General features: G+C 28.1%; 20 protein-coding genes and 3 non-coding genes across 24 annotated transcripts in view; 8 read left to right on the top strand and 15 right to left on the bottom strand.

Annotated features, from left to right (window-relative positions):
- The window catches only part of LOC114195442 (U-box domain-containing protein 4-like), a 3,489-nt gene extending 2,872 nt beyond the window's left edge, over positions 1-617 (bottom strand). The window contains exon 1 of the mRNA XM_028085920.1: positions 143-617. Coding sequence (XP_027941721.1) covers positions 143-390 — 248 coding nt within the window. The 5' untranslated portion in view covers positions 391-617. The remainder of the gene's footprint in view (positions 1-142) is intronic.
- An 8,491-nt stretch (positions 618-9,108) lies between these two features.
- On the bottom strand, positions 9,109-10,681 carry LOC114195550 (putative transcription factor bHLH086). Its single transcript, XM_028086058.1, has 5 exons — positions 10,148-10,681; positions 9,958-10,065; positions 9,765-9,830; positions 9,606-9,671; positions 9,109-9,497 (listed from the first exon to the last, which is right to left on the bottom strand). Exons 1-5 carry the CDS (start codon positions 10,613-10,615, stop codon positions 9,396-9,398), a joined length of 810 nt encoding a protein of 269 aa, XP_027941859.1. The 5' UTR covers positions 10,616-10,681; the 3' UTR covers positions 9,109-9,395.
- An 11,268-nt stretch (positions 10,682-21,949) lies between these two features.
- On the bottom strand, positions 21,950-25,360 carry LOC114193181 (double-stranded RNA-binding protein 4-like). Its single transcript, XM_028082894.1, has 5 exons — positions 25,125-25,360; positions 23,935-24,188; positions 23,085-23,301; positions 22,622-22,997; positions 21,950-22,334 (listed from the first exon to the last, which is right to left on the bottom strand). Exons 1-5 carry the CDS (start codon positions 25,198-25,200, stop codon positions 22,313-22,315), a joined length of 945 nt encoding a protein of 314 aa, XP_027938695.1. The 5' UTR covers positions 25,201-25,360; the 3' UTR covers positions 21,950-22,312.
- A 4,612-nt stretch (positions 25,361-29,972) lies between these two features.
- Positions 29,973-30,046, top strand: TRNAN-GUU. Its single transcript has one exon. It is a non-coding gene; the product is annotated as a tRNA-Asn (tRNA).
- Positions 30,047-30,124: 78 nt separating this feature from the next.
- TRNAS-AGA lies at positions 30,125-30,206 on the bottom strand. The gene has a single exon. It is a non-coding gene; the product is annotated as a tRNA-Ser (tRNA).
- Positions 30,207-34,875: 4,669 nt separating this feature from the next.
- On the top strand, positions 34,876-37,473 carry LOC114193352 (proline-rich receptor-like protein kinase PERK13). The gene is made up of 6 exons (XM_028083104.1): positions 34,876-35,735; positions 35,814-36,071; positions 36,165-36,337; positions 36,435-36,514; positions 36,614-36,761; positions 36,959-37,473. The coding sequence occupies exons 1-6, from the start codon at positions 35,219-35,221 to the stop codon at positions 37,310-37,312; spliced, it is 1,530 nt and encodes a 509-aa protein (XP_027938905.1). The 5' UTR covers positions 34,876-35,218; the 3' UTR covers positions 37,313-37,473.
- Positions 37,474-38,220: 747 nt separating this feature from the next.
- On the bottom strand, positions 38,221-39,048 carry LOC114195637 (polcalcin Ole e 3). Its single transcript, XM_028086174.1, has one exon. It carries the CDS (start codon positions 38,700-38,702, stop codon positions 38,448-38,450), a length of 255 nt encoding a protein of 84 aa, XP_027941975.1. The 5' UTR covers positions 38,703-39,048; the 3' UTR covers positions 38,221-38,447.
- A 1,481-nt stretch (positions 39,049-40,529) lies between these two features.
- LOC114193444 (probable fructokinase-6, chloroplastic) lies at positions 40,530-43,980 on the bottom strand. Its single transcript, XM_028083247.1, has 7 exons — positions 43,605-43,980; positions 43,031-43,239; positions 42,393-42,605; positions 41,953-42,150; positions 41,731-41,868; positions 41,437-41,553; positions 40,530-40,850 (listed from the first exon to the last, which is right to left on the bottom strand). The coding sequence occupies exons 1-7, from the start codon at positions 43,744-43,746 to the stop codon at positions 40,716-40,718; spliced, it is 1,152 nt and encodes a 383-aa protein (XP_027939048.1). The 5' UTR covers positions 43,747-43,980; the 3' UTR covers positions 40,530-40,715.
- A 7,136-nt stretch (positions 43,981-51,116) lies between these two features.
- Positions 51,117-52,019, top strand: LOC114194685 (probable calcium-binding protein CML23). The gene has a single exon (XM_028085049.1). It carries the CDS (start codon positions 51,237-51,239, stop codon positions 51,657-51,659), a length of 423 nt encoding a protein of 140 aa, XP_027940850.1. The 5' UTR covers positions 51,117-51,236; the 3' UTR covers positions 51,660-52,019.
- Positions 52,020-57,128: 5,109 nt separating this feature from the next.
- LOC114195223 lies at positions 57,129-59,680 on the bottom strand. Of its 2 annotated transcripts, XM_028085618.1 has the most exons (4): positions 58,214-59,680; positions 58,037-58,109; positions 57,824-57,917; positions 57,129-57,627 (listed from the first exon to the last, which is right to left on the bottom strand). In XM_028085618.1, the coding sequence occupies exon 1, from the start codon at positions 59,365-59,367 to the stop codon at positions 58,264-58,266; it is 1,104 nt and encodes a 367-aa protein (XP_027941419.1). In that variant the 5' UTR covers positions 59,368-59,680; the 3' UTR covers positions 57,129-57,627; positions 57,824-57,917; positions 58,037-58,109; positions 58,214-58,263. The 2 variants fall into 2 exon arrangements, with proteins under 2 accessions (XP_027941419.1, XP_027941418.1); XM_028085617.1 differs by having other exon boundaries at positions 58,037-59,680.
- A 2,235-nt stretch (positions 59,681-61,915) lies between these two features.
- On the top strand, positions 61,916-62,853 carry LOC114195630. Its single transcript, XM_028086157.1, has 2 exons — positions 61,916-62,465; positions 62,547-62,853. The coding sequence occupies exons 1-2, from the start codon at positions 62,268-62,270 to the stop codon at positions 62,808-62,810; spliced, it is 462 nt and encodes a 153-aa protein (XP_027941958.1). The 5' UTR covers positions 61,916-62,267; the 3' UTR covers positions 62,811-62,853.
- Positions 62,854-68,761: 5,908 nt separating this feature from the next.
- TRNAN-GUU lies at positions 68,762-68,835 on the top strand. Its single transcript has one exon. It is a non-coding gene; the product is annotated as a tRNA-Asn (tRNA).
- Positions 68,836-73,984: 5,149 nt separating this feature from the next.
- LOC114195330 (protein RSI-1-like) lies at positions 73,985-74,709 on the top strand. Its single transcript, XM_028085752.1, has 3 exons — positions 73,985-74,203; positions 74,291-74,324; positions 74,404-74,709. The coding sequence occupies exons 1-3, from the start codon at positions 74,126-74,128 to the stop codon at positions 74,583-74,585; spliced, it is 294 nt and encodes a 97-aa protein (XP_027941553.1). The 5' UTR covers positions 73,985-74,125; the 3' UTR covers positions 74,586-74,709.
- A 2,159-nt stretch (positions 74,710-76,868) lies between these two features.
- Positions 76,869-79,916, bottom strand: LOC114195121. Its single transcript, XM_028085512.1, has 8 exons — positions 79,909-79,916; positions 79,729-79,825; positions 79,538-79,624; positions 79,229-79,420; positions 78,978-79,145; positions 77,928-77,981; positions 77,630-77,776; positions 76,869-77,240 (listed from the first exon to the last, which is right to left on the bottom strand). Exons 1-8 carry the CDS (start codon positions 79,914-79,916, stop codon positions 76,869-76,871), a joined length of 1,125 nt encoding a protein of 374 aa, XP_027941313.1.
- Positions 79,917-87,119: 7,203 nt separating this feature from the next.
- On the bottom strand, positions 87,120-90,913 carry LOC114195587. Its single transcript, XM_028086107.1, has 7 exons — positions 90,760-90,913; positions 90,569-90,655; positions 90,241-90,429; positions 89,968-90,135; positions 87,904-87,957; positions 87,658-87,807; positions 87,120-87,557 (listed from the first exon to the last, which is right to left on the bottom strand). The coding sequence occupies exons 1-7, from the start codon at positions 90,904-90,906 to the stop codon at positions 87,186-87,188; spliced, it is 1,167 nt and encodes a 388-aa protein (XP_027941908.1). The 5' UTR covers positions 90,907-90,913; the 3' UTR covers positions 87,120-87,185.
- A 4,257-nt stretch (positions 90,914-95,170) lies between these two features.
- LOC114195120 lies at positions 95,171-97,847 on the bottom strand. The gene is made up of 7 exons (XM_028085511.1): positions 97,719-97,847; positions 97,521-97,607; positions 97,203-97,391; positions 96,945-97,112; positions 96,021-96,077; positions 95,715-95,861; positions 95,171-95,542 (listed from the first exon to the last, which is right to left on the bottom strand). Exons 1-7 carry the CDS (start codon positions 97,845-97,847, stop codon positions 95,171-95,173), a joined length of 1,149 nt encoding a protein of 382 aa, XP_027941312.1.
- Positions 97,848-101,560: 3,713 nt separating this feature from the next.
- On the bottom strand, positions 101,561-105,017 carry LOC114195609. The gene is made up of 7 exons (XM_028086136.1): positions 104,887-105,017; positions 104,692-104,778; positions 104,368-104,556; positions 104,109-104,276; positions 103,809-103,865; positions 103,573-103,719; positions 101,561-102,021 (listed from the first exon to the last, which is right to left on the bottom strand). Exons 1-7 carry the CDS (start codon positions 105,010-105,012, stop codon positions 101,650-101,652), a joined length of 1,146 nt encoding a protein of 381 aa, XP_027941937.1. The 5' UTR covers positions 105,013-105,017; the 3' UTR covers positions 101,561-101,649.
- A 3,027-nt stretch (positions 105,018-108,044) lies between these two features.
- Positions 108,045-108,809, top strand: LOC114195119. The gene is made up of 3 exons (XM_028085510.1): positions 108,045-108,050; positions 108,190-108,336; positions 108,438-108,809. The coding sequence occupies exons 1-3, from the start codon at positions 108,045-108,047 to the stop codon at positions 108,807-108,809; spliced, it is 525 nt and encodes a 174-aa protein (XP_027941311.1).
- A 2,323-nt stretch (positions 108,810-111,132) lies between these two features.
- LOC114195117 lies at positions 111,133-113,418 on the bottom strand. The gene is made up of 4 exons (XM_028085509.1): positions 113,388-113,418; positions 112,869-112,971; positions 112,691-112,765; positions 111,133-111,352 (listed from the first exon to the last, which is right to left on the bottom strand). Exons 1-4 carry the CDS (start codon positions 113,416-113,418, stop codon positions 111,220-111,222), a joined length of 342 nt encoding a protein of 113 aa, XP_027941310.1. The 3' UTR covers positions 111,133-111,219.
- Positions 113,419-115,120: 1,702 nt separating this feature from the next.
- LOC114194369 (protein RSI-1-like) lies at positions 115,121-115,924 on the bottom strand. Its single transcript, XM_028084542.1, has 3 exons — positions 115,705-115,924; positions 115,584-115,617; positions 115,121-115,504 (listed from the first exon to the last, which is right to left on the bottom strand). The coding sequence occupies exons 1-3, from the start codon at positions 115,780-115,782 to the stop codon at positions 115,323-115,325; spliced, it is 294 nt and encodes a 97-aa protein (XP_027940343.1). The 5' UTR covers positions 115,783-115,924; the 3' UTR covers positions 115,121-115,322.
- A 938-nt stretch (positions 115,925-116,862) lies between these two features.
- Positions 116,863-125,050, bottom strand: LOC114194368. Its single transcript, XM_028084541.1, has 10 exons — positions 124,382-125,050; positions 124,152-124,289; positions 123,645-123,833; positions 122,543-122,680; positions 122,333-122,454; positions 122,078-122,210; positions 121,849-121,978; positions 120,894-120,973; positions 120,642-120,776; positions 116,863-117,456 (listed from the first exon to the last, which is right to left on the bottom strand). Exons 1-10 carry the CDS (start codon positions 124,889-124,891, stop codon positions 117,232-117,234), a joined length of 1,800 nt encoding a protein of 599 aa, XP_027940342.1. The 5' UTR covers positions 124,892-125,050; the 3' UTR covers positions 116,863-117,231.
- An 8,851-nt stretch (positions 125,051-133,901) lies between these two features.
- Positions 133,902-136,061, top strand: LOC114194363 (DELLA protein RGL1-like). The gene has a single exon (XM_028084531.1). It carries the CDS (start codon positions 134,148-134,150, stop codon positions 135,807-135,809), a length of 1,662 nt encoding a protein of 553 aa, XP_027940332.1. The 5' UTR covers positions 133,902-134,147; the 3' UTR covers positions 135,810-136,061.
- Positions 136,062-139,875: 3,814 nt separating this feature from the next.
- LOC114194364 (HMG-Y-related protein A-like) lies at positions 139,876-141,204 on the bottom strand. The gene is made up of 2 exons (XM_028084532.1): positions 140,915-141,204; positions 139,876-140,549 (listed from the first exon to the last, which is right to left on the bottom strand). The coding sequence occupies exons 1-2, from the start codon at positions 140,963-140,965 to the stop codon at positions 140,064-140,066; spliced, it is 537 nt and encodes a 178-aa protein (XP_027940333.1). The 5' UTR covers positions 140,966-141,204; the 3' UTR covers positions 139,876-140,063.
- Positions 141,205-143,367: the final 2,163 nt, after the last annotated feature.

The raw sequence follows: 143,367 nt of genomic DNA, 5'->3' as shown, positions 1-143,367 counted from the left end.
TAACAAACACATATTATATATATATATATATATATATATATAGAGTAAAAAAATAGTTTTTTTTTTGTTTTGGAAAACCCAATTTGAGAAGAAAACTGGTTGATTGAAATTTTGGAGAAAAAGAGGTAAGGGTGGTACGTGCTTTTCGTCTTGTACGGCGAGGTTGAGGAGAGCGAGAAGGGCGGGTTCATGGAACTCGGGCGAGTCGACTCGGAGCATGGAGACGAGTGGCGAGACGGCCTGGCGGAGCTGGCGGCGGCAGCGGTGGGAGGTTTTGGTGAGGCGGCGGATGTCCTTGGCCGCTTGGACCCTCAAAACGGGGTCGTTTAGCTGCAGCAGCTCCAACGCTCGCCGTACGGCCACCGCCTCCGCCGGAGGAGCCTCCTCCATATGGTTCCGTTTAGTCACAGAAACAAACAGAGAGAGAAAATTGGAAAACTGGTTTGTGCGTGCGTGGCTTGAAGCAACAGTTATTATAACTCGCAACACAACATAACAGTGCTGATATATAGAGAGAGAGAAAGAGAAAGGGTAGTTGTTGGTTGAGACAGTTTCTTTCTTTGTTTATTCAACTTTCGTGTAAGTTCTTTGGTTTCGATTGCCAAACTTAATTTTTGTACTAACATTTTCCCATTCAAACCAGTCAAACACTCTTTGTTAGCGTTGAAGTTACATCTCAACAAAATTCTCAAATACTTGAGTTCGTTAACAGTATATTCATACCTAAATACGCAATTTTTCTTTTATTTTTCTCAAATATTTTTTAACTGTATTATACAACTTTAAGTTAACTACTTTAAGAACATACAAATCTAAATATGAACAGTAACTATTTTGTTATTAAATAATTAAAATTACTTTAATTGTATTTTTTTAAACAATTATTACACAAGTCAACAGTTAAAGAGAAGATGGAACATCATCAACTTAAGAAGATAAGAAATTTGTGCTTTAACATCTGTCCTGTTTTTTTTTTTTTTTTTTTTGAATAAGAAAAGGAAGATTATCCTTTTAAAATCGCCTAATGTGTTACCCGTAAGAATTAAATTTAATATATTTCACGAGTTAATTCTTGTGATTAGTTAATGTAACATTAAGAATTAATAGTGAGTCAGATAAAGGACATTCTTTCCTCCTAAATTTGTATTTTCTTTTTAGTTAAAAGAGAAGTTAGGCATGTTAGGTCAGGTATTGTATTTAACTTTAATTTGATGACTCAACACTATAATTGCAAGAATTGAAAATGATTCACATAATTTATAATGGCACGTGTTAATGGTACGATGTAACTGTGAAAGAGTTATTACTAACTTAGTTGATAGATCATATTAAAATGTTATCTTGAAAATAGAAATCACTATTAAAACATAATAATTGTTCTAAAAAATTACACTAGACATTCACTGGATTCAGACTATTGAAAAAAAGTGAAACACTTTTAGAAAAATTGTTTGAGTTCAAAACCTAAATCCCTTAAAACCAATCTCATGTATTAAAAACCGAAATTAGGTTTGGCTCACGTTCATCTTAGTTTAGTCTTCCCTAAAAACTATAGGAGTTGTTATTTTAACATATTTTTTTAGACCCTTTTCAGTTTCTGAATTTATTTAATAGATACCCTTCGCATGGTTTCAACTTGAATTCGTGAATGACGTATGTTTTAGAATGTTAAGGTCATAAAATGTGGGTGAAACTGAGAAATAATGTTTCTGTTGATGTGAATTGCAAGTTAGAAAATTTTATTGGCAGTTAGGTGCAGTTGACTATAGCTTAACTATAATTATTTCTAAATCTTAGTCTTTGCAATAATTTTCTCTTTCATTTAGATGCATGCTTCTATTAAATTTTGTCTACAAGAAAATTATGTATTTATGGTTACTTTTATGGTACGGTTAATTTGGCAGCTTTCTTTTTTATAATTATGGGTAATTGTAAATAAATAAATAAGTAGCTAAATGAAAAAGTGCTTGGAGTAATTAAAGCTTGTTGAAATAGATGAATTCTATTCCACTGAGGTAAATAAATAAATTAGTTAATTAATTAACTAATAATTACTATATCAATGTTCACTTTGCTTTTACATATTTGTCTTTATTCTCATTAAAAATTACAACTTTAAATTATTCCACTTCATGCCTTTGTAAGGGCATTATTTCAAAGTAACTTCCAATATTAAGCCAAGCCAAAAAGATCTTTGCTTTGAACTTCTTTTTCTATCCTCTTTACCTTTTTTTTTCTTTTGTGAAAGAAGTTAAGGTTGCTTTATCTTATCACAAAATTAATCCAAATATTTTTATTTTTATAATAGTGTGAAAAATGAAAATTGCAAGAAATGAGATCCCTCAAAAATAGATTATAGTGTTGGGGTGGTCCAAATTCAACTAGAAGATTAAATGTATTGACATGGCATGTTTAAGTACTTTTAAAAATACATTTCACACACTAAAATTTAGTTTAAAAGTTCAACTTTATGAAAGTGAGACTTTTTTTTTTTCAAACTTAAATTTAAACAAAACTTAAATTCTCAAACTTCAATCCAAATACAAATTTGGAAAGTAGTTGTGGCCGAATCTGAAACTGCCAAGACAAGACCTTTCTCAAAAGCCCCACTGCTATATTATTTAACTAATAACCACTTTCTAATTAACTCAATTTTGAATTAAAGCATCCGTTAATTAATTAATACATAATCAGCAATAATCATCCCATAAAAAGTGCTTAAAAGTTAGGGTTTTTGGAAGAGAATATATAAACTTAAATATGTTTGTTGGAATTTTGTTTTTTTGACGTGGAACCGTTTGTTGGCACATTACTATGTTGTATTGGCAAATGACATGTATTTGTTCCTAAAGTTCAAGTATTTTTTTTTAAGCTTTCTTAGAGTGCACGTTTTGTGTGCATAACAAGTTAATGTTATAGTTGTCATAAGAAAAGAAAAAGGTGAAAGAAGAAATTTAGAAAATTAAGGTATGTAACAAAAAAAAAATGTAAATCTAGTTTTAATTTTGTAATTATTTAGAAAGAAAATTTTCTAATTATACACTAAAGTTATAAGTTAATTATGTATATGTAGTGTATAAAGAAATTCTTTTCTTGAGCTTCGAGTCATATTTTTTTTCTACAAGAATCTTTAACTTTTCTTTTTCTTTCTACCATTTTCTCTTTTCCTAATCTCTCTACCCTTAGCTTGGATTATGTATTGGTTTTGATATTTCTAAACATTTTCGTGTGTGGTAGATTCCCATGATTAAATGATATTTAAAAACCAAATTTTGATGAAGGTTGCTGATTTTTTTGATATATTTAAATAGTTTGAGTTTATAATTTTGTACATTTTAAAAATTAATTGACATTAAATGAATTAAATTTAACTAGTTACACATTTTAAAAAAAAAAGAGAGTAAGTATACACTGCATTCATTAATTTAGGATAAATATAAAAAATAATTTTAACTAACTAAACTAACTTAATTAATACTGTAATATAAAATATGTTTTGTTGCATGCATGCTTTGTTTAAAAATAACATTTTTCAATGGGCTTTCAAATTTAGATAAAAAGAAAGTGAATCTGAAAAAGATATCCACTAATACAAACACTTGGTTTGTTATTTTTTGGATTTTTAAAGAAAAATAAAAAGTGATGAAACATGAACAATTTACAATTGCATTTTCAGATGACACAGACGTTTTCGATAATAACAATTCTAGTAATTGTGTCTATCTTGTTATCCATATCATTATATATAACAAAATTTCCCTTTCATAATTTAAAATCACTATAAATAATTCGCAATAACACTAAAAAAATATTATAAATAAATAAAATATAGTGAAAAGACATTTTTAATTAAATGAAAAAAAAATAATTATCCATGTTTTCTGTAACTGTTCACAGTTTATTTAATAACGTTAGATCCAAAATGTTGATCAAATGGTTGATTTTATATAATTATTTTGTTATGAAAACATAATTTTAATATAATAATTTACTTTTTTATTTTTTTATATATAATACATAAGTCGTATGAAATAAATTTGTTAATACATATTTTGAAAAATAAAAATAATAAAAATATTAAATTTTAATTTATTAAAGAAAAATAAACATAATATTAAATATATACAGAAACTGTTAGCGTTATTATTACTATCAGTTTTATTTTTAATTATTTTATAAATAATTTATTTTTAATCATTATTTTAAAATTTTCTTTTATCTTAAAATATTATTTTTAAAAAATTAGATTTTTATTTTATTTTATTTTATATTTAAAATTCATTTTAAAAATTAATTATATATTTATTATTAATGTTAATTTAAATTTTTTGAAAATTAAATATATGAACAAATAATTACCATAGCGCATGTGTTTCCTGATGATAATAAACTATTAATTTAAATTTTTTGAAAATTAATAATAATAAACTATTATTATTTTATTGTCACGATAATGATAATAATAAAGGCGGTCAATTTTTATTCTTGTAATATTGATATTATATATTTTCTTAATACGGTATATTTTAATAAAAAAGATATATTATAAATAATATTTTATAAAAATGTATCGATGTACTTTAAGTTTAACAAATAGGGGTTTGTGTTATTCTTTTTGTGCTGTTTTTGTCGAATTAACACTATTATCTTTTCTTTGGGTTGGGGCCCAGTTTCGATCATGAAAGGTGAAGCCTTCCATCGCCATTTATATGCCCAATTGGCTTAGACATTTCTTAATAATAATAATAAGAAGAAAAAAAAAACATTACTTCTATGCTGCCAAAAATTTCTCAATATATCAAACAAATTTCAACACATAAATCCAAAAATAAAAAAACTCACACTCCAATTTTACTATTTAAATTTAATATAGGTTTATATATTTTTCTATTTTAAACTTTTATATAAACTAATCTTACTGATTTTTTTTTCTCAAGATTTTTAAAACAGTTTTTTTCAAATACATCTTTTTTTCTTGTAAATTTCATTTGATCATGCGTGCTAAGGGTTAAAAAATTTTAGTTATACAGAAAATATTTGAATTCGATTTGGTAAACATTTTATCAAGTTTGTTTTTTAATTAAATAAATAAAATTGAATTTAAGTATTTAAATGAGTCAACTTCAAACTTAACATTAAGATAAGAAAATAATTATTTAAAATAAATTAAGGGTACACATTGACCGTCTCTGTTCTTTGTGTATTCATCGTGAAAATATATAAACGTTAGTTAAGAGTATTAAAATTAATTTTGAATTTTTATGAATTATGTTTTTCTATTAGATTACAAAATTGTAATAACATAATTTTCTTAAGAATTTACATAAATGCCACAAATATATTTCTATTTATAGATTATTATAAAAATAAAATGATTATTAAATACAAAATTGATAAAATTAAAAAAAAAAAACTTAAGAGATTAATTTTTTCATGAAACCAAATATAGTCAAACTCGATCACTGTTTTTCTAGAAAAATCATTACATTTTTTTGGTTAGTCTTATTTAAAATAAAAGAATCAAATTTAAGCAACTTGTTTAAATTGGAATATTATTTTTACATTTCAAAATTGAATTAATGATTTTTTTTCTACCACTATTTTTTCAGTTTTATTAATTTGAAAATTGAATGGCAGAAAAACATTAAAATTTTGAAAATAATTATTTTCCTAAAGTATGTTTTTAGTTCTGAATTTTAATCGATTATTCCTATATACATCTGATACCTAAACTTTAAAATTCAATTAATATAAAATAAAAGGAATATTTAAAAAAAAACTCACGTAAAACAATAGATTATGACAGAATTAAATTATTTATTTACTCATAATCGCATGAGCTAAGGTCAATTACTAAAATTTGTAAATAAAAGGTGAAATATGTGGAATCTTTGAGAAAGCAATGCAACATAAAGCAATTAACTACTCTCTGCCAAGTGTCACTGTTCTATTGAAGCATGTTTTGTCACCATCTTAACCGAGGATATATCAACATTTAATGCAAATATTGATTTGAAACATTTTATTTATTTATTTATTTTTACTGTGGAAACTCTGTTGAATTATTTCTCTAGGAGAAATGAAAAAGAATATAAAATACAATATAGCTTTAAAACATGACATATTAAATTATTAGATAGTAAGAGTTAATCAACATTAAAGTACAAAACAAAAATAAACAAATAGTAAATATAAAATTTAAATTATTTAGTAGAGAATAAATTTTATGCAAATATTAAGTTATTATAAGAAAACGTTGAGTCCTCTTGTTTGAAATAGTTATTGCAAACAATTTTATAAGTAGATCAATATATGAGTCCAATCCACCTGTTTAGAAATGAGTTACTCTAGGTTTTTTTTTTTTTAGTTCTAAAAATGTTAGTCACTGTATATTGACTCACTTATTTTAAAAGTAAATAACTGAAAAAAAATATTTTTTACAAAATAAAATAATCATTTTTAATAATTCTTAAACATAAAATAAAATTCTTGAACTTTATAGGTCTTTAGAGGTTGTCCATCAACATAACAAATACTAAGAATTTAGCAAATGAAACAACTTTATCATATTAAAATTATTTTTCATTAATATTAAATAACATAGAATATTGTGAAATTAGATGTTTAAATGATATTATCAATTATATATGTTAAAAATGTATATCATCAAAGAATTTAGGATAAATTTTACTGAACTGATATTGATATTTGAAAATATGTATATGAATTCAGTTCAGCTAGTGAGATCTAAATCTTGTCTCATCACAACTATTTCAAAAATGATGTTGTTTAAATTGTATACAATTTTATGTTATGGTGGTCCTGGATGAAGCATTTTCAAAGGTGTGATAAAGTACATATTTTACACAGTGTTTGCATGGTAGGTGATGAAGTCAATTTTATAGGATGTGTATGCTGATGTATACATAGCCATCAAACCAGACAAATTGGGTTCAACGATCAAAATTTTAAATAAGAAAAATTTATGGATTAATTGACAAAGTCTTTGTTGATGTGTTTCTTTCTTTCATTTTGGTAAAGCATAATTCGTGTGGTTCTGCTCACCCGGATAAGACATATAATTAATTAATTGATTAATTCAGAGAAAAGTACAACGTTTTTTATTTGAACTTTTTATTATGAAAATTTGTCGGTTCTATTTCAAATTTTTATAAGATAAAGTTGTTTTATACTTGGACATCTTCTAATGGATACGATTTATTCTTCAAAAGGATATGATTCATTCTTCAAAAGGACGAGAGAAATTTTGAAGGAGATGCATAGAGGAAGCATACAAAAAAAGCAATAAAATAAAGAAAACAAAAAGGAAAAGGTGGGAAAAAAAAACATATGGGAAATAAATAATGGGACTTAGGCCCAAAGTCTCAAAGAATTAAAACTCTCTTATAAGAATTAGAAATATTTGAGTCAAAATTCTTTTTCTAGTTTGTGTTCTTTTTATTCATAATTTATACGTTGTATATGAAAAATCAATAAAATTTGCTTTAATTATTGATGATATTTTTGTTATTCTCGATTTTAATGATGTGAAGATGAAATTATATAAAAAAGAGAGTACCTATCTAATATAAGAAATGACAACCAAATTTATAGGATTGCTTATATAAACTCTCTTATATATAAATTATGCTACATGTTTTCTTTTTTCCATTATAAGTATCTTTAATTGTATGAAAAATATTAGATATTAAATTTTCCATGAAAAAATATTTTTACTTTCACAAACTATTAAATGGAATCATGCTAAACGTCATATAAAGTAGTATAAATAACTACATTTTTATTCTTTTTTGTCGTTGCATTTCAAGTACACATAAAAATTTTGGTAAAAAGAAAATCAAGAAATCATACAATAAAAAAATATACTTAATTTGTAAATTTAATTAATAAAATATATTTTATTAACAAAAGTAATAATTTTATAAATACGTAATGAAATTTTAAAAATATTCATAGTATTTTATTTCAACTTAACAATTATAAATAAGCATAGGATATTTTTTATTTATAGATTTTTTTTATGAATCAAGATCTTAAAAATAATAAGACCATGATTATAAATTTGTGTTTTAAAGAACAATAAAATGATCGGAAACTACAACGGTAACAGTTATTAGGCTTAATTAGTGATTTAGTCCTTTAATATTTTACCTCTTGTTCATTTTGGTAATTTTATTATTTTTTTGGTTCAATTTAGTTATTCAATTTTTTAAAAATATTCAATTTAGTTTTTTTATTATTATTTATTCAATTTAGTCTTTTTCTAAATGATCTAATTTTGTCCTTTCCCATTTGAAACCAAAATAGTAATTAAGTTTAATTATAACTTATATATACATGTTTAAATCATTTTTTATAATTTATAAATCAACTCACTTCACCTAAATAATCAGAATATTTAATTTTTTACAATCCACTGAAATACTCAAATTTTTTATTTTTAGATCAAGTGACTTGATGTATATATTCTAAAAAATTATTTTAACATGTATATATAAGTCATAAATAAATTTAATTACTAATTTAATCTCAAATCGAAGAAAATAAAATTGGATTATTTAAAAAAAAATAGGATTAAATTGAATAAAAAATAATAAGAAAACTAAATTAAATCTTTGTAAAAAATTTGAGGTCTAAATTGAATCCAAAAATAATAAAAGAACCAAAAAGAACCAAATTAATCAATTAAAAGACTAAATCAATAATTAAGCGTCATCATTATTAACAAGATTATCTTTCTAAATTCACTTACAATAAAAAACGTAACGATATATAAAATTAATATTGCAAAGTTAACAATACATATAAATAATAACTATTTAAAAAACATTTTTTTTATCTATTCGTTAGAACTAGATAATCTTCATAACAATTCTTCCCAACTGTATTTCTTTAATATGTACCCATTGCCAACTTATACATCAATTAGATAACATAATAAAAACCCTCACTTCCAAGATGTTTCATCTACCATTACCAAATTAATTGGTAAGGTGCTATTCAATTGAGAGAAAAAGTCAAAGAACATTATAAGATTATATATATATATATATATATATATATATATATATTAAACATTTTCTCTTTTTCCATGATAATGCAGAAGGTAGTGTAGTCAGATATTTATCAAAAACACTTCCATCATCCCTGGAATACAGAGAAAAGTACAACAGTCTGTGATTGAAACACTATGACATATGTTTTTCTTTTTTTTCTGCTAGATCTTGATTTAGAAGTTTAGAAATTAGAAATGTCATGTATTCTGAAATACTAAAACGTCCTTCAGAACGACCAACTTCCAGAACTAATTCTTGTTCTGAAATGTTGTGTTTTAATTATGATGACACTTATTCATTGAATCCATGACCTAAAATTCATCTTTGAGATGAAAGAATGGCATCAATGGCTTGTCTTACTTGAGAAATGTCAGGGGCTTTTCCACCTTGTACAGGCCAAAATTCATCTGCTGCCAACACCTTCACAAACATGTTTCACAGAACAGGTGAGATTCCATGAATGACCAAAAACATGCATAACAAAAGAACAAGGAAAAATTAGTGCATTGTATTGTGTGCTACTCCCACCTTCACTTGCAACTGAAGAAACTTCACATAACTAATTGCTTTCTCCAACATGGTCACCAAATCAACCTGCAAAATTCATCAATGGAGTTAAATCATAAGTTATTCTTGTAAAGTAAATCCAAAAGAATGCAGCATTTCAAACCAGTCTGAAAAACCTACCTTGGAGCCGTTGGGGACCAGTTCTTGGAGTATCTTAAGCCGTTCACTTATTCTCTCTCTTCTATTCTGTGATACACTCATACAAACATTCTATCAGCATTGAATCTCGTATTTTAAGTTTTCTTACTTTGCAATCAAAAACTTGGTACACATGCGACATAATTTATCTTAGGTTTGAAGCAATTAAGCAAACCTTGGCAGCAACACTTTGAGGATCCTTAGAAGGGCTTGACTTTGGTTTTGTTGCTTTACTTGCAATTGTGCATGGCTTCTTGGCATTGGCAGCTTGCATGCTCTCTCCCTATAGACACAAATCTCACACATCAATCTTCTATTAATGCACAAAAAAATTAAGTTATGATTGATTAAGAAACCAACAATACCATAAAAGATCGCTTTCTCAAGACCAATTCTTCTGCTGCTGACTCATTCAGGCTAGAACTATGGACATTTGGTTCTGAATATAGCCACCCAGAAGATGAACTTTCACCATGTTTCTTCTCTTTTGCACCACTGAATATGGAGCTATAGCAAGTAGCAGTTTCAGAGCAGCTGAAATTTTGAACCAGGCGCATGTCTGTGGTGTTTTTGGGACTGACATGGTTCCATTGGTCACAACCTTCATGCAATTTGGAAAACAACCAGCTCTGCTGAAAGCTGAGAAAAGAATCACTACCTTTCATGAGGTTGCTGAAGTCGTTGGCTTTGAAGTTAATCAGAGATTGAGTTACGGCTGAAGCTGAAGCTGAATCATTGCTGAATCCATTAGTAGTAGTTTGTGAGTTATCTTCCTCTTGAACCCCACATTTTTGGTACTCATTGACCCCATGAGATGTCAAAGAGAGTGGCATTAGGGAAGTAAAAGACGCACCCAAATGCAGAAGCTAAGGTTTGTTAAGGTGAATAATGAGCATGTCACAAACAGTGAAGAAGACCTCTCTATATAGCCTTCAAAAACCAATTAATTGGAACTGAAATATTTTAGTGTTGTGGGGGAGCAAGAAATCAAAGTAGAAGAGTAAAATATTGATGTGTGTTTAGGAATTTAAAAAGTGTTTGTTTAATCGATCTTCGTTGGCAAAAGAGAATGCAAAGTAGCATAAGGGTCGCCGGATCCTTCGCAAAACCCACGTCTCTCTTTGATTGATGAAGAAGTTGGAGCTACTATAACTTAGCTTCTCACATGCTTCGTTTTTAAAACTTAAGCACGTGGATTCATTCATACTCTATTTTATGAAGTGTTTATATTATATATATGATAACATTCTGTGTAGCTGTCTGCATTAGTTATTGAACTGGCTAAGATAGCACTGATTGGCATGCATGATGGGTTCTCTGTATATAATATTCCATGTATTTTCTCTTTGTAGTTTGTTCTAAGATTGAAAAATGTGCAGGGAGAAGCAACGTGGAACATTTTTTTTTTTAATTCATATACGAGAAGGATAAATAATTAAACTTGTTTGCTTACGACCTATAGTATGTATTATGGCCCTACTTGTTCACTTACGTTTAAATGGTGAGTGCATGCAACTGGAACTTTTTAGATAAAAAATAAAAAAATTCATGAAAGATAAAGCTAAGTATTCATGCACAAATATAATCTCACATTTTTTCTTAAAAGCAGATTTGATCTCGTTTTACGCTGGTCAAAATTTACCTTGTTTCCCTTCAGAAAAAGTATAATTTGGTCGTATTAAGTAGAGCTGGTCCTCCGTAAAATTTGGCAGTATTCAGCCAAATTCAATTAAGTCAGCCCTTGTTAAAATTTGTTTCCGTCAATCTTGGACTAAATTCGGTTGTATTCGGCCGAGTTGATCCAGACTAAAATTTGACCGCATTTGGTTGAGTTAATCCTAACCTAAATTTGCTTGTATTGCAATTATGTGTTAATGTTGCAGTCATTGAATGGTTTATCTTGTAATATAAGAAGTAAAAATACACTAAACAAAATGGGTAGCATAATAAAGACAGAAATTCTGTTACTGGCATTTTTTATGGGTAAAAGAAACATTTAATAGATATAAGTTATAAGATGCCTAAACTCATATATAAAATAGAAACAAACATTATTATTTTCATACACATCATAGGAGTTGAAGATCATTTAGAAAAAGCTTTTATTTTGATAGTCAATCATGACCGTGTATGATCTAAATTTAATAAGGTACATAATGTACATTACGTTTTGGCTCACCATCTTTTAAAAAAAATGATATTTCTATGAGATTAGATCACAATGACACAAACCAAAATTTCTTTGCTTTCTTTACTGTTATTCGAGAATAATAATAATAGTGTGCACAAAGTGAAATATCAGTAATGAAACCCAAAAAATTGGTGAGTCTTTTTAAGAGAAGATTATTGAAAAGATACAATATCAATCAAATATAAGTTCAATTTCTTACATAAGAAGTTCACAACACTCTTAACTCAAAATTAAGATAATAAATTTATAAATTTTCATTTTTTATATGATGTTCAATTTTTTATTTTTATTCGATATAAAATTTAAACTTGCCCTGAAATTCCTAAAAAATAACTTTATTTTTATTGATGAAAGAAGAAGAGTCATTGCAATTTGATCTTGGATTCAACTACTTTGCGGCAAAAAAAGGGGAATATTTATATCATGACACTTTAACCAAAAAAAAACATTAGGAAAACTACCAAGCTTTTCCTATGACTTGTACTAGTGATATTTTTGTGTAAGATACATATTATCACAAATTATAAGTTTACCAATAATAAGTTCATTGTTTGGCATGATAATCTATAACAACATATAAAGAGAATTCCTCTTTTTGTGTCAACATTTCAAAATACTAATTTTATCCTTTAAATATAATAATTTATTAAATTTTTAAAAATTGATCGTTATTTTTACAAGCTTTTTATAAAATTGGATGTCTTTGCTTCTTCTCTTCGTCTTTATTTATTAATAGTTATTCTTTCATCTGTTATCATATATTTCACTTTATTTTTAATAAATATAATTTTAATTTAAACATTAACTTAATAACATTATAATATTAAAATATTAACTTAATAACATTACAATATTATTACCTACTAATATAATATCATGCATATTTAAAAAATCATACACATAGACACGATAGCACTTATTGTTTACGCTAGTATTATTGAATATGAAATCTCCGTCAATAAAAAATTATCTTCAACCATCAATAAGAAATGTATAAAATTATTTATAGTTGGATTCGTAATTGTCATTTTAATGATTCTCTTTCTTCAAAATTAAGAGAAGAGAAAATAATAGTTAGAAAGACATTGATTTGAATGAATCATCATCTCATCTTGATACTTATATAAAAGAAAGTGAACTAAAAATTCAAAAGATAATTGACAAGTCAAACTAATGATAATTAAGTTACATGTCCCTCTTTGATAATCTAATATAGCAAAAGGTATCAAATACATAAGGGTGGTGGACTCGTTAAGTTCTAAGAATAAAAGTCCTTATAAATAATAAATAAATAAAAAAAAGCTAAAAGATAAGATGACCCATATATGGAAACACCAAAATATTCCTCTATCATAATTAAAGTTCTTGATTTTAAAATTAAGAGATCTTAATTAATTATGTTATGAATGAAATCAAATGAAACAGAGTGAAGTCAATTTTAACAATTCTTATTAGACAATGTTAAATGTTACAAATGATGTTCATGATCTAGAAACAAAGTTTATTAACAATTTTTGAGAAAGAAATGTCGGTTAAAATGGAAAGATGAAATTAAAGTTTAAAATGGCTTAATAAGAATTTTGTATTTTACTTGTAATTACATCTAAAGTTATTAAACTAGGATGAATAAAAATGGACTTATTTTTGTGAAAAATAAAAAACGAAAACTTTAATTTAATTACTTTTAGATCTTTTATTAGTCTACTTGCATATGAAAGACTCCATTTACATCTAATTAATGTTATTACAACTGTCGCTTGAAAATATTTTATATGAACCTTCTTAAATGATTTAATTTGTTCAATGCTTTAAATTCTAAGAGAATTACTTAATCAAATTTAACAAACCTCATTTATTGACTAAAACAATCAAACTATGTACACTATGAGTGGTACACAATTATTTAATTTTTCTTTATATTTCTATAAAAAAATATAAAGATCGTATATGTATAAGACATATTCATTGTACATTTCAAGGATATGAAGAATTTTATGATCCTAAAATATCATATCTTAGTATAAGAGGAATACTATGTATCAAGACAACTATGCCTGATATAACATTTGTTATAAATTTATTAAAAATGTATAATTCTTCTCCTACAATAATTTAAAAGAATGAAGTCTATACTTCTTTATATTAAGGGTATTACGAATGAATTTATTTTATTCAATTATTTTAAAATTAGATATAGATTATGCATATATTTAGATTATTTTATCAAATCCTCATAATAAGATTTTTGCATTATATGATGCAAGTCTTGAATGTATTTTTTTTTTAGATTTTAATTAATTAAATATGTACAAAATGTGAGGTTCATGTATAGAATCGACAACTATGAAAATAATGATACATTAAAGATAATAAAATGAAAATTCATTAAAAAAAAATCACTCATGATTTTGAAAAGATTAATATTGTATTCAAGAACTGTTCAAGTGAGAATTTAACAAATATTTTTACAAAGTCATTAAGAAAGGAAGCTATTGAACAATTAATATAATTTTTAAGTTTACATTTATGCCTATATCCAGAAGTGTCTCATTTAAATTATTTTAATGTATTATCTCTTATTATTTTATTTATGCTGTATTTTAGTTTTACATTTTTCATAACAAGATATTTGGAAACAGAAGAAAAATACTTTAAATTTTATGAACTATAAGCAGAAATTAATTTGATTAGGAACTTTATTTTATTTTATTTTTATCCATTTGAAATTTCATTTATAAGATATAACATACTATCCATGTTTCTCCTCCCTCACAATAACATGTACTTTCCTTTTACTTGAAACGAAACCAAACATGAAAGGATCTTTGGTAGATTAGATTTAAAGGAGGGGAAGCAGGATAAATTTTTAATATCTAATAAATATTCTCTAACATAGTTTTAAAATAAGTGAAATAAAATGACAGATTCACATATATTATTTAACTCGATCCTAATCTTGTACTTATTTCTATAAAACATTAAAAAGGCCCTAATCTCTTAATTAATAAGCATTACTTAATTAGCTGTTGGCAAAGAAAAAAGTCAACATTGTCTAGAAGAGATTCCATGGTATAGTGATTTTTTAGGGTTATCTTTGTGGTCAACTAAGTTTAGGAATTGGTGTGATTTTTTAGGGTTATCTTTGTGAGAAGGTGTTGATGTAGATCTTTTGTAGACACAAAAAAGATCATTCACATGTTAATTAGTTCTACACATTCAAATTTTGGGGCAAAGGGGGAAAAACCAGAGCTGGCACTTAAAATCAACAATTAATTCCTTTTCCTTGTTTCATGGAGAGTGTCTAATTCTGTCCTTCTTACCCATCAACTTGGAAACTCTTCATCACAATTCTCCATATCTTCCAAATCTCCTCCATTTCCTCATTAGAGTTGTCATTACCTTTCTATTATTCTATTATTTACTCCTTTATTTATTATATACAATATATCTATCTATAATTAACGACGATCAAAATTTGTCGGTAATTTATTATCGATAAATATTGATAAATATCGTGATTTCTTTTTTTTTCCTCTTCTTCTTGTTCTTTTTTTTATATTTTTCATTCTCTTCTCATTCATCTTTTTTCTTTTCTTCCTCTCATCCATATCTAATTAATTTACGAAAATTTTGATAGTTATTTTATTGGCAGATTTAAAAAAAAAATATTATCAACTCTTATAAAATAAAGCTAATAACATACAAAAAATAGAGAATAGAAGGAAGAATAGATAATGAGATAATGGGGAACAACTTTTATGTGTAGCTAAATACTAATAGGAAAAAATACAACATGATAACCCATAAAAGATATAAAGATATAAATCAAATAATTAATATATATATATATATATATATTATAAAGAGTAATAAATCATATGAATCATATGAATAAATGTATTAAATTAATGGATAACCATTAATTCATAACACTAATAAATTTATTGACGAATTTTCAAAAAGTTCAATTATCGAAGAAAATAAAAAATCAATTATTACAAATTTTACCATGATCGAAGTTTAAAACAAAAAAATTGATATCAATTTTACCGACAAAAATATTATTTATTAATAAAAAATTTAAAGTATTAATAGATTTTACAGACATATACTTTTACCAATAACAAAAATTTTAATTTATTGATGGATCTATTATCAATAAATATTTTCATCAATAACTAAAATTTCGAAATCCATCAATAATTTAAATGTTCAATTAGACTTAAGTATTTAATTTAAATATTTATTTTTAATTTAAATTTCAAATTATTAGCTAACTCAAAACAATTTTATATTTTCATTAGTTTTCCGCTATTTATTGAATACACTTAAGCATAGGTTGACACTGAATAAGGAAATACATGATATATATCCTTTATATATGTTTGGATAGAGAATTATAAGATGGTAATTCACTTCTAAGGACAATTTGAAATGTTTTACAATAAAATATGCTGACCGGATAAGGAATTTCAGAAGAAATTTAAATTTTATAATTTTATAGAAGTATTTAAATTATTTAAAGTAAATGATTTCAAATTTATATAAAAACTAAGTATTTGAAATTTTGTATTCTTCAAAGTCAGTGTATTCTATTCTATTATCTCCTCAACTTTTGGTTTGGGAGACTAAAACATGATTACTTTTTTCTTATGCTAACAAAGAATTTATTTTATTAATACTGATGATATTATTATTTTTAATTAAATTGTTAGAATTATTATTATTACTAGTGTAACACAGTCGTTGTCGCGCCTATATGTATATATTTTTTAAATATGCGTGATATTATATTAATAAGTGATAATATTATAATGTTATTAAGTTAATATATATATATATATATATATATATATATATATATATATAAAATGGCTGGTTTACAAATCTGGGCTCAGACGTAGTCAGGAGAGGGTTGAGCCTCTTGGTGGACTACAAGTTGAAGAGTTCATAATGTTGGGAAAAAACAGATCTGCCATTCCTACTGCCCAGTTATGTCATCCCTTACCTATGATTCCATCATAGTTTTCGTCGCCCATGGTTCCGAGAGACCTAATTTATACAGAATGAGCACCTCACCCCTTTCTTTCCTTGTAGTTAGAGTTGGGCAAGATTTCACTTGTAAATGGATTGACTTTAGATGCGGCTCATAACCACTGTGAACAACTTGACTCCTGCTTTCCCGGCTACAGTACAGATTGTGCCAAAGACAGTTCACTCCTGCTCAAAAATCACACAATAAGCCAAGGCAAGGCGGCCAGTTCTAATCTAATCTAGCTATTTCAAAACAAATTCTCATCTCAGGAAGACATATCGAACTATTACAGATAGATTGGTGTAGGCTTTGAGCCAAGCCGCCTATCTCGTGTGCTATAAAATACACAACGTACACAACGTACTTTTCCAATTTCAAATACATAAAGTGAAATATATCAGAACAGATAGAAGAATAACTATTGATAAATAAAGAAGAAGAGAAGAAACAGAGACATATGATTTTATAAAAAGTTTGTAAAAATAACGATCAATTTTAAAAATTTAATAAATTATTATATTTAAAGGGTAAAATCGATATTTTAAAAAGTGGACACGAAAAAGGAAATCTCCTTTATATATTGTTATAAATTATTATTATTATTATTATTATTTAATATTAAATTGAATTTTATCGGTCAATGGCAATAGACCGTCTTTGATAAATATGAACTAAATTTTTTCGATTGATGTCTACCATAAATTTTTTGTCAATGAATGTTATTATTTATTAATATTTTCTTGAATTTTTTTTTAAATATTGTCAAAGAAAATTTTCAGCCAATATTAACTACAATCATTTAACATTTAAATATTTTCTATTTAATTATATTTAAAATACATTATAAAATATTTTATTTAAATAAAATAATAATAAATTTTAATAAATTTCAATCAATTCATCCAAAACAAAATATTTTAAAAATTAAATAATTTGAAATTATATTAATTAAAATTGAATGCATTTAAATTATAAATATTAGACAATTTCAGTTATTTATTTTATAGAAAAGTGCATATATTGAGATTGACATACATCATTACTCTGAAAGATCATTTTTTTATTTAAAGTGTGATAATGTTTAAACGAGTTTGTGTATGAATTAATTTGTAAATTTTCTCTTGTATAAAATTATTTTAAATTTATAGAAAAAATATTTTTTTAATAATTTACAAAAAAAAAAAAAACTCGTCCAAAAATACCTTGCATATTTTATATGAGGGATTAGTTATGACAGTATTACTCAAACTATTAACACTATATTACTCAGATTATTAACATACATTTTTATTAGATTAATGTTAATTTTTAGTTTTAAAAACTTTCTAATTTTTCTATGGACTATGAGATCTCAGAATAATTGAGACGTGAAATTCATAATGATATTTACCATGGTCTTGTTTAGGCTTTTAAATTATTTATCTTGGTATTTGTATTTTTTTAATTATAAAACGTTAAAAATGTTAGTTTTAGAGACTAGTTTGAATGCTTTTTAAAATATGATAAGAACAAAAATTGTTGATTTTTAAAGTAGCGAACTACAAGATTATTTTTTTTAACAAAACGTTGGAAGCTAAAAACATCATTAACCATATTATTACCTTTGTTGTCTATTTCAACGACCCTGTAATATTTTTGTATTCAAGTAATCACATGGTATCCTCAAAAATTCAACCTTTTACATCTTCATTTTATAATACACACCAACGACTAATGATAGATGTAATCATGTTTTTGGTTAATTTAATTAGATGTTTTATTTGGATTTTGACTACACCAATATTATTTAAAAAATTATCCGTCAATAAAATATTAAGAAAACTTGTGACAAGCATTTATAAGGTGAATTTGGGAACAAAACGTAGTTCACGTGAGTTTTTGTAAACCACGTAAATTAATGTCAGTACTTCATAAAATGACGCTGGCACATAACAAATGTAATCTTTTTATGCACAAAAACATAACACTAGTATATGCTGATGTAGGTCTTGATAGGTAAATTATTCGATTTATTATATTATTCTTTTGTCTTAATATTTTTTTTCAAATAAGTTTATGATTGTCTCAGCATAACTATAAATTTTTATATTCAAATTATTTTAACATTTCAAAGTTCAAGTTATTATATAAAAATTTATTTAAAGAAAAAATAATAAAATAAAATAATACATCGTATAAATGATCATAAAGTTATGATAAAGATTATATTTGACGAAATATAAACAAATTATACCAATTATGAAAAAAGAAATCTAAATAAATATATGGAGATAAAATATTAAACCATTCACATGTTTTCTTATCAATAAAAGTCAAACTAGCTAACTTATCAATATAAGTTTTGTTTTCATAAAAAATGTGAGAAATTTTGAGCTACATATACTTATAAAGATGCAAATGTTGGCGTCATCTCCTTCTAAGACTCCAAAAAATTACTTGTTGATTCAAGAAACTATATCAAACTAAATTAAAATCACTTCCAACCAAAGTCTCTAAAAGTCATTCCTTCAAACATACTCCAAAAACATAATTAGTCCTCTTAAACTTGGTATAAATAGAAATTTTCACATTAAATTTGTAAATTTTATGTATATTTCTCCGTTTTTAACTTTTTTCTTAATAATTTCTTTTATTTCTTTGTATATCTTTTATTGACATATATCAAATGATGAATTGTCTCTTAAATATTAAATTAATTCTTGAATATGCTTATCATTCGTATTATGCTTATTTACTTATAATAAATTTTTAAGTTTTAGTTTTAGTTTTCAGTAGCTTTTTTTTTCTCATTTTTGTCATAAATTATTTTATTTTGATACGTATATTTATCTATATCCTTATTGTTCATCAATCATATTAGTATGAGCATGATAGTATAAATAATATTTTTTTAACTATTTTGTTTGAAAGAAAGAAAATAATCAATGTGATGCAAAATGTGCGGTTTTAGTTTGCATCTTTTCTTTTATTTTCTTTTAGTATTGGGTGAAACTTAAAAAAGAAGACGAGGAATCTAAAAATATATCATGCATATTAATCTTAATCTTCTTTGGGTTTAACATCATTGATTCCATCATGTTAATTAGTTTTTTTTTCTTTAAATAAAATAATTTTTAAAAATAAATGTTAACATAGACTATCAATGAACAACTAATCTTTTAAAATATGTTAATAAATAAAAGGAATCAAAATATACAAATTAAAATGAAACTTTTTTAGTAAGGATAATAGTTGTATTTATTGGAATCAAAAGTGTGGTAATGGGTATGATTTTGATCTAACTTAAAGTAAGTCATATTGCTAAAAAATTTGAGGAGTTGTGTAGTGATAGACTTACCTCGAAGTAAATCTTATCCCACAAAGACTTTGTAGTGATGAATAGAATTTAATTGAATCTTAAATAAGTCTTATTGCTCAAATAGATCATATTATTCAAAGACTTTTGAAGGGTTGTGTACTAAAAGTTAGTTTCTAACTTAATTTAAAGTAAGTTGAATAGCTCAAATATTTGATGATATGTGTAGTAATAAGTAGGATTCTAACCTACCTTAATAAAAGTATTGTCATACAAAACCAATCAAAAACATTAGGATGCATTAGAATACAAAATTTACCAAATAAATGGAAATATATTGTGTTCTATAAATGTAGAAATTTGTTGTCAAAGTTAAATAAGAATAAATATGTAATTAGGAACAAATCTACTAAATAATATAGTAAACTCTATTATGAAAAAATAAATCAAATAAGCATTAAAACAAGAAAATAAATGATAATACAATACAAAAAGTTAGTTATATGAATTTTAATTTTAATATAAAAATTATAAGTTCAAGAAGATACTCAACATAAAAGAACCCATAATCAGAAAAAGATCATGTATACGGAATTATATTTCTTAAGGTCTCCAAACTCCTTTGGTTTAACAAAAAGTAAGAGAAATTGTCTCTCCTAATATTTATTTAGTTGTCATTTAGCAAATGTGACAAAGATGTAAACAAAAAAAAAAATCGATGACCAAAATATATAAAAATAAAATAAACATATTGAAGACATGTATGTAAAATCCACACATTCATAAGCGCTAAAAAATTAAGTTCTTTTATTCATTGATAAAATTTAAATTTTGCTTTGCTCCCTAGTATGACCATTATTAAGTGGAACGTGAATAAAACTACCACATTTTTCTTTTCATTTGCTTTTAGAATTTTAGTAAACTTTTAAATTGTGTTTTTCATCCTTAATATTTGCTTTTTCAAAATTGTATGTCAAGTGACCATGTACTGAAAGACTGAAAATGACACCTATTTTTTTTAAAAAAACTATTTTGTTGGAAAGAAAAAGAAACAGTGAATATCATGTAAATCCTTAATTAACATTTGCATTGTTTTCTCTTAAATCATTTCCTATTTAACGTGAAAAAAAAAATGAAGAATCGAAAAATAATCATATACCGATTCTTGAAAGATTTCAATAAGCAATATAAATAAACAAAAACATAAAAATTGGCTTTAAAAGCCGATTTAAAACTAGTACGATTCAAAAGCAGTTAAGAACCAATTCAGAATTGATCAACTTCAGCAGAAACCAAATTACTTTGTCTAATTCAGACAATTTGGTATTAAAAGATCCATCCATTCAAATTATTCAATTCAATATTTTCAAGGCAGATCATAACATCCCTAATTAGTACAAATTCTTATTAATGTTACCAAATTCATAACTCTAACAAGTATATTTATTTAAACTCAAATCCATCCAACAATATATGATACCGCCAGGTAAACATAAAATATCAATTTTAACATGATAGAAATATAAATAGTAGAATAAAAAAAAATATGAAGTTCCAAAACAAATATCAAAATCAATATATATCATGTGTGCGAAGTGTTTTCCATAAATCAAGAAAACTTAATGCAAAATTATCAAAAACATAAATTTTAGAAAAATATAAAATATATTTTAGACGGTCTTACAAAAATTATTAAAATTACCTTCTAGTCAAGACAGGTCAGCGGTACAAGATTGTTAAATAGCTCCAGGAGAGTAAACCAGTGCTTTCTCAACAAAAGCTTAAAGCCAAAACAAGTACCAAAAAGGCTTAATAAAGCAGAGAGGTCACTAGACCAAAAATTTAACAACACTCGATGAATTTTAACACAGATCTACGGTTTTTTCTGCATGAACTTTGGTCTTTGGATTTTGAAACTTATACAAGAATTGCATCAATTTTTTTTTAACTGTGCCACCGAACAAGGAGGAACCTGGTTCAAGGAACTGAAGTGCATGGAGGGGCTTGGTTCATAGTGCAGTAATCGGTATCCTACAACGTTTCACAACAGAGCATTCAATTAATCACAAGACACATTCAATTAATCACCTCACTGGGAATTCATTCAAGACAAAGCATTAACATCCACCTGAACAATGCAAACTTCAAAAATGTGGACAGAAAAGGGAAACATGTAGACTAAATGCTAAATATTTTTTTTGTTTGCAGGGACAATTACACTGAGACATACACGACAGGTAGAAAAACTGAAGAAAAAAATAGACAAGGAAGCAAGAGAAACACCAAACAGAATACCATGGAATATTATAGAAACTTACGGAGATTCCAACCGTGACTTCTTATTAGCCTTCTTCTTGTTTTTCTTCCGCCTTTTTGAGCTTAAATCATTATCAATGGAATCTGCTGAACCTGGTTCCAACGGCAGGGTATCTTGAAGGGAGGATTCTTGCTTTTGACATGTAGAATGAATTTTAGAAGACTCAGTACATTCAACTTTAACTTCACTATTATCAGCCACAGAATCTGGAATTGCTGCCTCTTTAGGATCCGGTGTAACAGAGATATGTTTTGAATCTGGTGCGGATAACACTTCACTGGCCTGTAGCAGAGATAGACCCTTTCCTTTGATTGCATCATAAAATATAGACTTTGACTTAATTATTTCGAAGAGCTTAATTCCTGAGTTAGAATCACCTACATTAAATGATCATTTAGCAAGTAAGCACGTAGCTATATAAAATATATTGAGAATATGTAACAAAGCATACACAAAAAGGATACCCATAATTGAAAGGATGGCAGCTTGAGCTGCCGACTGCTCCGCTTCCTTTTTTGTTCTAGCAGGATCACCGGTGTAACTTGTACCATTGAAAACTAAGGATGACGTAAAAACCGGAAGGACACCTCCTATTTGTTGCTGAACAGTGTTGTATGAAGGTCCCTCAATATGCAACTTAGCAGCATATTCATTTATTATAGACTTGCATAACGGAGAAATCTGAAAGATAATGAAACAAAAAATTCAACAGTTTAAAAAAAGAAGATAATATTGAATGATAATACTAAACCAAAACATATAACTAAGATCAATGTTATTTCACCAACTATTTGCATTTTATAAGTCTGCAATAAATTGCTAAAACAGTAAGAAAAACTTGAGATGAAAATGCTTTTGCAAGACACAAATAAAAGAATGATATCACATGTGCAGAAGCACAAATAAATTTATTATAGAATTCAAAATAGACAGGGGATCATCTTAACATTTATGTACACTAATTGAAAATGACAGATTATGCAATATCTCAAACGTCACAAAAAAACTTATTTTATTTGATAAACAAGGATATTTCGTTAAGAAAAACAAGAGAAGCTACATCACATCTAAGTATAATGGACGATAGAAGACATTTTCACAAATATGAAACAAATCCTTATAATTACTACAGAGCACTAGGGTGTTTGTCGATCAGATACAGAGTAAGCAAAATCAAACTAACATATAGCATTGTTTGATGTCTAAATTGTTGAAAGGTATTACTAAAAAACATTAGCTCAGAATTACTTCACAATTTCTATACGTGTCTTGCATCTACTGGAAAAACTGACAAGAAGTTGTGTTACATCATACCTCACTGACAAGAGAGGGTCCTTCTTCTCTGGTCTTCTGAAGGATAGTTTCCAGAGCAAGTCTAGCTGCTTCCTGTTCAGCAGCTTTTTTCTGAGAAAATGTAGATTCAGAGGTGTAACTAATCCCAGCCACCCACACAGTCGACCTAAACTTCGGAATATGCGGCTGTCCCTCATTAACAGTTTGATAAATAGGAACTTCAGTGCCTGATCTTGATGTAAACTCTTGCAAACGATTTTTGTACATTACAGGTCCTGAAATTTTTCATGGCATCAATTCAGACCATTGGTGATCTCTTCATGCATTTCACATAGATGTATGCTAAAAGACTCCCAACAAAAGAAAAAATGTGATGATTGCAACAACTATACATAAGCTCATACAAAGTATGAGCATCAAATAAGTTATCTAACATGTAGATAGAATATGAGTCTGTTTAGACAACCTTCTTCATAAGTTCCTTCTATAAGAAAAAAATAAGAGGAAAATTTTGAATTAGTTTCTTCAAAAACTAAAGTTAGTTTATATATAAACTAGCTTAAGGAATCTCTCTCGTATAAAGTATCTAAGTTGTTATTTCTAAATTGTGCATAAACTAATTTTAACTAAGGTTTATTTCATTGCAGTGAGTAAAAAATCATGTGCATGTAGTTCAAAATCATTACAACGCCAATGTAAGGCAATTACACAACAATGCTGCCAACTGAAATTATAATAGCTGTATTAAAAAAATCATTCTTAGTGGTGAAACAATTTACTTTAAAACTTACTGAACTTTTTTTTTTTAACAATGTTTCAAGAAAAGGAATATAAGCCGCATCACGATTTTGGAGCTAACTGCAAATACAACTGCGGCCAAAAATATCAAGGAAACAGCGAGCACAGTTGAACACCTTTAGTTAAAGCAAACCTGAGTTGAAACTATAATTATTTCAGGAGAAACAACTAACTATCAGAAAAGGTGTCGCCACCATGGCCATGACAGAAAAGTTTTCAGAAAATGAAAGTGGCAGATGTAACAAATTCCAAACATCCAAACAGTGTCAGGTCAAATTCATTTCCAGCCAAAATTAATTATAAAAAATATCCAAAATCAAATTTTATCGAAAACACAAATAGCCCCAAATACAGTACTAGAGTAATACTAATAAAATGTTTCCATGGTAGGTTGAAGAAAATAAAGGACTTACCAGGGGAGAGAGAAGGAACGGGTGCAGGAACGGTAGGTGGAGGAAGACGAGGAGCGCCGGAAGAAGACGAAGGCATGGTGGAGGAAGAAGGAGTTTAACACCCTACGGTTTTAAAGGATCGGCACGATTCAGAATGTTGTGAGAGAGGGAAAAGATAGGTAAAATCTTGAGTTGAGGAGTGATGTATTATTTATTGTGTGGTGGGATTATTCATTCCAGAGCAACTACAATTTTTACATCTTTTTCTGCTCTATCATTTACTGTTCCAAGAAAATAAAATAATGCAGTAAATTTATTATAGAAATGTAATAAGAAAAAACCTAATTTTGTTTTTTAAATCCAGGTAGAGGTGTCAATTTGGCTCCTAGCCCATGGGCCAGTCCTGGCCCACTCTTCATAAAGCCCCCTTTTAAGGGGGCCCCAAATGAGGGGGCCAAAAAAAAGCCCCAGCCCCCAAAGGCCCCTCTCTAGTGGGTTAGGGTTAGGGCTAATGTGGGTTAGCCCCCCAAATAATACTACATTAAGTCAGAGTCAAAGATCAAGTTGAGCGACCCGAACGGGTCCGATGACCCGGACGAGTTCGACGACCCGAACGAGCCCAATGACCAGGACGGGCCCGAAACCCGGACGGGCCAGAGGAGGCAGATGGGTCCTACGACCAAGATGAGCCCAACGATCTGAACGGACCGAATACCCGAACGGGCCCAACAACTCAAACATGCCCAATGATCCAGACATGTCCAACGACCCGAACGGGCCCGACAACTCGTATGGACCTGACAACCCGAACGGGTCCGATGACATGTACGTGCCCGACGACCCGAACGGGGCCAACGAGCCAAACAGGATCGACGACCTAGACGTGCCAGACGACCTAGACGTGCCAAACGACCCGAACGGGCCCGACGAACCAAACGGGCCGGATGACCCAGACGTGCTAGATGACCCGAATGGGCCCGACAACCCGAACGGGCCCGACGATCCGATCGGGTTGTCTTCGGACCCGTTCGGGTCGTCGGGTCCATACAGGTTGTCGGGCCCGTTGGGGTCGTTGGGCCTGTCTGGATCATTGGGCTCGTTCGGATCAGTGGGCCCATCCGTGTCGTCAGGCCTATACGTATGGCTCGTCTTAGTCATTAGGCCCATCCGACTTGTTGGGCCTGTTTGGGTTGTCGGGCATGTTTGTGTCGTCGGTCCCATCTGCGTTGTCAGGCTCGTCTGGGTTGTAGGACCTGTTCGGGTTGTCGCATCCATACGGGTCGTCGGGCCCGTTCGGGTCGTCGGGCTTGTTTGGGTCATAGGGCCTGTCAAGTTCGTCGGGCCTGTCCGGGTCATTGGGCCCGTCCAGGTCATCGAGCCCGTTCGGGTCGTCGGGCCCTTGCATGTCGTTGGGCCCGTTCGTGTTGTCGGGTTTGTCCTGTATTCGGGCCCGTCTGGGTCGTCGAGCCCGTTCGGGTTGATGGGCATGTTTGGATCATCGGGCCCATTCGAGTCGTCGTTCTTATCGAGGTCGTCAGGCAGGTCCGAGTCGTTAGACCTATTCGGGTTGTCGTGCTTGTCCAGTTCGTTGGGTTTGTCCCACAGATAGTAATATATTTTAAAAAGTAATATATTTTTCATGTGGAAGATGAAAGCCCATGGGTTGGCCCTGGCCCACAGGGTTTTTGTAGGGCTTTTGGCCCTGTGGGCTTCTTTGTTGGGGGCTTTTTTCAGTGTGGGCTTTTTTGGCCCTAGCCCACATGGGCCAGGGCCAAACCCTGTGGGCTGGGCCAAATTGACACCTCTAAATCCAGGTCTGTTGAACTTGTTAATTACATCAATCAACTATTTCTAAGAAAATAAGAAGAAAATCTTATAAATGAAAGAGTTATATAGAAAAAAAAATTGGCAAATTTTTTTATATTTAAATTAATATTAAGTTTATTTCCTTTTTACCTTAAATCTCTTTAAAATTGTTTTATGAATGTGTAATAGTGATTGTTCTAAAAAAATTTAATCATAATTTATTCTTAAAGTTTCGAAATTAAACAACTTTAGTTCAACTTTAAAATTACACATGGATGTTTAATAATTTATTTTTTACAATATCATTGTTGAAACTATAACTTAAGCATATTTGGTATCAGATCAACTATTTGAGTATGTTTTACAACTTTATTATTTTGTTTAATGGTTATGAAATGTTCTAGTAAGTGCTTGATTTGATATCAATGCTAAGTTAAAATATTTATGAAGTATTGCATGTTTTTAACTGATTTTGTGAACATTTGCTTCATTTTGTTATCCTAAAATATCTTGATAAAAAATGCAGTACAATAAAGTAAAAAGTTTAATAAAATAAAAAGAAAATACCAAAGCTTAATCAATTTTGATATGTAAATAAAAGATAAATAATCAATTTAATATAATATTGATATTCTATCATTATTATATGTGTTTATTAAATAAAAAACAATTAATCTTAGAAAAAATAATTTCAAAATTTTAATTTATAAAATAAGAATAGTCTCTTCAAAATTAATTAAATATTATCATTAATTTATTTGTTAAAATGATCATTAAAAATCAAATATTTATTTAATTATTATCATAGTTCAATATAAATATTATTTATTTTTATTATACTAAAAATTAGATATGTCCATATTTATTATACTAGATTAATTATTCCCCTTTGGACATATAAATAGAAAATTTGAATGTAACTATTTTAAAAAATAATGATAATTATTCACCTTTAGACATATAAGTAGAAAATTTGAATGGGAAATATTTAAAAATAATGATAATTGAATAGTAAAGTGAATAATTATGACTTACGTTTATATGTTCAATAATAATTTTGAATTTTATAATTAATTTGAAAATAATATAAAATAGATATAAATACTGTAAAAATGTTCTTCATTAATATTAATTAATCGTGGTCTTAAATTTAGAAAAATAATAAATATATGAATTATATATTGGATAATGTAGGTTTCGAGTAAAAATAAAAAAGTCTATGTAAGGTTTTTTTAAGAAATAAAAGGATTTGTATGATTGGATTTTTTAGACAGCAATTTCATTAATATTTTTTTTATTAAATTAATTGTTAATTTTTTTGGCAAGTATACTAAATTTAACATGTAGTAAAATGCAAGTTCAAGTGTTATTTTCTCTAATTGTGATTACTTACTAATTTTAGTGACGGTAAAATACATTTTTTATTCAATTTAAGAGAAAGGCATACAAGATTATTATAAAAGTTAAGAATTGATTCGGTAAAAGTTTTGTTAGAATTGGATTTTTTGAACTAAATTAATGTAACAATAAAACAATATATCTCTATGCTATACAAACATTCACATAATAAGCATGTTTGTTCTAATTCATTGGAAGCAAATTCTAAATCTATGCGTTAAAATCCTAATTCATTAGTCATTTGGACATATAATTTGTATTAAGATCATATGTTTATAATGACCAAGAGATTAGGTCCATTCCTAAAACCAAAACTCCTGGGTGTTATATCCATGTCTGAGTTCCAAATTTATTTTCCAAATATTCGATACTAACAAATAGCATGATATTCTATCATATACATTAATAATCAAGATAGAACATTTGAATACAAAAGAGATTATATTACATGGGAAAAGCTACACAAAGTATGAATTTATTAAATCCAATCCTAATGAAATGGGAGTTTACCTACTCTTAAACATCTATAACATACAAATTTGATGAATTATGACGAACGAAAGGAAGAATTTGATGCCCTTTAGTCATAGAAGTGTCCTTGACCGAGTTTGGTATTCTTCTCAATTTCCACCCCAAAAGAACAATTTTTTTTCGTTTCTTTCTTGACACTTAAACCATAAAATAAAAAATTCTTTACTCGTTGGACAAGCTTGAGCTCTCACTAGGCGATAAATAACTGTTGACTCACTTTCAACTATTTTGTCTCGCTGGGCGAGACAGTCGTCTCACTAAGCAAGTGTTTGACAATCTGATTGGATGAGATAATCCTGATAGACAACACTTATCTATGTGATTTTCGCGCACTTAAAATAATTATTGTTGCTTTTGTTTGTCATATTTCTCGTTGATACTATGTAGTTTGAGATAATTGAATTAAGTTCCACAATAAACGTAAAATGTTGTTACAAGAACCGAATTGTCAATCTCAAAGTAATATACATGTTCAATTATTGGATGAGATAATTGAATGAGATAATCCTGACAGACGACACTTATTTATGTGATTTTCGCGCACCTAAAATAATTATTGTTGCTTTTGTTTGTCATATTTCTTGTTGATACTATGTAGTTTGAGATAATTGAATTAAGTTCCACAATAAACGTAAAATGTTGTTATAAGAACCGAATTGTCAATCTCAAAATAATATACATGTTCAATTATTGATATGGATTCATGAGTTCTATATGTAAAAAATAATTACTCTAAAGAATTCTAAAGTGAAAATTTGATATAGAATTTTATTATTTTTAAATATATATATATATATATATATATATATATATATAGAGGTAGACATTTATAACTAAATATAACAACAAATGTGATAACAATCTTACTAAAAATTTAATTCAATAAAAGAGTTGATATTTGTGAGACACACATCTATCGATAAAAGACATTGCAATATTTGTTTTAAATCATTAGACAAAATCAAATAATTTATAAAGGTTACCTAAAATTATAGTTTTCATGCTGCATACGAGAGGGACAGGTATCAAATTCTCGTTTCTCACGTTTTCATCTGCATAATAAAGTTTTATCTTTTGAGATACAGTGAACATTCACTATTATAAATTTGTACTAATTCTTATATTATTAAATAAGCTGGAATAGCTCAGTTGGTTAGAGCGTGTGGCTGTTAACCACAAGGTCGGAGGTTCAAGCCCTCCTTCTAGCGTTTTTTCTCCATTTTATTGCAAAAGTTTTTTTCTTTTCCTTTTATTTTAAAAATTTAAGCTGTTTACCAAATTAAAATCGTGAACGGCAGGATTCGAACCTGCGCGGGCAGAGCCCACATGATTTCTAATCATGCCCGATAACCACTCCGGCACGTCCACAGTTGTTTGACATGAAATTACATTGTCTTATAATATAGTAGGTTTATATGAATAATATTATCGAACTAAGAAAATAAAAGTATATTTATTTGACAAAATATTACACCTCAAATAAAGGTTAATATGTGTTTTTTCCATAATTCAATTATTTAGTGTAATTTTATCAATAGCTTTCAACTACTTGCAATTTATGCTTCCTCGATCTGCTATATATTTTTATAATTCAGTCTTATCCAAAACAATTATACTGGATTTGCTAACTTATTGGCTTGGGGAAATGCTTCTTTTATATTATTAAAAATCATATAAAAATATATTGACACATTTGAATTAATTTTTAGTTTTAATTTTCTGTTTACAAAAATAAAATATCTTACCAGAGTTGGGCCCAATTCTTAAAGCCCGACCTCTATTTCTGATCTACATCCATTTTCAAAATTAATTTTGGAATGCCTAACAAACTTCATTAATTGCATTCAATCTCTTATCAATATGAAATCTTCACAGGCTCCTATCCACATCAATTCAATAAATATTTCAATTGAAACAACAATAACTTGTGCAGTGATTTTGTTTTGCCCTTTTTTCAGCTTTTTTCCTAATATTTTTTGTGAAAAATAAAATTGAATAAAAAGTTACAATTTCTTTAGATAGATAAACCCAGAAATAGAAGTGTTTTTTATTAAAATTATGGATTTTTAGAAATATAATATTAAAACAATAGCAAAGTATGTATACATGACAATATCATATGAAAGAAAAGCATGCAAAAAATCAATATAAAACTACCCAAAATCTAAATATTCGATGAAAAAATAAGTCTTTGCGAATGAGAAACATTAAATTACTTATATTAAATGTTAAATTGACATATAAAAAGAATTATAATTAGTTGGTGATAAAAGCTTGCCCACAATTTTCATTTTTTATATTAGTAAGAAATGAATAAATTAAATCAAATATTGTACTTGAGGTATTACAACAATTTATAATTGTACAGATGTGATAGAGTGACATATAGTAACAGAATAATTCTTCATACTTTGTCACTTCATATTAATTTAAAGGTTATAGAGTCACATGTAATTATACTTCTCAATATGATGTTTTGCTGACATAATGGATATAATAGCATTTTTTAAGTGGTGGTCTACCATTGCTTAACCTGCTGCAACATTGTCCTCTATGCTTGCATATGTTTTTTGTTACCCAATTCCATCATTGCAGTAGAAGAGTAGTATTGTCTTCTTTGTCTATTCTAGATAGAAAGAACATTTGTGCTTCAGTGCAATCTCATCTCGTGCAATCTCATGCAAAAACAGAACATATCTTTCCCAATTCTTTCCTTACACTACTATCGTACAAAATAAGTTTTTATTTCTCTATTTTCAAATTGAGTGTGTGTTTATCCTTAAATAATAATTTTTTCTATAGAATCACAATGATTTCAAGTATTAAATTAAACATTGCTACATTTTCATGATTGCAATAATTTATATTTTTTAAGATAACTAAACATTTATTAAATTTATTAATGTTAATAAAGGTCAAACCCATATTTAACAGGAAGAACTTTTCTAAACATTTGATTATTAACGTTAGTTAAATTTCGTTGAGCTTCCATAAGCAATTTTATGACTCTGACTTTTGGGGAAGCTTATTACATAAACATTTGTATTTTGTTATTCAAAGTTGTTTACATTACGTTATGCCCAATTAAGCTCATATTTATAATCATATATAATTGCAATTCACTTTGGATCTACACTTATAACTATACAAAAAATAAAAAAAAATCATAATTACAAATAATGTAAAACTAAACTTTGTACTTAAAGCATATACTTAAAATCATAGAAAAGTGAATAACGTAAGTTATTTTTTTTCATTGGAACTTATGTGTTTTATTACCTAATTTATAGCATGAGAAACCCAATTCAACTCGAAGAACTTTCTGTATTATGTGTTAATTATCGTTAATAAAAGTTGGTCTATATCTCTAAAAGAAGAGTTAGTAAAAAGTTCATAGAGCTTCCATAAGCATATTTATTATTCTGACTTTACATAAGTATTTGTATTTTAGCATTTAAAATCATGCATCACCTTATGCCCCACTATATTTAGCTAAGGAGAGTTAAAATTGATCTCTATTATGCACGGCTATTAGTTTTTTTTTTATTAATATAAAAAAACTTGTAGGTACTCACATATATATAAAATAATTTTAATTTATGATTTTTTTTATTTTTCTAAAAATATTTATAGAAGTTATTCGTTAGATTAGAATAAAATATTTTAATAAGTACCTACTATTATAGCAGAAACATTTTGCATAGGATATTTTAACATTTTATGTTCGGTAACTTTTTGACGTAGACATAAATGATGTAAATTTATATCAATGATAGATTTGATACAAATTTTGGATTTCTTTTTGTTTTAAATTCATTTGGTTTTGGCTCAAACCAAAACATCATCAAAGACAACAAAATTCTCAATCAACTAAAAAAAATCAATAAAACAGTCTAATTTAACAAAAAATAGCTAAATAAAGAACAATTATAGTATCAATTTTAAAACCAATTGAACACCAACATTCATAATCCAATTACATATGAACCTCTCCACGCAAAATTACTTTCCGAAAAAAAGAAACATTTATATTGAACATATCCTAATATCCAACTTAAATATCAAAATTTACGTTATTAGTGCATAATTCAACAATTTGACATAAATTATCAAATCCTAAGACGTTCCAAAAAAATAAAATAAAAGTCATTGCATATTTTTCAAATCAGTTCAGGTACGAGATTTAATCCTCTCAAATAAATTTGAAATAAAATTTTGGTTTAATAACTCTTGTCATTTATGTATTGATTCAAAATATAAGTTGTTCATCTACTTTTATTTAATTTCAAATTGATCTTAATTAAAAAACAATAGTGTAATTTATTTTTTTTTTAAAATTTTTTGAAATGAATCAAAAAAATTTCCTCAAAATTGAAACGGTTAATGAAAATATTTATTTTGTTGAAGTGATTAATATAATTTTAGTATCAATTTTTATAAAAAAAAAATTGATTCACTTGAAAAAAAATTAGTGAATAAAACTAAATTATATCAATTTTTTCAAAAATCAAGATTAAATTGAAACTAAAAAAATTAAAAAATTAACTTATATTTTTGAATAAAAAAAGTGAAAAAAAAAATTAAACCTAAAATTTTTGGACTTGTAGATGGAAACATTTGTAGTAAGCTTAAATAAACTTATTTCATCCCTCTCAAATTCTTTCATATTTATATATTTATAGCATGCCAACTCAATGCCAATGGAATTATAGTAAAAATCAACCTTTTAAAATTAAAAGCTATTTTAATAATCCTTGCACTTTAATAAAATTATTATTAAGCTATGATCTAAAAAGTATTTGTGCGCATAAGAAAACATGGGTGGAGATGAATGGTCGGTCCACGTAGACAGATATATTTAATGAAGGTGGTGGGGTCCACTAAGGCACAGAATCGTCCTCCACGTGTCATGATTAGACTTAGTCCCTTAACCACAAACAAAGATTTGGGACCATCACCATTTTTAAATATCAATTAATAAAAAATATAAAAAATATGATTTTTAAAATAGTTATTATTATCTCATATTACAGTTATGAATGTATTTTTACATTATCAATATTTATTCTCTTATATCTCTTATATGAGTAAACATACATTTAAATAAACTAAACTTAAAAATGAAAATAATCACTTTATTACTGTTTTAAGAGATAAAATATATTCATCATTAAAATAACTACTGTTATTTATATATATAAAAATAAATCCTAATCTAATTAGAACGTTTTAAAACTTGTATATGTAGACAAATATATAAAGAAACACATCATGTCATGGTATCAAAATATGAAAAAACGCATGATTTGAAGCAATTGGTTGTAGGGTTACCAAACTGCAAAGCCAATCGAATATTCGATATTGATTTTCCTGGATTTAAACTTCTTTTGACTCTTCTCTCATCATTTTTCTAATGCGGTAGAAAAATAATTCAAAAGTTTTTTCACAACATTAATAATAGATTCACCGTAATTATTTTCACAATTTTGTTTCCCGCAGTAAAAGAAAATAAAATAAGAATATTGAAATTTCATTTTTTTTTCTTTGACGTTCCACTCAACCCTTTTAAAGTACTTAAAAAAAATATTATATAAGAAAAACATGTGGTATAAGACACACCTCAAATACTTTGTTCAGACATTACATAAGCATTAATGTATTTTTATTCAAAGTCATTGTATCACAGCCCAGGATAATTACTTAAAGAATAAATAATAGAAATTTTTTATTATCATTATTATTACCAACATTGATAGTTTTCCTTAATAGTAATATGTTTACTAACTTTGTAATTTTTTTTCTTACAATTTCAGGAGAAAATTATTCACATTTTAGATGTTTTTTCCATGCTTTCAATTACAAATATTTGATTTATGTTTTATGATATAATTGAGTTTCTACGTGCATGCATATTGGAATCATTACATTATAAGTAGTTTCTTCTTATTTTTATATGTATGGTTTTTTTTATTCATGAGTCCCCACCTAACAACTAAATTATGCAGAAAAATGTTCCCTGGTGTGTGTTCTACCTTCTGTCACCTTCAGTCTCAGAAAACACAAGATTCTCTTTCTCAAATTCTCACCATCAATTCCTCACTCTACACTATGATCATTTTAACATAACTAATAACTTAAAGGTGGTGTCATCATCATCACCACACTCTCACCCTACCCAACTTTTCTTAACCTTCTTTCACTCTGATGCAACCTTACATTAATCCAATTTCAATTATTCAAAGACAAACCCAACCACTTCCCATCTTTCTCTCTTCTTTTCTGTGCAGTTGAGAAGAAAAATATGCTCCAATCCAACAAGCAAAGAAGTTTCTTCTTTATCCTTTTTCTCTGACCCTTTTGTTCTCTCTACTTCATACTTCATGATGAGTTTCTGTTCTGATCACACCAAGGGTGTTGTTTCCAATGCACATGTTTCCTCTGCAGCTGGAAATGACTCTTCTGAGAACAAAAGCCTCAAACTCGTATCCTTTTTGAGAAAAACCATGTGGAACTTTGCCTTGGCATGTGTTGGTGTTGGTCCTTGTGGTGGCAACAACGACAATAACAGTCAAAGGAAGACAACATCGGAGCATAACAAGGCGTGGTTGCTGGCGGAGTCTGGAGCAGAATTGACTAGTGCTGACCCTCAATCGCATCATTCCTCTTTCAGGTTCAGCTTCTGCTCTCAGGTTGAGGTTGAGTCCTTCAACATGAGCTCTTCTGCTTCTGCTGCTGCCGCTGCAACCTTTTTGATGGTAAATTTGGAATGTGAATCTCAAGTTAAGGAGATGAAATGGAGAATACATTCACTGGAGAAAAGCATGTCTCCAGTCTTCAACCCTCTGATCAGGTTCAGCTATGATGAAATTCTCTCAGCTACTCACAATTTCTCCAAAGGTGTGAATATTCTGTTGATGGAATTGAATTTGATTCCTTTGTGTGAAATTGTGATTCCATGTTTTTTTCTGTGGACAGGGAGAGTGTTGGGGAGAGGTGCCTTGAGCTGTGTTTATAGAGGAAGAGTTGGGTTTTGGAGAACTGCTGTTGCTATTAAAAGGTTGGACAAGGAAGACCAAGAGTGTGCCAAGGCGTTTTGCAGAGAATTGATGATTGCTAGTTCTCTTCATAACACAAATGTTGTTCCTCTTGTGGGGTTTTGTATTGACTCAGAAGAGGGTTTGTTTTTGGTATACAAGTATGTGTCTGGGGGCAGCTTAGAGCATCACTTGCATGGTAGTCATTTTATCTGCTTTTGCTAGAGTCCTATATAGTGGATTCTACTGAATTTTGTGTTTTTCACTGATTATAGATGACATTTTTTCATAGGGAGGAAGAAAAGTGTGAAGGGTAGTTCACCACTTCCATGGTCTGTGAGATACCAAGTTGCAATTGGGATTGCAGAAGCTGTGGCTTATCTGCATAATGGAACAGAAAGATGTGTTGTTCATAGAGACATTAAGCCTTCAAACATTCTGCTCTCCTCTAAGAAGATTCCCAAGGTAAGATTCCCTTTTGCTGATAAGTTATGTAGTAGAAATTGTAGCATAAAGAACACCCTACAAGTCATTCTGATTAATTCTTTTTGTTAAATTGCAGTTATGTGACTTTGGATTAGCTACATGGACTTCTGCCCCATCAGTTCCTTTTCTTTGCAAAACAGTGAAAGGAACATTTGGGTATGAACTTAACTCCTTCATATCGATTTAGTAACATTTGTGTTTATTTTCATATTTTGATCATTCAAATGAATTGTTCTATCTTCTTTTACTGGACAGTTATTTGGCTCCTGAGTATTTCCAACATGGGAAAGTGTCAGACAAGACTGATGTTTATGCTTTGGGAGTTGTTTTATTGGAACTCTTAACTGGCCGCAAGCCAATTGAAGCAAAAAGACCCCCTGGAGAGGAAAACTTGGTAGTATGGGTGAGTGAATGGTTCTGCAAGGCTAGAACAAAGTAGAAACTTTGACAGTTTATTTATCTGGTTCTGCAATAAAATGGCCCAATCTATCTGCAAAATATGACATTTAGGACTGTTTGGGTTAAGCAAACGTTTGAGGTTCAGATTTTGTATTTCACTAGTAACCACAAAAGTTTTCATCTTGTGTTTATCATTTTCAGGCTAAACCTTTGCTCAGGAAAGGGAAAGGAGCGATTGAAGAATTGCTTGATCCTCAAGTCAAGAACAATACAAGTTACACAGATCAAATGGGTCGGATGGTTGATGCAGCAGCTGCTTGTGTTACAAATGAAGAATCTAGGAGGCCAAGCATAGGTGAAATTGTTGCAATACTGAAAGGTGAAGTTGAACCTGTGCTGTCTAGAAGAAGGAAATCTGGTTATCTTGGTAATGGGTTTGTGATTGATTATTACCCTCAGTTACATCAAACAAACAATGAGATGAAAAGTCACTTGGCCTTGGCAATGCTAGGAGTTCCAGAGTGTGAGGATGATGATTTTCTCTACGGTCGTTGAGAATTGTTTTTTCCATGATTCTCACCATAGTTCAGGGTTTAGATGTCAATGTTTTCATGTTGTTAGCAGAAACAGAAGTTCAGAGGAACATTGCTTGTTTGTACATTTCTTCCCTTACCCCAAGGAGTAAAGTGTAATATATTTTCTTGAGTATACAAATATTTCTCTGAGTAAACTATTCTGACTAAATTCTATTGCCATTAACTTTCACGGATAATGTTATAACTGTTTAGGAAAATTCATTGTCACCGGTTTATCTTGGAGAACCGACATCAATTACAGAAAATGTGATTTTAAAGTATATAAGTGGATGCAAATCGCATCTTACAAATCGATTTTGTAAGGTTGAGTTAGGTTTAAAGTCCAACTCTTAACATGGTCTCAAAGTTACGAGTTTGAGTCTGTCTTAGCGAGATTTGTTGTTTGCTAAGTTTATTGTGTCAACCACTATTGAGAGATTTATTATTTGTTGGGCCTATTGTGCCATCCGCTATCAGACCATCCTTTAATATATGGTCCCATGTGCGAGATGTATATGTTTTCACATGAAGTAAGTGTGTTGGAGATCTCACATCGACTACTAGACCTCATCTTACATGTTAGATGTTAGTTATTTTGGATTCTTTCTGGTGACTCTAGAACACACGAGTTTTACAACACCCCTGCTTCTCTCTCTTTACCAATTCAGACCAAAAGAACAAACACAATTTTGCATTGACAAAGATCACCTAAATATACAGATAATGTACAAAATCATGTTACAGGTGTCCACACATACTTTGTTTAGAGACGTGCAAACTTAAAATTTGCACGCTTTTAAGTAGACTGCATTTAATAAGATAGTTGTTGGTGCACCTATCTTGGCGTCTAGGGCAAGCACCTTGTTGTTATATAATTGATAATACACACAATATAGAAAAAAAAGGTGGAAAAGAGGATATTACAAAATGAAATGAAAAACCTCTGATTTTGATCATTATCTATATGTAGAAAGTCAGAAAGAATGCATACATACATACACAAAAACAGTTTTCTCTTCTCATTGGTGACAACATGCATAGAATAGAACAAAGGAAGTAAGAAGGAAATTAAATTAATTAATTAATTACAAAAGGGTGGTGGTTAATGAACCAAGTTAAAAAATCTTTGCAACATCTCTGACTAGGCCACGGTTGGCTCTTGCAAATTCTGTGAACTCTTCGTGTGAAATGTAGCCATCTCCATCAGTGTCGATCTCTTCCATCATCCTTTGCACCTCTTCTGGTGTTACTGATCCAAGTGCCTTCAGTGCTTCTCCGAGCTCAGCTGCAGAGATTTGGCCATCGCCGTTCGCATCAAAACGCTTGAAAATGCGCTCCCTGTCAGCCACGTCTTGAGGATCATCAGCCATTGTGGTTGCTTAGACAGACACAAATGTAGGAATAACAAATGATTCTAATGTCTTGTTTCAATGAATGAGTTCCTTATGGTTTGTTTGGTTTCGATGAGTTGCGCTGAGATTGCAGATTGGTCAAAGGGTTTGGAACTTGGTTCTTAAAGACCTGGGGTGCCACTTCATGTAAGGACACCCTTTAATGTCGGGGTTGTGTCCTATTTGGCAATGCAACCGTTTTGTGACTATACTTGTTTATGGTTGAAAATGTTTGTGACATGAATGGAGAATGTTTCTGAGTTGTGGTTGAAAATGGAAAGTGCTCTCTACCTTTGGTTCAATTTGCTATGGCTTCTGTCGGAGGATCTGTAATTAAATATCTTTTTGATATTTTGGACATAATATTTGAAATAATTATAAAAAAAATTCTTCTAATGCTTCAAATATAATTTTTGAATCATTTCTTGGTCAACATTTGGATTTTCATTAAAGATATGTTAATCAATATGAGTTTTATGAAAGACCCACTTTGATGAAAAAAAAATGAAGTTAAGGCATAGTGTTTTTTTGGCCATAATCAAAGAACCGACAAGGTTGATCATTGATATGCTCAAACGATAAGGTTCATATGTAAATTAAACTTAAAAATATGTACTATATTTTTAGACCAATTACATGTTGAAATTATTGTTGAACAAATTCATGAGTTGCTTTAAGACAAATCTATCTTTTACGATCTCACCGCCAGTTAGTGAAGAAGATTAAGATAGTCTATTTATATTAAGTACTTATCCTTGTCGAAAGGATATGAGAGAAATTCCTAACTTCAAAGAAAAACAGATGAGATCAATACTATAATAAAGAATAAGTACTTGAATTAAATTTCTCACTTTTAAAATGACACTATTTCATGTCTTTAAGTGAAGTTTGTTTGAGAATATTCATATATTTTTTTATGAAATTAGCCTATTATGTTGTTTAATGCAATTTGGTGTTGAACTTAATCCATTGTAATAGAAAAAAAGGTTAATTAATATATTCTTTTATTGAGAAATATATGTCGTTATACACTTATATAATTTTTTAAGAAAGATTACACAAATAATGTCAAATACATCCTTGAAGAATGAAAAGTATAACTAAAAGGCCTTGATTAAAAATGAATAAAATAATATAAAAATGAAAAACAATAATCTTTAAATACAAATTATTATCTTACATCATAAATCATAAATGTATGAAATTAGTATTAACATTTTAATAATTATTAAAGTACATAAGGAGCTGCTACAGAATAAACATTTATAAAATTTGGTAAAATATTTCCCAATTAACTTATATGCATAATATTAAATAGGATTAACTATTTTTTTTCTCTAAACTATTATACGATTTGGGTTTATATTTTTTTCCTTATCTTAAACTTTGATCTCATTAATTCTTATGGATGGAGTCTTTTTATTCAAAGGCACTAATTATTTTTTGACATAAAAAATAACAAATCATGTTAGATATAATCTACCAATTTTTCTAATAAGATTCACTATTTGTCATACCAAAAAACAATTAACACCATAGATTAGAAGGACTGTGTCTATATATTTTTTAAATATGAGAAAAAAATAAATTGAAGTTTTAATATAGAGACGAAAACCACATTTGCTTTATAAGTTAAGGGAAAAAAAACATAATAATTAGTCCTTTTAAAATATTTTGAGGGAAAAAAGAAACAGTTAATCCTATTAAAATATTTTAAAAGTACAAAATTCCTTTTTATGCTTTAGTTAAATTAAAAAATATATCACAAATTCCATAGCAACTTCTACATCATAGATCAAGCACAAATTGATGCATGGAGAAGGATTCTCTATTAGCCAATAATGATGAACTTGATTAGTGTAGAATTTTGCCTGAACTAAATGACCAGTTCTTATTCATTGCCCTAGCTCACAATTTCCCAAGAATTTAAATTCCCCTCTCCAAAAAGAATTATCCTCACTCACCACATAATTACAGAGAGTGGCTGCAAAGCTAGGAAACTGGCTTAAGCATAGCATCAAGAACAGCTTTCTTGGTAGGCAAAGCTGGAATTGCACCTCTCTCAGTCACAGTCAATGCACCACAGACATTAGCAAACTTTAGAGAATCTCTCAACTCTTCTTCTTTCTGCAATCATAAATCACAAAAGTTGTCACTCTCACCATGCATGATAACCTATAACAGATAACATTGGGAAATTTATTGTATTGTTAGCATATTTCAGTTAAATTCTTAAGCCTAAAACTCACTTGTGGACACCCATTTGCAGGGTGATTATTTTCAGGGGAAATGTATGTTTGGTTTTTCTACTTGCAGTTTTGGCTTTTATATTTTCAAATTGAAGAATTTAGTTTTCCAATTTTAAAAACAAGTGAACTTAACTTTGCAGTGATAATAAAAATTTTGCTGAAGTTTAAACACTGAGGCAAGACTAAATCACTTATTTTCTGAAGTTGGAGTAGTAAACTCATCCCTTTTGAAAATAGAAAGACTAAAGTCTGGTGTGAGCGAAAGTATAAAGATTAAGAACACTTTTTTTCTTATTCCAGTTCTCAATTCTTCCCTGTTTTACATTTACAGCCATAAAATCACAGAATTTAAGGCAAGAAATTGAGATTTCTTTCAATAATTTAAACAATACTATGTGCTCCATACTGCAAGAGTTTCTGCAGTTGTGAGAAGTGTTAATAACAAGCAAATACATTTTTCTCACCTGAATTAATGAAAGATTCACAGCTAATTGTGATAATATTCCAGCCACAAAAGCATCACCAGCACCAGTGGTGTCAACAGCATCCACCTTCAATCCCTTCACCCTGCCACTGAACTCCTGCAAAGAAATACCAGGACAGGTTTCAGATCATAATAATCAATAACACACTATAATCAGCAGCATAAATGCTATTAGAATTTTTACCAAATAACACTTCCAATACTTCTTTTAGTTGTCTTTTAGTTAGCTAGAGTTGAAATGAAGTTCGGAAAATGGCATGTTTGGAAGGCTTACTTTGGTGTAATATCTACAACCTTCTGCACCTTCAGTAACTAGGAGTAGCTTGAGGTTTTCATGGAATAGATTACGTACAACAGCATCATCGTATGGGTCCTCACCTTTTGTAAGAAAAGAAATCTCTTCTTCACTTACCTGAAAAGTCATCAGATTGTTACATTCCGTAAAAGAGAGCAAGAAAAGCCTATTTCTAAAGAATATAATCAATATATGTTGTACCTTAATGATATCTGCAGTTTCCCATATACTCAGAATTCCTTCTCTTGCACTATCTTCAGAAGGCCATAAAGGAAGCCTCAGGTTAGGATCATAAGACAGAACTACACCAGCATCTTTTGCAGCCTTTGCTGCAGCTATGTGTGCTGATTTGCATGGTTCTGTTATGAGACTTATAGAACCATAATGAAAAATCTTCGCCTGGTAGCATGAAATGATAGAACAATATTACTAGAATTCATAAATTTATAAGAGTTAGAGCAAAAAATATTATGAAGTGGGACATAGACTTGGTAATGAAGAAATTCATCCAGACAGATACTAACAGTTAAACACATTCACCAAGTATTAGTTGAAAGAAGTGATATTAAATAACTGATCAAATAACACGTGTACATTTTTTATTTAGTGTGACTACCACAAATTTTGCTTTTGGTTTTTACCTTTCTGATAAGGTCCAAATCAAGTTCATCTTCCTGGAGCAGCATATCAGCACTGGGATTACGATAAAACATGAACTCTCGCTCCCCATCACTCCTCAATGTAACAAATGCCAAGGCAGTACGTGCACCAGGGTCAAAACGCATCCCTTCATGGTTTACATTATTTTCCTTTAGTATATCCACAAGCATGTATCCAAATTCATCTTCACCAACCTGTTCACGTTGCAAAAAACATTACTCGAATTTAGAAGAGACATTTTAACAATTACTTCTAACTTGTAAGAGAATAAAATACCAAAACCTTAGTTTATTTATCCAGATATCAGATTCTCATTTGAGTTTCATACCAAACTGTTAATGTGTGTTTTGTCAGTGTGTGTTTGGTTTTTAGTGTGGGAGCTCAAACCTAAGTTTACTTTGTATCGAAAATTACCAATGATGTTTGGCAAATTTTTATTAGCTCTAAACATGAGTTGTTTTCATAGCAAAATCATAAAACTTTTCCGTTGAATTAAATTTTCAGTTTCATTCAACCAAATTTAATTTTTCTAACTGTAAAACCAAAGCCATAATATGTTTGATATGTTTAAGAACTATTAGAAGTATAGAAACAAACTAGAGAAGTAGATATATAATACCTTTCCAATGAAAGCTGATGAACCCCCTAATCGAGATATGCCTACTGCAACATTAGCAGGGGCACCTCCAGGAGCCTTTTTAAACGCAGGTGCTTCAGCCAAAGAAAGGCCACTGACAGTTGGGACAAAATCAATGAGCATTTCCCCAAAACAAACCACAAGAGGTGATTCCTTTGTTTCAGGTGTTCCATCACCAGGAAAAGCCTTTCCTGTAGCAAAGAAAAGTTGAGAAGTGAAGATACATTCATATCATAACTTGATATCCCTAGAGAAGTGACACTAAAGAAAGTAGTTTAATGGCTATCACTAACATTTTAAACTTATTTTAATAACATTTTTATGTTTTCTACACTAAATAAGCTCTTAATTAAGTTTATTATCCAAAGGTGATAGTACAAATCTTATCACATGCACACAACTCAAATTGATAGCACAAACTGCACCCTCCCCTAATTGCAACAAGCATATTCGAAAACATTGAAAAGGTTCAAACAGGACAGAAAACAGTTCTTCTTCTTCTTCTTCATAGCATGCATAAAACTAAGATTTAATGAAGACCCATGATTTGGATTACCTCTGACATTGAATTTGACAATAGGAGGGGCAAGTGGGGAAGAAAAGGTGGAAGCTTTGACAGTGGGCTGACTCAACATGACAGAACTTGGAGGGTGAGAAGCCACACTCCTGAAGCTGAAAACGCCACAGTGAAGAGCCATCAAACAAGGAAATCACTACTAAACACCCCTCAAGGACTTGGCTCTTGAAATTCCTTTCTTTTCTCTCTTTATCACCCGAAATAGGATATTTTTTCTGGATTTGTGATGTGGGCAAGAAAATTGATGGGGTTTGTGTGAAATTTGCCTTTGGAATGGACGAAAACTGGGTTACTCTGTGTTGCAGTTTCTCTGATGCTTTTTTTATTATTATTATTATTTATTTATCGGACATTAGAAAGATTCATTAGCATCTGCACGTTTTGAACTGCTTAGTGCTGACGCTGTTCAACTGAGAAATGTTATGTTGCTAAAACCGTTAAATAACAGACCTAAACAACGAAGATTTTACACATGCATAAATGATAAACAGAAAGTATGAGTAAATACAATGTAAAAACACTTTTGATAATTGAGTCGATTTTTCTAAGAAAATCTTCGATTTGAATTTTATGGTAAAAAATATATATTGTCGCGAGGAAGAATTTCACAATAAAGATGGTCAATTAAGTTAATTATAGAGATTGATAAAGTAGGAAAATAATATATGTATTGATGTTATAATAATATGAAAGATTGTATAGGAAAAATAACTGCGCCTTATTTATTATTAACTAATTGTTATTGATGAAATTTTGATGAATTGAAAACATTACATAGCTTCCTTTCTGCACCCTATCAATTTTCTTCTTGCACCCGTCAAAGTTTTTTTAAAAATAGGAGTGGGTGAGTCTTCCGAAAAAGTGGGTAAATGTCTTTCGAAAAAACATTTCCGAAAATATTCCGAAACAATGAGGTACTGGTAGAAATTTGATAGGTGCAAGAAGAAACTACCCACTCTTATAATATCTCTCCATATTCATTTTGGATTTTAGATAAGAGCTTTTACTTCTTGCATTCTTACGATTTCTTTATGGACCCCTCAAATTTCCTAAATGACCATTTTGTTTTATATGAGGGTGACGAGAAAAAGAGAAAGGGAGGTGGAGGGGTTAGAAGAAGCGAGTGGAAGGGGAAAGGGATAAAAGAAAAGAGGATAGAAAATTATAAAAGAAAGGACGTGCGAATAGTAATATGGGAGGTACTGAGTAGCAAGATCCCCAGTTCAAGTTGGGCCCTTTGCACAGGCCGATTTCTTGAGGTAATAAAGCCCATCACTTTTTTAGGTTCCGGCCCGTCGCTAGTTGTCCAATTTTTTCTTTTTTTGCCTACAAAAAGTTGCCCTATAATATAATATCGATGGTACATCATATAAAGTGTGTTTCCAATAAGAAGAGGAGAAAAAACTATTTAAAAAACATTAATGAAAGAATTAAAAAATAAAATTTAAGTTTAATTTAATTTTATACTCACTTGTATATTAGGTGGTTTAATAACTATTAAATAATATGTTACACAATAAATTCAATAAAAAAAATTATTAAGATATTTTTAAAATGATTTTATTACTATATATTAAGATTAAAGCGCGTAAAATGATGAGAATCACATGAATGAAGTGAAGATATGGCTTGGAGTGTCAAACTGTTTCCATTTGTCCTATCATTAGAAATATTTTTTGGAACTAATTTTTAGAAATATATATTTTTACATATTTTAAAATCATAGCTTGTGCTTTAAAATACATGCTATCCCTATAAAAAGGAGCTAAATAATTGTGGACATTGTTTATTGTGTTGTCAGGTGAGAGAGATGTTGAAGCATGAACCACATAAATGAAGGTGGGCATGTGAAATTGTGTGGCTGATAGAACCAATTTTTCTTGCAATAAATGTGCACCTACTTTGTATTCATAGTCACTACCATATACTCTTCATCATTTTCTATGTTTATGTTACTCGCATGCTTCAGAAAATTGTATGACATCTAACATTGTTGTCGTGTTGCATTTGTTGGCAACAAGAAGTTTGGAGAAAAGCAACTGTAGTTATCATAATTTTTGTGAATAAAAAGTAGGTTTGTGTAGTCAATTCTGCTTTTCACCCTTCACTTCACGTAATTATATGATTGTGCAATCTCATTATATATATATATATATATATATATATAAAATTCATGTTATCAATCCAAAACACTTTATACAATCATTCATTTAGTAAAACTCAATAACACTGGTTAAAATATTCACACAAATTTCAAACAAATCACAATCTTAATATAGTAATTGAGATTTAATGATTAAGTTATATTCCTACACATGTCGTTTATCACACGATTTTATTAAGAAAATAGTTAAATATATTTTTTATCCCTTAATTTTTAATAAATTTTGGATTAGTTTATTTTGAAATTTTGAATCAATTTAGTCTTTCATCTTTTAAAATACGTGAATTTAGTCTTTTAATCAAATTTTGTTAGATTTATTGATATTTCGTACACGTTTCAGGATTGTATTCGAGTTGTTTATATTGTTTGATACATTTTTGCTTTAATGTTAAGTCAAATACTATTATGAAACACGCTTGAAATGTCAAATAAATTTTACAAAATTTGATTAAAATGACTAAATCTACGTATTTTGAAAGATGAAGAACTAAATTGATCCAAAGTTTCAAAATAGACTAATTCCAAAATTCACTGAAAATTAAGGACAAAAAATATTTAACCCTTAAAAAAACATAATAGCTTTACCTTCTTACATAATGGTTACTCAAAATTTAATGTTTTAAGGTCACTCAAAACTTTAAAATCTAAAACAAAGTATTTAAATATAATAAATATTTAGTGTGTGATAAAACAAGTTGGAATGATATATTTTTTTTCAATTGATATTTTGAGATTGATGACAAAATCTCATGAAAAGAGAAAAATAATTTACAAAGCAATATTTAAAAACTTTATCGGATGGAAATGTTTTCCAAATTCTTAACTACTAAAAGATCTTATTAGATTTTTACTATTAAAAATTCTTATATTACATGAGATTTTTTTCTACAAATTTGTTAGAAAAATTTGCAAGAAAATACTCTTTTACATCATTTTTTCTAAAATTTTTAATTGGCAGATAATTCTTTTGTATATAATCATTTCCTACAAAATTATAAAATTTGTAAGTATATTTTACAAAATTTGTTGCAAAAAATATTTCATACAAATATTTTGCAAAAAAATTAGTAACAATTTTTTGCAATTTTTGTTCACGACAAAATTTATAAATATTTTCAACGAAAAAAATTTTAAAACAAAATTTGGCATAAAATATAAATTTTTTTAGTAATGTTTGAAACAGATGAAATATAAATAATAAAGAAAAGTAAGAGAAAAAAATAAATAAAGAGAAATAAAAAGTGAAAGGAAATGAAGGTGGTACATGAATTATATAATAAATACTCTTAATTTATTATACACAGCTTTTAAAAAAATACTCACAAATATAACTAATTTTTCCTCTTGTAAAAGTAGATAATTCTCATATATCATGTAACTGTTTCATTCGATTATTTTTTTATATCTCTTAAATTCATACCAGATAAGATAATTTGAAATAAAATTTAAAAAGCTTAATTTTTAATAATTTTAATTATAATATTTAATAATGACTTAGAAACTTTTTAAGTTTTGAAAAGTGTAAACACACAACTCGCTTTCGTTGTCAATATTTAAGTTATTATTGTTATGTGGTACTCACTAAAATTGAAGAAAAAAAAACACCAATGCAACTAGTTCAATAGGAAATAGTGGTTAGATTTAACAGTGACTTGGGTCAATAAAAAACACAATGACTTATATTTTTAATTTTTAATATATTTTTCTCCTTCATGGACATAATAACAATAAGAATGAAAGTTATTATAAGTTACTGAGTAACCATATATTTGGATTTCAGTTGAAACATTTAATTCATTTATGGTTATTGTGTTAATATACTTGTTTCTTTTATAAATCCATATAAAGTAAATTTTACATCAAATTCTAATAAATCTACAAAACATAATAACTTATTTTATTTTTAAATTTAGATAAATTCAACTGGTTTTAGTTTTTTTTTTTTTAATTGAAGTCCAAACAAAGACTTCATAATATGAGATAAATTATATATAAGTGAATGCTGTTCATCAATCCATTTACAAGTATGAGATACGATAAATCATTATACAAAAATGAAAGTGCAACGCGCTTGTACCAGGTACCAATAAAGTCAACACGCTTTTGTGAGACTCGTTGACCGTGACTATCATTTTATTCACAAAACCCTTACAACAAAGTAAGGTCTTTTTGGTCATCAAACAAAAAATAATAATTTTGTATGTCATGTCAATTCTTTCCATTTTTAAAACAAAATCAATTAGGCTTTATAAATATCACATGAAATATGCCGTAATCTGTATGGCATTAACAAATCAAAAATTTTAATTTCATAACAAAATTCTTAATTAATTCAAGTTTTGCTAAAAAGTTAATATAAATTAGTATATGTTTTAATCCTACGCCAATGGTAGGGTTTGAATATTTTTTTTTTATACCATCTAAGTCTATGTTTTTTACTAGAACTCAAAATATTATCTCTAATTCATCCAACACTAGGATGAATTGCTAGTTAATAATGAACAATGAACAATCTTAAAACACTTGCAAAACACATAATCCATAAAAACAACAAAAAAGAATGCATGTTTAGATTACTTTGCCAAACATGTGTTGGATGACAAAGATAAAGAATCTCAAAACTAATAATAGCTTTTGTTTTTTATGTTACTAAAGTTTGTTTTTTCTTTGCAACTTATATAATAAAAACAATAATACTTTGTTATTTTCAATCAATTTTGAATTATTTATTATCTATAAAAAATTCATTGTGTATAGTAAAACTTGTTGAACAAATTTAATAGGTTAAATTTTAATTTCGAATTGAATTGAGATTTGTTGGACGAAATCTTCCTTAACTAAGCAAATTTAAGTGATTCAATCTTCAATTTGCTCTATAATTTAAATTCACATGAAGAAATCATCCTTTGAAGAGTAAAAGTAAAGACCACTCCAACCATTCCATCTTTCGATTTTACCTATTTTAATAAACATATAATTTATAAACAAATTCATCACTTAATTATATATACAACTTTCACATTCACAAGTTCTAGTAATTTTAAATTATAAAATTACAACTAATATAAATATAAATATACATTTAATACTCCAAACTTCTACATCCCAAATTCAAATAACTTATTTATATATCAATCTCTCATATCTTCATTTCATTTTAGAAAAAATATATTATAAATCTCATTTTTTTTTCATCTTTTATTGTCTAACATATTATGAGTCATCAATTATTTTAAAATAAAAATAAAAAATAATAATATATTAATTTATGACGCACACTAAATCAAATCAAAAAATAATAAAAAAATAAAAAAATACGAGTTATAGTATTATTATTCTTAATTTAACTCAAATTTAATACATGTCATTTAAAACATTAAACTAAAAAGTAAGACAAAAATAAAATTAATTAATTTCCTTACATATGAATTACATATGAATTGTTTGTCTTCTAATTCAGAGAGATGCCTTAAGATAGAAAATGATATAAAATTACTTCTTAATACTCCAATAACATATATAGAACATTTAAAATATCAAAACTGAAAGTTAATTTTAATGAAACATTTCATTCTTTATTCATAAATATTTTAGAAAAAATGTATATAAAAATTAAATAAAAAATTTACAAAATAAAAAACTTAGTTTTAAAAGGTTAATAAATTAAAATTCATGCTCATCCTGTCACGTTTTCACTTATATTGTCTAAAAAAACTTAGTTCTAAAAATAAAAGATAATTATTTTAAGAAATAGTAATTTTTACAAAATAAACGATTAAGTAATTAAATTATATTTTATATATTTCTATAATTTTTTTTTAAATCATGTTTACTAAATAGAAAATCGGTGTCAGATCTATCATTCAATGTACGATATTAAAGTTATACAAAGATTTGATTTGATATGAAAATTTACTGACTTGGGTAGGCGTTAGCACTCAATTCTTGGTCTTCGTGTTTGGGTAGGCATTAGCACTCATTCTTGATGTACAAGTTTGGTGGCTCATTTGATCATGAAAAGAAAATATAATTAAAAAAATGTATATACAAACTAAAAAATAATTAAATGTTCAAAGTTGACTGTATATAATAATGAAACAAGAAAAAAATATTTTCTGGTTTAAGTGGTTTGTTTAAATTGAAAAAAAAAAATCAGTGAAACTTATAACCATCACTCAATAAAATAGAGTACACATTCTAACTAAATTTTAATCGAGATGTATCAGAGTTCACCATATTTTAGGTATAAAGGTGTAATGTAACTAATTTTTTTTTTTTATAAAGATGATATTTGAGAAGTGTTTTCAAATTATGATAAATAAATGTGAGTATAAATAAATATGTATTCACGAATGTAAAAAAGTGTACTAACACTTAAAGAAAAAAGAAAAATGATAATTTTAGAAATTATGTTATAGTCCATAATATATTTTAATATTTAAATTTAGAAAACATGAGAATTTTTTAAATTAAACTGTTAATTACAGATTATACCGTAAGCATGGGAATAAGTATTACAAATTGTAAATTATATATTCAACATGATATGAGGATTGAAATGATCCAATTTAAGGTCATTTTATAAATTATCAAGAAAATTAAACAATAAACAAATAAATGTGATTTTGTGACTATGTACCATAATATACTCTGAAGATTTGTTCTTTTATACGGATCACAACCATGCTTGTTGATTTATTTCAATTACGAAAAATAATTTACTTCACACACATTTTTAATGCACATTCACGTGTAATAATAGGAAGTTTTTATATTAAATATTTTAAATAGAAATAAATAATATTAATTAACGTTCACGCTTTCATGATAGTAGATACTTCTAATTATCTTTATTTTTTCCTTCTGAACAATTTTTGTTTGCGCATATGCAATTGGAAAATTCCTTTTAGATATTAAATAAATTCACCAAAACAAAATCATTTTAATTTTGTGATAAATATTTTTTATTTTATTCCTTAATTAATACTTTTTATATTAGAAACATGTTACTCTTTTCAAAATTTAATAACAAAAGATAAGATCACCTTTTAAATGATTAATGCCAAAATTGTCTTTGAATGAATATCTTATTTCGATTCTCCTGAAACAAAATATCTTCCCGTGCACTCCATCATATGTACTGGCACGTGTCACGATATTATTGGACAAATGTCACTATTCCTTCTCTTCCAATACACTCAACTGCCGTTGATCAAACTCACCACACACCACCCTCTTATTTGTACGGTTCTCACTTCGTCATGGACGCGCTAAGCAAGAAACCGCGTGAAAAAAAAAAACGGCTCACTATAAATACGACTACCCAACCATAAATAACGCCATTCTGTTTAGCGTGCAAACAAAACCCCAACAAACAAACCCTAAGCCGAGTCTTCAGGATAGATTTTCATTTCTCACTCAAGATCAAGGAGCAGTGAGACAACGCCATGGATGACGAGGTGCGCCAGATCTTCAACAAGTTTGACAAGAACGGTGATGGAAAAATCTCGATCACAGAACTGCGAGACATGCTCAGCACGCTCGGATCCAAAACAACGAAAGAGGAACTGAAACGCATGATGGAGGAACTCGACAAGAACGGTGACGGTTTTATCGATCTCAAAGAGTTTGCGGACTTCCACTGCAATGACGTCGGAAACGATCAGTCAAAGGAGCTCCGCGACGCGTTCGATCTTTATGATGTTGACAAGAATGGCCTCATCACTGCGAAGGAGTTGCACGACGTGCTTCGCAAGCTTGGAGAGAAGTGTTCCCTTAGCGACTGCCGGAGAATGATCAGCAACGTTGACGCTGATGGCGATGGCAGCGTTAACTTCGAGGAATTTAAGAAGATGATGGCTCGTTCTTAAACGCGACTCGATTGTTTAAAGGTACGTTTACGTTTCGTGATGCCAGGGTTTCGTTTAAGCAGTTGTTAGGAGAGTACGAATTGCACATAAAGTAACTGTTAACATCTTTTGTACATCCTCTACCGTGATATGTGGCGTGGCTTTAGGTGTTAGGTTAGGGACTGAAGATTGAAGAACGAAGAAGTAAGAAGTAGGAAGCAGTAGTAGAAGTAAAATTTGTAGGACTAAGTTCTCTACTTATTATGATAATAACTCTTGTTTTTCAAGGAAAACTTATGGTTTGTTTTTTCGTAATTCCATTGTCACTGCACTATTATTTTTTTTAAATTCGAATCGAACTACCATTTTCAATTTCATACACTGCAACATTTTTTTTGTTCTTCCTTAGATGTTTCTTTTTTGCGCGTGGAGCCAAGGGTAACGAGTAGTTACCGGTAGTTTTGACTTGTTCTTATTAATTTTATTATAATATAATGTATAGAAGAGATTTTGAATGATTGGTTGAAATTGTTTGTGCACGATATCTACAATTTGGAATTGAAAGCTTACAGAAAATATAAATGAAAACGCGTGAACCGTCTGAGACGCTTCATGTGTGATGTGATGATGTATGATGTGAAGGGAGTGACGATGGAGTGATGGTGTTAACGCGGAGTTGAATTGAAATTGAATAGGGTGGGTTTGGTTTGGGAGTCAAAAGAGTAGGAAATTTAATAACCAACTACCTACAATATAGCCATTCCCTCCTTTGTATTAATTCCCTCAGTTTTTGGTCCACATCTTCTAAATGACTCATTTTCTGATTATATTAATTTTTTAAAGGAGGAGTAACTTGTATATAGGAAAAGTTCAGAGTTAAACTTTTTTCACTTCAGATTTCTATCCAAATATGTTCATGGCTTTATTGAATGATTTTAAGTTTTTCTTTATGAAATAAATTTAACATAACTTTTAGTTTTTTCCTTAATTTTTATGATAATTAAAAATTATATGTAAATTATGATCTAAGTTTTAATGTTCTAAAATATTTTTTTAGAACAAATAGTTGGCACTTTATGTTTTTTATTTTAAATCCATAAAATCTGTTCCTTGTTCAACTTTATTCTATTCCTATGGAGTATTCAAAGTAGAAAATATATACTTTTTTTTTTAATGTGCTATAGTCTTTATTGAAGTCGGAAGTATCATAGAATATTTTAGATAATTATTTATATAAAATCTTCCAGCATCATAGAATATTTTAGATGATTATTTATATAAAATCTCTGCTTATTGATAATTTCAAATTTAGATGCTCTAAAATTAGATGACTATCTTTAAAAAATTTATACTTACAGAACTGAGACGAATTTGGTTCAATGTTATGTACCTTAAAAAAAAAAGTTGGAAATATTTATGTTATCGATATTAACAGTCAACCTGAAGTACTCGATAAGTCTCCACGACATTTAAAGGTTCAATAAAGAGAAAGGACTATACCGGTCCGTAAGCATATTCGGAGCAAAATATAAATACATGAGTTGTTTGAATACATTTTTAGTTTAAAATTATTAAACTATTCAATTATGTGTTTCATATCTAATAGGTATGTGTAAAAATAACTATAATCATAAATTTTTATTGATTAATAAGTATTTAAATTAAACTATAAAACTTGTGACATAAAACTGATTTATATATTTAGGTACTAAACAATATATCTTAAAAGTTTATAGGGTGATAATTAAAAATTGTCCTCTTTTGGTTTGAACAAATAGTTACTATTCTCTGTTAGTAAGTCTTCATAATTTTATTAGGTAAGTTATCTTATTTTGTCTTTGTTTTGTAAATGTAAAAGTTTATAGGATTTTCATAACTCTAAATGGATGCAAAATAGTTATGAGAGGTATTGTTATCATTCATTGTTATAGACTCAAACAGGCATAGGCAGTCTGTTGGTTTTATGCTATAAAATGTAACCATTCTATGGCGAAAATGGAGATGATCGGTGATTTGAATGATTTAACGTGTGAAAAAAAAATTTAAAAAGAATTGGAAAAAAAAAATAAAAAATATGTCGAGAGAGAGATTTTATAACCATATTAGTAAGAATGAATATGTATATATGTGTGCACTAATAAAAATAAAATAAAGTTATAATTAGAAGATTATATATATAAATAATTTTTATAATAAAAGATAATTTTTATTTATTTTATAGATTTTTTAATGATAAAAAATATTTTATGTCTTAAAATGATTAAATTTAAAAAATTGTCAAAATTCATTAAAAAGTAAAATTGGTAAAATAATTAGTTTAATTTAAAAAAAATACTTATTAAAAGTAAAATTGAAAAATGAAATCAGGTGAATTCCCTTGATTATAGATGACAAAAAATTTTACTTAGAAAGGATATATAATCACTCATTTTACTTATAATGTATTACATTGGTAAAATAACAGTTACTTTAAATGTTTTATATATAATTAATTACGGGACAGTATAATTAATTAGGAGTAGTTTTTCATTTTTTTAATAGTATTATTAAATATAAATATTAATAATCAATTAATTAATTATAAATAAAATAATATTTTTTTCCAGTTATTTCTCACATGTTTCACGTATTTCCTTTGATCTTTTATCATCATCTTCCTCTATTTTTTACATTCTTTTTACACACCACTCAAAATAGTTCTGAAATTCATTAAAAATATCGTACTTTTTAATTTATATTTAAATATACTTTTACTACTAACTGAATTTATTAAAAAAATTAATGAGTGTCGCTCGTTATCCCAATCAATAAAATATAAAATAATGTGTTGTTTAGAAAATATATTCTTAAACATTCCTTCTATATTTTTCTTCTCAAATTACGGGCTACAATGCGCATAATTGCTATTGTATGGGAGAAAAAGAAATCTAATAGATTTATAATAGTGGATGAGTTTACAATTGGATAAACTTGTCAATAAACATCTGTAAGCATTTTAAAATGTATATTTTAACTTTTATAAAAATTCTCTCACCAATTTTTGTTCTGAATTGAAATGTTTAACATGTAAAAGGAAATTTAGTTTGAGTATCATCCTCCTGATTTTTTTGTTGACCCTTAATATAATAGAAGAAAAATGTAATTGATAGGTGATTTATTTAAAATCTTAAGAACATATAAATATTTACTAATCAGAAGGATTGTTAGAGGAAGTTGAAAGAAGATATAACTTTTTTCATTGATTTCTTCCTAGTTTTACATGCAAGTAATTTTATATATGATGTATTCTTATTAATTCTCTGTAAGATGGTGTGAATGAAACAGTAAATACATATAACGTCTTGAAAATATAATAAATATGAATCAGTTTTTGCTTGGCAAATAGAAAGATAAATAGGAACATTGTAAGATAATATAGAATGTTGTATATTAATTTCAAATTATATAGAATATTCTATATAACTGATGATCAAAGACTAATTATATATATAAATACACTATCAATACACTTCCTTTAATTTGCAAATGTTATAGTCTGATATAAAGTGATCAAGTAACAAGTTTAAATTATATGAGATAATCGATATTTCAATTTTAACCATTATCCGAGTCTAACATATATATTTTATAAATATTTAATAAAAAATATATAATACATAAAATAATAATATATTTATAATAATCATAATTTACAAATTTTTATGTTAATAATTTTAGTATGTATTATTTCAGTTTAGATATACGCAATAACAATTATATTTTTACTTTATAGATATTTAACAATAAATATTTAATATATAAAATACTAATATTTTTATATAATAATTATAATTTAAAATTTTTTACGTTAATAATTTTAATATATATTATTTAAATTTAAATTTACACAATTATAATTATATATTTACAATATTTACAAAAAATATTGTATATTTTTTAATATGTATAATATATATATATATATATATATAATATTATATTTTATCTATAACAATTTATAAAGAGAATTTTTATTTTTGTATTCACAATTCATAATATTAGTTTTATCCTTAATTATTTAAAAAATTAATTATTTTATAAATAATTTATTTTTAACCGTTATTCTAAAAATCTTTTAAGTTATTATTTTAATACTCTTTTTGTAAATATTTTTTTTTAATTTTACATTTAACAATTATTTTAAAAGTTAATTATATATTTATTATTGATTTTAATTTAAATTTTTTGAAAAATTAAAAAGTACGAACACATATTCGTTAGTTATTTTTAAAATTTATTTTTAAAATGGATAACTATCATGTATGCATCGAGCAAAAGTCACTCCCTAATCTTTTTGTAAGTTATAATTGATATATTTTTTTGTAAGTTATAACAGATGCGATAATATAACAGGTTAAAAATAACTTTGATCTCTAAAAATTTATAACTCCTTTAGATTTTTTTTTTTGTGCTGTTGTACCCATTTTTCTAAAATTTGTTGGACTAGAACTTGTGGTGATCAAGTTCATTACTTTGGTTTTAATTGCATTTTAATTATTATTATTATTATTATTATTATTAATTTTATTTACAAAACTAATGTGTGAATATTAAATATCTTATTATTATTTATTTATTTTATTTACAAAACTAATGGGTTAATATTAAATATTTGTTTAGTTCCTTAATTTTAGAATATCAAACTTTGATTTATTTTATTTTCAAACTTAAAAATGAATGAAATATAATTTCTTAAGTTAATGATATTAACTTTTTTTAATTTGTTAAAAAGTGTTACATTTTGATATTTTAGGTGAAATTTATTAAGATGTACTCAAACGTCATTTTAAAATGGGATACCAAAAAACATATTAACGCACTTAAATTAGGCCAACTATAAGATGCATGAAACAGAAAAAAAAATCAGCAGATATTAAAACTTATAATTTGGAAAAATCTTAATATGAAGAAATAATCTGTAAGATAAGTTCTTTTGGAATTTTCAAGAATTAACAAAACAATATTCCCTTCATCATTAAGTTAGATAACAACAAGAGTACTTAACTAAACAATATAACAATATAAAGGAACTCAATATATGAAATATATAAAACTTTTTCTCTAAACTAATTTTGCTGAAGTAACTCTCTTATTCTTCTTCACTCTGTGAAGACTTTTTTTTTTTTTTTCTTGTTCTGAACAGAGATACTCATCATTTCTGTCAAAAAGAAAAATACCTTTTGTTTCCTTTGTTTTAATTAAGTTGACGTAGACTCAATAAATAGGTTACTCACCAATTATACTATTCTTTCTTGGTTAACTGATTTATCTAGTTCTATTTCTCTATATCTTTGCAAATACCTTCTCAATGCCTCTGCATATTCATTCATCAAAGACCAAATGACTCTAAGCCCCACCATAAATCATCTCTGTATGAAGATTTAACACAACCCTTTGTGTTCATAGTTTCTTATATCTTCACTCAACTTAAAATCTCGCAACACTCTTTTGTGCTCAAACAAACAATCAACAATTTCTAGAAGCTCTTTAGAATTCATCTCATACAAGACCTTCGTATTTCTCATTTACAAGCATCGTTTGAGAAAAACTTCACACAGGTTTAATCAAGCTTGTTCCCATATGAATAAGAAGAGAAAACTTTAAAGAACAAATAATTTTGTCAAAAAACTAGGTTATAGTAGTGGTAACTGTTTTAAAGGATTTTGGGTTTCATCCATTCTCTCTCAATTCACAACGAATTTGTTCCTTTATTCCTTTGGCGGCTTTCAGTGTTGGGTGTTTCTGGTTCTGTTTTGTCATCTTGCCATTTGAAAATGCCTTGCACCTTGTTCATTTTCCCATTTCCAATCAGATAGCTAATATATTAGTGTTCTTATTGTCATATTTAATAATTGACGTGACCAGGATCAGGATCATTTCTTCAAAGCAGTATTCAACGAAACAACATGATGCAAATTATCCTCTTCTTCCACACACAACAGTAGCAGTCCTGTAAGAAGAATAACCTTTCTTCAAATTCATGACAAAATCAGCGTTCATTTGGCAAGAGAAAATCTATAGAAGGAATACTGTATATATAGAGTATTCAAAAAGCTTTCAACAACAAAATTTCTTCACAAAATATCTCAGACAAACCATTCAATCACCCAGATTTGCAAAGGACACACATTTCTGCTATTTCATACCTCTATTTCAGGAGGAAATCGAATTGGCACCATAATCGAAAGAAATCTTATTTGTATTGCCTCTTCCACTCGTGCTGAACTGGTTAACTAAAGGCTAGAAATTCAAGCAACATTCCAATCCCACAATTCTTGAAGATACGCATCATTGAAAAATAATACATAGAATGAAACAAACTAACAAGAAGGATTAATGAGAATCAATATCAATATTACCTGCAAAGGCTTTCTCTAACAACAAAACCTTTTGTTCTCCTGGATCAATCACCTATAAAATATCACACTACTCCTACAAATCCCAACTAGGACTTAATTAGAAAATGTTCATACTGAAAAACAAACAACAACACATTGCTATGCTCGGAGAAGATATAGTGGTTAGAGATGAATTACACCAAAAATCTCTATGTACAGGAGTTAAATTAGATCTCAACAACCAGATGCTAGCATGCTCCCTGTCCCTTCTGATATAGCTCTAGTAACCTGGGTGTTTCCTCCTCGAAAGATGTCACGTACTTTTCCAGAAAACCCTCATCAGACCTACAAAACGGTGTGACGAAGTTAGCATCCTTCTTCACCAATCCTCTGGAGAGAAGATGCTGCAACACCAAAGCCCTCGGAACAAGTCTTTTCTCCAAACTGTACAAAAACAACGAGGGGTACGCAATAAGCGCAGAACGATCCCATCCAAGCCGACCCGCCCAAAGCCCCGCCACTGCATCAAGTTTCTCCAAGGAACAGAGCATCATCGTAGGTTGTTTCCTAAACGCAACCAAAACCTCATCCTTAGACCAACCCCACTTCTTCAAGACGGCGACTTTAGCATCCCAAAGGGGTTTGGAAACAGTCCTTTTGGCCACAAGGGCCACAGCGAAGGTCACCTTCAAAGGGTCAAACCCCAACAGTTTCACTTCCTCCAAGGGGGTTCTCAGGTTGAAGCACAGAACCAGAGGCCGAGAGGAGAGCAAGTGCCGAATGCCGGCGTGCGAGACTCCGGCGTCGAGCAACCTTTCAACGTTTGATGCCACGCGACAGTGTCCGATGACAGAGGGACAGGCGATGTAAACAGCGAGGGCTCTGAGGTCGGAGGGGAAGAACCTTCGGATGAGTTGGAAGGTGGGGAAGATGCGGTTTTCGAGGCTCTGACAGAGGAAACGGGGGTTCTTAGCGACAATGGAAACGACGTCGGATGCAGAAAAGCCTTTGGAGGCCAAGAAGTGGAATTTGGGGAGAAGCCTTCGGGTGGGGTTGCATACCATGAGTTCGGGGGATAGGCTGAGGATGCGGTGGATCTGGGCGGCGGAGAAACCGTGGGTTTGGAAGAAGGAGATGACGGAATCGGGTTTTTGGGCCGTGTTGAAACGAAGTCGTTTGGATAGTTTCAGTGCAGCCTCTCGTGTGAAGCCGCAGGTGTTGGTGAGGTAGGATATGGTGAAGGAGACAGAATCAGAAGTGGTCGTTGAGAAGAAGAAGAAAGAGGATTTGGGGAAAGAATAAAGAAGAAGTTTTGGACTTAGCCTTAGGCGGCGGCGGATAATAGTGTTCATGGCGTCAGAATGAAGCTACGGCCACCGCTTCCACCGCTCTCACGATCCTCCCAATCGGAAACGGCGACAGAAAATCGCTTCACTGGTAAAAAGTCGGTAAGAAAAAAAATCAATTTATTTAATCTATTTGTTAGAAGTCATAAAATATCATTAAAGGAGCTGTAATTTAGGTTTTGTGCATCCATTTCTAAGTGGGTATGCCGATTTTTTCGATTGAGTATGGTTATGCCGATTTTTTCGATTGGGTATGGAGATGGAGATGAATATATTTTCGCCATAATATCTGATCCGTCATATCTCCATTCTCCTTTAAATTATGAAAATATTCACAATTAATTAAGTAATCCTATATATATATATATATATATATTTATTTCTTCTAATTATTTGGTTTGTCATGAAACTCATTCGCATCTCTAATATATTTTTAATTTTATCATAGTCTTTATGTAATTACGTTAAAATGATGTATGTCAATTAAAAAAAATTATGTCTAACATTTGAATATTTTTATTATTTTTAATATTTTTATTTATTGTATATTTTCTTTCATATTAGAATGTTTAATACTCTCAATTTAAGTGCTTAATAAGATAAACATTTCATTTACTAAATAATATAAAAAAATTCTTTACTTATTATTATTAATTTTTGTTTCATTTGAACAACTCTTTTATTTCGCTAAAACAATTTTTGTTATTTCTCAACCATTGAGCATATATATGTTGATATTTGAAATGTTTTCTTAGATCTCTGAGATATTTTTCGTCTTATCATATCCTTAATTATACATTTGTTTTTCTTTGTGCAATTCCTTCCAATAGTCTCCAAATTGTTTATAAGACACACATTTGTTAATTTTTTAATATTTTTATTTTTGTTTATTTTCATTATGTAGAATATTATTTCGATAACTTTTATCTAATTATTTTTTATTTTCTAACTCATTACAATCATACTTTAATTTTTTTCACTATAATTGTATAAATAATTTTTATTTACTACAATATAAAATTTTAATGTAATTGTCATGAATATTTTTTTATCACCATATAAGATCTATGATAAAATTTTATTATGTTTATTATTTATTTATTGCGTCATTTTTTATCAACCATTGAGTATATATGTTGATATTTGAAAAGTTTTCTTAGATTTCTAAGATATTTTTCATCTTGTCATACCATTAATTATATATTTATTTTACTTTGTGTGATTCCTTCCAATAGTCTCCAAATTGTTTATAAAACACACATTTGTTAATTTTTTAATACTTTTATTTTTTCTTTATTTTCATCATGTATAATACTATTTCGATAAATTTTATCTAATTATTTTTTATTTTCTTACTCATTACAATCATACTTTAATTTTTTCACTATAGTTGTATAAATAATTTTTATTTACTACAATATAAAAATTTAATGTAATTGCCATGAATATCTTTTTACCACCATCCAACATATATTGTGGTTCAAAAGATACAAGATCTATGTTAAAATTTTATTATTATGTTTATTATTTGTTCATTGCGTCATTTATAACTTTTATTAGTGTATAAAAAATAGATTCATTATAATTTAAAAATTGAAGTAAACAAACATTTAAAATATATTTTAATTTAAATATTTTTTTCCTTTTATATTTTTTTAAAAATATGTTTTTCCTTTTATATTTTTTGAAAAAAAAATTTAAAATTTATCAACTAGGTTTCATTAGGGTTTACAAATTTAATAAATGTTTTGGTTTTCATCAAATTTTATTTGGTATTATATTCTAAAATGTAAACAATTATAATTTATTTTAAAACAATTGATATTGAATAAACAACCATACTCCTAATATTGAATATTTAATAATATTATGTTTCCTTTAAAAATTAATTAAAATTAATATTACAGTAGTAAGAAATCGAGTATGGGTATGGGTACGAGATTACACCCGTTATTCGGTGGGGATGGGGTGTGACAAAAGTTTGATACCCGTTGGGTTTGGGTATGAGTATGGGGATGAATTTTTTTTACGGGGATGGGTATGGGATAGTGAAACTTGTTCCCGTCCTGTTGCCATCCCTACCAATCATATCCAAATAATGCTACTTTCTTATATGGAAATAATAATCTTTTAAGGATTATGTATTTTTTATATATATATTTTTATTAATTTTATCCTTTAAGTATATGTTTTTCGAAATTTAATTGTTTTTTTTAATTTAACCATCCTTTTAAATTTAACTATCTTTTTAAATTTAATTTTTAAACAAAATAATTGTTTGTAATAAAAATAAATAAATAAAAACTATAATAATAAGATTTTAACAGTTATTTATATTTGGTTTTATAATTATAAAAAGAAATTTTGAAAGAGATTATGCATTTATAACGCATCTAAAACAATTTTAGTTTGCATAATCAAAATTTTATTTGAGAACATTGTTAATTGTTTTGATTGTGTTGTTACATTCATGTTAGATAAAATATAATCATTGTGAAAGATAGATTTTTTTTTTTATGAAGACAAAAAGTTATATTTGTACGAAGTAATTAAATTATGTTAAAATAAAATATATAGTCTTGTATCATGAACTAATAATAATTTGATGGATAAAATACTCTCTTGGTTCATGTTTTCACTGAAAAATCTCAAATAGGTCCATAGATTTTTTTTAATCTCAATTTGGTCCATAATTCTGCAAAATTGATTCAATTAAGCCCATTCCGTTATTTCTTCATGAACGGCGTTTACTGCTGATGAGCTGGAGTTTTGTACATGCTTTGCTGTCAGTTAATTGTGAGAAGCAGTGCAAATGATGTGGTGTTCTCCTATTTAGTAAGATGTAGTAGTTTGCCCTAGCATTTTGGGTTGCAGGAACTGAAAGGAGAGAAGAGAATAGTTTGTTTATGGCTTCTTCTCATTCATGGTTGACGTGCTCCTGCAATGGGTTGGGGGTGCAAAATCGAAGTGATTCTTGTCATAGAGGTGGGTCAAAGAGGTTGGGTTCAATGCCTTTTTGCTATTGTGGTGAAAAAGCTGTCTTGAGAACTGCTAGAACCCCTAAAAATAGGGGGAAACAATTATGGGGATGTCCTAAGTATAAGGTAAGATCCATGGAACTTTGATTTTTTTCGTTTAAGTTAAGCAGGAGATATTTGACGACTGTGTGTATGGTTTTTGGACAGAGGGGTTCTGAACAATTGGTTGGCTGCAATTACTTTAGTTGGTTCAGTGGAGATGAAGAAATTGTTGGTTCAGTCACGAAGAATGAAGAAAGGGATGTTAGTGTGCTGAATATGGAAGAAATGTACGGGCAAAGGATGAAAATTCTTAGTTTAGAAAAATCTGTCATGAATTTGGAAAATAGGATAAGGGTGTTATTTTGGGGGGTTTGTTTTGTTTGTGTATTGAATGTAATATTATTTTCGTTGTTGATGAAAAATCCATAATGCATTGTAAAACTTTGATTGTGTATTGAATGAGAAAGTTTGATTTAAGCACATAATTTTGGTGTTGTTATAACAGACCCAAACTTTTGGCCTCATACACCATATCATAATTGAATAAAGAAATTGCTATATCAGACCGAATTTGACAACATAATATCCAAACTGTTATATAGGTGTTGATCACAAATGTACTGCAAGAATACATAACAGAGCCATGCTCTTAACAGAGCCAAAAAAACCACAAAACATCAATTCGTTTCACCATTACAGCACATGCATAAAATCAACCAAAAAAACAACACAGAGTAATGGCATTTGTTTGATCATTACAACAGATGCAGAAGATCAAAATGGGATCAACACTATCAAAACATGTCTTCTAAAGACGTCCCCTTCAAATTCATGGCTTCCAAACACGTCCCCTTCTAGCTTTTAGCTTGGTCCTCATTGGTTGGACTGCACGTGTTGGGCGCGTATTTGATGGCCCTGCTGTTTGTTGGCTTGGTGGAGCAGATTGTGGAGGAGCAGAATGTGATGAAGCAGATGTGCATAATCGTATATTCTTCTATATTGCTCCGTGAATGATCCATCAACAGCATCTCTTGCAATTGCTTTTGCTCTGAAAGCCATATTTCTAGATATACTGACATTCCACTTCCTAGATACCTTGTCACGGATATCCATGACCTTCGTATGCGGGTTTTCTCTAACAGTCTTTTCCATCTTCTTACTCAACCATTTTGCATTCATTAACTTCACATTAAAGTCTCTATTGCAGCTATGCTCATCAATTATTTTCCTAAGTTGTCAAGACTTCACTGCAGACATATATGCACAGTAAGCATACCAATTGCACTTTCCCTCCGCACCAAAACATTTTACAGTAACTCTAGTCCTGTCATTTCGATCAAATCTTAAATTCTTTCCATTTGCCAATGCATATGTTCGAATAGCTTCTGTAAGTTCCTTTTTCTCTGTGAAATAGGTACCAACTTCCCATTTGTATTGGTCCATACTTTTTGGCATTGAGAAGGTTGGAAAGCTTCCATAACTCTCTTTATCATTGTCTTCCTCATCAGTGTCGGTTGCAGTAAGGAATTCATCTGAGTGCCACTCAATATCTGAAAATTCATCACCAGATCCTACTCCTACAACCTCATCCTCACTTGAATTACTACACTGTGGTTGACTGCAAGAACCTGCTCCTCCAATATCTTCTGGAGTACAACCAACTTCACATTCCACGTGACCATCTCATGGCTCAACTTCTTCGTCAGCTTCAACACTAACATCAACAAGCCCTTCATCACAAAACTACTTTGCAGCAACATCACTCCTTGTATCCTCACCATCTGCATCTGACTTATCTTCGGTTTCGTCATAAACCTCAACCACCTCCACCTCATCTGCCTCATGTAAGTTCTCTTCAACTTCAGCATGAACCTCCTGCACATCCTCCTGCACATCCTCCTTATCAGTGGCCATATGCATAGCGCCTTTGTCATCAACTAGTTGCACCAACCTATCTTCTAGCACTGACTCTCCTCCAACAGAGTACCACAACTCTTTGGGATTAAGATGTCCCAATTCTCGTACTTCATGCAGAATCTCGAAATAGCTCCACGTATCGGGATCACAGAACCACGACACCCTTTCCCCACCGTCATACCGTAGCTTCCCATCACTGACAAAATGCCCACAGTGGTGGACCACCACTTCGAAACGATCTTCGGACATCCAACCTGAAACTAAAATGCCCACAAAAGGATACACATATTACCGTCCATACCACCGTCAAACCGACAAATTAATATGGGGGACCACAAATAATATAAACTACACTACTCAAAGCAAATGGGGGACCACAGACCCACACACAAAATGGAAAATGAAACTCCTTAAACCCCAATCACACAACACTCCCACACTTCCATCCATGAAAACAAAGCAAACAAAAAACCGAAGTCGAAAAAACCCTAAACCCCAATCAACGAAAATAACAAACAAAATTCCCAAATCCAACTTCTAACCTTCAATGTAGATGACCTTCGCTCAACAATGTCGTCACGATAAAGCCTGGAGATTGCAATCAATGTTGAAAAATGGCAGCGCCTTCCTCCGTCTTGCGTTCCTCCGCTTTGCGTTCCCAATCCCTCGTCGCAATCCCAAACCCTACTCGCAATCCCAAACCCTACTCGCAATCCTTATTTCGCTTAATCCCTAATTTTAAAATCATCCCAAAACGACGTTATACTTACGAAATTAATAAACAAAACGACGACCTTCAAAAACATTTTTGTTTAATTCAAAAATTATTTTCCACCTTGTATTGTTCAAATTAAAAAACAAATCAACATCATCCATCCATTGAAACGTGTACAGTGTTATACAAAAAATCGTTACTCAACTTAACGCCGTTAACGAATTGGGCTTAATTGAATCAATTTTGCAGAATTATGGACCAAATTGAGATTAAAAAAAGGCTTAAATACACATTTGGTCCCTATTTTTGTTGATTTTATTCAATTTGGTCCCTATTTTCGTTTTATGTTCAATTAGGTCCTCATTTTCGTCAAATTGTGGTCAATTTGGTCCTTTTCACTAACGGTGTTTAAATAGTTAACGTTTTTGAACAGTACATGCCACATGTCAGCTCCTGGTTTTTTTGATTTTTTTTTTAAATTTTTTTTTAAATTTTTAAAAATTTTTTTTTATTATTTTTTTAAAATTTTTTTAATTTCAAAAATAGTGTCCACGTGTCAAGTCACAATTGTGCCACGTGTCAATGCTAGTGCCACGTGTCAATTTCTGATAGTATTATTTTTTTTGTTCAATTTAGTCCCTATATTCGTTATTTTTGTTCAATTCAGTCCTTATATTCGTTATTTTTGTTTAATTTAGTCCCAAATTTTGTGAAAATAGAACCATTTAATGTTTAAAATTGACATTATTATTACTTATTTTTTAAATTTAATTATAAATTATAATATTTAATTATTAATTGAATATAATTTTTAGATTCAATTGTTAAATAGAATATAATTATTTAAATATTATTAAAATATAATTATTTAAATATTATTAAAATATAATTATTTAAATATTATTACAATATAATTATTAAAATTTTAAAAATATATATTAATATTTGTAAAATTTACATTTAAATTTAAAGTATTTAATATTTTTATTGCATTTTAGATATTAAAATCTAAAATATTTTATATGTAAATGTTAATTTTACAAATATTAGTTTATTTTTCTAAAATATTTTGAATATTTAAAATATTTTTATATATCAATTTTAAAAATATTTTAGAATATAAATATTAGAAAAAAATTAATAATTATATTTTCATAATATTTTAAATAATTATATTCTATTTAAAAATTAAATATAAGAATTTATTCAATTTATAATTAAATTTAATAATTTATAATTGAATTTAAAAAATAATAAATTTAAAGATCAATTTTAGAAAAGATATTAAATTTAGTGTCAGACTAAATTGAACAAAAATAACGAATATAGGGACTAAATTGAACAAAAATAACGAATATAGGGACTAAATTGAACAAAAAAAATAATACTACCACAAATTGACACGTGGCACAATTATGACTTGACACGTGGACCATTTTTTTGAAATTAAAAAAAAATTAAAAAAATAAAAAAAAATTAAAAAAAAATCAAAAAAATAAAAAAAAAATCAAAAAAACCAGGAGCTGACACGTGGCATGTACTGTTCAAAAACGTTAACTATTTAAACACCGTTAGTGAAAAGGACCAAATTGACCACAATTTGACGAAAATGAGGATCTAATTGAACATAAAACGAAAATAGGGACCAAATTGAATAAAATCAACAAAAATAGGGACCAAATATATATTTAAGCCTTAAAAAAATTTATGGACCTATTTGAGATTTTCTAACAAAAAAAGGAATATTTTAGCCTAATTTGATTTATAGTGTAGTTATAATCACGATTAGTTTTACATGTGACGTGAGATTCTATGCAATTCTTGCCCCATAAACCGCATGACTAGTTTTGCAACACTAAGTATAAATTAAAATTATTTAGATATTTTCGTTTTGACATGCATATGAATTTAAAAAATTCTTTGAAGACAAAAACTACTCAAGTTAGAGTAAAACATGTCCATTTTAAGAGTTATATATGTAGACGAACACAAAATTTCCTCTATTTATGTTAACGGAATTTGAAGAAAAAAAAATGTATCAAACTATATTTTTTATATAAATTTTATCTTTAATTAAATAAAAACAAATTATTTCCTTTCCTTAAATTATTTTTACAATTTCATTCTCTTGTGTATTTTTTAATTTTTTTATTTACAAAATTCATGCAACAGAGTTAATTTAATTTATATTCTAATTGAATATTATTCATTATATGCAATTACATTCGTAAAAATACAAAAAAATTTAGATTTTATAATTTAATGTTATACTAAATCGAGAGAAAAATATAGTTAGATTCATGACATAGAGAAAATTTAATTTAAAAATAATATCATGATAGAAAAATCATAAATCTAAAATACATAAATTATAATAAAATATTAATCTTAATTTATAAAAATATTATAATAATTTGTTATTTAGTATCTTTATCATTTTATCGTCGAATTTTTGAATCTTAACTTATATGAGAAATAACTCTGGTTAAACCAAATTTGAATCCATATTATTATTCACTAGCGAACACACATGCGCGACAGCGTTTGTGTGTCCGCATTTTTTAATTTTTATAAGATCAATAATATTTATTTTTAAAACATATATAATAAAATTTCAAATAGTTGTTAAATAAAATAACTGTTAAAAAAGGGTTTTAGAATAACGGTCAAAATAAAAAAGATTTAAAAAAATGGTTAAAGATAAATTAATTATAAAATAATAATTAAGGGTAAAATTGGAAAATGAAAAGTGGACACAAAAAGAGAAATTCTCTTTATATATTGTTATAGATTATTTATCAAATTAGTTTTTATTTTATTTTTAAATAATAAAATTATATAAATAAATAAAATATATAAAAAAGAAAGATGACATTTTTCATAAATTTAATATAAATAATATAATAGTATATAAATATAATTTATATATATATATATATATATATATATATATATATATATAATAAAATTAATTTCTTTTGGAAAAACGTGACTTCTCTCGGTTCTAATGAAATTCCGCTTGCTATATATTTTAAAGTGTTGTTGTATATTTTAAATTATGTCTAATTAAAAATAACTTATAAGAAGAAAATAGTCACATAGTTCATTAATGCCATTGATTTAATATACATATGGCAAAATAAATATCATAAAGAATTAGAAAAAAACAATATATTACTATTATAACAATACTTGTATACGACGTGAGAAAACTATTTCATATTTTTTGGTTTTTAAGGTCTTTATTTTTTTCTTAAATCACAATTTTGCATATTGTCATATTGACCAAGTATTATATTTTACCATCTTTCTTTTAATTTGTAGTATACAGAGTGTTGTATATAACTCGTAACGTGTAAACACTTCACAAATTCATCAGACTCTTACTTTCGAAAGTGATTAATCTTGCTTCCTATTTATTTTCATTCAAAACATAACATAAGGATAAAAAAACATTTTTTTTTTAATTTGAAAGAAAAAAATTCATCACAATATACAAAATCTTGATATAAATATTTTTTTCATCAATAATTACAATAATTACAATAATTGAAACTAGTTTTTATTTTTCAAATGATTTACTTACAACGTTGTTTAATTGTAAATACTAATTTCTTATCAATATTCCACATAAACTATTCAAGTCCTCATTCAAGCGTTTCATAATATCTCTATCAATGTTTTTTCTTTTGCTAAAGACTAGTTGTTTTTTATTTGATTAAGCATATTATACTTATATAAACGTCAAGCTGGAATAGCTCAGTTGGTTAGAGCGTGTGGCTGTTAACCACAAGGTCGGAGGTTCAAGCCCTCCTTCTAGCGATTTTTGACGAATTTTTTTTAATTTTTTTGTGATTCTTCTATTGATCTTTTTTATACTTTGTAATTTCATCTGCAGCGACAATACTTAGGAAATGCTTATATATTTTACAAAATTATCACAATATCAACAAAATTTTTTATATTTTAATTTTTGTTGATTACTTTTATGCCTTTTTCTTTTTACATATTATTGTTCATTGTATTGATTACTTTGATTTTGGGGATTATGTTTCACTTCATCATTGTATTGTTTACTTTTACTATAGATTTTGGGGATTATATTTGACCGAGTTTAATTTCGAATTTAAATTAATTGTTGTATGTAGGATTTATTTGATTGAGATTACTTTATGTTTAAATTAATTATTGTAAATAGAAGACTATTAGGATAAAAAAATATTTTTAATATTTTCTATTTTAATTAGAAAAAATATTTTTAATTTGTTTTAATATATTTTAATTTTATATTTTTTACAATTTTGGTTATTACTAACAGAGATTATGATAATGTAATAAATATGATTGATAGTAATAAAATAATCCTATTTTCTCTTTTTGTTGGTATTAAAATTTTCGATTTTTAGAACTCTATTTTCTTTGTGTAACTTATAGAGGTGAAACAACAAAGGTGTGTTCAGTAAGTTTTTTTTTTTTTTTCATGTCTATTATGAAAACTTTTAAAGAAGAAGTATAATTAATGATTAAGGGTGTGTTTGTTTTCCTATTAGTTAAAAAGTCTTCCAAAGTTGAACTCACTCGTTTTGCAAAATTATTTTTCATTTTATTGAATTCTAAAATATGCAAAACGTTTGTTGCATTGAAAGCAATTTTAAGGGTGCTCTTCCATTGAATGATTTTTGGTTTTCCTCTCTTCTCATTTAAATTCCAACTACCCACAATAAAGCAATGTGATTATCAATTACGAGTTTGGATTCTGTACTGATTTTGTTGGGTTTTCTATATTGTTCTTCTACTGTACCTTCAAAATACACTGATGACCATTAATTTTAAAATTTTAAAATATACTAAAATTATCTTTAAAGTATCAAAATAGTGTGTTTTTAATACTCATCATAAGACATCATAAAAAAACTCAGCAGAGAACTCGGACTCATCAACTACCTATCCACGATAAACAATTACTCATTTTGTTCTCCTTCTCTTCTTGTTTCATATTGTTTGCTTGGAGACAATTTCTTTTCTTCCTTTTCTTGTTCTACATTCATCTCCATGTGAGTTACTTTTTGAACTTTTGATTTTTTTATTCATCGTTGTTAGTGTCTCTTTCGGAACTTTTTTTTTTCTCAATCCATTTATTTATTCATTTTTTTATGTAGACTAAGATCCTTTTTTTTTCTCGATCCTTTTTTTTATCTCGATTCCTTGTAATGCTTGTGTAATAGATTAATGAGTATTAGTACTTAATTTTGTAAGTCATTTTTAATAACAAATATCAATATAACATTTATATAAATAATAAATTTCGTCCTAAGATGAAGACAATATTTATCTATTTTAAAAAGAAAATTATGATTAAATTGAAACGAATAGACATATATGGTGACTAGATTGAAATCAAGATAATGACACTTGATAGTGATAGTACCTTGTCATGTGACATTGTTAGCGCCGCATGTCACACTAAAAACCTGATACATGGCAAAAAAAATAAAAAATAAATAAAAAAAATAAATCAAAGATTGACACGTGACACATCGTCAACCGTGTTAATAATTTTTTTTCTAAAATAAACTTAATTGACACATTTTTTTTCAAAAGTTGGGACAGAATTGACATTTTTTTAAAAATATAGACCAAACTGACATATTTGAACAAAATTAGATAGCATCCGACTAATTAAAAAAAAAATAATTTTTTAATATATAAGGAAAACTAAAGAGATCATACTTTATTCATAAACCACTCCAATAAAAGTAAATTTACATTGTCATTAATCTATGTGATGACATAATTATTCTAAAGATAATGGAAAAAAAAAAGCTTTAAAGGAAAAATTGGCAGCATAATTTGACATAGGAAAACCTAAGTACATTATCGTAATCAACTTCGACATCATCTTTTAATTAATATATGTCAATACTTTTTATCAATATATGTTAAAAAGAATTTATTTAGTCTGTGTACGTAGTATTTTTCTGTCAATACCAATTGGAATTATGTTTCAACTCATTAGTAGAAATTACTTTTTTTTCTTTGTTGAAATAGTTTGGGTCAATTTCTTAATCAACGATGCAATGTAAGTTTCAATTTATTGTTCTGTCCATTCTTAGACATCCCAAATTAATAAATTTTGATTTTACTTTTTTGATTTAATGTCATCTATATTCATAACGTATTGTAATTCATTTGTATTTATTTATAAATTCTAGTTAAAAAGATGGGTGATTTTTTGCAAGTTTTCAAGTTGGATAAGTTGTAGATGTGGCGATCAGAGTTATTATTTTATAGAGTTTGTTGATCGAAAAGAGTGATTTTTACTATTCTAGTTGTTAAGGTCTTTGTTAATAGTTTTTTTATTCCTTATGCTTAAGAAATCGATGATAAAATTATTGAGGAACATGAATGACCGAATTACTCACTTTTTTTTGCTAAGCAGAAAATAAGTGCATTGATAATTTTGTTATTAGTGGTATTAAGAGTTTTTTTTTTCTGAGATAATACTTCAGCATTTTTTTTTCTTCTATATGTTTTTTAAGAGACACTGCAAATCATTGATAGTACATTATAGTGTTTAACTAATTAGGATTGCATAATTGTGGAAATTTGGACATCATTTGGTATCTTATGCATCCAAAATCACACTTTAACACATCGTGAGTACACTGACTCAAGTATTAAGGAATTGTTCTGCACTTTAGTGAAATTTTTGTGATTAGAAAGATATTAATAAATACAACGATGAATTTTGAGAAATAATTTTGAGATTAAAATGATATACTTAAATTAAATGTGGTTTTAATTTGTAATCTTTATATAAAATTACTAGAGTTTATTTTTTACTGAGTAGTGTGAACAAACAAAAATATGAAATAATTATATTTTTTTAATCACTAATAACACTAACCCGAAACTCTACTATTAAAAGAAAACTTCGAAAATAATGCATCTACTGATAGAATTAGAGACCAGAACTGCCTCTATAAACTCTATCCTTTATAAGCTATACCATCAAACAATTTAGTTAAAACGAGAGATGAAATATATTGTATAAAAATATGTAAGTCTGAAAAAAAATATAAATGAGAATACTCCTAATTTTTATTTTTTTTAAGTTTCGAGTTGAATAAAATGTGACTTTTCCTTTTATGGATTGTGACCCATTATCAAATACCTCTCAAACTTTTTTTTAAGTTTCTGAAAAAATATATTGTTTTTTTTTTTGCGAGTTGAATAAAATATAATTTTGTGATTTTTCCGAAAAAATACTTTCAATAAAAGGAGAAATTGTTTGACTTCCGGAAAAAATAAATTGGAATTTTTTATTATGTTTCGAAAAAGAAATTTCAAAAATAATAAGGTGCGGAAAGAAAATGATGGGTGCAGGAAATAATTGTTTTTGTTTATCCAACAATTTTGGTCCGAAAGGTTAGCCAGAACAAAAATATTTTTAGAGTTTTTCTTTGTATTAATTCACTTGTTTTGTATAAATGGCTTGGCCCACCAACCCCTCCTATCTCACCTCAATACCCTAAAATTTCAGTGTGGCCTAGATTAATTAACCCCATCACCAAATATATACAAATAATACGTAAATATTATTTTCGTTTTTTAGCTACTGTTATATAATATTTAAAATTATATTTTAGACTTTGTTGTCAATTATTTTAGATTTTATTGTTAGTTTATTTTAGACTTTATTATATATTTCAGTACTGAAGTTTATTTAATTCAAATTTCCTAAATTCTTAATTTTTTCATCCTATCACAAATGTAGTAGTGTCAACTGCTTAGAAATGAAAACTTGACCAAATTTAAGAATTAATATGCCAGTGTTTACATAGTGTATTTTGTTTTTTTTTTGAAAAAAAAAGTATTTTAATTGAAAACTGGTAGATTAATTTCTGAGATAGATATCTCAATAAAATTTTATCTCTTTTAAAAAAGCTCAGATTAACCTAACTCATTCCAAGATAAATTTTAAAAACAAAACAATACAAATAACATTTACCTTTGCATAAAGCACTAACTCTAGAAATGACAAAAAATATTTGTGTTTGTGGGTATCTATGAATAAAATTCATATAGTGGATAGTTAGTACTCTTAAGTAGCAGGTAGTGAATATTTTAATATATGCAAGTAGTGGGTATTTTAATACTCATTTATAAACGGGTTGGATGTGAAATCATACTATCTGTATTCATGAGTATATGTTATTTACAGAAAATTTAAAATGAAAATTTAATTTATATTTTATTAAGTTAAATTTAATTAAAGTTAAAATTATTTTATATTTAATTAATTTATAATATATTTATATTTTTATAATTTTATATAAAAATTTATAAAATATGTATACTTTTTAAATATTCGTGGATATGTCAGATATTGTGAATATTTTTTGTTGACGAGAATGGAGATTGTCCGTGTCTGATCAACCTGTTGCCACCCCTGTCCCTATGATACATATTAGTGTACAATTTGCATAGTTGTTCTTTGGTTATGTTTATGGGAAACAAATATCCATTAATTATTGTCACTAAATTTACGCATTCAGCAACAGTAAAGTGCATGTTCGCTCACATGTGATTCCGTACACGAGGACGTGATTTGGGGGATCGTAAAAGATAATAAAATGAAATGTGTGGCCCACGAAAGGTAATCAAACAATAAACAGAGTTATAAAGTGTCGTGCAAAACTTGTTTCAGCATTTTAAACCACTATTGTTGTTAAGATCAACGATTCTACGTTGCAGGCAACAATGGAGAAAGTGGGAAAAAGGTTAATTAAACAGTGATAAGAAGAAGAAAAAGAAGAAAAAGGAGCGTGTTGGTGAGTTGACAAAAGGGAATAAAAACAAACACAAGAAAAGATATGGCACTGTTTTTCGCTCACTTCCTCATGCAACTTTTTCCAATCACCCTTTTCAACGCCTTAAACAACGGATTCCACTGCCAATTAATTTCTTTTTCTTCTAACTTTTCATTATTAGGTTTCTCTCTTATGTATTCCTATAAATATCCCTGCAATTCCCAACCGAGAAGTAACAAAAATTGAGATTGTTTTTCTGTAAAAAAAACTGTGGCATTCTGACTTGACACATCATAGCCATGGCAGCAGCTTCCTACAGCCCCATCATGCTTGCGCTGTCTCTGCTTCTGTTGGTGTCATTCTGGAATGTAGCTGAGGTACATTATTACATTAACAGCAACAACACCTGATCGTAAGTGCAGTTAATGATTCTCTAAGAAAGTGTGTTTGTGACGTTTGAGCAGGCTTATACGCGCAGCGGAACACTTCGGCCTTCAGGTAAATATGGAGTGATGAAAAAGATGTTGGTTTAATTTGTATTATGATGATGATGATGATGATGATGAATTTGTAACAGATTGTAAACCGAAATGCACATACCGTTGCTCAGCAACTTCACACAAGAAGCCATGCATGTTTTTCTGCCAAAAGTGTTGTGCCAAATGCCTATGCGTTCCTCCTGGTACTTACGGCAACAAGCAACTCTGTCCTTGCTACAACACCTGGAAGACCAAGGAAGGACGACCCAAATGCCCTTAAACCCATCAAACTTCTTTCCAAGATTCTACTTTCTGTTGCTAATTTTATATATATATATGGATGTACGAGTCAATATTTTTAATTGTCTCCAAAGCAACCAGATCTTTGATTATGTTTGGATGAACCAATTTAAGAGAATAATTAATTTATTTGGAAAATTTAAATCTTTTTGAAGTAAAATGGTTTTGTTTGAATGATGAGAATTAAAAGAAAATTGAAATTGAGGAATTTAAAAAAAAATCAAATAACTAAAATAATAAAATTTGAAATTCACTCTAAATTTCACAAAGTTGTAGAATTTCTCATTGGTCATGATAAAAATAGGTCAGGGCTGAGTCGACCAGAAATATGGTTCGGGATAACTTGGCCAAATTCGGCCAAATTTTGAGTCGGGGTCGTCTCGACCGAGTTTGACCAAATATTTGGCAAGGGCCAACTTGATTGAATTTGGTCGGAGTCAACTCGATCGAAATTCTATTGAACCCAACATGATCGAAATTTGGTTGAAGACGAGTACGACCAAATTTTGTCCGGACCGACTTGACCTAATTCGATTGGAGCTACCGACCGAAATTCGACAAGGACTAACTCAATCAAATTCGGTCAAATTTTTCCAAGCTGATCCCAACTGAAATTCAGTCGAGTCAACCTTGTCTGAAGTTGGGCTGCATTCCCCATGTTGACCTCGGATGAAATTCAATCGAATTAAGTCATCCTCGAAAAATAAATTTGGCCGAATGCAACCGAAGTTGAACTTGGCTGAAATTTAGCTGAATTTTGCCAAGTCAGACATGTCTGAAATTTGGCCAAATTTGTCTAAGTTAACCTTAGTCGGTTTAATTCAATAGAGTCAACTTTGGCCAAATTTGACTAAATCGAACTTGATCAAATTTTTTTCCAATTTTTACCTAGTCAGCCTAGAGAAATTCAATAAAATTTGGCCGAGACGACCCCATTTGAAATTCTGCCAAATTTGGTAAAGTTGACCTCGATTGAAATTTTGCAAAATTTGGTCGAGTTAACCCCGACCAAAATTCAACCCAAACAGCATCGTCCAAAATTTGAATGAATTGACCTCATCTGAAATTTGGCAGAATTTAGTTGAGTCAGGCCCAATCAAAATTTGGTCGTTTCTTCCCTGGCCGAAATTTGGTCGAGTTGACCCCGACTGAATGTCGAATTCGATTGAGTCGTCCCCAACAAAAATTGGCTGAATGCGGTAGAGTTGGTCCTGACCGAAATTTGACAAAATTCAATTGAGTTGGATCTTTTAGAATTTTGGCCAAATTTGACTGAGTTGATCTTGACCTAAATTTTTTCAAATTGGATTGACTTTCTGCTGGTAGAAATTTGGCCGAATTTCGTCGAGTCGAACTGATAAAAATTTGATCGAATTTAATATTTTTAGTTGGTTAATGTATTTTTTAAATTTAATTTTAAATTTTTATATATTAAAATAAATATTGTTAAAATGAAAGTTTATCTCATAAGAGAAATTCAATTATTTTATCCAAAGAAGAAATTAAAATATAAGATATTTTAACTACTCTATCCAAACAGATTATTTAGAAAATTAATAAATTTAATTATAAGGAATTCAAAGAAAATACATTTCAATTTCTTAAAACTATTAATATGTTTCATCCAAAAGACAAAATTGAGGTTTAGGTAGAGAAGAGAATAGACCTTTTCACAACCTAACCTGCGTTTAGAATATAAAATTTTGTCTAAAAATGAAAGACAAGTTTTACTTTAACATTTATTTATACACTAGCAATCATCGTTAAAATCTATTATTATTCTAAGACCATTTGAACAACTTCTAATTAGCAAAAGAAATGTGAGAATAATGTTAATATAAATAGGGTCTATAGGTTAATCTTGTAATTAAGCTGTATTGGTTATGATAATAATCACTTATATATAATTAAGGCTTATCTATACTGTCAAAATATTGTTCATTAACGCGTGATCTTAACAAAGGAGAAGGGTCTTAATAGCCACTTAATTATGATTATTTGTTCCAATAATGTCTAATTAGACAACAATTATATATTTATTTATTTATACAAAATCAGGTATTTATGTTTTTTTTTACAAATTAAAAATAAAAAGTTAAACAATTTCATGTTAACTTCGATACTTAAGTATTCAATATATAAATCATTTGTCCAACTTGATTTAAAGAAAAATTAACAAAGTTTAAGAAAGAACACACATAAATCATACTAAATAAAGATGATTTTATTCTTAAAGTTGATATAAAATATAGTTATAAAAAATTTAAGTTCCACAACTACCCCCAGGTCCTCCAAATTGGAGAACAATTCCGGCATCCCCTCCTTGATGTCCAAAGAAATGAACATCATAACAGTTAGTGGCATCACTATAAGATACAATTTGATTAGATTTAGGTCCATAGATGTCTCCTGAATCATCTTCAATCGTTGCTGATCTAAAATAGCATGCATGGGAACTTTTTCCATCGGGAAAATGTCCAGATCCCATTTCAGGACTCGTATCACCAACATTAGCTCTTGTTCTCCCACCCCACCCCACTATGCTTGCTGAATCCAAGTTCGAGAATAATTTTGCTGGATAATATCCGATGTTTTTACCTCCAACAGTTAACCACCAATTTTTTGTATGTGGATCCTGAAAGAAAACACACGTCACCTTTTGTGAATAACCTATTATACTCGTATCTATATCCATATTCATATCCATATCTATAAATATATTTAATACTTATATTCAATTCTAATACTGAAATTTAAAAACATAACAATTGGTTGATTTTTAAATTAAATTATAAAATATTTAGTATCTGTATTTTGTAAAAGTTAATGTAAAGAATTTTTCTAAGAAACGATATTTGAAGATCATATTTTATTTTATTACATATAGAACTCTTTTTTGGAAAAAATGTTTTATACAGACTTTTATAAAATTTAAAAACTTAACATTTTATAATTTAATTCAACAAGAAAACATAATTTTTTATAATAATTAAGAAATAAAAAATATATTGAACCTTCATTTACCCGAGTAATAGACATTTGAATATCATAAGTTGGTCCACCATATGTAGATATGTTGGAGATATGTGCACCAAGATAATTATATTTGTCAATCTGAAAAAAGCCTGAACACTTCAGGTTGTAGCATCCTGTCTTCCCAAAATCATCTGACTGTAATATACAGAAAATGAAAATGAAAGAAGCTTAATTATAATCTTTTTTTAAAAATAATAAAGAGAAAAGTCAATAGTATATCTTGGAGTATATTATCTTCTATGTTTTGTTTTCATAAATTAAGAGAAGTAACAATATATTTTCTTACCGTCCATGTAGAATAAAAGTGGGTATTATAATCATCGTATAATCCTGGATCCACCTGTCATCAAGGTATAAGAATAATTAGAAACATTTCATGTTCCATTTTATTTTTCTTTTTAAGTTATTTTTGTAAAATTCAAAGAAATTTGATATTTTTCTTGATTATAATAAAATAATTAATTATTTTTATTTTATTTATTTGTATTTGCCTCTAGCATAACAAATGTATGTATATAATAAGAAATAAATAGTAGACTAAAAATAATGAATTTAATTAAGTGGTAAGTATTTTATAAATTTTAGTATTTTTAATTAACTTTTAATAAAATAATTATGTGGTCAATTATTATCTTTATCTTCTCATTTTGAACTTGACCATTAATTTTGTCAAGTTTAGAAATGTTAATAGGACGGGAACAAGTTTCAATATCTCATACATTTCTACAGAAAAAAACTTATCTTCATTCTCAAATCCAAGTCCAACTGGTATAGAAATCTTGTCTCATTCTCATTCCCACCTAACTTGGAGATGTAAATTGATTTATGATAAACCAAACCACTAGTAAAGAAAGAAAAAAATGTGTAACTAAAAAAATTATAAAACTATAGACTAAGAATAATATATATATATATATATATATATATATATATATATATATATTAGATTACTTAATAAACAGAGACATAAACAAAGACAGGATTGTTATTATTAGAATAGATATAATGACATAGATATGTACATACACATCTCTTGTAGCCAATTAAAAAATTAGCTATTATCCATAAAAAACTCGATGAATGCATATTTCTCGTCAAAATGGGATGATTTTGGACATTAACTAGGAGATGCGTTTATTTATCATCCCAATTCAAGTCATTCTTAAAAAAGACGTTGAGAAAGTTAACTAAGGAGTTAATAAGGATTGGAAAGAGAAGTGACCAATTGACTGATGACTAGAAAGAGATTTAAAAGTGTTCAAACTTTTGTTCAAATTTAAGATATAAATGAGTTGATTTTGTAGGAAAATGATGAATGAAAAGCATTGTAACTCACATGCCATCCTGCAGAAATTTTGTTGACACCGTTTCCGGATCCATTTTCAACCCAAATATGAGACATAGAGACTTGATTCTTCTTATAAATTCGTGGATTATAAGTGCTAGTAGTTCCACTAACTTGATGATAAGGACCAAAATGTCCGTTCAGAGATACTTCTGCAAGCTACAAATTTCAATAGATTCAAAAGTTAATGAACTTCAAAAATTAAATGTCAAATAATTTTAAAGAACAATAACATATCTTACATGAACACCGGGAATGTTTTTAACCAATATATGAGGATTTAATGATAATTTTTCTTCGTTAAAATTATCTTTTATCGTTCTCTGGATAGGAACCGTTCCTTCTGGACAATTCTCCTCATCATCAAGTCCAAACACGGATTTAATTTGTAAACTATCCACAGTTGTTTTTTTAATTTCAAAGTTGGGTTTTAGCTGCAGATAAAGAAACAAACAAATTAAAAATTTATTAAAAATATAATCAAAGTAAAATTAAAAGTTATAACCAAAACATTAAAATATTATATGTGATCAAAGCTTTTTATTCTATACCTGCAATTTATGGTTCTTTAATAAGGGATGGTTAAAAGCTGGTTGTTTGTAAATGTCAACACAATCAACAATGTCTCCAAATCTTGTCTAAAATAAAAAAGAAAAAAAAAATTAAACAAGTAATTTATGAATGTGTGATATCAATAAAAAAAAAGGAAGTGCATAAAAAAAATTCAAAGATTATAAAATACATGAATAGTCTTGATTGGAGAATTAGTAATGGGATTTGCTTTTATCTCAAACTTTGCATCTTCCTTCGATGTAACTCGAATACCATCAACATAATAACTAATATGAGTAGTCACCAAACAAAAGATAAAGAATAATATATTCATCATCTTTTCTTCAACTCTATTATCGAACAAGAGTACTTGATCATCTATATATACATGTCTAAGGTCATTAAAAATGTTATAAAAGATAATTTAAAATGTATCTTAAAAACTAAAGTCAAATATATTAACATAATAAATTAATTAAAATGTGAAACCTTCTACATATATTATTATTAAAATGGCAAATGGTATTTATTACATAGTAATTATTTTATTGTTTTACTGTATAATATTTACTGTCCTATATTTTTATTTATGACTCTTTTGCATATCATTTATTAATTTTTGGACAGTTATGATTTTCTCTTCTAAAATTAAATATTTCTATTAATAAGTTTTGATAATATTTCTGAGACATGAGATTAATTAATTAATTTTATTTTCAAAGTTTTTAAAATAAAAGTTGAGATTTTGAAAATTTTAAGTTGAACGATATAAACAAAATAAATAAATATGCTTGATTTCAAAAATAATTTTTTTAAATTAACTAAAACATATGGAATATTAATAAAATTCAATAAAATTCAGAAGGTCCTTCAAGAAATAAAAAAATAACTGCTTAGAACAGGTATATAAATATTACAATATTATGTAAGGATTGTGGACCAAAGAGGAGCCGCTCAAGGTTAGGAAAACAATGAAGTTTTTGGACTCTCTGATGAGCACCTATATGATCTATGTATGTGTATTACATATGAAACATATTTAATAATACGTTAATACATTAATTTTAAAAATAATATAAAAGTAATAATATATTATACATTATATATATATATATACTAAAAAATATACAATAATTTTTAAAAAATATAATAAATACATGATTATTTGTTACTGTATAACTTTAAATTAAAATTATATCTATTAAAGTTATTAACATAAGGAATTATAAATTATTATCATTATAAAAATACTGTTATTTTATACGTGAGAGAGTTTATTGACAAATATATGTAAAGTATAGGACGTACTAGATAAACACACATCTTCTTCTTTTCTACTTATATTTTTTATATTATATTATATTATAAGATTAAAAATATATTTAAATTATATTTATAACATTATTAATAATTTATTTTATGATTTATTTACATATTATTATTATTTTAATTTCATTATTATTTTTTTAATTGATATGTATATAATATGGGAAATAGTTTTTAAAAAGTAATATAAGAATCATAGGTATATTAATTGTACAATTATTATAAAAATATGTGTGAAAAATATGTATATTAATTAATTTTACAATTTTATATACATAAGAATCATTAATGTACAATTTTATTTAACTTATACATTAAATATATATGTAATGATATATTAATTGTATGTTAATAATAACAGTTATATATATATATATATATTAATTATTTTACATATTGTTATTATTATTTTAGTTTCATTATTAATTCTTTTAATTGATATGTATATAATATGGGAAATATTTTTAAAAAAATTAGGTATATTAATTGTATAATTAATATAAAAAAATATATGTGGATAATATGTATATTAATTGATTTTTCAATTTTATACACATAAGAATCATTAATGTACAATTTTATATATCTTATGATTAATTATACATTAATGTATATAACTTATATATCAATGAACATTATATATATATATATATATATATATATATATATATATATATATATATATATATATATATATATATATAATATGATATATTAATTTTATGTTAATTTATGTAATTAATTGTTTATTAAACATTCATATTCATAATTAATATTATTAATATATAAAGTTTTTATTAAAACTATTAATTGTACATTTTATGTACAATTAATCATAGTATAATTTTATAAAATTGTGTACAATTTAAAAAGATAATTAAAATTTGGGTTAAATATGTTTTTGGTCCCTCAACTTTCAATGAAAATTGGAATTAGTCCATCCTTGAAACTTTAACTCAATTTAGTCCTTCAACTTCAGAACTGCGTGAATTTAGTCATGTCAAACAAAATTTGTTAAGCTTATTTAACGTTTTAAACTAGCATCTGAGATGTTTACATCATTTGACACATTTTTAATTCAATATTAGCTAAAAAACTATCATGAAACGTATTTGAAATGTCAAATAAACTTAATAAAATTTGGTTAAAATAACTAAATTCACGCAATTTTAGAGTTGAGGGACTAAATGGGCTAAAGTTTCGAAGAGAGACTAATTATAATTTTTACTAAAAGTTGAGGACAAAAAATATATTTAACCTTTAAAATTTTGATTAAAAAAATAATTTTAAATTACATAAGAATAATAGTTACGTCTTTTAGAAAATTTTAATTATTTTTATATTTTAGTATTTCATTTAATTAATTAGTATGTATATTGTTTGTATGTATCATAATACTAAATTGATATTTTTTATATAGGTATATGTTACGTGTTTTAAAAGTATATTAATGAATTACAAAAGTATATTCATATTTTTATTAAACTCACGTGTAATTTATAATTTGTTATATTTCTTGGTTATACTATATTTTGTTCACTTCTTTACATGTACTATAATAATACATTATAATTTGTTCTCCATTGTCTATAAATATAAGAATAAATAATTTTAAATATTTAAAATGGTCAAAATAGTTGTTCCGGGAAATGCTTGATAGAGCACGTTGTTATTTGTTTCATTTTTAAGAGTAAAATGTCAAATACTGATAAACAAAGTATGATATTCTCTTCAAATTACAATGCACCTTACTAAAGACACAATATTTTATACAATTTCATTATTCATGTTTAATATTTTTTTTTTTGTTTTGAAAAATCCTGTCACAATCTAAATAATTGAAATTCAAATAAATTCAAATATAGTACAAACTATCTAAAATTTGAATTGAAATAAAATAAAATACAGATTTATATCGGGTAAAATAAAACTAATTTGGATTTTATAGATTTCAATTCAAATAATTACATTGTATTACTCTACATCCATATTTTGTAAATTAAAGTTTAAGCGTTTATAATTTAGTTTATTAAAGTTTAAAATTAGATATCGATTTGTTAAAGAGGAACCAAATTGTACAATAACAAAAAAAATAATATTTGATTTGATATATGAAAAAATAAATAAAAGAAAACATTTTAAAGCGAATATTTTACACAATACATACATACATATATATATATATATATATATATATATATATATATATATATATATATATATATATATATATATATATATATATAAAAGATAATATCTCTAGAATTATACACAAAATATCATATACTAATTTTTAATCTTAAAATAAGAAAATAGATTATACACAAAATAAGAAAATTTGGGTAAAGGTTGGAAAATAAAAGACTTAAGTTATATAGACCAAAATAGAATATACTAATTTCGAATCTTAGTTTGTGTTCATTTAGTAGGGTAAATTCGAGAGATAGTGTGAAGATGAATTTATGTTGATTTGAGTGAACGAATATCTATGGCTTTTTAGTGGATTTAGAGAGTAAATAAGTGGATTTAGAGATAAATTTTGTAAAAGTTAGTCAATGATATAATTGATGTAATAGATTAAAAAAAAGTTTTAATACATAAAATTTGAAAATTATTAAAATACCCTTGATGGTAAAAATAAAATTAAATGATTATTAGATGAATTACAAATATTAAAATTTAACAATATAGTAATTATAATTAATTATTACACATATTTTTTTTATTATTATTAATTAATTATAAAAATTATTATACATATTATTATATACAAATATATTATTAGTTACTATATATTATTAATTATTATATATATATAAATAAATATATTATTAATTATTAATATACATTATTAATTATTATTAGATATATTAACTATTAATAAATTTATTAATATTAATTATTATTATATATATATATTATTTATTATTATATACATATAACCGATTACATAATAAATATATATATATATATATATATATAATAGTAAATAAACAATATTAATAATAATAATAATATATTATGATTAATAATTATATATAATATAAAAGGGCATAAAAGTAAAGTGAATATAAATTTGTTCAAATATTCACAAAGATGAGTGGATGAATTTTATTAGAGAACGCACAAATCCGTTTTTGTTAATTCACTTAAATTATTCAATGAGAACATAAAAAAAGATTTATATCCATCTTCGTAAACTAGTTTATTGTTATTATCTCTCTTCAAACGAATAGAGCCTCGAACATAGGAAAAATATGTGAATGAAAAAAAAAACTCAAGACTTTTCAATTAAAACAATCGACCTACTTTTAGTTTTTGTTGTGAATGGCATAGCTTAGTGAGAGAGGAGGCCCTCGGTCCTCAACTTTTTTTATATATTCATTGATATATAATTTCAAATATCTTTTTTAAAACTTTGATATAATTTTATAATTTTATATATTTTGTATCTTAAAAAAGTTTATACATTTATATAAAAGTTTTAGTATTTTTAATTTTTTTTCATAAATGGTTTTTAGATGTGATTGATTATTATATATTCTTTTAATAATAACATTTCAGAATTTTGATTAGATTACATAAATTAATTTTCAGTTTTAATTTTTTTTTAAATAGATAGATTGATGAAAAATAAAAGAATAGATTTATTTTTTATAAGTGATACAAGAGACACTACCATATTATTGATCCGTTAACAAATATCTAAAGGAATAAAGGACAATCCTTTATATATGGGATAGTTATACTATGATTTCTATTTTTTTATTCTCATTCTTTATTCTCTGATATGGCTTAGGGTGAATTATTAATTAATATACCATTATCTTTTCTTTTAAAAAAATCAATGATCCATACTAAGTCACGTTTAAAAATAAATGATAAAAGTCAAAAAAGAAAGTCATAGTATAATTTTTTTTATATATGTGTAGCTTCTTTCATTACAATTACATTAAAGTATATATTATTTTTATTATATTATCGATAATAATTAAATATATAAATTTTGATGGTATAATTTTTATTCCTAACAAATATCGTTCGAGATGCACCAGCGGTTGTTGTGAAACCTTTAACCATTTAATCATCCTACTAATTTCAATTGTATTTTATCATCTTCGTCTGCAAGCCTTCAAGGTAATAGATTTAGGACAAGCCTGTGAAATAGAAAACTAGGGTTAAGAAATGACAGAGAGGTGAGAGAAAGTCAAGGGAAGATTGAATAAATGAGTTGAGAAAATGAAAAACTCAGGACTGACCGAGAAGAGAAGAATTAAGCAAGAAAGAATTTGTTTATCATTTTTCGATCCGATTTATCAAAAGATCCATCAAATTATCATATTTTAAAGATTTTTTAAAGTTTAAGCATTTTAAGTGTCTAAAATATTTATCTTTTGAGAAATCTACATTACTGGTTTTAATAAGACCCTTTCCTATTAACAAATTTCTCAAATTTTTTTTGGGAAATCTGTTACACATAAAGGAAAAAAATTGTGTCTATATTTAGTTTCAACTATGTAAATATTTTATTTATATGTTATATTGTTCAGGGAATGGCCAACCTCAACGTGATCGTTTTGATTCTGACTTGATAAAGATTTGTCATAAAACAACTGAGTTTTATTCAAGATTTGTCATGAGTCGAAGTGGCTTCCTAAGATTTTGGGTGAACAAGAAGTCAAGCTAGCATTTGGACCGAGTAAGAAGTCAAGCCAATATTTGGACCGAACATTAATTATAATTAGTAATAAAGATTAAGAAAATAACTACATTGATATGATGTACTATTTTTATTTTAAATCATGTGTTACATATTATTTTGGTAAGACTGAGTGACATCCACTTTATTGGTCCTTCAAGGTTCACTGGACATCCCTTGCTCCAACTGGTCTTCAAGTTTTACGCCTTGCCTACCATATTCATACAAAATGTTTCGGTAAGACCAAGCGACATCCACTTTGTTAGTCCTCAAAGACTCATTGAAAGTCTCTTGTTTCAAATAGTCTTCAAGTTTTATGCTTTGTCGACCGTCTATACAGTTTGAAGAATACTTGCAAAAAACACATGTTAATTTTTTGGCAAGCATAACAAATCGTACAAATAGTAAAAATGATAAGTCCAAATGTTATTTTTCCAAGGGATTTACATTTATTTAGATAATTATGCTTATTTATTAATTTAAGCAGTGAATATGAAAATTAATTAATTCAAAACAAATGAACATAACAACGAACTCTCCACTTTTTTTCTCTGAGCCATATTTCAATTATGTCTTCTTTTTATATTATTATCATCAAAACCTGGTATAACATTGAGAAGCAAGATAACCAAATCTACTATAAAATATTCTCTTAGATTACCATGCTCCTCGCTTCCTCTACCTTTATTTTGAAATTAATTATTATTACTTATGAAATTGTTGTTGAAGTGAAACATTTTCACTATCTTTGAATTCTTCTACAACATATACATCAACATTAAATTTTGATGCAAAGATTGAAGTATACTTTCGACAAGAATTATTTATTTAATTTTGTCACTATATATACATTGTATACCGTCACCACATGTAAGAAATAACTTGTGATTGACTTTTCGAACATTGCACAAGTAATTTCAAACTTAACAGAGTTTGAAATTGGTGTCTTCCTATCTTTTAGTACTTTCTTTTCATTGAATTCCAAATATTTTAAATTTTTTATTTATTAAAAATAGTTTATAAAATACAATAATAAATAACTTCAAATAAATAATTTTTTGATTTCAAGTTTCTTAACTTTAATGCATATTAATGCCTTTTCTTGTTGATATGTTAAAATTTTCTCTCTATCTTTTATTTAGAATAATATATAATTTTGAAATAAATACGTTATAAAATAAAATAAAATAGACTGGCAGTTAAGTCTCGTACTAAAAAAATTGAAAAAGAAAGAATAAAGTCAATACAAATGTAACGTGAAATGTAATACATATTAGCCTATTAGGTGATTAGAGTAACTAGCTCAATTTATTCAATTAAAATAATATAGGTTCCTTTTTTTTAACATAATTATCTATTTATTCTTCTTATTCTTTCAATAATTATACATTTATTTATTTATATACATAAAACGAGGTATTTATGTTAGTTTTACACCCTAAAAAGTTAAACAATTTATGTTAACGTCCATAATTAACTATTATACATATAAATCATTTGCAAACTTGATGTAAAGAAAAAATAGCAAAGAAAAGAGAGAAAAATGGATAAGTAAATTGTACTTAATAATAAACCTGTTTATTCTTAAAGTTGATATAAAACATAATTATAAAAAAAAAAAATTAATCTCCACAAACACGACCAGGTCCTCCAAACAGGAGAACAGCCCCAAGATACCCTCCTTGATCTCCATAGTAATTAACACCATAACATTTAGTGACGTCACTGAAGGATGAGGTTTGATCAGGTTTAGGTGGAAAAATTTTTCTTGATTCATCTTCAATCAATGCTGATCTAAAATAACATGAATGAGTCATTTTTCTGTCAGGAAAATATCCAGATCCCATTTCAGGACTAGTATTTCCGACATCGGTTCTTGTTCTCCCACCCCATCCTACTACGCTTGCCGATTCAAAGTTCTTGAACAATGCTGCCGGAAAATAACCGATACTTGTCTGTCCGGAACTTAACCACCAACTTTTCGTCATCGGATCCTAAAATAGACATATTCACGTATATGAAAAAATTACTTTACACAAACTTTTACAAAAATAATTTTTTTTATAATAGTTTAAAAATAAAAAATATATTTACCAGAGTAAGAGTAATAGGAATCTCAAAAATTGGTCCACCGTATACAGATATGTTGGACACACGTCCACCAAGGTAGATTTTACGTTTGTCGATCTGAATAAAACCTGGACATCTAACGTTGAAGCATCCGGTCTTCCAAAAATTATCTGTCTATAGTATTAAAAATAGAAAAGGAAGTTTAATTATAATCTTTTTTCATAAAAATGAGAAAAGTGTAAAACAAGAGGTAACAATATCTCTTCTTACCGTCCATGAAGTATAAAAATGAGTTGCATTATCACCGTATAACATTGGATCTACCTGATGTCAAAGAATAAGAATAGTTAGATACATTCTATGATCCCTTTTCTTTTTTCTTTTTAATAAATTTTTCTAGAAGCCAACGATTTAATTGTAATAAAATAATTATTTATTTTTATTTTATTTATTTTTCTTTTCCTTTAACACGACAAATGTATGTATATAATAAGAAACAAATAATAGATAAAAAATTAACAGATTTAATTAATTTTTAAGTACTTAATAAACTTGAGTATTTCTAATTAACTTCTAATAAAAAAATTATTTGACCTATCATTACTCTCATCTTCAAACATGACCATTACTTCGGTAAGTCTTGAAATGGTAACAGGATGTGACGTTTTATTATTTTATACTCATTTTTAAATAAAAAATTTATCTCGGTTTTTATATCTAAATTTAATGGGTATGAAATTTTTGTTTTATCTCTATCTCACAAGATAACCGGTATACATTTATACTCGTGTCCATATCTGTACTGATTTCTTATTATTTTAATATCAATTAGTTATTTTTTTATAAAATAATAATAAATATTGTTAAGAAAATATATTTAGAAATAAACTATATTTGTTTACATTTCAAATTAGAGTACCAAATAAAATTTAATGTAAACCAAAATATTTATTAAGTTTGTAAATGTTAATGAGACAAAGTTGATAAAATTTAAAAATATTTTTAAGAAATTACAAAAACAAAACATATATTCAAATTTAAAAATATTTTAAATGTCTTTATACTCATTTTCTTAAAATTCTAATATATATTTTTTCACAGTAATAAAAATTATAATACACTACTTGAATGAAATAACACAAAAAACAAATATTAAACTGATAAAAATTGAAATTTAGCGTAAATCTTTTGAACTTCAACATATGTTGGATAGTAATAAACAATATTCATGACAATGACATTAAATTATTGTATTATAGTAAATGAATCTTTTTTTATACAATTGTACTAATAGAATTACACATATGACTTATGATAATGAGTTAGAAAATAAAAGTAATTATATAAAAAATATCAAAACAGTGTTCTACATTATAAAAATAAACAACAAATAAAAATATTAAAAAGAAATAAAAATAATCAAATGTATATCTTAAAAACAATTTAATATACTATTGAATGAAATTTCACTAAGAAAAAAAATGTTTAATTAAGGGTATAATAAGATGAAAAATATTTTAGAGATCTAACAAAAATTTTCAAATATTAAACTAGTCGAATTGTTGAGAGATAATGAAGATTGTTTCAGAAAAAAAAAAACAAAAAGAGTTCCTAAATTGAAACAAAAATTAAGTATATGATAGTAAATGATAAATTTCTTATTATCTAACAAATGAAGTGTTTATATAAAAGAGTAGAAATATTCAAATATTAGACATACAAAATATTTAATTTTCATATATCATTTGAACATAACTGTATAAAGGTTCTTATTAGAGAGAAGGTATATTAAAGATGTGAATTGATTTCATGGTGCGGCCAAACAATTAGACAAGAGAGAAAAAAATGTGTAGTTAATGAAAGAAAGGTTATAAAACTAACCACTAATAATTATATATATATTGTATTACCTAATAAACTATGAATATTTTAGTAATTTAAACGGAGATGAGGATACGAGCGGGAATGAGTATTAGGGTAGGTATAGGGACAAAGACATAATCGATATGTACAAACTCATCTCTATCCTCGTGTTCAATTGAAAAAATCAAGTATTATCCATATTCATATCTAGCCAATTCAAGAATTTTTGATCAAAATAGAAATAAATTTGAATAATACCTAGAAAGGCATATTTATTTGTTATTTATAGTCAAGACACTTCTAAAAGAAAGATTGAGAAAGTTGAGTTGACTAAGGGGTTACAAAAGATTGGAAGGAAAAGTGACCAATTGATTGATACTAGAAAGAGATTTAAAAGTATTCAAATTTAAGACATAAATTAAAATTACTTTATTTTGTAGGAAAATCATAAATTCAAGTGTTGTAACTCACATGCCATCCTGCAGATATTTTGTTGATACCGTTTCCAGATCCATTCTCAGCCCATAGATGAGCCAAAGATATTTGAGTATTCTTATGAATTTGTGGATTATAAACACTAGTTGTTCCACTCACTTTATAATAAGGACCCGAACGTTTATTGAGAGATACCTCTGCAACCTAAAAAATCAATATGTTAAAAAAATTAATCAACTTTAAAAATCAAATGTCATATAATTTTAAGGAACAAACGATCAACATTAGATATTAGATAAGATATATTACATGAACACCAGGATTGCTTTTAACCAACATATGATGATTTAACGACAATTTTTCTTCAGTGATATGATCTTTTATTGTTCTCTGAATAGGAACTGTTCCGTCTGGACAAATCTCCTCGTCAAGTCCAAACATGGATTCAATCTCTAAACTATTCCCAGCTGTTTCTTCAATTTCAAAATTGGGTTTTAACTGTAAATAAAGAAACAAACAAATTAATAAATAGTTTATTAAAATGTTATCAAAATTAGATTGAAAGTTAAAGCCAAATAACTGAAATATTATAGAGTTGAAGCTGTTCTATGTCATCAAATGTTTTTATTATATATACCTGTAATTTATGATCTCTTAATAAAGGATGATTAAAAGCTGGTTGTTTGTAAATGTCAACACAATCAACAATGTCTCCAAATTTTGTCTACAAAATCCAATATAAACAAAATTAAATTAGTAATTCATATAATACGATATCAATAAAAGAAAAGGAAATTACATAAAAAATATTCAAAAATTATAAAATACATGAATAGTCTTGATTGGAGAATTAGTAATGGGATTTGCTTTTATCTCAAACTTCACATCTTCCTTTGATGTAACTCGAATACCATCAACATAATAACTAATATGAGTAGTCACCAAACAAAAGATAAAGAATAATATCTTCATCATCTTTTATTCAACTCTATTATCTAACAAGAGTACTTGATCATCTATATATACACGTATAAGATGATTAAAAATGTTATAAAAGATAATTTAAAATGTATCTTAAAAACTAAAGTCAAATATATTAACATAATAAATTAATTAAAATCAGGGACGGATCAAGGGTGCAGGAGGGGCTCGGCTCCCCAAAATTTTGAAACTTTTTTACAATAAATATTTTGATTTTTTTATTATAAATATCATGTATTTTAATTTTATTTTGTTATAAATATTAAATTAAATATTTTATTTCTTTTATAAACATAATAATTAATACTAATAAATAATAAAATATAAAATCAAATATAATAAAGAATAAATATTAAAAAGATTTATCAAGATATTTTTAATTATTTATTTTTGTGTTTTTCATAAATTGTTTTTATATTTCATTCTCATCTGTTTTTTTTGTTTCTGAAAAGAAAAAGATCTATTATTTTTTCTCTTATTTCTCCTTTATTCTCTTCCCTTCTCAAGGAAGAAAAGAAGAAAGTAATTCTTTCGTCTCACTTGATAGTGAAATATTAATTCAATAATTTATTTAATGAGCCTATTTTATATGTCTATGTCTTGAATTTCTTACAAATTGTTCTCATCTTCCATTCTTACCTATTTTCTTTTCTTTCGGAAGAGAAAAAAATCAATTATTTTTGCTTTCATCTCTCAACTGTTCTCTTCCATTCGAAGAAATAAAGAAGAAGGTAATTCTCTTTTGTCTCACTTGATAGTGAAATACTAGTTTCATAATTTATTTAATGAGTCTCTTTTATATTAATTTTTTATTTTATCAACATAGAAGAAAACATGATTGTACTTTGTGTTTTTTATAATTGAATTTTAAGTGTGGTTTGATTATCATCGAATTTTCTTTTGGTATTTATGTCTCTCAATTTTTTATTAGATTATGATAAATCATTTTTTAGTATTTTTTTTAAAATAGGTATATTGATGAAGAATAAAGGAATAGATTATTTAAATAGGTATATTGATAAATCATTTTTGGTATTTATGTCTCTCAATTTTCTTCGTATACTTCATTTTTTATTGTATTAGTGACAATAATGAAATGTATAAATTTTGGATGTATTATTTGGGCACCCCCAACAATGTTGGTCAAGATCCGCCACTGATTAAAATGTGAAACCTTCTACATATATTATTATTAAAATCATTTTGTCACTATATGGTATTTATTACATATTAATTATGTTATGGTTTTACTTTATAATATTTAATGTCCTATATTTTTATTTATCGCGCTTGTTGGATATTATTTATTATTTTTAAACAATTATGATTATTTATTTTAAAATTTGAAATTTTTATAATAAGTTTTGAGAATATTTCTGGTACATGAGAAAATTTAATTAATTTTATTTTTAAAGTTTTTAAAATAAAATTTAAGATTTTAAAATTATAAACAAAATAAATAAATATGTTCAGTTTTTTAATTAACTTTTTTAAATTAACTAAAATACATGGAATAATAATAAAATTTAGAACGTCATAATATGACAAGTCACCAAACAAAAGATGAAGAACAATATATCCATCATCTTCTCCTGAACTTTATTATCTAGCACGAAAAACTCATGAGTCATGAATTATATATACATGATAAGGTAATTAAGAATGTTATAAAAGATAATTTACAATTAATTAAAGTATGAAACCTTCTACATATATTATTATTATTGAAATCGTTAATATTTAATAAACCCAAAGTTCCCATTTCATATTAATTCTAAAATAATTAATATTTAATACTCATTAATACTGTTTTAATACCCATTATATGAATCATTATTTCATACATCAAATTCAAATATAGATACTATGAAAACTCAAATTCAAATATAAATACTATGAAAACTCAAAAGAAGTCATAGATCATGTCATTTTCTCAAATAAAATATCAAAACGGTCATACTTCCTGATTTATCATTAGAGGATCGAAAAGATGGTGGGTTCAACTTTTTTACTAACAAAATATTAACAAATATTTCATTATATTAAATGCTTAAAATAATTTTTATTTTCTTCTAAGTAGTTGTCTTTTGAGTTTAGTATCAATAAATTATGTGATTGTTACTTTTATTTTCTTGTTTCTATCACCGATCAACTTTTTCATACTATCTAAACCTTCTTTGACACTTTCACCTTGTGTTTGGATGAAACATTTCAACAATTCTAAGAAATTGAAATGCATTGCGTTTGGAATTCTTGCAATTGAATTTACTTCATTTCTTAAATAATCTCTTTGTATAGAGTAATTAGAATATCTTACATTTCAATTACTAGTTTGGATAAAACAATTGAATTTCTCTTATAAGCAAAAAAAATCATTTTAACAATATTTATTTTAATATATAAAATATTGAAATAAATTTAAAAATTATAATTGTCAACTTAAAATATTTAAATTCAGTCAAATTTTGATGCCGACTAAACAAAATTTGGCCAAATTTGATCAAATTTTGGACGGATCTAACTCGATCAAATTTTGCCAAATTTTAGTGAGGCCAACTCCACCGCATTTGGCTAATTTTTGCTGGAAACGACTCAGTCAAATTTGGCCAAATCGACTCGGCCGAATTTCAGTCAGGTCGACCAAGATGAATTTCGGCCAGAGTCAACTTGGCCAAATTAAGCCAAATTTTGATTAGGGCCAACTCAGCTATATGTTATATCCACATATCATTCTAACAATTTTAATTTCTTGAACAACCATAAGTAAAGGCTCATTTCTTTCCTCTTAGCCATATTGCAATTCTCTGTCTTTTGTTTTTATCATCAAAATCTGGTATAACATGGAGAAGCATGATGACCAAATATACTATATGTAAAATATTCTCTTAGATTTACCATGCTCCTCGCTTCCTTTACCTTTACCTTGAAATTAATTATTGTTGCTTATGAAATTGTTTTCAAGTGAAAGATTTTCACAATCTTTTAATTCTTCTACAACATATACATCAAAATTAAATTTTGATGCAAAGATTGAAGGATACTTTTGACAAGAATTATTTATTTAATTTTGTCACTATATATACATTGTATACCGTCACCACAGGTAAGAAATAATTTGTGATTGATTTTTCGAACATTACATGAGTAATTTCAAACTTAACGCAGAGTTTGAAATTGGTGTCTTCCTATCTTTTAGTGCTTTCTTTTCATCGAATCTCAAATATTTTTAATTGTTTATTTATTAAAAATAGTTTACAAAATACAATATTTAATAGTTTGAAATAAATAATTTATTGTTTTCAACTTTTGTTAACTTTAATGCATCTTAATATCTTCTCTGGTTGATATGTTTAAATTTTCTCTCTATCTTTTATCTAGAATAATACATAATTTTGAAATAAATACGTTATAAAATAAAAATGAAATATAAAGTATTTGACAGTTAAATCTCTTCACTAAAAAAATTGAAAAAAAAGGAAGAAGAATAAAGTCAACACTAAAAAGTGTAACGTGAAATGTAGTAACTTTTTATAATATATATAAGGCTATTAGTAACTAGCTCATTTTATTCAATTAAAATAAATATATAATTTTTTTAACATATTTGTCTATGTATTCTTCTTATTCTTCCAATGATTATATATTTATTTGTATATATACAAAACTAGATATTTAATATTTATGTTGTTTTTACACATTAAAAAGTTAAACAATTTCATGTTAGCTTCGATATAATCAACTATTATATATAAGTTGAACTTGATTTAAAGAAAAAGTTAAATATCTTTTTGGTTCTAAAGTTTCAGTAAATTTTGGAATTGGTCTTTCTTTGAAATTTTTGACCAATTTAGTCATTCATCTATAGATTTAGTCCTTTTAACCAAATTTTGCTAAGTTTATCTAACATTTCAAGCGCATTTCATAATAGTATTTGAATTGTTTACATCGTTAGACCCATTTTCACTTAAATGTTAACTTAAATATTATTATAAAACGTGTTTGAAACTTCAAATAAATTTAACAAAATTTGATTAAAATGACTAAATCCACGTATTTCTAGAAATGAAGGATTAAATTAGTTAAAAATTTCGATGAGAAACTAATTCCAAATTTTACTGAAACTTGAGAGATAAAAAACATATTTAACCCAAAGAAAAATTACCAAGATAAGAAGAGAGAAGAACAGAAAAACAAAAATTGTACTAAATAGAAATGTTATTATTCTTAAAGATGATATAAAAGATAATTATAAAGAAGATTAATTTCCACAATCACCCCCGGGTCCTCCAAATTGAACAACACTTCCAAAATCCCCTCCTTGATCTCCATAGTAATCAACACCATAACATTTACTGTTGTCAGTGAAGGATACAGTTTGATCAATTTTAGGTGCAAAATCATTTCTTGATGAATCTTGAATCAACATAGATCTAAAATAGCATGCATGATTACTGATTTTATCAGGAAAATGTCCAGATCCCATTGCAGGACTAGAATGACTAATATCAACCTTTGTTCTTCCACCCCAACCTATTATGTATGCCGAATCCAAATTCTTGAACAACGGTGCTGGAAAATAACCAATATTTGTAATTCCAGATTTTACCCACCAATTTTTCGTACTTGGATCCTGAAAACATGTGTCACTTTTCGTGAGTAACATACCATACCCATGATGCTGGAAAATAGTTTATTTAGACTTTTACAAAATATAAAAACTAAATATTTTATAATTTAATTTAAAAACAAACATATATTTTTATAATAATTTAGAAATAAAAATATATTTAACCTTTATTTACCTGTGTAATAGAAATGGAAAGCTCAAAAGTTTGTCCACCGTATGTAGAAACACGGGAAAAAGGTCCACCAAGGTAAATATTTTTGTTAACTTGAACAAAACCTGGACATTTAAGGTTATAGCACCCTGTCTTTATGTAATTATCTGCCTGTATTATACAAAAATTGAAAGAAAGGTTAATTATTTTCTATCATAGAAATGAGAAAAGCTAAGACAATAAAGAGAAAAGAGAATATTATATTCTCTTCTTGTTTAGTTTCTATATATAAATTAAAGTAAAACAAGATGTATTGCTATCTTTTCTTACCGTCCATGTAATATAGAGACGGGTTGCAGGATCATTACCATATAATTCTGGATGCACCTGATGTCACAGTAAAGGAATAATTAGAAACTTCTTATGTTCATTTTTTCTTTTTGTTTAAAATTATTTTCTAAAAACCAACAACTATGATATGTTTTCTTGATTATAATAAATAAATAATTAAAATCTAAATAATTAAACACACGGTTCACTTAATTAAAAAAATGTTATTTTTTTATTTTTTTCAGTCAAAACTAAATTGTACTAATTAAAATCTAAATAAACTTTAATACAATCAAAATATAAAACAAAATAAAATAATACAAATTATTTATGCATTGACTAAAAAAACAACCTAACATGATCCAAATGTAAAGCTTAACTTAATAAAAAATAAATGTGTAACCCTTTTATCTGCAGGTTGGTGAACTAGGTTCCAAATGAGTCGGGTCAAAAATCAATCCGTATTGAAATTTGTAAAAGGATTTCAACCTAACCCGATATGAACCCATGATAAACCGGATTGTCTCACGGGTTCTAACCCATTTGACACTTCTACTTGTGACATAACATATGTATATATATGTATACAATAAAAAAGAAAAATAGATAAAAAAAATAGAATTAATTAATTTTTAATTACCTCAAAAATTTGAATACTTTAAATTAATAAAAAGAAGTATGTGATCCACCTAATCATTTATCTCATCTTTGAATCTTGAATTTGACCATTAATTCGGTCATTCTTTTCTTCAAATTATTCTAATTCAGTCAAGTCACTCTTAAATTTATTGCAAAGAAGAATGACCAATTGATTGATTACTAGAAAGAGATTTAAAAGTATTTAAAATTTTGCTCAAATTTAAAACACAATTTAAAATTATTTAATTTTGTAAGAAAATCATAAATGTAACCATTGTAACTCACATGCCATCCTGCAGAGATTTTGTTGAGAGCATCTCCAGATCCCTTCTCGACCCAAATATGAGTCATAGAAATTTGACCTTTTTTACGAATTATAGGATTATAAATACTAGCTGTTCCACTAACTTTATAATAAGGACCAAGACGTGGCCTCGGAGATACTTCTGCAAGCTATAAAATTAAATATGTCAAATAATTAATCAATTTCAAAAATTAAATACCATGTAACTTTGACGCATAATATTATATAAGATATCTTACATGAATACCAGGGATGCCCTGCATCAATATATGATCATTTGATGAATTTTGTTTTTGAGTGAGATTATCTTTTGTTGATCTACGAATAGGGATTGTTCCTTCTGGACAATTCTCTTCGTCAAGTCCAAACATGACTTCAATTTCTGAACTATTCTCAGTTGTGTTCTCGATTTCAAGGTTGGGTTTCAACTGTAAATAAATAAACAAGCAATTTAAACTTTATTGAAAATTTAATCAAAGTAAGAAAGTTAAAACCAAAGCATTAATATATTATAAAGTTGAACTAATTCTATGTGATCAAATATTTTTATTATATACCTGCAATTTGTGGTATTTTAGCAGTGGATGATCAAAAGCTGGTTGTTTGTAAATGTGAACACAATCCACAATATCTCCAAAACTTGTCTATAAAATCCAAAATAAAAAATAAGAATCAAATAATAATTCATAATGTGATATTATGTTCAATAAAAGAAAAGAAAATATATAAAAAGAAATTCAAATATTGGGAAGTACATGAATAGTTTTGACAGGAGAATTAATACTAAGCTTCACATCTTCCTTCAATCTATCTTCAATAGCACCAACATTATGAATATGATTAGTCACCAAACAAAAGATAAAGAACAATATATTCATCGTCATTTTCGGAACTCTATTATCTAACAAAATGAATTGATGATGTATATATATACATGTATAATAAAGTGGTTAAAAATGCTATTAAAATATTTTGAAAATAATTAAAGTATAAAATATATCTTAAAAACTATAGTCAAATATATTAACATAATAAATTAATTAATATGAGGAACCTACTAATATATTATTATTAAACTCATTTTGTCATTAAGGTCCTGCTAAGAAATGTCTTTATTGATTAAGAACAATTAATATGTATAAGATTTTACAGAAGTCTATAATTAACTTTGACATTTAATAAATTTTAATTTTAATAATCATTTATACAATTTTATTTTATTTAAAGGAGAAAAATACCTGTAATTTTATATTATTATCATTTATAATTTATTTGATAAAAAATTTAATTAAATAATAAAATAATTTTAACATAGTTGTACTATTAAAATAATATAATAATAAAATTTAATGTTATCAAAATTTTAACTTTCTATTTTATTTTTAATTACGTAATAAAGTTATTAGTGATTTTTATGTTATTTAATAATACTGCATTAGTCATTCTCATTATAAAAAAATATTGTATAGAGTTCTAAATTTAATTTAAATATTAGTGTACTATAGTGATTTTTTAATTTTTTATAGATCAAATAAATTATCAATTACATGAATATTTTTGTCTTTTAAATAAAATAAAACTACATTAATAATTATTGAAAACAAAATTCATTTTAGGACAATAATATTTTGACAACGTAAATTATGACAATTTTCTTTCACAATCTAAGATGACATTTTCACATCTTTGAAGTGATTGTGGAATATACATAAATAAAAAAATTAAGAAATGGGAAGTCATTTAAAGATGATACCTCAAGGTTGTAAGAGTGAAAGTTGTTAGAATTTAATAGTTAAAAAATTATTTTCTTTCATTTTATAACATATTTAACTATCAACTTTATGTTTATTAATTATACATTGTCCACAGTTAGTATTATCATTATATGGTATTAATTACATAGTAATCAATTAATTAAAAAATATAATAATAATAATAATAATAATTATTATTATTATTATTATTCTAATAATAAATAATATTGTTGCTATTATTACAGTAATAATAAATAAATTGATCACAACAAAAAAATAATAATTTAAAATTAAATTAAGAAATCAAAAAAGTTAATCATTATAATAATGAATTATAGTAATGGAAAATTATAAAATTAAAAGTTATTTATCACTAAAATATTTACTATTATAATTTTTCATTTATAACGGTAATTATTTTAATAATAAAATTTGTTTCGTTTTATAAATTAGTGTATGTGTGTAAGTGTGTTATAAGAACCTTTTCTACTGGAATTGTTTTTCTTTTCAAGTTCGTTAACTTTAATGCATCTTAATATCTTTCTTTGTTGATATGTTGAAATATTATTTAAAAGAATATATATTTTTTAAATAAATATGTCATATAATGAAGAATTAAAATTTATTATATAATTATTTATAACATTTAATTAATATTTTAAAGGATTAAAATTTTATTATTAAAAAATAAATTTTAGATGTTAAAAATTTAATTAAAATGTAAATAAATGTTGTCAAAGTTAACAATTTTAATAAATTAAAGTAAGATTTTTGTTAAAAATATTCTTCATAAAAATTCAATATTAAATATGAAAGAGAGAAAATTTGCTGAAAAAATATTAATGATGTTCTAAAAAGAAGTAATTGCATTTATTATCTGATTAATGTAAATAATCATTTTAAAATATAGTCAAAGATTAGGATTGGATGAAGAGTATTTCGTTTCACGAATCCCTATCCTATCATGCAATGGAGATATTGAACAAAAGTATTGGAGGGTCAAATAATATAATTTTGAAATCATTCCTTTGAAACAATTTAATTATTAGTATAATGCTTCAAGATATATGAAGAAGTAGAGTCTATTTTGTTTTTATCAATAGTTTCATTTTTATCATTTTTAAAAAATAATTATTATTTTATTCTTTATCAATATACCTTTTTTTTTATAAATAATATTAAAAAATAATTTATCGTAATCCAATAAAAATTGAGACAACTAAGTATTAAAATAAAAATATATTTTAGTCAAGTCACAATTAAAAATTGGTTATGAATACATTATTTATTTTTCTTCTATATTCATAAAGAAATGAATATAGAAAAAGCTCATTAGATAAACATAATGTTTTCATTATCAAGTGAGACAAGAGACAAGAAAATGAGGATAAATGAGAAATGAGAGAAAAATTAATAAATTTGTGTCTAACTTTTATTTTTCTTCAAAAAATAAAAGAAAACATATGAGAACGAGAGATGATTAGAATGTGTGAAAAAAACTCAAAAGACAACGAGAACGAAAATAAAAATTATCTTAATAAATATTTGGTTTAATTATTTTTTTATTCATGTTTTCGTTTAAAAATATTAAGTTGGTCCTCTAGTTTTTTTAGTCTCAATTTAGTCATGATCTTTTTAAAACTTACGCAATTTGGTCTTTTACGATAAATTTCGTTAAATTTCTTGAAATAGATCAATGACTTTTTCATTAAAATTGAAACTCTTAATATGGATGGTTTGTTTTTGTTAGTGTAATTAACATAATTCTATTGTCAATTTTTTGACAAAAACAGATACTAAAAGAATTATACTTAAATATTTTTGTTATTTATTATATTTAATTTTATGTTTTATTATCTATTAATATTAAAGATTGTGCCTTATAAAAGAAATAAAAAGATACACAATTTAATTTTCATCAATTTCTAAAATCTACTAACTACAATTTAAAAAAAATTTAATAAATTTCAAATATATTTATTATATAATTAAAAGAAAAATCAAAATTTTGGAGCCACCCCTGCTATATCATGTACTCGAATCACGCAAGGGGTTAGGTTGAAGGAACCTAGGCTTTAATTTTGAAAATATATTGATAAATGTGATTGAATGATATTATATTTGTGTAAATTGTATGTATCTAGTCATTTCTAAGGAAAAGTATCATATTATATAATGTAGTGTATATATTGTATGAAATTGTGTTGTGGCTTAGATGATTGATTGGATCTAACTTTATTATTCTTAGTTAGTAATATACGAAGGTAAATTAGGACAATTCTTAGTTACATTATCAATATCTATTTTAAACTAATTAGCAGATAAAACTTGTTATATTATTTTTATAAATGAAACCATCGTATTGTTTAAATATTACAAAATTAGCGGATGAATATTTCTATTTTTAAATCTATTAACTTTAATGCATCTTAATGTCTTTTCTTGTTAATATGTATGTTAAAATTTTCTCTCTATCTTTTATTTAGAATAATATATAATTCTTGAATAAATACGTTATAAATAAAAATGAAATATAAAGTATTTGACAGCTAAATCTATTGACTAAAAAAATTGAAAATAAAAAGTCAACACTAAAAAGTGTAACGTGAAATGTTGTAACTTTTTATAATACGTAAGGCTATTAGTAACCAGCTCATTTTATTCAATTAAAATAAATATATAGTTTTTTTTAAAGTATTTGTGTATGTTGTTTATATATTTATTTACATATACAAAACTATATATTCATGTTGGTTTTACACGCTAAAAAGTTACACAATTCGATGTTAACTTCAATAATTGACTATTATACATAAATCGTTTGACAAACTTGATTTAAAGAAAATTGGTAAGAGAAAAGAGAGAAGAAGAGAGAAAAAATTTTTACTACATAAAAGATGGTTATTCTTAAAGTTGATATAAAACACAATTATTAAATTCCACATTTACCCCCCGGTTCTCCAAATTGAAGAGCACTTCCATAACCTCTTCCTTGGTCTCCATAGTAATTAACACCATAACATTTACTGTTGTCGGTGAAGGATACAGTTTGATCAAGTTTAGGTGCAAAAACTTTTTTTGTTGAATCTTGAATCAACATAGATATAAAATAGCATGCATGGTTACTGATTTTATCAGGAAAATGTCCAGATCCCATTGGAGGACTATCACTCCCTATATCAGCTCTTGTTCTTCCACCCCAACCTACTATCACTGCTGAATTCAAGTCCTTGAACAATGCCGCTGGAAAATAACCAATATTTATATCTTTTGCTCTTAACCACCAATTTTTCGTTCCGGGGTCCTGAAAACACATGTCATTTTGCGTGAGTAACATACCTAAGGTTGTTAAAGTGAATTAGAATCTTTAGGTAAATCTGATCCATCATGAGTTCAAATTGAGTTGGGTTGAATTTCTTTTATAAATTTTAGTATGGATTAATTTTTTTACTTGATTTAGCCTACTGAGAATCCAACTCACCGGAGTTGAATCCGACTCACCAACCCACCCACAGATAAAGAGTCACACAATTTTTTTATATTTGGGTTGGGTTGAACCATTTTTTAGCCAACATTTTGGGTTGACAAATGCAAACCTAATATTTTTATAATTTTGGTTTATATTTGGGGTTAAACATTATTTTTTATTGTATTTGGACTATATTGAAGTTTATTTAGATTTTAATGATAATTATACTTTAGTTTTTTTTAGGACTAAAGAAAAAAAATTGTATTTTTTTAATTGAGTCAGTGAAACAACTTGTTTAACCTACCAACCCATCATAGGTCGAGTCAAATTTAATTTTTTTTAACTTGTTAATAAATGAGCCAGATTGGATTGACTCACTAGATGACCAATCCATAATAGACCAAACCGATTCAAATAATCCGTTTTCACAATTCTACATAATCCAAATGCGGCTTTTTTGTATTTTGGAGTCCATTAGAAGTCAAATTTGTATAAATGAGTCAAGTTGTCAGGATGGAGGACGACATTGGAAGTGAAGTCGTCCTCCACCGACCGGTTTCTTTATTTTATTTTTTTTAAAAAGTAGTGCGTCATCTAACATGACGTTATCTTTTATTTAGAAAAAGTGAAGTCGTCCTCATACTTGACAACTTCACTTTTTTATTTTATTTTTGTTTTTTGTTTTATTTTTAAAATTAATAACCGAAAAAATTTATAAAAAAAAGGAAAAATAACGAAACTGAAAAATTTTAAAAAATGAAAAAAATGAAAACTGAAAAATTAAAAGAAAAGGAAAAATAATGAAAAAAAACTGTTATATCTGAAAAAAAAGAAAAAAGAAAAAATCTAAGATATTTATAAAAAAATAATGAAAAGTGAAAATTTTGAAAAGAAAAATTAAAAATAGTTAAAACTGAAAACTTTGAAATAAAAAATGAAAAGTGAAGTCGTCATGTTAGAGGACGACTTCACTTTTCAATTCAAACAAAGTCGTCATCTTCAACGATGACATTGTTTAAAAAAAAAGAAAGACACAAAACAAAATTGGTAGGATGGAGGATGACTTCGGCCTGAATGTCGTCCTCCATATAACGACTTGGCCCAATTTTAAAAAAAAAATCAACGAATCCTATTTTACAATTTTATAATTAAAAAAAGTCTGAAATAAAAAAAAAACTCCGAATGCATTTAAGACTCATATTCAATTCTAATTAAACTCAAGGTTAATAACATAACAATTTATTAGATTAAATATATTTTATACATCGAAAAATAGTTTACCTAGACTTTGATAAAATATATAAACTAAATGTTTTATAGTTTAATTAGAAACAAACATATATTTTTATAATAAACAAATAAAAATTATGTTTAATATTGATTTACCTGTGTAATAGCAAGGCGAACCTCATAAGTTGCTCCACCGTATGCAGAAACATTGGAAAAATGTGAACCGATGTACTTATGTCTGTCGATTTGAACAAAACCTGGACATTTAAGGTTGTAGCACCCTGTCCACTTGTAATTATCTGACTGTAGTGTACAAAAATTTGAAAGAAAGCTTAATTATATTCTCTTCATCTTTAGTTTCTGTAAATTAAAGTAATAATATATTTTCTTACCGTCCATGAAATATAAAAACGGGTTGCAAAATCATTACCGTATAATGCTGGATACACCTGATATAAGAGTACAGAAATAATTAGAAACTTTTTATGTTCATTTTTTCTTTTTGTTTAAAATTATTTTCTAAAACCAACAAATATGATATGTTTTCTTGATTATAATAAATAAATTTTTCTTTTCTTTTTCTTTGCCTTCAGACATAACATATGTATGTATATAATAAGAAATAAATTAAGACATAAATGGAAACTACTTAATTTTGTAGGAAAATAAAAAATGTAACTATAGTAACTTACGTGCCATCCTGCAGAGATTTTATTGACCTTGTTTTCGTATCCATTCTCAACCCAAATATGAGACATAGAAATTTGACTCGTTTTAGAAATTACAGGATTATAGATGCTAGTTGTTCCACTAACTCTATAATAAGGACCAAAATCTGGTTTCATAGATACTTCTGCAACCTACAAAATTAAATATGTCAAATAATTAATAACTTCAAAAATTAAATATCATATAACTTTGATGTAAATAACATTGTATAAGATATCTTACATGAACACCAATAATGCCTTGCATCAACATATGATCATTTAATGAATTATTTTTTTGAGTGAAATTATCTTTTGTTGATCTAAGAATAGGGATTGTTCCTTCTGGACAATTCTCCTCAACCAGTCCAAACACGAAGTCTCTTTGTGAACTATTCTCGGTTATGTTTTCAATTTCAAAGTTGGGTTTTAGCTGTAAATAAAGAAACAAACAAATTATAAAGTTTACTGAAAATATAATCAAAGTAAGATAGAAAATTAAAATCAAAGCACTGAAATATTATACAGTTTAACTTATTCTATGTCATCAAAGACTTTTATTATATACCTGCAATTTATGATCTTTTAATAAGGAATGATCAAAAGTTGGTTGTTTGTAAATGTCTACACAATCAACTATGTCTCCAAAATTTGTCTATAAAATCCAAAAAAGAAAAAAATTAGTTATTCATAATGTGATATCATGTTCAATCAAAGAAGAAAAAAAAGTATATAAAAAAAATATTCAAATATTAAGAAGTACATGAATAGTCTTGACAGGAGAATCAATACTAAGCTTCACATCTTCCTTCAATCTATCTTCAGTAGCACAAACATTATGAATATGATTAGTCACCAAACAAAAGATAAAGAACAATATATTCATCATCTTTCCTGAACTCTATTATCTAACAAAATGACTTGATGATGTATATATATATATATATATACATGTATAAGGTCATTAAAAATGTTATTAAAATATTTTAAAACGTATAAAATATTTCTTAGAAACTATAATAAAATATACTAACATAATAAATTAATTAAAATGATAAACCTTCTAATATATTATTATTAAACTCATTTTGTCACTAAGTCCCTTATCAGTTAAAAATAATTAATATGTATTAAATTTTACAAAAGTTTATAATTAATTTTAATATTAAATAAATTTTAACTTTAATATTATTAATGTAATTTTATATTATTTAAAGGACAAAAGTAGTTATAAATATTATATAATTTTCATCTATAATTTATTTGATGAAAAAAAAGTTAAAAATTAATTAAATAATAAAATAATTTTAACGTTGTAATGTTAAAATAATATAATAAAATTTAATGTCATCAAAAGTTTAATTTTTTATTTAATTTTTAATTACGTAATAAAGTTATTTAGTGATTAATATATTATTAAATGATACTGCATCAGTCATTCTCATTACAAAATTTTATTGTATAGAGTTCTAAATTTAATTTAAATATTATTGTACTATATTTCTTTAAACTAAAACACTGTTATAATATTCATATTTTTATTATAATTTTATTTAATTATATTACAACTACATTAATATTATTTAATTATTTTAACTTTTATTTTTATGAATCAAATAAATTATTAATCATTATAACACTTATATATATTTTTATCTTTTAACTAATATAAAATTACATTAATACTTATGGGAGGCAGAATTCATTTTATAACACACTTAATTATGAATTTTATGCTCATTGGTTATACATTAATTAGTGTTCATTAATTAGCATTGTCCGTATCATTATACGATATTTATTACAGACGAATTGTTACATGGTTTTAATGTATAGTATTTAGTGTCTTAAATTTTTATTTATGGTTTTAGTGAATATCATTTATTAATCTTTGAACAGTTATGATTATCTATTTTAAAATTAGATATTTTTATTAATAAGTTTTGAAAATATTTCCGGTACATGAGAAAAATTAATTAATTTTATTTTCAAAGTTTTTTAAATAAAATTTGAGATCTTAAAGAATGTAAGTCGAAGATATAAACAAAATAAATAAATATGTTCGATTTGAAAAATAACATTTTTAAATTAACTAAAGTATATGAAATATTAATAAAAATTTATAACAACCTTTCAGGATTAGAAAATAAACACACAGTACCACAGGTATATAAATATTGCAATATTATGTACACGGAATCTGGACAAAGAATATGAGAACAAGCCTGACTAACATTAAATCTCAATTTGATCCTTTATTTATCTTTTTCATCTCAATTTGGTTTCTATTTTGGAAATTTGATCTCAATATAGTCCTTTCCGGTACAATAATAGCGTTAGATGGGGTACCACGTGTCAGTTCCTCAATTTTTTTAATTTTATTTATTTATTTTTTGATTTTTTTGATTTTTTTAAATTTTTTTAAAAAATAAAAAAATTTATCACGTGTCAAACTGTCATCGTACCACGTGACAGTGATAGAGTAACGTAGAAGTGACAATGATAAGTATATATATATATATATATATATATATATATATATTGATAGTTGATAAAAGAAATGATGAATATATTGTTCTTTTTCTTGTACTTGTGTTTGGTGATTAGTTATAATGTATATTCCAATACATTATATTTTAAGTTGATTAGTTATTTGAATATGTTGAATTTTGTAGCTTGCAGAAGTATCAGTTCGAAAAAGTTCTGGTCCTTATTATAAAGTTAGTGGAATAAATAGTATTTATAATCCTCAAACTGTTACAAAGAGTCAAATCTCAATATCTCATATATGGGTTGAGAACGGACCCGTACAATCTACCAACAAAATCTCTATTGGATGGCATGTAAGTTGTAACGGTTGCATTTATGATTTATTTGAGAAAAAATGGAAGCGATTTAATTTGTCTTAAATCTCAATAAAAGAAATTTAAATATTTTTAATTGTGTTTTTTTAAAGATTGTTGTTCTATGGAGTATTTAAAATATTTCATTATATTTTTGTTTTATACCCGTAATTTGATTTTAACTATCAACAAGATGATATAATTATTACTTTTATCTTCACGTCTTTAACTCATTGATTCATTCACTCTTTTCCTTTCTCAAGATTCAGTTGAACCAAAATTTGGTAGAACGCAAGAGTATACCAATGAGTTAAGACAAAAGATAAAAATAATTATCATATTAATTTGTTAATAGTATAATCAAACATAGGTACTTAAAAAATTAAAGACATTTTTTAAATATTCAAAACAATTAAATTTCTAATAAAAACTTAATTGAAAATACCTAAATTTATGAAATATTTAAAATTTAATCGAACCTACTTTTTTGTCATTTTATAACTTTTAGAATATATTTATGATTTTTTTTTCTTATTATATCCATACATGTACTATATATGTTAGATGTAAATAAGAGTAAATAAAATAAAAACAATATAACTATTTTATCTATAACAATATATAAAGAGATATTCTTTTGTGTCCACATATCTTTATTTCAGTTTTACCCTTAATATTATTTTATAAATAGTTTATTTATTTTAAAAACTCTTTTTTATCTTTAATTTTAGAAACTTATCATATTTTATTTTTTTAATTTTAAATTAAATAATTATTTTAAAAATTAATTATATTTTTTTATTGATTTTAACTCAAATTTTTATGAAGAAAATATATCATATTTATTAATTTTAATGAATATAATATTAAAAGATAGATAAAAACATAAAGTACTTTCTAATTAGTCTCATTCTTTGATACCAGATACATCCAGAATTATATGGTGATCAAGGAACCCACTTTTATTCATCATGGACGGTAAGAAGAGATGTATTTATATTTCATTTTATCTTAATTTATACTTCCATTTTCTCCTCTCTTTTTCTTTTATTAGCTTTCACATTCTTCTATAGGACAAATGAATGTTAGTGTCAACGCTTGAGGAAGATTATAATTAAGTTTCCTAAATAAAAATTTATTTTATTTATTTGTTATATATTGTGCATTATTTTACTCTTCACATTCCATTCTTTTAAATTTAAGTCAACATTAAAAATTTACAGTCAGATAATTACAAGAAAACAGGATGCTATAATGTTCGATGTCCAGGTTTTGTTCAAGTTGAAAGTGGTATTTATCTTGGTAGACGTTTTCCTCATGTATCTGTGTATGGTGGACCAACTTATGAGAGTCACATTTCTATTACTCAGGTAAATAGTTATGCTATTAAATTTCACCTTACTTAAGATTAAATATGACTCTTAAATGCATGATTAGTATTGATTTTGAAAAAGGTGACATGTGTTTTCAGGATTCAGTGACAAAAAATTGGTGGATAACTTTGGGAAATATAAACATCGGTTATTATCCAAAAGCATTGTTCTCGAACTTAGGATCAGCAGAGTTTGTAGGGTGGGGTGGGAGAACAAAAACTAAGGTTGGTACTCCTAGTCCTCCAATGGGATCTGGTTATTTTGCGGATGGAAACAGTTCTCATGCGTGCTATTTTAGATCTGCATTAATTCAAGATGCTTCAGGACGCACTTTTGGACCAAAACCTAATCAAATTTTACCTTTCAGTGACAAAACTGAGTGTTTTGGTGTTAAATACTTTGGATATCAAGGAGAGTTTTTTGGAAGTGTTCTCCAGTTTGGAGGACCCGGAGGTAATTGTGGAAACTAACTTTTTTTATAATTAAACTTTATATGAAGTTGAAAAATATCCATCTTTGCTTTTGTGTCATTTACTTTTTTTATCATTATCTCTTCTATCTTTGTAGCTTTCAAAATACTATCCATTTCAGAAATAAAGTTGGACAAAATAGTTATACAAATACCAATTTAGTTCTCTAATTTTTTTATTTGGTTTATTTTGGTCTCTTTATTATTTATTAGTATAAATTAGTCTTTTAATTATTTAAAAAGGTTCAATTTGATTATCTTACTTAAGTTAACATTAACATTGTGTCTTTACATGTCACATGTCAATTTGTGAGATTTTAATTTTTTTATTTTTTTATTTTCTTAAAAAAATATATGTAAATTGCCACATGTCATGTTATAGTAGAGTTGTCAAAATAGGTTGGAACCCGTGAGTCAACCCGGTCTACCACGGGTTCAGGTCGGGTTGGATTGAAATTATTTTACAAATTTTAATATGGATTAATTTTTGACCCTACTCACTTAAAACCCGGCTCACTCGGGTTGAACCCGTGATGAGTCGGGTTAGCTTACCAACCCGCAAATAAAGAGTCACACAAGTGTTTTTTATTATGGTGGGCTTTGCATTTGGGTCGGGTAAAGTTGTTTTTTTTAGCCAACACATTGGTATTTTTGTGATTTTGGTTTGCAATTGGAGTTTAACATCCTTTTGGATTGCATTTGAATTCTATTGAAGTTTATTTGGATTTTGATTAGAATTATAATTTAGTGTTTTTGAGATTGAAGAGAATGTATTTTTTTAATTAGGTGACTCAGTGAATCAATCCGTTTAACCCACCAACTTGTGGTGGGCCAGGTCGGGTCCAAATTTTGTTTGTTCGCTAATAAGTGAGTCAGGTTGGGTTGACTCACTAAGTGACCAGCCCGTGGTGGGTCGAGCCATGCCAATGCGGGTTACCTGTTTTGACAACTCTAGGTTATATTCATGCCATGTGGCAGGTTACAGTTGTGTTACATGACAATGGTAGTAGTTGTTTTCAATTTATTCATTTGTTTCAATTTTTTGTTCAATTTAGTCCCTCTATTTTTTAAAACGATCCAATTTTGCATTCTCCACTTTGAGACCAAATTAGTAAATAAGCTTAATTAACTTATATAAACATGTTAAAATATTTTTTTAAATTTATACATCAAATCACTCCAACTAAATATTCAAATTATTTTTATTTCTTACAAATGTAAAAAATTTAAAGTGTAAAAATTTAGAAGGGTAAAAATGTAAAAAATAAAATAATTTGAGTATTTAGGTGGAGTGATTTGATGTATAAATTCAAAAAAATTATTTTAACATGTATATATAAGTTGTAAGTAAGCTTATTTATTAATTTGGTTTCAAATTGAAGAGGACCAAATTGGATTATTTTAAAAAAGAGAAATTAAATTGAACAAAAAATTAAGTAGAAGACTAAATTAAAGAGAACTATTATCACTACCAAGTGACACAACTGTAGCTTGTCACGTGGCATGATTGTAATTTGACACATGTCAGTTTAAATATTTTTAGAAAAAATAAATAATTTATTTTAAAAATTTTAAAAATTAAAAAATTTCACGACTTAACATGTGTTATGTACGACCGTAGTGTTAAAGTCAACTTAATTGAAAGAACCAAATTAAATCTTTTTAAATAATTGTAGAACTAAATTGATCCAACAAATAATTAGGAGATCAAAATGAACCAAATGTAAAAAATTAGATGACTAAATAAGTAATTATACCGATAATCTTTTATTATGCTGTCGATATGAATTATTCGTTCAATTATTTTCAATATTGAAAGTATTGAGCATATACATACTTATCTTTGGACATAATTTATTTTATATCTAAAATAGCGGTATTTAAATTTAACTTTCAAAACATGTTTAAAGTATAAAATATAAAATTTTATATCATTCTTAGTAAAGTTAAAATAACACTTAATTCACTCATATTTATTTATAAATGCCAATTATTAAAGTTAACATGAGATTGTATGTATATAGTTTATTACAACTACGCGCATGTGTTTTTTTTAATGATAAGAAAATTTTAAAAAATTATTAAAAAAGTGTAAATTAAAAGAAAAATAGTTAAATTTAAATTACAGTTTATTAAAGAGTAAAATTGGTAAACTGTTTTTATTAAAGGTTAAATTTAACAAAAAGCAATGTACACCAAAATGATCGATCCTCTTTTGTATAATAGTATAGATACTTATTTATTTGTCTTAATTGAATATGTAACGTCCCATTTAATTTATAAACGCAATTAAAGGAAACGTCACGTGTAAGATAGCATAATAACGCAGTCCTGGGGTTCCCAACATCACCCCTACAAAACTAGGCACACCACGATGCCAACAAAAGCGGGATAACAGTTTAACTAAGAGTTTATAATCTAAAAACTACGAATACAAGGGCCATAGCCCTAAAGAAGACATGAAGAGGAGAAGTGTAAGCTTCAGCCCAGATGGCTAAGTAGCGGAGTCGCCATTCCCTTGTTGCCCATGAGAACCTCGCCCATCTGCTCCCATCAACCAAGTTGATGATCATCGCAAGAGAGAACAGCCACATACATCACAACCATGCAACAAAACGGGTAAGCTAGATGCCAACAACATATTCATCATGCAATCAAATATATTTTTCCTCATCTCATATCCACATAACAATCAAACATGTTATGACTCTTCACTCAATACACTACGACTCGACTCGACTCATCCGGATACGTATAACTTGGTCAGATTCAGCGGACGCTCGCACTTGTGGTGAATACCCCTGCTCGACTCTGAGCTGCTCATCTCCGAGCTATGTGTTATAAGTGTTACGATGAATCAAATCTCTCTCACCACAAGGTTAGCCCTTAATGAATTTCAGGCCTCCTGCTACTCTCACCACAGGGGTCAGTCTGCTCTAAGTGAGACTAACTGGCCCCTTAGAGTGTCAGGATGCAGTCCTTACCTTGAATCCTTACCTAGTTATACAGATGGGGCACCACCATGGGCACCCACTAACAGGGGCCATGGAATTACATCCCGACCACTGAAGCGCGACCCCAGAGGTCTCACCTAGAGACCCCAAGGAATTACACGCTGACACGGACCAACATTCATAAAACAACATTAAGAGAACATCAAAAGCATGTTTACAATTCCATACTCATCCGTGGGATTTACTCCGCATATGCATCACATTTTGAATCCATACCTCTGATCATCACCGTCCCATGAGTCTAGGGTCTCATCTCATGTCAATACCATGTTCCTTTAATTTCAACCACGCATTCATTTCACATGTTAAGTCTCACACCAACCCATTCATCCACAATTCATGAATCATGCCAAAAATATACTTCATGCTCCATTGTATTCATGTCTATCATCACACAATCATACACAACCAAAACGGATCACTCGGGAAACATCAAACATCCAAAACACAGCACTGTCTCGCCCAGCATCTCGCTCAGGCTGAGGGGTCTCGCTCAGGCGAGACATGCTCGCTCAGGCGAGCCTCCCCCTCGCCTAGGCGAGAGCGCAAAAACATGGGCAGGAGCAACGCAGGATCTCGCTTGGGCGAGTTGCCTGCTCGCTCAAAAGTTGAGCGAGTCGCCTGGGCGACTTTTCGTGCAAAAGCACTAGGCGAGCTCCCTGTTTCATCTCGCTTGGGCGAGATTGACTCGCTTGGGCGAGATTTACAGGTCTCGCCACTGTCCTTCACTGCAACAACCATGATAATCAAGCCAAACCAGCATACAAGCATTCTCATACCCCAAATCGAAGAGTTAAATCATACAAGCCGAAAACAACACCATTACAGACCAAAACCACTGAAGAACATGAACTCTAACTTCCCGTACCTGGGATTTAAGCTAGCAAACGCTCCGACCCGCACAACGAAGGTAGGACTGTCCCTAGGGCGGTTAGCAGCTGAACTGAACGGTAGAACAAAAGAAAGGAGCGGTTTATTACCAAACCCTAACGTTACAGAGAACACAAACCATGAAAGGAAGGAGCATGGGCTGAGGAGTGACTTACGTGAACAGGGACAGAGTTCGAGCTCGAAGGAAGGGGACCTTAGGGCAAACTCTAGCAGAGCTTTTCGTGAGAGCAAGGGGAAGGGTTGACGGCTGCTGCGTTTCTGTGAGAGTGAAAGTGAGAGTGAGATTAGGGCAGACCTTAGGACCTTATACGTTGGGCCGGCCTTAGGCCCACTAACTTTAGGACAGAAAAGTTACCATATTTTAAATGGGCCTTACAGAATAAATTGAATTAGGTACTCGTAGCCGCCCAATATTTTTGTGTCGGGTTTATTTCTTATTTTGCAATATTTTTACTTACACGGTTAATTATTTTAGAATATTTTTAAATTTTAACGTGCCTACCTAAAATGTAAATATCATCCAAAATAATAGAGAGTGAGAACATTTTAACGCATGAACAACAAAATGGAAAATTAAAAAATTTGAAAACAAAAGCTATTTAATTCAACATTTATTGGTATATTCTCAACAAATAAACATTCAGGAATATTTGGATTCATGAAATAAAGGTTACGTGTTTTTAACTCAGCAATCAATTTGTTCATTCCGTCATCAATCTCTTTGAACTTCCGAGTCAACTTATTTTCTTCTTTTACAAAAGTGACTCAAAGTAGATTCAATAAAATGAGAGAGTTGATCGGCGAGTTAAAAAGAAAGGTTAAAATATATTTTTAGAAATTTATTTTGTAAAGTTTTTATCAAATCAATCTTAATATTATTTTTGTGTTTAAATAGATCCAAATTTTGATTAATTTCGTTCAATTTGGTCATTTTTTAACACCGCGGCCATGAAGGATAACTGCCACGTGTCGTTTCATGATTTTTTTTTAATTTTTTTTTAATTTTTTTTATTTTTTTTAAATATTCGCGTGTCAAACCAGCATGCCATATGTCAGAGTCAATGTTTTATATCCAATTTGGTCCTTATATTCGTTATTTTTATTTTTGTTCAATTTAGTCCCAATTTTTTAAACATGAACCAATTTTGTTCTCTCCAAATTGAGACCAAATTTAATTTTTATATTAAAATTTAAATTTTTTATTCAATATTTTTATTAAATATATTAAAATTCACATAATTATAAATTTTATATAAAAATTAAATTTGGTCTCAATTTCAAGAAGAACAAAATTGCTCAATTTTAAACAAAATTGGGACTAAATTGAACAAAAATAATAATATATACTTTATTATTTTTACTATGAGAATGTAATTAAGTTATTTAAATATTTTTCAATAAAATGCATTCTTTCAAATAATATATAATACTTAGGTTTAATTAGTGAGATGGTATTCACTTTCCTTATGATCAGTCAATTTAGTCTCTGTAAAAGTGTCAATTGCGTCTCAACATTTGAAAAAGTATCTCAATTAGATCTTTTTTCATAAAAAAATGTATTAACGCCGTTAATGGCGTGCCATGTGTCAATCTCTATTTTTTTTCATTTTTTTTTTATTTTTTAATATTTTTAAATTTAAAAAAAAAAATTCCCACGTGTTAGGTCTTTGGTGTGACATGTGATACTAATAGTAATATGTGGCAACATACTACCACATGTCAATCTCACTACCAAATGTCATTATCCTTATTTCGATTTACTCCTCACATATGTCTATTTATTTCAATTTAGTCTCAATTTTTTTTTTCAAAATAGAAAAATATTGTCTCTCTTAAGACGAAATTTATTATTTATATAAATATTATATTGATATTTATTATGAAAAATAACTTACAAAATTAAGTACTGATATTTATATTAAAAAATTTTAATATATTATAACATCATTTTTTTAAATAGAACAATATTGTCTCCCTCACCAAACTTATTATTTATATAAATGTTATACTCATAATTTTTATTAACAATATTACATTCTTTTAATTCTTAACTCATATTTTGTTATTCATGACTTTAACCACTACATTTTAACATAAATTTCAATACTGAATTTTGTAAGTCATTTTTTAATAACAAATATCAATATAATATTTATATAAATAATAAATTTAGTCTTAAGAGTGATAAAATTGGACTAAATTGAAACAAATAGACATATGTTAAAATTAAATTGAAATCAAAATAATGATACTTGAGTAGTGACAGTACTTGCCACGTGTCACACTAATAATCTGATACATAGCAAAAAATTAAAAAAAAAAAATTAAAAAAAATTAAAAATTGAAAAACTAAGAAAAACGGTAATTGATACGTGATACACGGTTAACAATGTTAATAAAGCAATTCTTTAAATTAGAACATGTAATTGACACTTTATTAAGAATGGAGACCAAACTAAGATGTCCGAAAGTAAGTACCCTCTTAATACTTAAGTCAATCAGAATATAGAATTTAAATAAAAGAAGGGATAATACTCTGAACATTAAATCAAATATTCCATTTGGTACATGAAAATAAAATCATAACTTGCGAAAGAAGTTTGATGGGTTTAAGGGCATTTGGGTCGTCCTTCCTTGGTCTTCCAGGTGTTGTAGCAAGGACAGAGTTGCTTGTTGCCGTAAGTACCAGGAGGAACGCATAGGCATTTGGCACAACACTTTTGGCAGAAAAACATGCATGGCTTCTTGTGTGAAGTTGCTGAGCAACGGTATGTGCATTTCGGTTTACAATCTGTTACAAATTCATCATCATCATCATCATCATCATAATACAAATTAAACCAACATCTTTTTCATCACTCCATATTTACCTGAAGGCCGAAGTGTTCCGCTGCGCGTATAAGCCTGCTCAAACGTCACAAACACACTTTCTTAGAGAATCATTAACTGCACTTACGATCAGGTGTTGTTGCTGTTAATGTAATAATGTACCTCAGCTACATTCCAGAATGACACCAACAGAAGCAGAGACAGCGCAAGCATGATGGGGCTGTAGGAAGCTGCTGCCATGGCTATGATGTGTCAAGTCAGAATGCCACAGTTTTTTTTACAGAAAAACAATCTCAATTTTTGTTACTTCTCGGTTGGGAATTGCAGGGATATTTATAGGAATACATAAGAGAGAAACCTAATAATGAAAAGTTAGAAGAAAAAGAAATTAATTGGCAGTGGAATCCGTTGTTTAAGGCGTTGAAAAGGGTGGTGGGAGTTGATTGGAAAAAGTTGCATGAGAAAGTGAGCGAAAACAGCGCCATATCTTTTGTTGTGTTTGTTTTTATTCCCTTTTGTCAACTCACCAACATGCTCCTTATTCTTCTTTTTCTTCTTATCACTGTTTAATTACCCTTTTTCCCCCATTTCTCCATTGTTTCCTGCAATGTACAATCGTTAATCCTCACAAGAGTGGTTCGAAATATAATAAATACAATAAATATAAGAAATTGAAGTAGGGACCAATGCTGAAACTAGTTTTGCACGACACTTTTATCACTCTGTTTATGGTATGATTACCTTTCGTGGGCCACACATTTCCTTTTATTATTTTCTACGTTCCCCCAAATCACGTTTTCATGTACGGATCCACGTGTGAGTGAACATGCACTTTACTGTAAATATATACAACTATGTCTTAATTTAGTATCAAGACGTAATGGTGAGATAATGAAAATCAGGTGTTAAATTATGGCTTTAATTCTTGATTATTTATTTTTACTTAATCCAAAGTTCCATATTGATCTTAGTTTATTATTTAATCTTCATCATTATCACTTTTTCTTGGTACCTTATTATGAATGTATTCTTAAAACTAACAAAAAGCTTATTAAGTTCAAAACATGGTGAATGGTATATAATACAATTGAATTACTAGTACTGATAAAGTTATTATATTGCTAGTACTGATAAGTAATAAACTTATTAAGCTTGAAATACGGGAACGTGAAAATTACGCTAGAGGACTACAATAAATAAATCATCATGGCAGCGATAATATGACTAATAATATTTCAAGTCTCAAAGGTAATGAGAATAATATAAATGCATGATTCCAAATACAAACAAATTTAAGTTGTCAATGCTTTAAACAAAAGATAATACTAACTGCACGTTGAAGTTTCTTTTATGAGACCGCAAATAAATATATTATTCAAGCACAACTCAATTTCACCTTCATTTGCATTTCTCTATAGCCATTTGGCACTTTATCTGAAAATCAATATATAACAAGCCACTATAAAATTTCTTAATAAAAAATTGTCAAATTGACCTAAAATTTGAGAACACACATCAACACCTATATAAATGGGCAGCACAAGCTTCCATGCTTTTGTTCCTATTTTGGTTTGATTTCACTAAGTTGAAGACTAAAATAAATTAATACTCCTCACACCTCACACTATTGGCTTAAGTGATTCACGCTGGGAATAAGCACCGACTAAGCCACAGGATAACTCTGGCAACCTAGGACAGGTTCAACATTTCTGTCAGTTTATTATAATCCCATAGATGCATGTTCTGGCACATGTAAACGGCACCAACAGCAAGTACAACAGAAAAAACTGCCATGCTCTTCACGCATCCATGGCCTTGAGACAATCGTCCCAAAATCACCTTGCAGTATTTGTCTGCATCCTTTAATAATGCATGGCGAGAACCGTCATCCACATTAGCAAACGCCTTCTCATTCTGCAAAGACAGAGTGAGTGAGATGTCATAAGATTAAAATATGTAGTTAAATTAGGTTCAAGATAAGTCCATTCTCTAAATGATGCTGGAACAATGTCACTTCGCCTAAGGATTTTGAGAACGTGTTAAGAAACATTAGGATATGCTGCAAGAGATTAAACAGCCTAAATATACTATTGCTGCCAAATCAATTAACCCATTTTGGGAGCCTTTGGAAAAAACTTTTACAGAGCATTTTGGGCTTATCATTCAAATACTTAGGTGGAAAATTTTTAAGGTGTTGGATTAATCATATGAAAGTGGCTAATGATGCCCCTTTGTAAGCTTCTTTTAATGAGTTATGATGTTAGGAAAGAGGATCAAGGCCAGCCACAACCTTTGTTAGCATATTAAAGGAAAAATAGAAGACGGTGCTGTGCAAAATAACAGAAGATGGTTAGGACTGTTGAGTCAGTTATGACAGCTAGAGAGGAAGAGTATGGATAGAGCACTTAAGGGTTTGTGAGGATAGGAAAAGATTACATTTTTGTGACAAGGATAGGCCTTGTCCAAAAGGAGAGCAGCTTCCTTTGTAGAGCCTCTGTACTCGTTATATTCATTCAATTAAAGTTTCTAACAATTGGTTCAACCTGCCGGGTTCAAAAGAAAACAATGGATAAACAAGAAACCAGGTTTTCTACTTTGAAATCAATGGGAAAAATGTTGAAGAAGACAACCGGTGAACAACGGGTACACAGAGCCGAAATAATGAAAAGCGAGAAGGCATCAGAGCCGAAATAATGAAAAGCGAGAAGGCATCGACCGGATCAAAGATTTGCTTAAAGACTGGATGCAAAGGCAAGGCATCACTCATATTGGATAACAAATCGGCCATGAAACTGCAGTGGGAAGTGAAATGCTCAAACCAGAGGGAGATGGTGAGCACCATTAGAAGAAGGTGAAATTACCCATGTTCGAGGGAAACAAACCTTAAGGTTGGATGGAAAACTAAAATTGGCTTTCATTAGCATGGAGGAAACACTGTTCCTTGGTTCCATTATTGGACCAATCAGTAGTGATACGACTAGAAAGAATGAGTCGTTAGTGGTACAAGCATCTTTGACCTCAGATGATCAGTTGTTAGGGTATTTCTTGACGGGTTTTAACAAGATATTATAGCCAATATTCACAGTCATGATCCAAAGGAATTGGTGAGAGATAAGGAATTAGCTTGTGACTTGGAATAAGCGAAGATTTTTGGGAAGGCCCAAAATCATAACACAGTGGCAAATTCGAGATACCATGGTGGTGGATGAGTGATAGCTCTGGTATGGAACCAAGGTCCACACTTATCAAAGTAAAGGTTCACTAAGAGGAACTACAACCATGATAGCCATTCATAACCAGAAGACAAAAATTGACGAAACCAAACAACAAAGTCGCACTAAGCGAAATTTACCATATCTAGAATATGTTAGAAGCAGGGATCAGAAGTTTTGTTTCCGACATGGAAAAACATGTAACATGGACGCAGATGTCCAAAGAATAGTCCGAGGATTGTAATTTTAGCAAAGGATGAGCATACTAATGAAGAAGGGAAATTACAAAATTAACTAGTGACGATGAAGAATAGGGTTCAGAAAATTAACTTGTTTTCTGCTGGTTTGACTTAACCCCGAAATATGAAATTGGAAGAAATAATTCAAGGAAAAAAGGTGTTGATTCTAGTTGACAGTGGCGTGAGTCACAATTTTATTTCTTCTAGATTAGTACAACTTAGTACTATGTAGTGCGGCTAGGAGGTGGGAATAGAAAAAGAGAACAAGGTTGTTCCAAACATATTGCAGTAATGATGGGAGAGTACGCATTATTGGAAAACTTTCTTGTTTGAGATGGCAAGGGTGGACTTGATTTTAGGAAAAGCATGATTAGCTACTGTCTAGTTAGTTGAAGTGAATTGGAAAACTTTAGCAATGACGTTTGAAAATCAGGGACATAATAGAAGTCAAGGAGACCCAGGCTTATACAGAACCTTGGCTTCTTCTCAAGCATTAATGAAGGTAACAGCGGTGGAGGTAACGCCATTACTGTAGGTGGTGGAAATCGAGGATGATGCAAATTCAAATATTCCGAGACAGATTGAAACTGAAGAGAAAAAGCAACTACAACAAATATTAAGATCAGTATCAACATGTTTTTGCGGAACCCCAAGGTTTGCCGCCAAGTAGAGAAATTGACCATAAAGTTCTCATAAAGACAAGGGTTGATCCAGCGAATGTTTGACCCTGCATATATTCTTACATTAAATAGAATGAGATTGAAAAACAAGTTAAAGATATGTTGGTCCAAGGAATTATTAGGCCAGGATATAGTCCCTATTCAAGATCAGTTATTCTAATTAAAAAGAAAGGGGCAGGATCACATGACAAGATTTGCTAATGCTCATCGAGTAACATCTAAAATAAAGGTGGGAGATTGGGTATATTTAACAATTCGTCCTCATAGACCAAGTTCAATGCCTACAAGACTGCACCCAACACTAGAAACCAGGTACTATGGGCACTATAAAGTGATCAGGCAAATAGGAGTAGCGGCTTTTAAGTTACAGATTCTAGTGCAGGCCAGAATTCACCCAATTTTTCATGTTTCTCATCTCAAGTTGGCAATAGAAGATCATCCAGTAGAAGCAGAATTGCCAGTCGGATTACAAGACCATTCCACTGGATTATGATCATATCAAGTATCGGGAACTAGGACTACAATCAGTACATCAATTGTTGATTCAATAGCAAGATACATCGCCAGAGGAGGCAACGTAGGAAGATAGAACTAATATACAACAACAATCTCTGAATTTCAACCTTGAGGACAAAGTTCTGTTTGGGGGGTACGTATTGTTAGGAAAGATGATCAAGGTCAGCCACAAGCTAACCCAAAACCTCTGCTAGTATATCAAAGGAAAAACAGAAGACTAAAGTGGACAAAATAACAGAAGGTGGTTTATGAGTCTCTTGGTGACAAACTCTTATTTAATAAGCACTCAATTAAGTCATTTATCCAAAATTATTACAGAAGAAGCTTCAATGTGTACACCAATGTGTTCATTAAAGTTTACATAAAAAGCAGCAGTACAGTTAGAAAGGTTGAGTGTCTCAAAACATTGTGCAAGTGTGCAACTGTATTTACTAAAAATAAAAATAGTTTACCTTTTTACAAAAGCTCTTAAGAGTTTCCCTCAAAGGATCAAGAGTAGTATGTTTGACAAAGTATTCCTTCCTTTCACCAGAAAGTCTTCTCAATACAACAATACTTGCTTCAAGGTTATCCATATAAAGCAAATCCTGTTTCCAGTATAAAGCACATGTTTGTGTTAGTAAATACGAAAGGAGTCCCAAGGGAAAAAGTGTAGGAAAGGAATGAAAATAAATTGTCAAATAGCATTCCCTTATACTACTCACCCATTGCTTGTAACACTCAGGATTCTGAGTCAAGCACCAAATAAAGATGTCACTTGCCTCCTTTGATAGGTCAGGATTAGCTGTAAAAGATTCAAGCATTTAAGTTTTCAAACAAAATTACAACACCAGCACTCTAAACTTTTAGTAATAAATACTTAAATACTCGAGAGACAGCACAGAAAGCAAATAACTAGTAAATTGTAATATATATATATATATATATATATATATATATATATATATATATATATATATATACAGGATTATAGGTTTCATTTGTTTAGTGTTATTTTCAGAGACCTCACCAGAAGAGACCATGAATCCAGGGGCTTGAGGTCGTCCCTTTATTGCTTTGATGTCCTTTTTTATATTTATAGATTAATTGAGATAGGTCATTGATGGATGTACCTATTTTAGTTTTATTCCTTTAGTTCAGTTTGAATATTAGATGCCCAGTTTTGGAACCATGTTAAGTTTCCACACATTTTGTAAATATGATACACAACTAATATCATCTAAATGCAAGGTGGAAGTAGTGTAGGAAAGCATATCTCTCCTTGTTATATCTGGACGGGAAAGTATTGTAGTTTTGGTGAAGCAAGAATTGATCTTTAGATGCTAAATGTTAAAGTCTTCTACCCCTACATATTTTGTAAATGGGTTGGACTACCCCAAATGCTCTGATTATATATATATATATATATATATATAGTATTCTTTTTCGTGGAAGAAAAAAGGTTTCCTCACATTCTTTTTATTTTTATTCTTTTTGGTTTCTTTTATAGGATTTTTTACACACAAAAAAGAGTTGAATTGAATTAGATTAATATACATTTATATTATAAATAAAATATTAACTTTATCTTTAATGTATTGTTGCCCCTGCGTAACAGCACTACATAAATTACATCTGCAAAGGAAAAAAGTTATGGCCATCAACATTAACTAGAAATACCTTCTCCCGCAGCTTTAATTGCTAAGCTAAGTATCTGTTGCGCAAGATGCTTTACTGCTTTACTTCCAGGGGAACCAGCAAGGGCAACTTCTTTTAATGTTGGATAAACGGCTTCAAATCTTTCAGTGGCCTAAATAAAATATATAAAACTACAGATGAGTATCTCAGCTAAACCAATGATTTTAATGCAAGTGATTAGAAAATATACAGGATTCTCTTAAAATTCTACCTTTATCCGGGCAGAAGGAAGAGGGAAAGTAACTCTCAATAGCGAATCAAGTGCCCACGGGGGCACAACACGCTCCCCCTTTCTGACAGCCCCATTTAGTAAAATAGAACGAGCTTTAGGAAATGTTATAATTCTGTTAAAAAAGAAAGAATGATGAAGATAGATCATTGAAGACAAGAATGAGCAGCTAGGAATTCTGCACTAGTTACAATCAATAAATCACGGGAAGTCAGTGTGGAATCAGAGGTTCCTAACCTCTCAACCAACTGTAATATCAAGTCTCTTGACTGTGGATTGCCACCAGACTTCACACTCAGCATGGGTAAGAGAAGGGATACCCACAAGTACAACCCCATAACTAGATCTCCTTGAGAAGCCTACACAAATCCTAATCCAGTTACAAATCCATATAACAAATTTTATGTGTTTGGGATGGGGGCACTATATCATGTTGAAAAAGGCTACCTGAGTTATCACCCAAACCAACACAGGGAGTTTATCCTGTCCTTGATATTTTTGACTCTCCTTGATTATTGGCAATAAACTAATCATGACATCAGGTTTTCGTCGAAGCACCATTGCTAAAACCACAAATATTGCAACCTGTAGTTCAAGTAATATACGATATTCACACCAAATATTCAATGAATGAATTATAACTCATGTAAACAAGTTACAGAATTAGAATAACATTATAAGATTTTTTTTACTAATATTTCAACGAGTTTATAAGTATTCAATCAAATTTGGAGGGCATATTGTAATCATCAATAAGTAGAAAAACTAAAAAAAAAATATACAAATTTCATTGAAAAAGTCTGACATGAGTCAAGTTGATCCTAGAACACCAATGAATTTATTGAAAGGGCCACATTTACGAAATCTCCTTATTAAGATGGATATCTGGCTACATTTACAGAAAATCAGATGCACAACCATTCAAAGCTGAGGATCAGACTGTAATAGATCACTGTCTGAGAAGGTATACCCCACGTCCAAACTTGCCCCCTACATCCTTGCGATCCTTAAATCTTAATGCATTTCAGACTCATAGGAAACATTAAATAATTAACCAACATTTGTGCCGTTTGAAAAACTAGTCATTCACTAGTGCTAACAAAACTAAGGAACCATAAGAAAAATATCAAATCTAATACTACTTGACAAATGGTCATTTTATTTGAATATTTCTATATTTCATATTAAATAGAAAACAAATTGTTAAACAAACTAAAAAAAATTCAATGGTAATTAAAATAAGTATTGAAATTCATCAACATTCAGAAAAAGTTATCATTATCGATGACATCCAAAAAGGTTAGAACAACACTATCCAACCCAGCTTTAAGTCACTAAATGGTGCCAGCAATGCAGATACCATCTCTAAGATAGAGATACTTGCTCATATGGAGTCACAAATCAACAAAGATGCAAAGTTTATTTCCGTGCTATAAAAATGCAGAAAAACGCAGTAATGTCCTCATCAACACAAAAATTTAAGAAATAGAACACCCTTACAGAACCACGACAAATTGTCATAAAGTCATGGTGTGATTTCAAAGGGTACCTGAGATTTCGATGATGATTGTTGGACGACCTTCTTAGATCCCTTAACAGTTCCCTGATGACTTGTAATGTCTGCAAGAATGCTGTCTAACGACCATATCACAAAGGAACCAAGGGCTTCATATGATCGATGACTGATCCAATCAGTTGATATTTTGTAAACATCCTCAGAAATATGCAAAAGAGGGATCTGTTGAGAAAGGAAAAAATGATAAGAAACACTAACAATTATCACCGACCAAGGACCACAAAGCATCCAAACCATCAAAAACAACAGTGACTGTAAAAAAGTGATGCATTAGGATGATCATTACAGAAATTCAAGACACATAAATCAGCGACATTTTTCACAAACAACACAAAACAACAATGATCAGATCGAGTTCACTCGTGGAATTCAAAATTCTATACCATACTACCATATATCACGCGCATCACAAAACCATAAAACTTAGGTTCCAAATTTTTAATCCGGATTAAAAAATAAAAAGGAACAGAAACAACTCACATCAACAATCTTCGCAACGGTGGACTCTTTGAACGTCTTCAGCCACGGGAATTGAGCTCCACTCACCGACGAGAAAGCGCGACCGAAGTAATCAGCAAATCGCATCATCATAATATCTTGTTGCGATTCATATGAAGCCTACGCAAACAGGATTCATCTTATCTATCACATACAGCTAACAAAAACGAATCGCAATTACAGCAGATCAGTAGTGAAATCAAAACACTCACGGTAATTTCAGCGAGAAACGTGTCGAGTTCATCGGCGCTGATTCTGGAAGCAGCTTCAGCCACAGTCACCTTCGGCTTCTTCGGCTTCTTCTGCTTCGCCTTCTTCACTTCGGAAGAACCGTTCTGGACGGCGCCGGCATCCGGCTCCGCATCGCCGTCGTCTTCGTCGTCGGAATGCTGCTTCGATCTGCTCGGAGAGGCTTCCGCCGCCACAGCAGCGGCAGCTATCTGAGACTCGAGGAGGCGGCGGCGGCGCTCTTCGGAATGCCGCTCGACGGAGCTGAAGACATCAGAGGAATGATCGGCGGCGAAATTATCGTTGGCGAGGAGCTGCTTGGAGGAGGACTTCTTGTTGTTGCGGTTTCGCTTCTGATACGACACAGTTTGCCATTCGTCAGTGTTGTTTTTAGCGGCGGTGTTTTGCGTTGTGCGAGTTCTTCTTCTGTGAGCTTCTTCTTCTTCCTCTTGCTCCCTCAGAATGGCTTCGATGAGAGCTGAAGTCTCATCCATCGCGCTCTGTTACGATGCAGAGGAAGAAGATCGAGACGGCGTCGTTGGAGACAGATCGGAGGCAGAGAGAGACAAATATAGAGAGAGAGGGTAATTAAGTAGAAGATGATGACACAGAACACAGATACAGAGGCACTCTCATGTGTGGAAAAAAAAATACACGTGGGCGTTTCCTTCTGCTTTTTAAGTTTGACATCACTTCATCACTCAATTACAACACTGTATTTGCATTATCCGTGGCGTTTTTGTCACTAGTTTTTGGTAGAGCTTAAAAAACAAAATTAACAGATAACACACACAAACAACAGAAAAGAGTTTAATTTTTCCCGATTGTAAAAAGTTTTATATAGTTAATAGCGTAATAAAAACTCCATAACGCCTCGAAAAATTAATAAATTTGTATATATTGTTAAGAATATGATATTTAAGAATTTTTTAAATTTAATTGTTTAGAAATGTATGGATACTTATCTTTTATCATTATTTATATTTATATATTTGGTATTTTTGTTTTAACACGCAATCAATTTTAATCTATTGTCTTTATTTTATTTTGAATCACTTTTATTTCCATTTCTAAAAAAAAGTAAGTGATAATTGAAACTTTTTAAATATGATAATTAAAAGTTATTTGTCTTTAATATTTAAATATTTGATTGAGTATTTAGGTTAATGATAACTTTTTAACAAATTTTTAAATATTCTCACGAAACCGTTCTCGACTATATTATTAAATTATCATTTTCAATCATTATTTGCTAAAAAATAAAGGTGCATGTATCATTAATTAAAGAAATTTTATTACATTTTCAGGTACTGCAAAAACTTGTTTTTGTCAAAATACAAAAGTACAAAGGTAGTCTATTACATTTAGACCCTGAAAGATTAAACCATCTAGGTTTTAAAATATATATTTAAAATAGAAAAAAAAAGTATTTTAAAGAAATATATTCTTTTAATGACTTATTTTTCAAAAAAAAATCATGTTCCATAAGATTATTTTATAAAAAATCTTAACTCTTTTTTCTGTCTCTAGTTTTTCTCATCTTATTTTTGTTAACTTCTAATGAGTTATTAACAATTGAAATAACATCATATCATAATATTTTTTTCATAAATCTAAATAAGTTTTCAAATGTTAAAATTTTTTTGGAGAATATTTAGAAAATAACACTCTAAAAAACAATTTTTCGAAATTTTTATATTTTTTCATGAAATGTATTTTGATGGAAAGTGGAAAAAAAAACTTTCTTTTTAGTTGAACAAAATGTCACGATAAAAAAGTTCTCATTTTATCAGTGGATTAACTAATATTGTAAATATTTAAAGTTTATTACAAAAAATATAAAAGTGAACGTGAATATCTTTCACATTCAATAATTATTATTTGTAAGGTGATTATTTAAATTTTAAAATTACTTCTCTATTTGGGTCACAAAATGAACAAGTCCAACCATTTTGGCCCGATCTACCAAAAATGTGCAGGGTAGCTGTTCCACCACAAAAAATTGGACCAGAAATTACAATTCTTGGATAGACAGTGAGCCCCTCACTTTTTCTTTTAATTTTTTAAATTTATTTTAATTTTGTTTTAGAAATTTTTTTGCATATATATTTATAAATCAAGATTTAAAGTATATTTAGTCATATAAATAAAATTTTAATTAATTAATATTTTTAATTGAATAAATTAAAATAATTATTATATTTAGAAGTTAAATTACATATAATAGTTGGAATTTAATTGGTAAGTGTTAATGATTAAAACTATAATAGTATTGTATATTTAAGTATTTACAAAAATAAATTATAGAAAATTTAGTCTTTTTAATTATTTTTATTTTTAAAAATAAAAAACAAAATAGGTTAGTGGGTCAGGGATGGATCGAGCCGGATCAAAACGAGTTAGTGGGTTGAAAATTTTAAAAAGACCCACTCCATTTTGCTGAAGACTTATGATAATCTATTATCATAAGTATTTTTTTTAATTTTCATAAATGGTTCTGGAATAATCGATTATCTTAGAGGATAATCGATTATCAGTACGAAACAATATTGTTCAAAAATTGCTCTGGAAACAATTTTTCATAAATGACAGTTATGACATAACTTTTCATAGTCTTAATCTAATCTCGAAATAGGATTCTATAAATCAAGTGGTAGACTTTCGTTTAAAAAGATACACAAGTTAGAGAAATTTGAATACTTGAAAACTCTCTATGGAAAGACTTTGAAAAACCTAGTGTGGATAGAGCGATAACTTTCATGAAGTGAAATTTTGAGTGATTGAGTGTTGTCGTTGTTACTAAGAAAAATTGTTCATCCTTTGTGTGATTCAAAAGAGGTGTTCATCCCATGTAGATTTTGAGGGAGATGTTTTCTAAACCCTAAACTTGCTTTCTTATCTTGATTGTATTTGTAGTTAATTTTAGTATTTGAGTTAATCTCGGGTTTAAGAGATTAACAACTGAACTGGACGTTGGGTTGAGTCTTTTTGATCCAAACCAGTATAAATATCCTTATGCAATTTTTCTTTTTCCTACTCTCTATTTTATTGTGATTATTAAAATAAAGGAAATGATTTTAACTAGACTTTGATATTAAAAAGGAAAAAATTTAAAAGCCCAGTTTTTATTAAAATCCCAATTCCTGTCACATGCGAATCATTTTGTTGAAAACCTTTATTAACGTTTTCAACATGGTCCGTCCTATTTTGGACAAACCGGCTCGTCGGACCCAAACCGTTTTGCTACCCTATTCTCTCTTTAAAATAGAAAATATAATTACAAAGAAAACTTTATGAAAGATTTCTCTCTCTTAATTTATCTCTCAAACATTAAAACACAAAAAAAGAAATGGATGTTCTTCTAAAATAACATTGTTTCCATGAAAAGCAAGTTCCCTTAGTACGAGACTTATCTTCTCACAATAAGAAGATAAAATATATGTTCAATGGCGAACTTGGACAAAAAAATTAGGAATGTCAATATTTTTATATATAAATTATTTTTTCTAATTAAATATAAAATTATTCATTTCCTAAGCTTAAAGTATTTTTATAGAGTGATTTACAAATGCACTTTTCAAATTCTAATATTTATAATTCAATGAATTCACGTGACATTGGTATTCTAATTTCTGTTATAATTCAAGGTTATTCAACGAATTCATTATGTGCAACAAAATTCGTAATGTAGTCCAAAATATATTTATAAAATTTTACAAATTTTACCATATGCAACAGAAAATACAAAAATTCCTACATTTCATAATTTATGGTTATACTAATTTGGCGAAAAATATAATTAGGGTTAATGTCAATCTCATAAAATAATTTCTAAAATCATAATTAGTTCATAAATTATAATAAAATATCAATCTTAATTCATGAGAGATATTATGATAACGTGCTTTTCAATATCTCTGATTAATCTTTTTACTTCTCCTTCTACTCATACTTTATTATCATGACCGAGAAACAACCTTATAACCAAATACAAAATCTTAATTCATTTTTGTTAACTAATGTCTATTAAATTATGTTTTATTTTATTTTTTTATTTTTTAAACAATAAAAATATATAAATAAATAAAATGATAGGAAACTTTTTAAAAGTTAATATAAATTATGTAATAATATATAAATATAATTTTAAAATATATAAAGACATATATAAAAAATAAAATTTAAAATTTTGAGGGTGCCTGTCATAGGATGTTTCGTCAGTGGACGTGTCACTCTTTTTAAAGTTTTTTTTTCTAATACTTTTTTTATCATTGATTAAAATTTTAAAAAATAAATAAAAACGATTAATGGAGTTTATCAAATAAGAAATGAGTTATATGGTTTTGTAATTTGAAGAGAGTTGGAAAATATGTTATTAGCATTAGTCAGAAATTAAACATAAAAAATCAACTCATCATTTAGTTTGTCAAGAGGAGGGTGATGACTAAAAGGAATAATATTTTGTGAAACACATGAATATGACTGGCCCATACTCAATTTCAATTGGTGGCCTGTACAAGTATACTTATTGTAGCATGAATAAATAAAACTCACTATTCCAATAAATCCAAAATTTTAAGCATGGTTGATATGGGATAAATAAAAAGGCAATATTAAACAAATAAAGTTGGTAAAATACACAATAACGGTTAAATTTGAGTGGATTATGATTTTGTGGTATTTAATTTAATTTAAAAGTAAAGTTTCAATATTTAAAGTTTGAAAGTATATTTTAAATTTTAAATTTTATTTTTAATATGATACTTGTTATTAAAATTTAATAATAAATTATATATATTATTATGAAAATCATACAAGTTATTTTTAAATATATATATATATATATATATATATTCCATTTATTTAAAAATAAAAATAAAATTTTTAAGAAAATTATCAAATATCAACCTGGAAAAATCAAATAATCCATCAAAATTAATTCATATTTGACTAACACAATATATCAAATATATCAAATAGTGAAATATAAAAGTTAAAATATTATATTTGGATTAGTTAGGTCGGAATGCAAAGCTCAAGTACAATTTTGTCCATAATTTTGCTTACTCTTTGGAAGCTTTCCTGAGAACCCAAAAATTCCTTTTTCAGAAAACCCTATTCTTCCCTCTCCCAAAAAGCATCCCTTCCTCTTCTACAATTTTTCTAAAATCTTAGATCAGCTTCCATCTTTCCTGAAGAATAACACTGTTAGAGTAATCTATACGAAGAACTCTATCAGATCCTTAAGTCAGTCAATTTCTGTGAGTTTGAAAATTCTATCAATTCTCTCAAATCAATTTGTTTTTTCTTATATGCAAGTACATATTCAGTTTCATGTCGCCTCTTTCATTCTTAATTGAATCTCTATTTATGATTCTGATGTTTTAATCGTTGATCTAAGTCTTTGATTTTGTGGACATAGTGATTTTTCGTGTGTGATGCCATTTAGGGGAAGAGATACATTTTATCCGGAAAGGGAAGTTATTTTGATTCTTTTGAAATCTAATGTTTTATTTTTGAAAAAGTATTAATTGATGGTATGATTGTTGTTGCAAAAATGAGAATAAGTATAAGTTTAATGCATAAAATATGTGATGATATTTTCCGTGGACTAGAGAAAGTTAAGAATTTGAGAGAGAAAAATATTTTTAGGTCTGTGCAGTGAAGTTCCCAAGTGGGGGTGAAACTGTCTGTTTGAATGTGTTGAGTCATGGTCAGTGTCGTTACATTATAAAATTGGTATGAAAGTAGTGATGGAAGAGTTAAATGAGTAAAAACTTTATTAATTGAGTGTGATTTTTGTTATTGCATGACTAAGTGATTTCTTTGGGTTTGGTTGTTTGAATAATTTACTAAGGTGATCATAGTTATGACTTTATTATTATATGAAGGGTCAGGCTTGAAAGGAGTAGAAACATAGAAAAATTTGGATCTGAAGATATGAGAAATTGAATTATTAAGGAACGTGGAGTTTATCGAGGTATATATTGTTGAAAAATTTATGAATCTATTTTGGCATAATTTGATTTGAGTTACATAATTAAAATCTGTGATTTTGAAATTCTCTTTAATTGATGAGTTAATTTAGGAGCATGGATACACATGTTATCTTCTTTCTTTGGTAATCAAGTTGTGTCCATTGATGTACCCTGGTTTGAGAAATTTAGGTTGTGATATAGTAGTTTAAATTAATTATTTCCAAGGGAGAAATATTAATCTAGGGTCAAAGTGTATTCAAGGAGATTTGTTATATGAGACTATCTTGACCCTACTAGTATCTAACTTACATAGAGGAAGATAACTGGTGAGAGTCAAAGGAGATTTCATTTCATTTGACAAATTATGAAAAAGGATCATACATAGGAAGCTAGTGAGGATTACCTAGTCATGACTAAATGAGATACATGAGTTCCATTTGATACAAGTTGTGGAAAAGAATGAGATTGTAGTAAGCATGACAGGTACAAAGTCTTATGAGTCCATTTAAGTTTCTTGGAAGCAAACTCTATATTTATTTTTATTTGTTGAGTCGCTTTGGAATGATGCTTGTTTGAGCCATGTGGGTTGATATCTGGTAATTAAATTAATGAATTTGAACAATTTTTCATTGTGGGCGGGTTCATGAAATGGAATGTATTGTTGAATGGGTTATTGGACTAAAGTAATGGAGTGATATAAATGAAAGGAATGAGAATGACTAAGTTAAGGATTAGTTTCTAGCAAAAACAATTTATGTACGGGAACAGTGGTAAAAACTTAGGGTAGTGGTAAGAGTTGAGGGTGACAGTAGCAGGAGAGCTGAAACAAGTAACTAAAGGATTAATGTAGGAATATATTAGAGAATTCGTTTAACTTTTTTTTGTTCTTTTTTTTTTTGTTAACATTGTGTTAAGTTTCTATTTTATGTTTTGAAGTACTTATGATTTATTTTGAAAAAAAAAAAGTATATAGCTCTACAAACTGTAAGATGAATTAGCTCTGATACCACTTGTTAGGTTTACATAACCATCAGCTCTGATACCATGTTAGAAGTGGGTTTTAAGCCTAACTCAAAACTGACTTGCAAGGTAAGGTTTACACCCCACTTAAATATTGTAAATTGACCTTATTTCTAGTCGATGTGGGACTTCCAACACACCCCCTCACATCGAGGTATATACATAGAATTATGTGCGACGTAAGGTTATAAAATTTAAGAATAGAACATCGAAACAAATAAATTTTTAAGGTATTTTGTTGTTCATAGGGACGAGAAAAGTACATGTGTCTGCGGATATTTGCACTTAAAATTCGCGATGGATAGTTAGTACTCGCAGATATTTATTATCCGCGCATAGTGGGTAATGGGTAGCAAATATTTTAATACCCACTTATAAATAGATCAGGGGCGAGTATCATACTATTTACTCGCAGGTATCTGTTACCCGCAAAAAGTTAAAATTAATATATAATTTATATTTTCTTAAGTTACATTTAATTAAAATTAAAATTATATTTTATTAGGTTAAATTTAATCAAAATTAAAATTTCATTTATATTTAATTTAATTTATATTTAATTTTATTTTATTTTTATAATTTTATTAAATATATATATTTTTTAAATATTTGTCTATATGCAGATATTTATGGTACCCATTAATTTTAAAAAAATTCGTAAATATTTTTCAAACGGGTACAAAAAGTAAATGAATAAGTAACGGGATTTTTTTTGCGAGTTAAATTATAGATACTATTTGTGCCCCCACCCGTTATTATCCCTCACTGTTCTCTATTTATCGTCTGCTTCTTTAAATTATGTTATACTTTAATGCAAGCGATTTCCACATGCAAGACAATTTTAGATTAAATTTTAATCTGCATAGACAAATTTTATCATTAATCATACAACATTTGGGGATCAAATAAGTCCATCACTAGTAGGACTAGAAGATTACGGGAAGTTTCCTAGTAAAAATCCGATTTTTTAATTGATTGTCAGTTATATAAAAGTTTGATATATTATTTCTGATTTTTTTTTTCTGTTTATTATGATGTGTTTGTGTTATTTCTCTTGTTGGACATGTTTATCCTGTTTTTATAATATGTACTAGAAAATAAGGAGTATAAGTAATTCAAGGTAGATTATTAACATCCAATCCAATTTAATTAAATTTAAATAAATTGAATTATAATTGAACTGAGTAAATTTGTGAAATAGATGCAACCCTGAGAAAATGGAATAATCAAATTGAAGTATGAGAAAATATTTTTTATTACTTACATAAATTTAGTAACATTTATTCATAATATTTGTTATTATCGTGGATATCTTAGAGTATTTTTAATACAAGGCGCTGAAATATCTTTGATACAAGGTTTTATATTTTGAAATCTTGTATTAGTTTTTATCGAGTCTTATTGTGCAAGATAGCATAGAAAATTTCATGTAATTTTATCTACATTTTTAAATCTTAATTACACTTTTGTAAGTCTCACAATTTAATTTTTGCTAGTATAAAAATAAACAAAGAATATTTTTCTTCAGATGTTGGCAGTTCTTCTACAAGAACTCTTTTTCTCCTCCTCCATGCACCGGATCTTGAACGTTGCTTGATAGGAAATCTTGTAAAGACGATATCTTATAAGATCTCAAGAGAATATCTTGCATTAAATGTACTCTTACATATCAATTAAATTTATTAACTCATTCATACACATACAAACAAATTTAATGAATATATATATATAAAGATAACAGTTCACTGGTTTTATTAAGGAAGCCCAATCATCCCTTTTTTTCTCAATTTTTTATTTCAAAATATTAAATTACTTAGTTTTCTTTTTTAAATGAGTAGTTTCAAATTTTCATTTTAAATAAAATAAAATTAAAAAAGCTTAAGAATTGGATAGAAAAAGTAAAGCAAATAAGCAAACATAATAACATATTTGTGTGGAGAATGCAAGGCTTAAAATGAATTAGAGTCGTAAGAAACAGAAAATCTGACATGATTAGTTCATGGTGAGTTAGAATTAATGCTGGACTCCATACTTGTGATGGAACTGGCATATCGCAACAGCAGCATTAATGAGAAAAACCGTTTGCTTTATCAAACTGACGTTGATTTATTCTCCAAATCCTCTCTCGAGTTCATCACTGTATTATCATGCATGCTGTCCCTACACAAAGCATTCACATCTATTAAATGTTAGCGGCTGATCCAATGATGTATGCTATCATATACCAAAAGAAAGTATATAGCAAATTAAGAAGATATTAAGACCACTTATTGCTCAAATTCAATACTAATTAATGATTATGACTATGCCTAATCAAATGTGGGGCGAGAGAAGAGATTCTCTCTCACCATCATAAATGGTGGTGTTACTATTAGGACATTGTTGATTGGCCTAATCCACACAAATTATCAAAAATCAATCACTAACGCAAGGAACGTTAAAGCACGCGCGTGAGGTAGAGCGTGATTGAAAGACTGAAATAGATCGTAATGTGAACAACTGTGTCATCTCCATCAGCCAGCATCTTTCGTTCTTAGCATTGCGGTGCTGTCACGGCTCTTCTATATCCCTGAAACAAAGCTTCATTTCTAGCACACACGTATCATCACATTATGTTATTATTCGCACACACACCGCCCAAAAGTAACAGTACTTAAGATCTGGGAAGCCAAGAAAAAAACAGCACCAACAACAGTTTCTCTGTTTTTTGTTGTTTTCCTGTAGCGCGCTTAGTAAGACGAAGTGGGAAGGAATGGGAGACGCAAATGCAGTGAAAGGGGAACGTTCGGGCGGTGAGAAGAGGAAGAAGATGTTTGAGGAAGAAGAAAATGAAGACAAGTTGTTGGCAGGGGTAGGATACAAAGTGTGTTCCTCGGACATGGTTGACGTGGCACACAAGCTCGACCAATTGGAGATGGTAATGGAGGAAGATGGAATTCCCAATCTCGCCTCCGACACTGTGCATTACGACCCAACCGATCTCTACGGTTGGGTCCAGAACATTCTCAACAACGCGCCCAATCATACCCCCACCACCGCCAGTAACAACGCTGCCATTCCATCGCCGTTAATCACTGTCCCCGAGAACGATCGAACAGCGATTCAATTGCCATACATCGAAGCGTATCCACAAACAGAAAATCAGAATTGCCACAAGCGATTCAAGAGTTCTCCGTCTCCGTCTCCGTTGTGGCCCGCGATTTCATCGGACAACGTGCTTCCGGTGGTTCTTGTGGAGGAAGCCGGCGTGCATCTCGTCCATGCACTCATGGCCTGCGCGGAGGCCATTCAATTAGGAAACGCGAGCCTCGCGTCAGACCTCGTGAAGCATGCAGGAAACCTCGCTGCGTCACAAGGAGGTTCAATGGGGAAGGTTGCATCGTTCTTCGCTCAAGCTCTCGCTCGAAGAATCTATGGATTCTACCCTCACGAGACTCTAGACACTTCCTACTCCGACTTGCTTCACACACATTTCTACGAATCGAGCCCGTACCTGAAATTCGCGCACTTCACGGCGAACCACGCCATCCTCGAAGCATTAGCCACCGCGGACACGGTGCATGTTATCGATTTTGGCCTGAAGCAGGGGTTGCAGTGGCCTGCGTTCATGCAAGCACTCGCGGTCCGTCCGGGAGGTCCGCCAGCGTTCCGCCTCAGCGGGATCGGACCGCCGCGGCTCGACGACCCCGATTCGGACTCGCTGAGTCAGGTCGGTTTGAGACTGGCGGAACTCGCTCGAAGAATTAGGATTCCATTCGAGTTCCGCGGATTCGTGTGTAACAGTTTAGCGGACCTAGATCCGTCCGTGCTCGAGATCCGAGCCGGAGAATTCGTGGCGGTTAACTCCATCTTCGAGCTTCACCGCTTGCTGGCGCGGCCTGTTGACATTGAAAAGGTGTTAGCCACGGTTAAGACGATTAAACCAGAGATATTTACAGTGGTGGAGCAAGAAGCGAATCACAACGGTCCGGTTTTTCTAGAGCGGTTCACGGAAGCATTGTACTATTACTCGAGTTTGTTTGACTCGATGGAGGGATCGATGGCGGCGCCGAGTGAACAGGCGCTGGTGATGGCGGAGATGTACTTAGGGAGGCAGATATGTAACGTGGTGGCGTGTGAGGGGGATGAACGCGTGGAGAGGCACGAAACGCTGGGTCAGTGGAGAGAACGGTTCGGTTTGGGCGGGTTCGAACCGGTTCGCATGGGTTCGAACGCGTTCAGACAAGCGAGGATGTTACTGGGCCTATACGATGAGGGGGGAGAAGGGTACAGAGTGGAAGAAAACAATGGGTGCCTCTTGCTTGGGTGGCACACGAGGCTAGTCGTTGCCTCGTCCGCGTGGAGAGTCGCGCCCAATGGTTTGCACCCAGTTAGAGATCAGAGTGAGATGAACCAAGATTCCCGATACTGTTAAGTCAAAGTAGAGTTACTGTTACTGAATCGTAAGTGAGTTCCAGAGACACAGAAAGGGTAAATAGAAAGGTAAAAAACCAACTAAAAGATCTTAATTATAATTATTCTGCCATAGGTTACCCTTCGTAGTATTTTTTTTTTTTTTTTTGGTTTAGCTCTTAAGTTAATGAAAGACTTAGTCGGATTTCCTTTTCATTTTCCAACGGGAGACTATAGTTTTATCATATAATAAATATCTCTTTCATGACTTTAAGATTTTTATTAAACTAATTCTTTCAATATTTTTTATTTACTCTTAAAGCATACAGAAATATAATTTATTTGAAGATACAATAGGAACATAAAAGTAAAATCCATTAAAAGTCCAGAAGTAATGATTTTAAATATTTTGTAAAAAGTCAAAATTTAGCTATTATCATGACCGAAATTGGAGGCTGGCGTACAAAAACTACTGTTTAACTTTTGAATAAATTACTTTCCTACCCTCCAACTCACGGGTTAAAAAAGGGATGTGTACTTCTTGCTTTTGGTCAGACCATGATCCAAGTCTTGTGAGGTTCTGCGTTTTCCAAAGAAATCAAAATGTTTAGTAAAATTTGTAACTTTCTTTAGGTTTAATAATTTTCACTTGTTTAATTTAATCCTATTCTTATTTTGTGTTTAATTAAATTTTTATTTTTGTCAAATTTTATTTAATTTGGTTTTTTAATTAATGTTTTTAAATAGTTTACATTTTTAAACGGTGCATATTATATATCAGTTCCTAATTTTTTTAATTTTTAATTTTATACAATATTTCTACAAATGTGTATTTAAGTCTTTTGTTTGTATACAATATTTTTATTCTTAAATCAATGAAATCACATCATTTTTAAATCATCTCTCCGTTTCATTTCTATTCAATCAACTATGTTTCATATTTAATATTATTTCTTATTTATTTTTCAACCAAATGAATTACATGTTTAATAATTTTCTTACGAATTTCTCTTTCTTTCCAAAGTCTTTCTGCATAAAGAAGGTAGAGTTTGGAGGTCTCATAATAATTTCAAAAGATTGATGTTTCCCGTACAAAGTATCACCAGCTTTTTATGTTTAATCATTTCAAAATTCACCAACATGTACGTATATCCCATATCGTTATAAATGAATTTAATGTAGCCCACAAAATAAGGCAATTAATGGCACAGCTAGGTTCAAGTTAAGCTTTAAAAGGTTTATTAATTGTTACCTTACCTGTTTACAAATGCAATAAATGATACTTCCAAGTATATAAATGGACTGAAACATAACACATTTATACAACAGTTTTGCTGTTTTACATGGTTGTTAAATATTTTATTATTTTATATGCATAATGCAAAATATATAATAATTATATATTATGTTTAAATTTACTTAATTTAATAAAAATTTTACTTAAAATTTATTTATTTTTAATCTCATTTTTCAACTTTTTTTTTCTAATGCCACCTCGTATTATTCCTATAAAAACAAACAAAGAATTAGGTTTATAAAATGACAAGAACTCATCTTATATGTGACCTTTCCCATTATATGACCTATTATGTAATTATTTTTTTATTACCCGTTTTTGATAGTTTTTTCAACTATTACTTGACAAAAGTCAGAAGTAATTATTATAAATAGTTTATAGTACCTAATAGACTAATCATACATTAGTTTTTTACATAATTACTAATTTTCTTCCAATATTACGTAAATGGGTCACTATTAAAAAGAAAATAAGCATTTGAAGATTATGTTTGGAATCACAATTTTGAAGTATTTGTGCTTTCAAGTACAAATTTGAGTCAAAGTAAAAATTTTGAGCTGAAATTGTGTTTAAAAACACTTTTATGATTTTAGAAATCGTGTTTACAAGCAAGTTTTTATTTTTATTTTTATTTATCAAAATCAATCTTTATTATTTATTTTTAAATTATGTGCAAACATATTTTCAGAATTTTAATATTTTCTTTATTGAGTTTTTAGTTTATTTTTTAACAACTTCATGCAATGGCAAAATATTGATATATAATTAAGATTCATTGCGTTATGGTTAATGTTTCCATAACAAAAAAAATGTAAAATAACCTCGATCTTTCTTAAGGTTACTTCACTCCTTTCTTCCTTCTACCTTGTTCATGATTTTATATATTTTGTTGTACAATCAAAATGGATTGACGTGGCTATTGTTGCTAGCCTAACCATTTAAAAAAAAAAATCCAAGAGGAGAAGTAGAGGTTAGTGTTGGTGATGATTAAGAAAGGTGTAATTGTTCCATTTGCTCATATACAAGATAAAAATGGTGTAGTAAGAGAAATTGGTTAACACTTCCTTATAACCGATAAATATAAACTTTAGTAGTTTTGTATGAAAATTAGATATTAAAATTACGCTTAGTTTGAATATATCATTTTGATATTAAATTAAAGTATTCACATACTTTAGTATCCATTTTTATGAAGATAATAAGTGAAAGTCAAAATGTGAACCTATATAAATACAAATAAATACTCATACTATTAATATTATTGAACAACTTTTAGTTAAAAAAATAATCAAATTATTAACTTACATAATTATAAATAGTAAATTATTATAATAAAAAATTACAAAAGATTGTTGTTCTTGAATTACATGTTCAGTTTTATCACATTCATGATTGAGGTGATAAGGAGATACATACATTATTTCTTTTGAATATTATGTACTGAAATTTAAATTCTCTTACTTGATTGGATCACATATAACAAATATAATGACATATCAACATTCAATTATTAAATATTTTAATTATAGGTTACAGTGACAATAGCATTTTCCTAAATTATTGTAGCACATCACAATAATGGGTAGATGTTAACAAATTTATTGGCACAATTGAAAAAATTGTACGTATAAACTATAGAGCCAGATAACATATATATTAAATTTCTTTCAAAATTTATATTAACATTATATAGGTATATGACGTGCTATATAATAAATGTGATGTTGCAACAAAAATAGGATAAGTTGTGAGATGATATCTCGATGAAGTTCATGATGTTATTTAAAAAAAAGAAATCGAAAGAAATTCGTATGATACTAATTTTCAATTATGTATGAATTTACATATAATAAAATTGTTTTAAATATATAAATAAAAGTTTGATGATATTTATATATAAAAAATATTTAAATTTATCTTATAGACACGTCTCTAATTAAAATTTTTTAAATAAGTACATCCTTACAAAATTCATTCGTTAAAAATAATCATTCCCTGTAAAATATTACTCACAAAAAAACGTACATACAAATAAATGATTCGTTTAAATGATCAACTTATCATTATTTTTTGTAATTGAATATAAAGACAATTCAAGAAATAGTACTTGGCATCGAATTCGTATATGAATATAACATATAGTCTCATAACTCAAAAATTGTAGCTACCACTCGACCTGGCAGGTTAAGAGATGAAACTGTGTCACATCCAAAACATAACACAAAACACAAACCAATCCTATAAAAGCTTGTAAAAGAACACAATTAACTATAACAATAAAAATAGTAATAAAACCATATCATTCAACCTTAACTGGATTTGGCCTATCAAAACCCTAAGTTTTAATTGCAAAATGTGTGACTAAGCAGATCAATTACATTGCTGAGATTTCAAATTTATGTCACTCTGACAGTTAAGCTGATGGAGAGATAACACGCACTAGCCTAGTGGTCAAACCATGCCAGCCTATTACCCCCCTCAAGGAAACAACAACGACTTCACACAACACTGGAGATGTCTTATCAACACAGACATGGGAATATAGATTGTGTCGTACGAGGTGGTTCTCCATAGGTTGGTGCCAGATATCAAGCATAGAGTCAAATTTATTACATCATCACTCTGGGGACCCTGTTACCCTCTCCATTCCCTTGTTTAAAATCATACATATAAAACCTAGTTTTCAAAAATACCTATTATAAATTTTAGTTTCTTTCACAATTTTCCATTGAAATTTTGGTGAGATCCACCGAGGATAATGAACTAAAAATTAATGTCTGACAACACAAGATAAGAATTAGTCCAAGTCACTGTTCTCTTTGATAATTAGAAAGGAAAACAAACAAGAAAGCCTCGTAGTAAGTCAGCTACCACTACATAATTTTACAACGAGATTACATCAACACAGAATCTAACATCACACCCACCACTTATACAGAGTAGGAACACTACATTTGCCACCCAAATAAACAAACAATTCTATAACTCAACACTCACTTCTGTCAACTGAGGCTTCACCTTAGGAGGCCTGCCCCTGGGCCTTCCGCTCGAGACGGCGGCCGGCGACACCGACGCCGCTGCCGGAGATCGAGGAATTTTCTTTGGCCTGCCCCTCGGCCTGCCACTTCCAGGGGTGGGCTTGGGCTTTGGGGACTTCGGAGGGGCATTTGGGTCCTTTGGTGGACGACCCCTTGGCCGCGGCGGGGACACGACGGTGCCTGGTGGCACTGGGGCTTTTGCCTTCGGTGGCCTTCCACGGCCCCTCTTTGGTGGGGCACTTGGGTCAGCTTTTAGGTAGTTGTTCCTACTGAACACAAGTTCTCCACTATCTTTCATCTTGTTCAGTTGATTCCCCAAAACGGTTGAGTCTGGTAACTCACCATAGGTCGATTCTATGTACTTTGATATTGCTGATTTGCTGGATCCACTTGGTTCATTCAGAGCTTCAAGCGCTTTCAGTATCAGCTACATCAAGAAAATCAAAACCTCCCAAGGTTAAAAAAATACAATTGCCATAAAAACGAAGTCTCTATCTGAAAATCACGGCTCGTGTCGTGAGTTCGCAAGAATACAAAACAATCATTCGAGACCAGATATATTAAAACCCTTTTTTCCTGATTTGTTAAGTTCCTCAAAACTCTTAACTTCTTTCCCAAAAGTGCCAAAAATCGAGCATGGTAGACAAAACAAGAAACCCAAGTCGGTTAAAATGTACAGATCAGTTAGATCAGTGAGAAATCTACCGGGTTTGTTAAGATATTTGTTCGAAAATTTGATTATGGTAAGAAAAAACTCAAAAATAGAATCTGAATTTTGGTGTAAAATTTTACCTCGGGGTATGGAGGAAGTGACTGAGGTTTATTAACCTCTTCAGTGGCCATTGATGCTGCCGGTTGTGAAGATGTTGAAAAGCTTGCACAGTACCCTGAACCAACCCCACCAAAAATCTGCAAACTTTAACAGAGGATGGTTAAAAAAATTTAAAGGAAAGTGAAGAGTATGATATGGATGACTCTTGCAAAGATCTGAGGATTGAATTTAAAGGAAGATAAACAAATTAAAAATTGGAAAGAAATTTAATTAAAAAGATAAAGGAAAAAATTTCATGCCTCTTTTACAACTCTCCTTTGTTCATCTTTTTTAGAAAATGGACGGTTAGGAATATCGCAAAAGATGATTATCCGACGGCTGATGATATATTATGCGGAAGGTCACTCGGATCGATGACGTGGCAGGAATGTGCTAGTTCGCAGAAATATTTGAAGGTAGCCCGTTGTCTTTTGCTTCCTTCTTGTTACCCATGATGTTTTCTGATGGAGACCATCTCAACTTTTAACTCATTTTTCATTTTTTTATTTATTTAAATTTTAGGAAAGTTGAGAATTGAAAGTCTACCAGAATATGTTTGTCTGTTTACAGTATTTATTATTCTAAATTTAATAGTTTGCATCGGTTATAAAATATATATGTTTATGTATATATATTAATTTTCACTACTAATTGATTAAAAATGTTTTATAGAGTTAACCCGGTATATAATCATGTAGGTTTCATTATATAAATGAAATTTATATATTTTTTGGATTATTAAAATTTAATTATTAGAAACCTACATGATTTTAAAATAATTAGACTTTATTAACTTTTCAAGGTTAGTATTTATTTATTTTAAAAACATTTTATTTAAATTAATTGACTTGTTGATTACTAAATAAATCTATTTTACAAACTTAAATACTATTTAATTCAGTTACATAAAAAGATTAAAGGTAGCAAATATTAAAAACGGTTTGATCATCAAAGTAAATATTCAATGTTTAAAACCGCTCTTAATATTATATTATAAACACCCAAAACAATATATTCAAACAAATTATTAATAATAAATAAATATAATATATATATATAGATAAATAAATAAAATATTGATAAAAGTGAAGATGAGGATGAGGGTGAGGTGAGTTTGAGCGGTGGAAAGGAGGGTGAGGCTGACTTTGATGATGCTAGTTGGAGTAACGTTTTCAATGAAGAATGATTAGTTGATTTTTGATGTAATGGAATATAATTTATGAAAAGATAATTTGAAAGTTGAAGTTGGAATTGATGAAGAATATGTGACTGAACCATCTTAGTCATCCACTCGAAAGTCAAAGGCCATAGTTGATGATGAAAATGTCCAATACAACATATATTCTAGAGGACAATTTGACAATGAGAATTTGAAATTTTGGACAATGATGAAGATAATGAATCAATGGGTGAATATAGAAATAGTTGTGGACACTTTGAGACATTTTCAATGCTCAAAACTCTGGATGACTATAAATGGGAAGTTGGAACATACTTCATATAAAAGGAAGAATTTATTCAAGCAACAAGAACATATAATGTGCAAAATGGGAAAAAGTTTGAATTTCTTAAGAATGATAAATGGAGAGTGAGGGTGAAATGCTTGGAGGCAAAAGGCAAATGTCAGTGGTATGCTTATTGTAGTTATGTAGTTATATGTGATGTTAGTTTAATGAATTTAAAGTGGTTAAGTGGGAAGGTAGAGAAGACAATAAGAGAAGATCAAAATATCAAGATGGCAGACATTCGTAACAAAGTTGGTAGGAAATGGAACATTGGTGTCTTTAGGTTTATTGCTTTTAGGGCAAAAACAATGGCATCCATCCATGCTGATAGTTCATTTCAAGAATAGTACAAAATAATATGTGACTATGCAAATGAGTTGTTGAAATCAAATCTTGGTTCTAATGTTGAAGAAAATAAAGGTAACCCAATATTCATGATATTGTATGTATGTTTGAAGGCATGCAGAGACAGTTTTATGTTATGTCGACCTATAATTGGAAGAGATGGTAATGACCATATGTTGCCTTTGGCATATGTTGTTGTTAAAGTTAAGAACAAGGAAACATGGATTTTGTTCTTTGAGTGGTTAATTGAAGACCTTGGTGGGGTTGAATTGTGTTAAACATGTACTTTTATATCAAACCAATAAATGGTATGCCCTATAATTTATTCTTGTTTATGCGTCATAATAACTATTACTTTTATTACAAAAATGTTACTGGTCAACTTATTATGACAAGTGGACTACACTTGTCATAATAAGTCGTCATTAATTCTTCTTTTTCCACTAGTGTACATACCATGCTAATTACAACCCATCTAACTTTTACATATCATGGAATTTTCAACAACATTGACACAAAGATTATGTCAATCAAACCAACAAAACACATAATCTCGGTTAACAACTTCATCCATTTTTCAACAA

Source organism: Vigna unguiculata, chromosome 8, assembly GCF_004118075.2.
Source record: "Vigna unguiculata cultivar IT97K-499-35 chromosome 8, ASM411807v1, whole genome shotgun sequence".
Classification (NCBI taxonomy): Eukaryota; Viridiplantae; Streptophyta; class Magnoliopsida; order Fabales; family Fabaceae; genus Vigna; species Vigna unguiculata.
This window is presented reverse-complemented; position numbering and strand designations above follow the sequence as displayed.

Bases quoted from the DNA above. Each gene is read 5' to 3' on its own strand.
- LOC114195550 (XM_028086058.1), bottom strand. From the start codon at position 10,615: ATGCCACTCTCTTTGACATCTCATGGGGTCAATGAGTACCAAAAATGT. The intron at 9,831-9,957 runs GTTTGCTTAATT...AGTGTATCACAG, and splicing joins CTCAAAGTGTTGCTGCCAAG to AATAGAAGAGAGAGAATAAG. The intron at 9,672-9,764 runs GTAGGTTTTTCA...TGAATTTTGCAG, and splicing joins TGGTCCCCAACGGCTCCAAG to GTTGATTTGGTGACCATGTT.
- LOC114193181 (XM_028082894.1), bottom strand. From the start codon at position 25,200: ATGCCTTCGTCTTCTTCCGGCGCTCCTCGTCTTCCTCCACCTACCGTT. The intron at 24,189-25,124 runs GTAAGTCCTTTA...GAAAAATTTCAG, and splicing joins CGTTCCTTCTCTCTCCCCTG to GACCTGTAATGTACAAAAAT. The intron at 22,335-22,621 runs GTAAGTTTCTAT...GAAACGTTGTAG, and splicing joins AAGTCACGGTTGGAATCTCC to GATACCGATTACTGCACTAT.
- LOC114193352 (XM_028083104.1), top strand. From the start codon at position 35,219: ATGATGAGTTTCTGTTCTGATCACACCAAGGGTGTTGTTTCCAATGCA. The intron at 36,338-36,434 runs GTAAGATTCCCT...GTTAAATTGCAG, and splicing joins CCTCTAAGAAGATTCCCAAG to TTATGTGACTTTGGATTAGC. The intron at 36,515-36,613 runs GTATGAACTTAA...TTTACTGGACAG, and splicing joins ACAGTGAAAGGAACATTTGG to TTATTTGGCTCCTGAGTATT.
- LOC114195637 (XM_028086174.1), bottom strand. From the start codon at position 38,702: ATGGCTGATGATCCTCAAGACGTGGCTGACAGGGAGCGCATTTTCAAG.
- LOC114193444 (XM_028083247.1), bottom strand. From the start codon at position 43,746: ATGGCTCTTCACTGTGGCGTTTTCAGCTTCAGGAGTGTGGCTTCTCAC. The intron at 42,151-42,392 runs GTAAAAACCAAA...TCATGCTACCAG, and splicing joins ATTTGGACCTTATCAGAAAG to GCGAAGATTTTTCATTATGG. The intron at 41,869-41,952 runs GTACAACATATA...ATGACTTTTCAG, and splicing joins AAACTGCAGATATCATTAAG to GTAAGTGAAGAAGAGATTTC.
- LOC114194685 (XM_028085049.1), top strand. From the start codon at position 51,237: ATGGATGACGAGGTGCGCCAGATCTTCAACAAGTTTGACAAGAACGGT.
- LOC114195223 (XM_028085617.1), bottom strand. From the start codon at position 59,367: ATGAACACTATTATCCGCCGCCGCCTAAGGCTAAGTCCAAAACTTCTT.
- LOC114195630 (XM_028086157.1), top strand. From the start codon at position 62,268: ATGGCTTCTTCTCATTCATGGTTGACGTGCTCCTGCAATGGGTTGGGG. The intron at 62,466-62,546 runs GTAAGATCCATG...GTTTTTGGACAG, and splicing joins GGGGATGTCCTAAGTATAAG to AGGGGTTCTGAACAATTGGT.
- LOC114195330 (XM_028085752.1), top strand. From the start codon at position 74,126: ATGGCAGCAGCTTCCTACAGCCCCATCATGCTTGCGCTGTCTCTGCTT. The intron at 74,204-74,290 runs GTACATTATTAC...ACGTTTGAGCAG, and splicing joins CATTCTGGAATGTAGCTGAG to GCTTATACGCGCAGCGGAAC. The intron at 74,325-74,403 runs GTAAATATGGAG...AATTTGTAACAG, and splicing joins CGGAACACTTCGGCCTTCAG to ATTGTAAACCGAAATGCACA.
- LOC114195121 (XM_028085512.1), bottom strand. The intron at 79,421-79,537 runs GTATAGAATAAA...CTTTATCTGCAG, and splicing joins TAAAGAACCATAAATTGCAG to CTAAAACCCAACTTTGAAAT. The intron at 79,146-79,228 runs GTAAGATATGTT...TGAAATTTGTAG, and splicing joins AAAACATTCCCGGTGTTCAT to CTTGCAGAAGTATCTCTGAA.
- LOC114195587 (XM_028086107.1), bottom strand. From the start codon at position 90,906: ATGATGAAGATATTATTCTTTATCTTTTGTTTGGTGACTACTCATATT. The intron at 90,656-90,759 runs GTATTTTATAAT...TGGATTTTGTAG, and splicing joins CTCCAATCAAGACTATTCAT to ACAAAATTTGGAGACATTGT. The intron at 87,558-87,657 runs GTAAATATATTT...TGTCTATTTTAG, and splicing joins TTCCTATTACTCTTACTCTG to GATCCGATGACGAAAAGTTG.
- LOC114195120 (XM_028085511.1), bottom strand. From the start codon at position 97,847: ATGACGATGAATATATTGTTCTTTATCTTTTGTTTGGTGACTAATCAT. The intron at 97,608-97,718 runs GTACTTCCCAAT...TGGATTTTATAG, and splicing joins CTCCTGTCAAAACTATTCAT to ACAAGTTTTGGAGATATTGT. The intron at 95,543-95,714 runs GTAAATAAAGGT...ACATGTTTTCAG, and splicing joins TTTCCATTTCTATTACACAG to GATCCAAGTACGAAAAATTG.
- LOC114195609 (XM_028086136.1), bottom strand. From the start codon at position 105,012: ATGATGAATATATTGTTCTTTATCTTTTGTTTGGTGACTAATCATATT. The intron at 104,277-104,367 runs GTAAGATATCTT...TTAATTTTGTAG, and splicing joins AAGGCATTATTGGTGTTCAT to GTTGCAGAAGTATCTATGAA. The intron at 103,720-103,808 runs GTAAGAAAATAT...TGTACACTACAG, and splicing joins GTTTTTATATTTCATGGACG to TCAGATAATTACAAGTGGAC.
- LOC114195119 (XM_028085510.1), top strand. The intron at 108,337-108,437 runs GTAAATAGTTAT...ATGTGTTTTCAG, and splicing joins GTCACATTTCTATTACTCAG to GATTCAGTGACAAAAAATTG.
- LOC114195117 (XM_028085509.1), bottom strand. From the start codon at position 113,418: ATGAACAAATTGATTGCTGAGTTAAAAACAC. The intron at 112,766-112,868 runs GTAAGTCACTCC...TCTACCGTTCAG, and splicing joins CGAACTCTGTCCCTGTTCAC to TTCAGCTGCTAACCGCCCTA. The intron at 111,353-112,690 runs GTACGGGAAGTT...TGATGGGAGCAG, and splicing joins TTTGCTAGCTTAAATCCCAG to ATGGGCGAGGTTCTCATGGG.
- LOC114194369 (XM_028084542.1), bottom strand. From the start codon at position 115,782: ATGGCAGCAGCTTCCTACAGCCCCATCATGCTTGCGCTGTCTCTGCTT. The intron at 115,618-115,704 runs GTACATTATTAC...ACGTTTGAGCAG, and splicing joins CATTCTGGAATGTAGCTGAG to GCTTATACGCGCAGCGGAAC. The intron at 115,505-115,583 runs GTAAATATGGAG...AATTTGTAACAG, and splicing joins CGGAACACTTCGGCCTTCAG to ATTGTAAACCGAAATGCACA.
- LOC114194368 (XM_028084541.1), bottom strand. From the start codon at position 124,891: ATGGATGAGACTTCAGCTCTCATCGAAGCCATTCTGAGGGAGCAAGAG. The intron at 122,211-122,332 runs GTTAGGAACCTC...CTTTTTTAACAG, and splicing joins ATATTACAGTTGGTTGAGAG to AATTATAACATTTCCTAAAG. The intron at 120,974-121,848 runs GTATTTCTAGTT...AATCTTTTACAG, and splicing joins AATTAAAGCTGCGGGAGAAG to CTAATCCTGACCTATCAAAG.
- LOC114194363 (XM_028084531.1), top strand. From the start codon at position 134,148: ATGGGAGACGCAAATGCAGTGAAAGGGGAACGTTCGGGCGGTGAGAAG.
- LOC114194364 (XM_028084532.1), bottom strand. From the start codon at position 140,965: ATGGCCACTGAAGAGGTTAATAAACCTCAGTCACTTCCTCCATACCCC. The intron at 140,550-140,914 runs GTAAAATTTTAC...TTCTTGATGTAG, and splicing joins CACTTCCTCCATACCCCGAG to CTGATACTGAAAGCGCTTGA.